Genomic DNA, 144,179 nt, shown 5'->3' with positions numbered 1-144,179 from the left:
TTATTGTTATTAGAGATGAGGAGGTCCAGTTCTCCGAGAACATGACCCACCCGTACATAGGGGATCTGAGTGGGATCCGAGTCTGGCTCAGGTTTTCCTGCCTATGAATACCTAAACCAATATATTAAGGTTAAATACATATATTGAACAATAGAATATGTTAGGGTATTTTTGGATAATTATCCCTTAGGAAGTATATGATGTACTAATTATTCAGAATGATTTTTGGTTTATTTCCCGAGGAGGCATATGGTTATAAGCTAAGTGTAAATTTCTATATCTGTTGGAAGCAAGTAATGCTTTGATTTCGTTAGAGTGGCTTATATCCATAAAAGACTTTTTGTAAAAATATATCCAATTATATATATTTAATATTAAGGTGCACAGAGCTGGATTTGAACACGAGTCTCTGTGGGGACTGATCTGGAGAATAGACCACTAGACTATTCTGTCAGATGTTAAAGCAGTAAGCATTTTTCTTGCTTTTAACAATGTTAATTTTTTCTGACAATGTTTTTTTTGATCAATTGTTTTTTTGATAAATAGAAGAGACAATTTTGTTTGAGTATAGTTTATCTAGAGACTTGGTTTACATACCTCTTGTTCATCCACGATGCCATCATTGTTCATTATTGTTGTATTGTACAAATCTATGTTTGTTTTTATTGATTAAGGATTAAACCTGAGCCACATCTACCTGTGGTAATTAATAAGTAATATCAAGTGTTTTACTAATTATTAGTCATTGGTGATTGGTCAGATTATCATTTATATATCCAGCCCTACTGCATAGAGGGCTACCTTCTGATGAAACTGTTATAATTTAAGGAACGGAGAAACGCGTTAAGGACTTGGAGTGTCTATACCAACTATACAAATATATTTTCTCCTTGTACCAGCCAGTGGACTTATGGTCATATCTAACTTGTGGGACACCAATTGACAGAAAGTCCAGAGACCGCATCATGAGCGGAGTGAGATTCGGCAGCTGAGCTAAAAGTTTGGGTTGAGTGATCTCACCCACTACAGCTGCACGGAGATTCCGATAGACTAATGGTCATATCCAACCTGTTGGATACTAATTGGCAGAAAGTCCAAAGACCGCATCAAGAGTAGGGCTAGATTCGGCAGCTGAGCTGGAAGTCTGGGATGAGTGATCTCACCCAATTTAGCCGCACAGAGACTGTGAGTACGCCAGTTTTTGAGCGCTTCTAAACGGAGCTCTTTATAATATTACTCCTGGATACATTGTCACCGTGATAAATACCTGGCTTGTGTTATATGCATAAAGCCAGAGAGCAAGCGGCAACAAGTTCATACCTGCCATTAAGATTCCCAATCGAGCTAGTGACCAAGAATTAACTTTATAAAGTTACAAATGTATTGTTTGCGGACACTGGATTTTTTAATTTATCCTTCATCGACTGTATATTCGTCATAAACAACAAACCACTGGTGTGCAAAAAGGCTGTGATATATGTCTGCCCATTGAACTATGGGCCTGATTCAGACCTGCTAGCGAGCGCTGAGCACTCGCAAGCGGTTCAATGTTAGCCAAGTGTGCATGTGCACGAGGGAGCCAGCTCCGTCGTGCGCATGCGCGAGACCCGCATAGCAATGGGCAAGCCATCGCTATGGGTCTCGCTACAAAGGGGGCATGCTGTTGATGTTGAATGACAGCACGCCCCCTTTGGTGGGTGTGCCGGGAGCGTTGCTGCCCAGACGGAGGCGTTCCCATGGGAATGCCTACCGTCTGGGGCCGGCCCCACTGACATCACAAATGATGTCAGTGGGAGTGCTTTTGGCTCTGATAGACCCAAAAGCACTCCAAGGCTTGCAGCAGATGAGACCCTACCATAAGGGTCTCGTCACAAGCCCGATGGTCGTGATGGTCTTGACCATCGCGACCATCTTTTTGGCCGCTCGCTATAGCTGTGGGTGGTCACCCACAGCTATGCGAGTGGCCAGGAGGCCGCTCTAAAAAAAAGAGAGGGAGGGCACTGATTCAGAGACAACACTCTGAAAGAGCGTCCGGCTCTGAATCAGGCCCTATATTGCGGGAGATTTTTAGACTATATATAATAATTTTTTCCATATTGTAACAACTTTTTTGTGCTTTATAGTTGGTATATGATATATATTTTGAGCATCCATTGCTATTGATTTTTATTGATCATAATTGTTATCTATATTAATATGTGTTGTAATAAATACTGACTACATCTAGCACACTCTTTTGTATATTTTTGTATTCCATTTTTCCTGCATGAGGTGTCCCCAAACACCTCTTCTGAGAGCTGCTACTATAGCTGGTTAATAATTTTTTATATATAGAGTGCGCCTGATATATGCTTTCTGGAGCATATTTATCTCTAAGCCTTAATGTGGCCCTGCGCCAACCATAAACTGCACTGTTATACTGGCAGCAGGTGTGAAGATTGACACAAATAATAAACTCCTTATATTGTCACTGTATGTGTGTTACTGAGTGCTTCTTTCTGCAATGATTGTGGTGTACAGTGGTATAGGCTCTGGGAAGCAGAAAGAGTAGCACAGTGGAACATCCTGGGCAGCACAGTAAGTTTGATGACCACTGACAAACAGTAAATAACAAAGTATTTTCCTTTGTGATGGGTATGTAAAAGCTAATTGATTAGTTTCTGTGTGGGTGTCACCATAAGAAGCTGATTTTGCACCCTCCAAATTCTGTTTGTATAAATGTGTTGCCCATCTCTACCAGTACATCTCTACCTGTAGATTCCTTCCACAAGCACCCAGTCATTACATTAAAGCAATCACTGCTCCAACAGAATAAAAGAGTAAGAGCTCAGACCTTAGATTGAACAATAGATTACGTGACATATAGTAGGACTGAATAGACTGAATGTTTCAACTAGCTGGGCATGAGCCACAGTCATCTCAGTAGATACCACATAGCACTCCTTTCCTCTTCAGGGTCCACAGGGATACCTTGGGGGGATATTATGGTTGGAGAAATCAAGACACCAAACAATTAAAGCTTCAGCTCCCTGGATGCCTTGGGTCCTCCTCCACATATACCCTGCCCCTAGCCACAGGCCTTCAGTTGTTCATTTGGTACGGCAGGATCAAGATGCACCTTTTTAACAGGGAACTGCTCAGGCAGACCTAGGCTTTTATTTTATGTTTTGGGGTTGGTAGTACTAAGCGTCTTAATTAAGATGCATGTACTGCGTCTCCATCTACCTCTGCCGGGCCAAAACACCAGTAACTGGGCTGGTGATTCTGGCAGGTCGTGGCTGAGCTTGCTAGCAGCAATGTTGCGACCCGGACTGTAACCGGACACACGGAGATGTCAGGTAAGGTGACTCCTCGCTTACGGGGAACTGCGTGCAGTCCTTGCTTCTGGTGTCAGAGATGCACCAGAAGCCGCTGCAGTCAGGGCCCAGTATAGTCTGCGTCCTCACTACACCACTAAGGCCTTAGAGTCTGATGCCGGGGATCGGCATCAGATGCTTCTGCTGCCATGAGGCCAGCATACCCGGCTGATTAACGCAAACTTGGGGAGGTAGGTGCTCCCCTAGAAGCTCCTCCCCCAACCCTACGAAGGGTTTTGCACATCGTGTTGCTCTGCCTACCCTCCACGTGTGTATGAGACACTTCACGGTCCACGCTCAGTGCGCTCTGTAGATGTTGTTCTCAGGAGGGTTTGGGTCAGTCTCCCTGTGTACCTCTCCCTTGGTTAAGGTATATAGTGCTCTATATCCTACCATTCCTATGTGTGTGTGTGTAGTTGATTTAGAGTCGATTGTAATTATATTACATATGCATTGTATGTGACTGTTTGCTAGCTGCTGTATTGACACTGTATTTTATTTCTGTCTGTCAATCATAACTATCATTGTTTTTTTCTCTCCATCATTTTGGGGTGGAGGTTTTTTCTCTGAGTACTTCACATCCATTATGTCAGGTTGCAGCCTAAGGGCCTGATTCAGACCTGCTCGCGAGCACTGAGCGCTCGCAAGCAGATTGATGTTGCCCTAGTGCGCATGCGCACGACGGAGGGAGCTCCGTCGTGCGCATGCGCGAGACCTGAATAGCGACGGCCAAGCCTTCGCTATGGGTCTCGCACCAAAGGGGGCGTGCTGTCGATGGTGAGTGACAGCACACCCCCTTTGGTTGGCGTGCCGGGAACGTTGCTGCCCAGATGGAGGCGTTCCCATGGGAACGCCTACCGACTGGGCCCGGCCCCACTGAAATCACTAGTTATGTCAGTGGGAGTGCTTTTGGCTCTGATAGAGCCAAAAGCACTCCTGGGCTTGCGGCAGCGAGACCCTACCGCAGGGTCTTGTCGCAAGCCCGATGGTCGCGATGGTCTTGACCATCGCGACCATCTTTTTGGCCGCTCGCATAAGCTGTGGGTGGTCACCCACAGCTATGTGAGCGGCCAGGAGGCCGCTCCAATAATAGGTAGGACGGCCCTGATTCAGAGCGAGCACTCTTGTCAGAGCGTCCGGCTCTGAATCAGGCCCTATGATCAGCCATTGCTCACCTTTGTGCCAGCTTCCCCTGATCTCCCGTGTGGTCACGACTTCAGGTATGGCAGAGGGCAATGCACTGAGTATTCTGCTTAGTGCCATGTGAATTGCCTTGGCTTGTGCCATGCCTGGTTTCTGCGGTTGCCGTCATGGAAGCAGCCATGACAGTTTGCATCACGTGATAACTCCATGCCCAATGGTAGAATGGTGCTGGTCAGCTGATGCTATCCACCAATGATCTGCTACTGCAGGGGATAAAGCCAGACTCCGGATCACAGGAAGTTGCCTGTGCAACATTTTCGCTACATGTGTGTTTTGCTACTATCTCGTTCCAGGTTCCCTCAAGTTACTGGTGACTACGTACTGACCTTTTCTGCAACAGAGCAACCAACATCTAGCCTGTGTGCAAGTCTATACCAACTCTCACTCTGCAACAGTGCGTTTAACATCTGATCTGTGTGCATCGAGTACCAACTACAGTGCAACAATGTTCTTAACATCTAACTTGTGTGCCAGATGAAGTGACACCTCACTCTACAACAGTGTGTTTAACATCTGACCTGTGTGCACTGAGTACGAACTACAGTGCAACAGTGCTTCCAAACACCTGTGTGCACCACGTGCCAACCTACAGTGCTATTGTGTGTCCTAACATCTAGCCTGTGGGCACTTACCCCACATTTCCTATTGATGCAGAGTTGCGTCACAGACCCCTCTCTGGTGTGTGTTTAGCGTCTCCTGACACAAGTTAGTGCCCAGGACCTCTTCTTGGCGATACTCATTTCGTAGTGCTGTACTCGATGCAAGTTAGCGTCCAGGACCTCTTCTTGGAGATATTCTTTTCCTAGTAGTGTACTTGATGCAAGTTAGCGTCCAGGACTCTCTCTAGAAGAATTTTCCTTGAGGAGTTCTCATTGGCATACCAGCATCCAAGTGCTCCTTCCTCCTCCTGTACCCTACTTCTCCTTGAAGTATATCTCCTCAGGCCATTGTATATTTGTACTCCATTCACAGTGCAAAGGACCGCGACCAGCCAGCTTGGTGCAGCTAAACCCATATCCCGATTGGTGGGGTCACTGGTGAACACCTCCCGGCTGGTTAGACTTCGCACCTTTGTACTGGTCTTGTCAATGTCTGATATTCGTGGATGAGGAAGTCTTATATAAAGGCCCCACGCCTCTGGCTCCTTCCTCAACCCAGGACCTTAGCTTTCCCCCATTAACTGGGGAAACCTCCTCAGAGTCCATAACTCGTTAAGATTTTGTGAAGGCTGTCACATAATATTGCAATCATTGCCTTTATTGAGCATGTCAAAAGATAAAGGGATACAGGAGGGGGAGCCCTCTGTGCTGGTTTCATGTAAATCATGTATGGCATATTTGTCCCCTCAGGACATTAAGGATGGTTTGTGTCTTGTCTATTATAAAAAGCCTCCTCACCAGTCCAGTTTACCTGTCCCTGGACAAGAGCTATCTTGGGTATCCTCTTTGTCCCAAGTAATGAAGCAGTGTGTGGATCATATGGCTGCTCCCACTATGCCTCCTTGGAAGGGGTGCTCACAGCATGCCATGTGTGAACCTACTATGCACCCTTCCTGGAAGGATGTTTATGGTCATTTTAGTCGAAGTATGCCTCCATCTGATGTCGATAGCAGACAGGTAGTTACTAAGGAGCCTAACAACAAGTTATCATTTTATCAGTCTGCTCAACATATGGATTCGGATGCATCATCAGAAGAATCAGATGATGAGCAGGGTTCCTCTCCAGGGTCTAGCTTGTGGGAGGACCATCTGTCCACAGTGGATGTTCCTTCTTTGGTGAGGGTGGTTAAATCAATCCTAGATATTCAGGATGATGAACCAGCTCATAGTAAGAAGACTCCAGTGTTTAATCACCACTGGAAGGGGGTCAAAACTGAGTTTCCTGTATCTGAACAGTTCCCTGAGCTTATGGATGAGGCATGGGGTAACCCTGAGAAATATTTTTGCATGTGAATAAGAGAATAACATCGTTGTATCCTTTCCCGACTTCTGTATGTACTAAGCGGGAGGTACCTCCTACTGTGAATGCTTATGTGATGCATTTAATCAGTAATGCTACATTGCCTATTACATCTTAATACAATATTTTCTTTATCTGGTGCTCTTACTCGTCCAGCTATGGTTGGAGCCTGGGTAGCCAAAGCTGTTGAAGAATGGATGGGAACATTGGAAGATTCTCTACCAAATGCTACCAGAAAACAGATGATGTATATCTCCCACATATGAGAAGTGGCTTCCTATCTAGGAGGACCTGCTGTAGATGCCAGAATTGTAGCTTCTAAAGCATTAGCAGCTTCAACAGTGGCACGCAGGGCCTTTTGGTTAAGATCCTGGAAAGCTGATACAGGATCAAAGAAGGCGCTGGAAGTTTTACCTTTCTATGGAAAAATACTTTTTGGAACAGAGTTGTATAAAATAATAGCTACTCTGGCATAACAGGTACTCTGGAGGCTTCAAAGTCAGCAGTTCTGCCATCTACGGCAACTATAAAGTCTAGGCAGGTTTCTCCTCAGTCCTTCCATCCTCAGGGACGAGCAAGGGATCAGCCTTCCTCTAAGACATCTAGTTTTTGCTAAATGTCAAGGCAACAAACTAAGAGGTCTGGCCCGGCAAAATGGCCAGCTTCTAAACTGTGCAACAAATCCCCAGCCTGATAGGGCGGGCTTCCTCAGGGGGGATCCGATGGTGGGAGGCCGACTTCTTCAGTTTGTGGAATGTTACCGTCAAACAACAGATGCCTGGGTCTGAGAAGTGGTCTCTCATGGGTATGCCCTCACTTTCAGGTGGCATCCTCCCCAGAAGTTTTTTTGCACAGATCCTCCATTAGATGCAGTCAAGGCTTTGGCCCTTCAGGAAGCCATTCACTCCCTGCTACAGGCGGGGGTAATAATCCTGGTTGATGTGTCGCAACAGGGAAGGGGTATTTATTCCAATGTATTTCTGGTTCAGAAACCAAATGGAGCTTATCGCACTATACTAAATTTAAAACCCCTCAACTGGTGTATCCATGTACCCAAGATTCATATGGAAACTCTCGGATCATTTATTTAGGCAATGGAGCTGTGGGATTACATGGTTTCCATGGACACTCAGGATGCATATCTGCATGTTCCTATTATACCATCCCACCAGCAATTTTTACAGTTTGCTTTCCTTCAGCAACATTACCAATTTCAGGCTCTACCCTTTGGCCTATTTACGGCTCCCCGGGTATTTACCAAACTAATGGCAGTCATGACGGCCTATCTCAGGCATCAAGGAGTCAGAATTCTGCCATATCTGGACAACCTTCTGATATTGGCACAGACTCCAGTTATTTTCCAAAACCATCTTCAACTGACCATAGCCTGCTTACAAAAGCACAGCTGGATCATCAATTGCAAGAAATCATAACTTTCACCAACACAGCAGATGGTACATCTGGGAGCTCTTCTGGATTCTCGAGCAAAGATGGTATTTCTGCCATAGGACAAGATTGATGCCCTATCATTGTGAATACGCAAGCTGCTATGCAAGTTAAGAGCATCCATTCTGTTAGCAATGCAGATCCTGGGATCAATGGTATCCATCTTCGACATAGTGATGTATGCTCAGTTCCATTCCAGGCCTCTGCAAAAATTGATTCTCTCCAAGTGCAATGGACATTATCATCTAATAAAGTCCCAGAGGATTCTTCTTACTCCAGAGGTTTGTCACTACCTCCAGTTGTGTCTGAGAAAGGATCATCTGAACAAAGGTCGCTCATTCTGGGTTCCAAATTGGGTGCTTCTCACCACAGATGCCAGTCTTCGTAGATGGGGAGCAGTGACAGGTCATCACACCTTTCATGGAAGATGGACAAATCAGGAAAGTCATCTGCCAATAAACATTCTGGAAATGCAAGTAGTAAACAAAGTGCTTGTCATGGCACAGGACATGCTCCAGAGCAAGCCGGTCCAGATCCAGTCTGACAATGCAACAACAGTGGCCTACCTCAATCATCAGGGAGCCACAAGAAGTTACACAGCCATGAAAGAAGTCACAAGGGTTCTGATTTGGGCAGAACGTCATCTTCCAGCCATCGTGGCAATATTCATACTGGGAGTACTCAATTGGGAAGCAGACTTCTTAAGTCGCCAGAACATACTGTACACACCAGAGAATGGTCTCTCCATCTGGGAGTGTTTCAGCTCCTAGTAAACAAATGCAGTCTACCCAAGATAGCTCATGGCATCACGTCACAACAACAAGGTCCCAGCTATGGGTCCAGGTCCAGAGGCCCATCATCAGCCTTCATGGACACACTGCCAGTAAGATGGAACTTCAAGCTGGCCTATCTCTTTCATGTGATCTCCCTCCTTCCAAGAGTTTTTAGGAAATTCAAGCAAGAAGGCAGAACAGTAATACTTGTGGCTCCGGCTTGGCCCTGACATCATTGGTTCACCAACATACATAATCTGTCAATAGACAGTCCATATCCTCTACGGCGGGATCTGCTAATGCAGGGTCCCTGCTAGCATCCGGACTTACCTCGTTTGGCTTTGATGGCGTGGCTCTTGATTCTTCCATCGCAGAGCAAAAGGTTGCTTTGATGGTGTGGCTATTGAATCTTCCATCGTAGAGCAAAAGGTTTTTCCATTTCTGTAATTCAAACAATGCTTAGGGCACAGAAGCCTGCCTCTGCCCACACTATTACAGAGTTTGGCATTCTTTTGGTCAATGGTGTTCCCATAGGAAGTATGATCCTAAGGTGTTTAGGATTTCCAGGATACTGGCTTTTCTCCAGGCGGGTTCAGACCATGGCTATTTTGAGAGTGCACTGTCAGTCTGGTTCCAGAGGAAGATTACATCATTACCAGATGTTAGAATTTTTTTCCAGGGAGTTCTACGAGTTCAGCCTCCTTTTGTTCCACCGGTAGCACCATAGGATTTGTTCTTGAAGGGCTAAAAGCTCCCCCATTTGAACCTCTGGACTCTGTAGATTTGAAATGGTTGACAGCAAAGACACTCTTTCTCCTCGCTATCTCTTCTGCATCTAGAGTCTCTGATTTGGCATTGCTTTCTTGTCGCTCCCCATTTTTTATTTTTCACCAGGATAAAGCTGTTTTTCGTACAAGGGAGGGCTACCTTCCTAAGAAAGCATCCCGTTTTCATGTGAATATAGAAATTGTAGTTCCAGCTTTTCAGGCTCCAGATCTTTCTGTAGTTGAAGCCTCCCTGGATGTAGTTTGTGCTCTCCATATTTATGTGGAGCGTACAAATTCTGTTAGAAAATCAGATGCTCTTTTTATATTATATGGTTTTCACAAACGAGGATGGCCAGCTAACAAACAGACTCTGGTAAGATGGCTACACATGACTATCTCTCAGATGTACACACAGGCTGATCTCCCTGTCCCAAGCACGGTGACAGCACATTGTTCTCTGTCTGTAGGGCCATCGTGGGCATTTAGTCGTGGTGTCTCTGCTGAAAAGTTGTGTAAGGCAGCCACATGGTCTTCTGTCCACACTTTTCTTAGGTTCTATGCATTTGATACTTTTGCCTCTCAGGATGCTTCCTTTGGGCGACCAGTTCTCCTTTCTGCTCAGGAGCATCCCCCGCCCTAGAGGAACTGCTTTAAGACATCCCTATGGTATCCCTGTGTACCCTAAAGAAGAAAATGTTATGGTAGACTTACCTAGATAACTCCTTTTCTTCGAAGTCCATAGGGTCAACAAGGCACCCACCCTGATGCACCTGTCTGCATGGGTAAATTTTTTTGTTTCAGTCACAGATTCCCTCATCTTGTGTAACAGTGTTTCTGGTGTATGATTGATCTTTCTTCTGCTCTATCCTGTGGCCAGGGGCGGGGTATATATGAAGGAGGACCCGAGGTATCCTGGGAGCTAAAGCTTTAACTGTTTGGTGCCTGGATCTCTCCAACCATAATATCCCCCCATGGTATTCCTGTGGACCTTGAAAAAAAAAGTTATCTAGGTAAGTCTACCATAACTCTAATTTACTTACACTTAAAGGGGTATGGCATTAGAAATTTGGCAACAGTTCAACATTTAGCATATAGCTATTCTCAACTTTGTTTGCTTTGGCACATTACTGGCCCATCATTAATATGTAAACTATATTTAAGGTAAACACAAATAGTTCCCAAACTTTTCACACAAACTGTGCAGGTGACACATGCTGGGTGAAGAATGTAATTTTTTGATGTTGCTAACTGGCAGGAAAGCCTTTTCACCTTGGTTCCTGGTGAAGTGTGTTAAGAGTCTGTGCCTCAACACTGCCATTGCCAACACTATATTAACAGAATCTTTCCAGTGATCTATATGGTGTGCAGATACCATGGTAATGTTTAGTTCTTTTTGCCCTGCCAGCCTACTGGTCTGCATTATGCCCAGGGGCATATCTATAATGGGTACAGGGTCCAGGGGGCCCACGCCACACACCTTGCACCCATATTTCCTAATACTTACCTTTTCGAAGTCCCACGTTGGCTGGAGAGGCACTACACAGGACACCTGGAACATGGCCGCAGTGGCCACTTTCTCGGTGTTCTGCGCATGTGCAGTAGAGTCCAAGCACAGACTAGTGCCTGAAGTCTACTGAAACTGTCAGTACACCATGGCTGCAGGAGAGGAGGGGGCCCCAGATGGTGAGTGAACACCTAAATATGCCCGATTGTGCATCACCCATGGACTTCTTGATACCTCAACAAGGGCTAAATATATCACTTAGGCAATTAGAGGCTGACAGACCGATCTTTTTATAGTATAAAACACACAACATATATCATTGCAAATTATGCCCACTCTATTACCTTGGGAACCACTCAGGATGTCGACAGTCAAGGCCCCTATACACTGCACGATTTTTTAGACGATTTGGCTGTTTTTGATCAATTGGAACAACCAATTGTGTAAAAGTGCTGTGTGTGGGGATGATCATGATGCTGATACATGCCCCTGCCGTCGTACATTGTCGTGTCTGATCAATTGAACCTGCAGAAAGAGATCGACCTATCTTTCACAATTTGGCACACATTGTTTCGTGTGTGTGCATGATGAACGATGTGATGGATGATGTTGTCACTTTTCCTCCCATTATTTAAATTCCAGCATCATGAGGTTGTTTGCTACAAATGATATATTGTTTACAATCTGCAGTCATTTATGACCCATCTATATCATTTGTACAATCGTTTCATGTGTGGGCACAATATCGTTTGACCGGGAGAGTTAAGTAATTCAAGGGAAACTGCAAACGAGATTAGATTGTTTGCAAATCGAACAGTGTATGGGGGCCTTCAGAGTGACGATAGGTACTGAATGTTAACAGGATGTTGATGTGGACATAAGGTCGACAAGAAAATGTCAACATTCATGTATGTCAACATGTGTAAAATGTAGGCATATTCATAATATTGACATTTTCAATGTAGACTGTACATTTTTGTGTTAGTTTTAGGGTTAGGCTAAAATGTGCAAAATATTTCAACACTCTGGTGTTGACATGTTAAGTGTGACATTATAAACATACTTAAATTTTTTATTATGTTGACATTTCTGAATGTCAACACTGTATTGCTTGTTGATCTAATGTTCATGTTGACATTAAGAACCTGTCGAAAATTTTGAATGTCAGCTTTGCATACCACGACCTATTACCTCACTGGTGCCTTTGTCTCACTCACTTTGATATGCAATCCCAGGTGATGAGTTATGCTCTTCACTTTCTACTATTGTAATAGGGACTAAGGGCCACAACTGTGTCTTTGTTCACAGAGACTGTGCAAAAATATGCAAATGTCACAATCGCCAGGTTTTGTATTAAGACGTCCTCTGTCAGCTTCGCAAATCCAAGCTCTTGTGTTCAAAAACACAACATCGGACACAGATCAGTTGATTTTCGAAGTTCTGAGTAACCCTAGGGCTATATAAAATAGTGGCTGTTCAGATCAATGTAATAGTCTTTCACCGGAGCATGAAAGGAATAGGTTTGAGAGGCATGGATGAGTGTGCTGGATCCTGTAGTGCTGTTAGGATTCTGGGGTACCTCCAGGTGAGTAAGTTTTCAATTTAGAAACTTTGTGCTTTTATCATGTGGCATAACAGTATGCAATTATATGACCCAGAGTGGGTGCTATTATCATGTAGCATTAGGGACAGCGGTATAGATACACCTTGATGTGGCCTGGATGGTTTAAACATATCTTTGCATATCACTCATGAGCTCCACCTTCAGGCTCCTACAGTGGGCGGTGGGAGAGACCTCTCTCCCATAGTACCAAGCGGGAGGATGGAGGAGCAGACAGCGGCGGGTGCGGCAATTCAGGTCAGTGTTTTGTGTATGTCTGTGTGTGTGTTCTGCACTACTGGCTGGGGGCACTGAATAGGGGAGACCATTAAGGGGGGCACTGCATAGGGGTGGATCACGACTGGGAGCATTGTATACAGGGCACTACTGGGGGCCTGCATAAGGGGGACCAGTACTGGAGGCACTGGTTAAGGCGCACTACTGGGGGCCTGCATAAGGTGGATTACTACTGGGGGCACTGTATAAGGGGCACTACTGGGGGGCCTGCATAAGAGGGACCACTACTGGGAGCCTGCATAAGAGGGACCACTACTGGGGGCACTGCATAAGTGGCACTACTGGGGGCCTGTATAAGGGGGGCCACTACTGGGGGAAGTGCATAGGAGGGACTGCATAAGGGGCACAGTATAAGGGTGCACTACTGGGACACAGTATAAGGGTGCACTACTGGGGACATTGCATAAGGGGAACTACTACAGTGGGCATTGCAAGAGGGGCACTACTACTAGGGGTATAAAGGTGCATATGTAATGGAAAGGAATGTTCCCAGAGTGATGAGAAAGGGGTGTGTGTCATGTTGACATGACCCATTTTTCAGTGGTCACGCCCCTTGTGCCATGTGACCACGCCCATTTTTCAGCACGCGTGCCTTGGTCAGACACAAATCAAAATGCTCATATTGTAAAAAGTTTAATGCCAAGTCAAGAACTTGGGGTATATTTCCTAAAGTGCAGGTTTTTAGAAATGGAGATGTTGCCCATAGCACCCAATCAGATTCTACTTAACATTTATCTAGCACTTTCTAGAAGAGAATAGCTAGAATCTGTTTGGTAGCTATTGGCAACATCTCCACTTTTAAAAAATCTTCACTTTAGTAAATATACTCCATTGTGTGGAGAGAAAAAAGTTATGGGCAAACTAAACCAAATGGGCATGTTATGTATAGTTATAAACATGTACTTTTGTATATTCTGTAATGTGATTGGTATAATGTATATAAAGCACTTTTCATTAACATGTTTCAGTACTGCTCTCCTGTAGCTGAACATTGAAAACAAATTGCATACTGCTGCTTTTAATTAATTCAACAAATGCCAACCACTGAAACTAGACAAAGAAAGCAGCTTGCAGAGGAGAAATGCATCTGTCTGTCACACTGTTTCTGGTCATCATGAAAATTCTGGGTGTGCCTCAGTACTTTCTTTTTGCATTTTGGACAATACTAGCTGCTTCTGTCTGTTTTCTGTTTCCATGATTTTAAATATAAAGGTGTTCCTTATAAGCAATAGTTCATGATTTTCCTGTTAACACTAAAGATACTGGACATTTACAGTGCATCCAGAAAGTATACACAACACTTCACTTTTTCCACAATGGAATAAATTACACACAATACCCCATAATGACAACGTGTAAAAAGTTTTTTTGAGATTTTTGCAAATAAAAAAAACCTAAGAAATCACATGTACTTAAGTATTTACAACCTTTGCTCAATACTTTGTTGATGCACCTTTGACAGAAATTACAGCCTCAAGTCTTTTTGAATATGATGCCACAAGCTTGGCACACCTATCTTTGGGCAGTTTCGCCCATTCCTCTTTGCAGCACTTCTCCAGCTCCATCAGTTTAGTTGAGAAGCGTCGGTGCACAGCCACTTTCAGATCTCTCCAGAGATGTTCAATTGGATTCGAGTCTGGGCTCTGGCTGGGTCACTCAAGGACATTCACAGAGTTGTCCTGAAGCCACTCCTTTGATATCTTGGCTGTGTGCTTAGGATCGTTGTCCTGCTGAAAGATGAACCGCCGTCCCAGTCTGAGGTCAAGAGCGCTCTGGAGCAGGTTTTCATCCAGGATGTCTCTGTACATTGCTGCATTCATCTTTCCCTCTATCCTGACTAGTCTCCCAGTTCCTGCTACTGAAAAACATCCCCACAGCATGATGCTGCCACCACCATGCTTCACTGTAGGGATGGTATTGGCCTGGTGATGAGCGGTGCCTGGTTTCCTCCAAACATAACACCTGGAATTCACGCCAAAGAGTTCAATCTTTGTCTCTCATGGTCTGAGAGTCCTTCAGGTGCATTTTGGCATACTCCAGGTGGATCGTCATCATTCCCACCATCCCGCGTAGACACTGCCGCTGACTGGATCTAATTAGATCAAGAGCGGCAGGCGCAGGCTCCTCTCATCGCAGGTGATGTCATGACATCACCCGCGTGCTGCATCACTGGGAACGCTGGCCTCTGAAGTGATAAAGAGGCTTTTTTAGTCTCTGATCGCTTCAGAGACCAGCGTTACAAGTTTTAAATAAAGTAAACACTTCCAGATTGGCTGAGCTCCGATCATGGCAGGGGTGTGGGCCGCATATTATATATATTTGGGCCCACCACACTGTCGGGCCGTATAATATGTTTATGCGGGCCGCATGTTTGATATGCGTAGTCTAGTGTGCATCGACAGCCCGAAATGTCGGTCCATTGGCGGGGGGGTCGCCAGTCGCATTGCTGGGTACACACGCATTTAGTGTGTAACCAGCTTTACACTTGATTCTCAGGAAGGTCTGTTACAGCACCACACATTTGTATGCTTTACAATAAGCCCTATACTCTGCATTTTACTATTTCAGCACTGGAGCCCAGGACTAAACTTTCCTGGTGCTGCAGGGACCACAAAATACACCCGCATTGCACCCGTCTCCACGTTGCGTCCAAAATTTTTGTGCTTTAAAATTGAAAGGTGCCTTGCTGTTTAGAGAGCAGGGGGTATGTTTACTAAAGGTTGATTTTAATAAATTTCGATTTATTTAAAATCAATGAAAATCGATCAACATCAATGTTGTGTTTCTGGGTCAACATCACACCTTTACTAACACACAAATGTTTTATTTATTTTTAGTATTAGTAAAGGTGTGCCCCAGAAGCACAACTCAATGTTTATTTTTAATCAATCAAAAAATTTTAAAATCATCCTTTAATAAATATACCCCTCGGATGTAAATTTACTAAGAATCGTGTTTGGCTGAGATTGCATTCTCATGCGAGTGCAAAAACACAATCCTGCACAGTAATAGACAACCAAACACTCAAATAGAAGTCAAGATTCCATTGAACCAACCCACAAGTACTTTCCATAGACAGGAATACAACTCACAGTTTTACTAAGAATAGCGTTTAAAAACACGTTAGAACACGGAGTAGAATAGAATTCAATAGAAGTACCTGTGAACTGCATGTTGTGTTGAAGCTCTGCACAGAATAGTGCAGGAAGGAAACCTTCACTGACAAAAAGGAAGCCTTCACTGACAAAATCTGGCGAGTTTTACTGCCGGCTGGCACTATAAAGCAAACATCAATAAAATCAGAAGATTATACTTGCCATGCACAGGATTCCCAATGTCACTTCTGATTGGCTGCCAGCAGAACTACAGTGACTACAGCAGATGAGGTGGAAGAATATAAAAGCGGGTATGCAATGGACGATATGTTCCATGAGCGATATCATCTAGTGTTTCCCCGGCAGTGATGTGCTCAATGTCATTAACGACATTGAGCACCCACACTGAATGATATATCGTTGAGTGACATCACCCTCCCTCATTCCCCTACTTGCAGAACCTGACAATATTGTCAGGTTGCCCTGCAAGTACAGGCGATGAAAGATGCCATCAATGCATAGGCGTCTTTATAATGGGTGCAAGGTGTGCAGTACACACGGGCCCCTGGGTCCAGGGGGGCCCACACCGCACCCACAGGTAATCATACTTACCTTTCCGCCAATTCCCGATCTGGCGCTGCAGAGCAGCAAACACTCACTGGGAAAATGGCGGTGGCCATTTTCCCAGTGATCTGCGCATGTGCCATTTTCCAGGAGACCCGCTCATGCGCTGTAGATTCTGGCATGAAGCCAGAATCTACAGCGCTCAGTGCCGAGCTGAGCTCCCGAGAGAGAGGAGGGGGCCCAAACAGGAGCTGCACAGGGGCACCCTCCTCTCTTAAAACGCCCCTGCGTCAATGACCAGCTGCACGATATTGCAGATGATGAACAATAACGTTATCGTTCAAAAATCATCCAATTTATCGTGTAGTGGATATGTTCCTTAAGGTGTAAAGATGGGAGATGTGCAAAAAAAAAAAAGGTGACTGGAGAGCAGGAAAGAAAGTTGAGAGAAGCACAGAGAAAAGGTGGGTAGTCAAGAAGTAGGTGGGGGTGACAGGTCAGAGGGGAAAATGGAAACAGACAGAATTGTGGAATACAAAATCATGGGCAGTGCCCCATGACCCCACTGGTGCCCAGAGCACATATTCCACCGGCTACACCCACACTACACCCCTCAGAGATAATGTTACAAAAACATTCTTTTCTGTGTAGTACAAAAAAAATACCAAGCTAGCATTCAACGCTTAAGACTATAGAACAGAGAAATTTACTGTACATACAATGATTATAATAGGCACAGAATTTTCATAAAATAATAAGAATAGCACACATACTTGTGGCTGAATTCTGTGGACACTTAGTCGCCCTGAAAAGTGGGCTCACCCCTCAATCAGATCATTAACTCCCTTGGAATGAACAAACTTTTTCTCTTTCTGACAGATATCAATGAAGAGTCATTTGACACGCCATCCACATCTCATTGACAAATCTATGAACACTTAGCAGTTTTTCTCTGTATTCCTAGAGGTACGTGCTGGACTTGGGTTTATTTTTGTACAGTAAGAAGTTTATTAAGCCTATACTTCATAGTCTGTGCTCTAGGTACACCTATGCAACTATTCATTAATACAATTTAATCAGCTAATCATGTGGCAAATAGAACTTAATTCTTCACACCAAACAACAGAATGGTGAAAAAATTATGTAATGTGCAGTAAGTGACTTTGACAGTGTCCAGATGGGGTGGTTTGAGTATCTTAGATGCTGCTGATCCTCTGAAGGTTTCATAGACAACTCTAAATATTGCACAAAATAAAAACATCCAGTGAGTGGCAGTTATGTAGGCAAAAATGCTGTGTTAATGAGAGATGTCAGTGGGAAATGGCCAGATTTGTTTCAGCTGACAGGAAACAACAGTAACTAAAATAACCATGCGTTACAACAGTGGTAGGCAGAAAAGCATCTCTTACTCAGGATATTGAAACTTGAAGTGGATGTTAAATACAATTTATTCTTCTTTTGCGATTAAATGCCTCTCTTTGAACAGATCCACCTATATATATGCACAGGCCAAGATGGGATTGAGTTTGAATAGAGCAAAATGTTTCTCCATATGCTGGAAGAACAGACTGGACTTGGATAGATCATGATGTGCTTTGGAGATCAAATCAGTTGGTCTAATTAGGGTACAATCCATATCTGTCCAAATCACATCTGATTTTGTATAAAAAATTGTGACTGTGGGCAGGAAGGACTGGTAAACTTTGCATTTTTGAGGCATTATCAATTTACTGAGTGTCGGTTCTGGACTGATAGCCACACAACGCACGGGGGTAGATGTACTAAGCTCTGGAAAGTGATAAATTGGAGAGTGATAAAGTACCAACCAATCAGCTGTCATTTTTCAAACACAGGGCCGTATTCAATTAGAGGCGAAAAGTGCCGTTTGGCGAAAAGTTTCCGCGGATTCAGACTTTGAGCCTGTTTTCAAAGTACCTCCATGTTCAATTCCAGGACGATTTCGTCTAAGCGGAAACTCAATGCAATGTAATAGGCAAAAAAGATTTGCCTATGAATAGCAGGTGAAAAGAAGTGCAAAATCTTTATTTTGGGGTGCACACATGGGGAAACCACTCAGATCTCTTGGGACAGCCCCCCAAAGGACAAATCAGCAAAAAATTTTCAAAAATTACCTCAGAACACCCCAAAAAAGTGCTTTCGTTTTGGGGTTTAAAAAGTATAAAGTGGGGGGACAACTATACAAACTAGCGAAATAGACTTCTTGGGTGCTATAAGGAGGGGTCAAGTGTTTTTGGGATTGCAGGTGCATGTATGAGTGTGGTTTTTCCCATTTTTAAAAAATTCACTTTAGAGACATAAAAATTAGAGATGTGCGCCGACACCCGTGTTTTGGATCTGTATCTCCCCTGGTTTTGGATCTGGATTGGTTTTGCCAAAACCTCACCTCTGTGTTTTGTTTTCGTGTTTTGGTTTTGGATCTGGATATTTTTCTTAAAAAATAAAAAAAACGGCTAAAATCACATAAAATGTGCCTTTTTTTGTTCCTACAGTATTAATAACCTCAATAACATTTATTTCCACTCATTTCCAGTCAATTTTGGTTACCTTACAGCTCACAATATTGATTTTTTTCCATCTAGTTAAATGGCCAAAAGGTTGCATCCAGCTTGCTTGCTCAAAACTGATTGATATAATTATTAATAGGGTTGAGGACTGTGCAAAGATGATGGTTGGGATACCCTTGAAGATTGAAAGCATGGGCCTTCACAGAGGACAAGGAAGTTGACGGCCTTGCATTATCATGATGACTGCTGGCGGCAGCTACAACATGTGGTTCTTGGCCTTGCTCTCCTGTCATGTGACAGCCCTCCATACTTTCTTGCGGTCTTGAAGCAGTCACAAGCACCAATAGTGTAGCCAAGATGCGGTTACAAAATTCACACACGTGCAGTCGTGCGCACACAGAAAAAAAATATACAAAAGACACTATTTCTTTTTTTTTTCGGGTCCAGAACTTGGGCCCAGAGCACAGATTGGTGACGACTGGAGTCGGGCAGCACTAGGTTGCATTGCTGTATCTTGTGTGGCTAAGCCCAACACACACACACAGAAAATAAATAGACAAAAGACACTATTTTTTTGAAGGGGGGCGGTTTTTGGGAACTTGGGCCCAGAGCACAGATTGATGCCGATTGGAGTCGGGCAGCACTAGGCTGCGTTAACAATTTGCTAGATCTTGTGCGGCTAAACCTAACACACACAGACAATTATTAGAAAAAAAAAACAATTGATTTTTATTTTTTTCCAGCTCCAGAACTCGGGCCCAGAGCAGATTGATCACGACTGTAATCGGGCAGCACTAGGTTGCAACTTGCATTGCTGGCTGGATCTTTGTGCGGTACTGCGGTTAAGCCTAACACGCACGTACACATACAAACAGGAACATATAAAAGACACTTTGATTTTTTTTTTTTTAGCACGACTGGAGTCGGGCAGCACTAGCTTGCAACTTGCATTGCTAGCTGGATCTTGTACGGACTGCGGGTAAGCATAACATGCACGCACACACAGAAATATATAAAAGACACTTTTATTGTTTTTTTTTTAGCACGACTGGAGACGGGCAGCACTAGCTTGCAACTTGCGTTGCTGGCTGGATCTTGTGCGGTACTGCGGTTTAGCCTAACATGCACGTACACACACACACAGAAAAATATAACAGACACTTTGACTGATTTTTTTTTTGGACTATATATATTTTTTTTTAGTCCAGAACTTGGGCCCAGATGGACACAGTACCAGCCCAGATGTATCTACAGTTCTGCACCAGCCCAGATGGACACAGCAGACATGAAAAACACCAGCCCAGGACACAGCAGACAGCACAGACAGCCCATATGGATCAGCAACAGCTCAGATGGACACAGCAGACAGCACAGTGACAGCTGTCACAGGCACCAGCCCAGAATGGATCAGCAGTCACCAGCCCAGGACACAGCAGACAGCACCTCTCCCAGCCCAACACTACCCACTCTCCCTGTTCAGTCTGCACAGCCTGAGTGAAATGGCGTCCGTTATATACTACTGTACATTGATCATAGAGACGAAAGCTCGCGAACCGCAAGATTTCGTCTCTATGGTTTTGCCTCGATTTGAGAGATCCGAGTAAGGTGGGAACATCCAAGCCGGCTTGGATCCGACTCGGATCTGCTAAATTCGGGTGGGTTCGGATCTCTGGAAACCGAACCCGCTCATCTCTAATAAAAATATGCTACCACCCATTTTCAAGTACCCCAAATTTGACTGGACTACTTATTTTCACCCAAAAATACTGCTTTATGCCATTCTTTATCACTTTTACAAAGACGCTAATAAGAAGCAATTTAAACTACTTAAGTACCCCAAACACTTTTATTAGGGCTATTAGTACACATACACATTGATTCCCTATGTTAGTACATCTTTTTTTGGGGTACAGACTGATTTCCCCACTTGTGACAGTACTTTCTGCATGTTTCGCACTCGCCGCTTGGCGTTTTCGCATAGTTTGGAATTAAGGGGCGAAAAGCGAGGACCCAAATGAAAAGTTTTCGCGTCTGAAACTGGCGATGTAGGCGGAAAGTTGGACAGGAGAAACCTTTCCGACTTTTCGCATCTAATTGAATATGGTCCACAGTCTGTTAGCTGACAGTTAGGAGCTGAGGAGCTGGTAGTTTTTATCTCTCTCCAATATATCACTTTTCAGAGCTTAGTACATCTGCCCCATGAATTGCATAGATGCACCTGTAAGCAATACATTTTACTTGAAATTTGTGTTGAAAGAATTACTATCTTTACATGTGTCAATAAGGAAAGAGGTTTCAACATATAATGTATTACTGTTTTGCAATCTAATATGTGTTCAGTAACACGTATTTTACTTGCTTCATTTTTTATAAATGGTCATGCAATCAGATGAATACAGCGATGTGTCATTTCCTGTTTACCTTATCTGGGTAATAATATGGTTCTTCATGCTGTAAATCTAGGTACAATTACAGTATAAATCTCAGTAGTAATACTTGATAACTTGTCATGATTCTCTAGTTTTTGTAATGATAAGTACTATGAAAATGAGAAATATTATTCTGCTTGGTGCAATGCAACAGAACATCAAGCAGCAGACAAAGGGCCTGAATCAGACGCTCGCGAGCGGATCGATGGTGTGCTCTGCGCATGTGCAGCGGCCGCACTGTGTGTGCGCAAGCCCCGGAGCGAGAAAGAAGTTCTCTTGCTCCGTGGCTCACTACAAAAGGGGCGGCTGTCGATGTTGATCGACAGCTCGCCCCATTTTGGAGGCGTGGTGGGGGGGTGGCTTCACAAACGGAGGCATTCCCATGCGAACGTGATGTCAGTGGGAGAGCTTCCGGCTCTATTAGAGCCAGAAGCTGTCTGGGGCTTGCGGCCACGATAGCTGTGGGTGGTCACCGCACAAAAAAAAACAAAAAACGCCCTGATTCAGAGCGAGCACTCTTTCAGAGCGTCCGGCTCTGAATCAGGGCCATAGTGCACAAATTCTTATATACCAAACATAGGGCATGATTCAGAGGCGCTGGCAATAAGCGAGCGCTCGCTCTGAATCAGGGCGGCCGCTTTTTTTTTAATACCTGGCCTCCTGGCTGCTTGCTAAGCTGTGGGTGACCACCCACAGCTTTTGCAAGTGGCCATCGGGCTTGCGACGAGACCCTTGGGTAGGGTCTCGTTCCTGCAAGCCCCAGTGAGCTTCCTGCTCTAATAGAGCAGGAAGCTCACTACTGACATCGCGAGTGATGTCAGTAGGGCCACCCACAAATGGCAGTCGTTCCTTCAGGGACACCTCCATGTGGTCAGCCACCCCCCCTCCCCGCCTACAAAACGGGGCGAGTTGCCGATCAACATCGACAGCCGCCCCGTTTTGTTGCGAGCCCTGGAGCAAGAGATTGCCCGGCCATCGACCCGCTTGCGAGCGCATAGCACTTGCGAGCGGGTCTGAATCAGGCCCATAGTATAAAGCTAGTACACACTTGTACATTCATACTTCAGATGTGACAATTGTTACAATTACACTTACTATCAAAAGTCCCAATCAGCATGCAGATTCATACGCACACACCTTTATAATCTAACTTGCGATTCGTGATCTTCATCTCGCTACATAAAAGATTGTGAGTGCATACACACTCTACAGATGCTGCTGGAGGAGCATCGGCAAAAGCATCGGGCACAATGGTCGTTAGTGCGTACACACGTTCAAGTTTGTCTGACATTGTACCACTGCATCTGATGAATATTAGAACGCAAATAAAATCAGTTCTTCAGATGTGATCAGTTCTCTTCTGACAAAACATGATCATAGGTGCATACACTCTCTTAAGATATCTCACGAACGGGCCAGGAATCAGAAGGTTTTTCCGACAATTGTATAGGTGTGTACCCAGCTTTAGAAATATAAATAAAACTCATGTACAGTAATAGCCACCAACAATCAGTGAATCACACTTAATGTATAAAAACAATGACTGATTCTAGATAAATTGAACATGTGAACATCATGCAGTTTTAATAAAATGGTATATCTATTATATAAAAGCGAAAATTTGTCCTTCTGTCTTTCTATACAAATCCACAGTTTACAAACCACGATCGTGACATTTTACATTTAAGCGTATTAAAACACGGCGGAGGCAACTAAAAAAAATTTAAATCAACATTAATTACTGTTAATTTTTAATTAATGAAAAACCACAATTTTTGCATAGCATTTGCCCTGTACAGGTCAGGTACGGAATTACAAAAGGATTTAGCTTATCTACTATTTTTTCTTTTCTATCTTCTCTACTATATCAAAGCGAAAATTTGTTCTTCTGTACTTCTGTCTTTCTATACAAATCCACAGTTTATAAGCGAAGATCGTGACATTTTACATACGAGCGTATTAAAACACGGCGGAGGCAACTAAAACATTTTTCAATCTAAATTAATTACTGTTAATTTTGAACCACAATTTTTGATGGATGCTCATTGTGGGGCCTCACGGCATATGGGTAGGGCCTCAGAGCAAGCGATTTGTGTTGTCATGATCTTAATGTTTATTATCGAAGAGAGAGCTTTAGCAGGCTTTGCCAGCATTCTCAGCTAACTATACCAAATTACGCAACAACATTTACTTCTTTCTTCCAACTGAGTCAAAATGATGACTTTGCAAGGACCCTGCTGTACTGTGAGCTGCCAAAATATTACACATGGAATGCTTCTCCCAAAGTTTTTCTGCACAGAAAACAGAGAGTCGCTGTAGATGATCATCCTGGTATCAGAGCAACAGAATCTCTTAGCCGAGTTTACACTGTACATCCTACAAATTTTGAATGCTTCTATCTAAGAAGTTTGCTTTACACCGTTACAGGTCCTACTTCCTTCGAAGACCATAGGACTGTTGATGGGGATGTTTGTCACACTTTTCGTGAGGCCTACCTAAGGAGAGGTTGATTGGAGGATGATGTGTAAACAAACATTCTTAAAATCCCGGGCAACGCTGGGTACTCCAGCTAGTTTATGATAAATGTAACATATGCAAGTCTCAACACAACCATTATAAAAGAAAAACACAGCAAAATGCATAGACAGCTGCCTTTAAAGCTGTTTTTAATACTACGGGGATGTCTTGGACTTTCGAATCAGCTACAACTCTTTACCTACGTATGTTTTAAACAACATTAAGCAGGACTTTTTTCATTCGAGATACATACTGTGCCCATTTTGTGGAAGTGGTGCCACAGTGTCTGCTCTACTTACTCATGTTCACTGCTAGTCATTACAAAGGGTATAACAGAGTATCCTCCACAATACCACCCCCAACTGCAACTGCTGGTTACACACAGATTGTGGTTCACATGGAGTGTAACTATTGTTTTAATCATGCTAGTAAGTACCATGCCTTAAGCTGGGTACACACTGATAGATGTTTGTCCATTCCATTGAACGGACGATATATCTATAGTGCATCGCTGGGTGTGTACAGCGGATATATCTGTAAACGATGTATTTTACAGACATATCCGATCTGCTGTGCAGCACAGCAGATGGCCGATATATGTGAAAGATATATTGGTCATCTGCTGGTGTGTACAGGCGACCCGCCGATCGCTCGTACACATGCTACAGGTACCGTGCAGTGATTGAAAGCTCAACTGGGCGGGCAGTTGAGCTGTCAAGCTCGGCACATTGGGCAGATGATTGGTAAGTGTGTATACACTTACCAATCGTCAGATAGGTTGGTGGGTCAGCGAGCTGGTGTGTACCCAGCTTTAGACTTACTACCTTGTTTTTCAGTTTCTGTCTTTGCTAAACAATTATACTTAATTTTCCTTACATTTCCACATTGCATTTTCAATCCCTCTTTGGAGTTTTTAATTATTTATTTTATTGAGGCATCACTTTGCCCACAAAAATATGAACAATCAACAGAATCTAAAAAAATTAAAATGATTCTAGAAATTCAGTCACATTCATTACAGATAATTAGCAGTAGAAAATGATACAACACTATAACTGTACTAGAGAATTGTACACATATAAGCACCATAAATCAGTCAGAAGCTCAATTAGGGAATGGCCATTGATCATCGATGATTCATAATCATCGATGGTTTATGGCTGGTGTGGAATGCTTTTACCATCGATGGGGGAGAACCAGATGATTTCCCTCCATAACCGAATGTTTTTTTGTGTATTTACAAGGTGCCGGACACAGTGCATAGATCCGCCCGACACCCGCGAAGCCCCGCTCCCAGGTTCTGACTGGCCCACAGGCCAGTCAGTTAAAGAACAGGGATGTCCATCGGTTGGTGAAACCATCGATGGTCGTTCATTGCATAGTTGGTAACTATCGATGACCACTTGCTATATCGCCATCGATGGTAACCAATGATAGTAACCACACTGATGGCCATTCCTAAGATCTTACAATAAAGAAAAAATATCAGTAGCATTTACAAAAAGAGACATCCTGCAGCCCAGGGAGAGAGCCATTCTGACAACAATCATTGAGTGTTGATACTACAGATGCAGGGTCCGCGCCACCACTAGACAGCTGCCTAAGGGCACCGGCCACTGGAGGGCGCCGCTCATAAATGAGCTTGTGTTGTGGATAGTACAGTATATCTAAATTGATCATGGCTGCCAGGCTGCTTGTATAAACTACAAGCGGTGACCGCGTCAGTGACTGAGAGAGTGTGCAGCGGCAGAGCTGCACACTGTCTCCTCATTACCTGTAGCAGCAGTGTCTGCCCGCCCCTGACATGCCGCGCTCAGTGCCCACCCCCTTGCTTTATACTTCCCTTTTGCTGATCCTTAGAGATGTAGATGAGGAGCAAGGAATGAATGCCGCCCAGGGTGGGAATATATATAATATATATATATTAACAAGCAATTTATGTTGTGTGTGTGTGTTAGTAAATGTAATGGTGCTCTGTGTGTGTATGGGAGTGTGTGTGGGGGAGGGGGAGGGGGTGCAGGGCACGTTAGGCAGGTTTGCCTAGGGTGCTGAGAAACCTTGCACCGGCCTATTACAGATGGATAGGGGGATCTTGAACTATGAATTGTGAAAGATGCCAAGTACAGTAGTTTGATGCAGGCTTTTATCAATTTGAAACTTGATGGCAGTGGACAAAATGCCTGTGTAAGGCTCCCATACTGCAAAGAAACAGTCCAATCACTCTTTCTTAGTTATAAATAAATACAATTATGTTTCTTTCTTTATTCCATCCAATACTTTATTTCACTGAACTCTGCCAGTGGTGTTCAGTGCAGAATACGAAGATGTTCCTGTTCCAAAGGGTTAAAAATAATATATTTCTCATCCTCCACTAATTCTGTTATCGAGCTGCAATATAACTGCCTGATGAGCAATGTATACTACACTGGGCCACTAGATAATGGTACACTAATGGTATTGTGCAGTAAGACTTCGAACTGTGTCACGCTTAGCCATAAGGGTCTGGCCAAGTTACTTTACACTGTGCCACCAGGAATGGTAAACTTGGCTACCGGAGACTAGTGTCTTTATGGAAACATAACAAAGGTGGCTGGGCTCTGCATTGTGCATTGATAACAATAGAATGGGATCTATATTGTATGCTGACCATAAGAGAATAGGATTTGTATTGAACTCTGGGCCTGATTCAGAGCCGCTCGTAAGCGGCCGCTCATTCGCTCCGAGCGATGTTCGCACATCTGCGCATGCGTATGGGTTTTAGTACGCATGCGCGAACCAGTCAGTGCAGCCGAAAATCGTGTGCTCGCAAAATAGCGAGTGCCTGCTAATTTGAGTGACAGGATGAGGCGTTTGTGGGTGGTAACAGGGGAAGGTGCTTGAAAACGGGGAGTGGAGATCCGAACGCAGGCGTGCCAAAACGGGCGTTTTAAGGGTGTGCATAAGTAACAAAGCAGCGTCATCGACCACTTCACTTGGTTGTCTCTTAGCCTGAACTGTTCGCATGATTGCGGTAGGAAAATCCAACCACAAGCACTGCGAGCAGTTCAGACGCCTTTCGATGTACTCGATTAATCTAATAAATAGCGGAGATGACGTATGATGCGAGCGGCCAGGGGGCGTTTTTTACAAAAAAACGTCCGCATGTTTTGTTTGCTCGTTCAGACAAAGAGGCGTCAATAGACCGCAAAGAGCGAACGGTCAATTTAAATAGCCAGACCCTTTTTCTGGACAAGCGAGCGCAAATAGCGTCCGGCTCTGAATCAGGCCCTCTGACCATCATAGTATTTGTATTGTACTTTGGCCACTAGCAACTTGGCTCTGTATGGGTGATTTGGAAAATAAGGATGTGTCAGGACTGTAGGAAGAGCCACCACATTTCAAGACGTCAGAAATGAAACACTATGTAGGTATTGTAAATGTGAAAATAAAACCATATGAATGTTCCTAGAAATACAAATTGAAAGCATAAACTCATACCTTTTACCGGGTAATTTGCTGATCAACATGGGTCCTATTCTGTCTGAAAGGGTCAACCCGGGTTGAAATTCCTGGGACTTCTACCCTGCTTCTTACCAGGGTTCTGAGGCCCAGCAATTTCAACCCGGGTTCACCCATTCAGACAGCAAAAATACCTGTGTTGAACAGCAAATTACCGGGGAGAAATGCTTGACCCGGTAATTTGCTTTTCTGTATGAAAGGGGGTTCAGGATGGGAACGGCAAAACGACCCGGCACTCAAATGCTGGGTAAAAGCTGTGTTTTGGGTAAAATTCTGTCTGAAAGAAGTATGATAGAGTTATGAATAGTACCAGCTTGACAAGAGGCTCACATCAGTACTATGTTCTGTTTTAACAATGAATGCCCAGATTGGCAACATGGTGGCTCTAGCCTTGTCAACCCCACCCCCCTCCAAGATGGATAAGCTGAAATTTCTTTGTGATTCTGTTCATATTCTAATGATCTGAATCAGTGCCGTAACTAGGGTATTTGGAGGCCAGAGCAAGTTAAAAAACAAAGCCCCCCTCCAAGTATGTGTGCGCGTGCCGAAAAATTGGATGTGGCCACATGCCACAAGGGTTGTGGCCACTGAAAATGGGGGCATGTCAACTTGACACCCCACCATTTCTCGTCACTCTGGGAACATTCCTCTCCATTCCATATGCACCTTAATGCCCCCAGTAGTACTTCCCCCTCTTGCAATGCCTACACACTGTAGTAGTGCCCATTATGCAATGTCCCCAATAGAAGTGCCCCTTATGCAGTGCATCCTGTAGTAGCACCCCTTATACAGTGCCCCAGTAGTGCACCTTTTTACAGTTCCCCCAGTTGTGCACCCTTATACAGTGCCCCCAGTAGTAACACTTATACAGTGCTCCAAGTAGTTCCCCTTATACAATGCTCCCAGTAGTGGTTCCCCTATGCAGTGCCCCCAGAAGCGCACCCTTATACAGTGCCTCCATTAGTGGCCCCCCTATGCAGTGCCCCCCAGTAGTGGTCCCCCCTATGCATTGCCCCTTATACAGTTATCCCAGTAGTGCACACTTATACAGTGCCCCCCGTAGTGCCCCTTATACTGTGCCCCCAGTAGTGCCACTTATACAGTACCCCCAGTAGTGGTCCCCCTATGCAGTGCCCCCAAGTAGTGGTCCCCCAATCCAATGCCCCCAGTAGTGCCCCTTATACAGTTCCACCAGTAGTGGTCCCCCTATGCAGTGCCCCTTATGCAGTGCCCTCAGTAGTGGTCCCCCCCTATGCAGTGCCCCCAGTAGTGGTCCCCCTTATGTAGTGCCCCAGTAGTGCCCCTTATACAGTGCCCCCAGTAGTGGACCCCCTATGCAGTGCCCCTATTACAGTGCCCTCTGTAGTGGTCCTCCCTATGCATTGCCCCTTATACAGTGCCCCCAGTAGTGGTCCCCCTTATACAGTCCCCCCAGTAGTGTTCCCCCCTGTGCAGTTCCCTTTAAACAGTGCCCCCAGTAGTGGTCCCTCCTATGCAGTACTCCCAGTAGTGGTCCCAACTAATGCAGTGCCCCTTACATATATAGAACAAAGACACACAAACCCCCCCAACACTTACCTGAATCCCCGCTCCTGCGCCCGCTCCTCCCGCTCGGCACTATGGGAGAGACATCATGACGTCTCTCCCATCACTCACTGCGGGAGCCGGAAGGCGGAGCTCATAAGTGAGCTACAGATCGGCTCTGGCCCTGGGTGCAGCAGTCAATGAGAGATCCTCTGATTAAACCACCACGTCATAGGGCAGAGAAATGCATCAGTGACTTTGTGGCAGGTGGAACGCAAACCAGAACCCCCGGAACAGGAAGTAGCGCATCGCATGATTATCAGCGTCTCCTGACAAACTGTAGCATCGTGGCCGGCCAGAAGTGCCGTGGATTAGGAGTAGAGGTCCCTCAGCCTTGGATCCCAGCACCTCCAGATCACACGGTGTACACAGAATAACATTGGTGCCAGTGTAAAGCTTCTGCATTGCAGTACACAGCAACAGATAAGAGATCCAGTGTCCTCCCCTATTTAGGGTAGAGGCAAGAACTATCTGGTCACTGGGCCTGATTCAGACCCACTCGCGAGCGCACAGCGCGCGCAAGCAGGTCAATGTTCCCCCACTGCACATGCACCGCACTCGGCGTGCACATGCGCGAGCCTCAGCAGCTCCATCGCTCCGGGGCTCACTGCAAGACGGGGCAGCTGTCGATGTTGATTGACAGCTCGCCCCGTTTTTGTAGGCGAGGAGGGGGTGTGGCTGCACAAACGCAGGCGTTCCCTTAGGAACCGTTTGTGGGCGGTCCTACTGACATCACTCGTGATGTCAGTAGTGGACTTCCTGCTCTATTAGAGCCGGAAGTCCACTTGGGCTTGCGACCGCAGGGTCTCGCCGCAAGCCCAATGGTCGCGATAATCGCGACCATCGCCAGACCTCTCGCACAAGCTGTGCGAGAGGCCTGGAGGCCGGAAAAAAAGAACGCCCTGCTTCAGATCGAGCGCTCGCAAAAAGCGAGCGCCACTGAATCAGGCTCTTTGGAACTGGCCCACAGGCTCTTTGGAACTTGAAAAGCTGCTGGATGGTAATATACCTCACTTGTCATAAATTAGTATCTGCAGTGACTGAACTTTCTTTATATAATACTACTAACCTGCATGCTTTGCTGCTAATTAACATCTACAATTAGAACCTGCTTATCTGCATTAATACCTGCTATGACTGGACTTATATTATTAACAACCTATTTTCCATGCTTTTCTGCTAATTCATGCTTACAATACCGGTCAAATGTGCTAATCTGTTATTAATAATATTTTTATTTTCTATTTTTATGCTTTTACCGGATCCATGCAATATTGAATTAATATTATTGTGGCCATAGGCCTTACATGCTATTTCCATCTGCGTACCATGGTATTGCATTATATTAATATCAGTGGCATAACTAGGGTATTTGGAGCCCAGGGCAAATTTCAAAATGGAGCCCCCCCTCTATGGGCGTGGCTACTGAAAAATGGGGCGTGTGTACATGACACACACCTCTTTCTTGTCACTGGGAACATTTCTTTCCATATGCACCTTAATGCAGTGCCCCTTATACAGTTCCCCATATGCAGTGCTCCCCCTTATGCAGGCCCCCAGTAGTGCCCCTTCTACATTACCCCCAGTATACAATGCCCCCAGTAGTGGTCCCTCTTATGCAGGCCCCCAGTAGTGCCCCTTATACAGTACCCCCAGTGGTCCCCCTTATGCAGCCCCCCATTAGTTCCCCTTATACAGTGCCCCCAGTAGTGGTCCCCCTTATACAGGCCCAGAGTAGTGATCCCCCATATGCAGTGCCCCTTACACAGTGCCCCCTGTAGTGGTCCCCCTTAAGCAGCCCCCCATTACTTCCCCTTATACAGTGCCCCCAGTTGTGATCACCAATATGCAAGCCCCCAATAGTGATCCTCCATATTCAGTGCCCCCAGTAGTGATCCCCCATATGCAGTGCCCCCTGTAGTGGTCCCCCTTATGCAGCCCACCATTAGTTCACCTTATACAGTGCCCCCAATAGTGATCCCCCATATGCAGTGCCCCCTGTAGAGGTCTCCCTTATGCAGTGCCCCTTATACAGTGCCCCCAGGAGTGATCCCCCCTTATGCAGGCCCCCAGTATTGCGACTTTTAGAGTGCCCCCAGTAGTGATCCACCATTTGCAGTGCCCCCTGTAGTGGTCCCCCTTTTACAACCCATTAGTTTCCCTTGTACAGTGCCCCCAGTACTGATCCCCCATATGCAGTGCCCCTTACACAGTGCCCCCTGTAGTGGTCCCCCTTATGCAGCCCATTAGTTTCCCTTATACAGTGCCCCCAGTAGTGATCCCCCATACGCAGGCCTCCAGTAGTGACCCCCATATGCAGTGCCCTTTATACAGTGCCCCCAGGAGTGATTCCCCTTTTGCAGGCCACCAGTAGTGCCCCTTATACAGTGCCCCCTGTAGTTATCCCCCCTATGCAGTGCCCCCTGTAGAGGTTCTCCCTTTTCAGTGCCCCCTGTAGTGGTTCCCCTTGTTCAGTGCCCCAGTAGTAAGCACCTTATATAGTGCCTCCAGTATTAGTCCCCTATTCAGTGCCCTTTATATAGTGCCCCAGTAGTGTTCCCCCCCGATGCAGTGCCCCCAGTAGTCCCCCCCCAGTAGTGGTTCCCCACGATGCAGTGTCCTCAGTAGTGGTCCCCCCCGATGCAGTGCTCCCAGTAGTGGTCCCCCCAATGCAGTGCCCCCAGTAATATACCTCCCCACTAGTGGTCCCCCCCGAAGCAGTGCCCTCAGTAGTAGTTCCCTTCTTAGTAGTAGTCCCCAGTGCAGTGCCCCCAGTAGCCAGTAGTGGTGCCTCCCCCCCCAGCAGCCACACACATAAAAAAATAAAAAACACTTACCTGAATCCCCGCTCCTGCTCCCGCAGCAGCCATCATCTCCTCTGTCCTCCCGGGCTGGCCAGCTCTGCATTATGGGAGAGACGTCATGACGTCTCTCCCATTACCCACTGCAGGAGCTGGAAGATGGAGCAGCTGCCAATGAGAGTCTGTCTGACTCTCATTGACTGATAATCAGTGGCGGGCACCGGAAGCACGGACTAGGAGGTCCGTCACCCGGAGCGCAGCCCTGCTTCCTGCCTGAGCCCGCCCTCTACCCTCCCGCTAGCGCTATTGGGTAAGCGCTCAGGGGGAGGGAAGGGGCGCGGTCATGTAGCACAGGATGGCGCTGGGCGCATGGAAGCCTAACGTCGGTCCTGCTGCTAATTGAAACAAATACACAGCCGCCGGCCAGCAGCTGTGTGTTTGTACTGTGTGTAGTCCTGACCGAATTCCCTTCGGTCAGCACTACACTGACCTCAGTGTCCTGGACCGCCGCCGGTGGCGCCCCCCGCGCCGCCGGTCCGATTGCGCCCAGGGCACACGCCCTGCTCGACCCCCCTTAGTTATACCACTGATTAATGTATTTGATTGATTGTTGAATAAATTGTTTACTATTTTTCAAACCAGCAGCTGTGAAAAGCGCTCCCATTATTTTCTCTATAGTTCAAATTTTGAGGTGGAGTTCCAGATCCACATCTGTGGGGGCAGCTATACTAGTCTGTGAAACGATTTATTGAATTACACTAGCACCCACTTTTATATATATTTTTTATATATATTTTTTTTTTCTTTTTTGCCAATGAGAGTTGATCTGACTCTCATTGGCTGCTAAAACAAACACACTGCCGCCAGGTAGTACGAGTGTTTGTTACTGTGTAGTGCGGACTGCACTCCGCACAGTCTGCACTACACTGACTTGAAACCACTGTCCTGGACCGCGGCCGGCGGCGTCCTCTCGCAACACCGGTGACCGACCCCCCCCTAGATACGCCACTTCTCTCAATGTCTACAAGAAGTTCTAAATAATCTATCCTAATTTCCAGCATTTCCATGTGTAACTAGTTTTCCAAATTAATTGGTGCTTTAACATTACTTATTGAAGGGAAATATTTTATTATCTCTGATAGCTGTAAAGAGCCAAGTAACAGTGATTAATTTCCTTCGTACCCAATAAGGGTGCACAGGAAAATTAGCAATGCTCGTCTACTGTAATATACGGTGATGTGCCAAACATTGCGGCCTCACATGCCTGAAAATTGATTCACCACCTTTATCTAGTTAAAAATGTATTACAAATGTCCCTCTGCAATTTGTTAATTTCTTCCTGCAGCATTTGTGCATGTCTTTAAGCTAGCACAAATGTGTGCTATACAATTTGAGCATTAACACCATGGTAATTTATCTCTATGATAAAGGCAAAAAACTTAGGGCCCCATTTAACAATGAGACATTACTCCTTCAGCACTCACTAATTCTTTCAGTATTCAACAAACAGTGGTAACGATATCGGGCCGATTTGGCCAAATCGTAACGACAAATTGGGCATATCGTACAGTGTGTATGCCCTTGCGCGTTCCCATGCGATATCATGTGATTGGTCGTGCTGCACAGTCAATTGCATGATATCGCATTTGAGGCTGTACATATTAATGAAGGACGGAACAACAAGAGATATGGTAAGAACTTACCTTTGTTATCTCTGTTTCTACGAAGTCCATAGGGTCCACAGGGTTGACCTTGGGGTATAGCTGGATCTGGATCCACGGGCACCACGCAGTTAAAGCTTTAGCTGCTCCCAGGATGCACTTGGGTCCATCCTCCTCTATACCCCGCCCCCGAGCCACAGCACCTCAGTTGGTATGCAGCCAAGGCCGGAGGAGGAGACTAAACAGAGAGAAGGAAGACTGGAACACACAAGAAACCATACTCACAGAAATGGGAGACGGAAAAACCGGTGACCAGCCACACAGCCCATTTGAAGCCAGGTGCGTCAGGGCGAGCGCCCTGTGGATCCTATGGACTTCTAGAAACAGAGATAACAAAGGTAAGTTCTTACCATATCTCTTGTTTTCTACTTCAGGGTCCATAGGGGGTCCACAGGGTTGACCTTGGGGATGTCCCAAAGCAGTTCAACTAAGGGCGGGGACGCTCCTGTGCTGAAAGGAGCACCCGGCGCCCAAAGGATGCATCCTGAGAGGCGAAGGTGTCAAATGCATAGAACCTCAAAAACGTTTGAATTGAAGACCATGTGGCCGCCTTACACAGCTGAACAGCAGAGGCGCCACGTCTAGCAGCCCAAGAGGGACCCACAGAACGAGTGGAATGAGCCTTAACAGAGGCTGGCACAGGTAAACCCTCCTGTGCATAAGCCTCACAAATAACTGAATGAAGCCAACGGGCTAACGTTTGCTTGTTGGCAGGCCAACCCCTCTTGTGAAAACCGAAGAGGACAAACAATGAATCAGACTTCCTAACCGTAGCAGTCCGGTCCACATAGATTCTAAGCGCCTGGACTACATCTAAGGAAGCCTCACCAGCTGAAAGATCAGGTGACTGAAAAGCTGGCACAACTAGTTCCTGATTAATGTGGAATTTTGAGACTTTTGGGCAAAAACTCAGGACGAGTGCGGAGCACCGCTCTGTCCTGGTGAAAAATCAGAAAAGGAGGGCGACAGGAAAGCGCCCCCAACTCAGACACCCTCCTGGCAGAAGCAATCGCCAGGAGAAAAACAGTCTTAAACGTCAGCTCAAAACAAGGACCCTGCAAGACCCGTAGCACCACCGCCAAGTCCCAAGGAGCCACAGGAGGCATGAAGGGAGGCTGGATCCTGAGAACACCCTGGAAAAAGGTGTGAACATCTGGCAGTGTGGCAATCCATCGTTGAAACCACACGGATAAAGCAGACACATGAACCTTCAGAGAGGCAAGGCGTAAGCAAGGTCCAAACCCGATTGAAGGAACTCCAAGATTCTGGAAACCCGGAACACTTGAGGATCATAGCTTCTGGATTCACACTACTGAAAGTAAGTGCGCCACACCCTGTGGTAAATCCGTGCGGAAGCAGGCTTGCGTGCCCTAAGCATGGTACCAATGACCGAACTGGAGAAACCCCTAGACCTCAAGACGGCTGTCTCAATAGCCACGCCGTCAAAGACAGCCGACCCAGATCCGGGTAAAGGCAGGGCCCTTGAGACAACAGGTCCCGACGCTGAGGAAGAAGGTACGGAGCGTCGATGGAGAGGCACCTCAGATCGGAGTACCAAGGACGTCTGGGCCACGCCGGAGCTACCAGCACGAGCGTGCCACCGTCCTGCTTGAATTTCCACAGAACCCGAGGAAGTAGGGATATCGGAGGAAACAGATACGCCAGGTGAAACGTCCATTTCACAGACAGTGCGTCTACCAGACAGGCGCCTGCGTCTCTTATCCTTGACCCGTAAACGGGCAACTTGTGATTGTGATGGGAGGCCATCAAGTCCAGCTCCGGCAGCCCCCACCTGTCCACGAGTAGCTGAAACACCTCTGGGTGAAGCGACCATTCCCCGGGATGCACGTCGTGACGGGTGAGGAAGTCCGCCTCCCAATTGAGGACTCCGGGAATGAAGACTGCCGAGATCGCTGGAATGTGACACTCCGCCCAAGCAAGGATGTGAGACACCTCCGACATCGCTGCCCGACTGCGAGTTCCTCCTTGGTGGTTGATATATGCCACCGTGGTGGCGTTGTTGGACTGCACCTGAACCGCCCTTCCGTGAAGAGCGGCGCCGGACGACTGCAAGGCCCTGGATACTGCCCGCAGTTCCAGAATGTTGATGGGAAGAAGTGCTTCTTCCGCAGACCAATGACCCTGAAGCGACAACGAGCCGGTCACTGCCCCCCAACCCTGGAGACTGGCATCCGTCGTGAGCAGGACCCAGTCCGGGATCCAAAAGGGGTGCCCCTCGACCAGATGAGCTGTCTGAAGCCACCAAGCCAAAGACTGCCGAACCTCCAGGGACAACACCAGCATCTGAGAGCAGATCCGGTGAGGTAACCAGTTCCATTCCAATAGAATCAGCCCCTGCAGGGGCCGGAAATGGAGCTGGGCAAATTCCACCATGTCAAATGTCGACACCATGGAGCCCAGAACTCTCATAGCCGAATGGACCGACAGGCGGCAACTGCTCAGGCAACTATGTATCCGTAGCTGTAGGGAGGAGACCTTCTCCAGGGTTAGGAAGATCCTTTGCTGACGAGAATCCAGCAGGGCTCCCAAATGAACCATCCGCTGAGATGGAATCAGGGAGGACTTTTTCCAATTTATCAGCCACCCGTGCGCTTGCAGGCAAGCGATTGTCAGGTGGAGATGCTGAAACAGTACCTCCGGGGAGCTCGCCAGCAACAGGAGGTCGTCCAGATACGGCAGCAGCCGTACGTTCTGGTTCCGAAGATGTGCGGCCATGACTGCCATAATCTTTGTGAATACCCTCGGTGACGTGGAGAGGCCAAAGGGTAGCGCCCGGAACTGATAGTGGTGTTGAAGGATAGCGAAAATCAGATACCGCTGGTGCGAAGGTGCTATCGGAACATGGAGGTAGGCGTCCTGGATATCCAGGGACACTATGTAATCCCCAGGTTCCATCGCCAGAATGATGGAACGTAACGTTTCCATCCTGAACTTGGGAACCCTGAGGAATTTGTTCAGAGACTTCAAGTTGAGGATAGGGCGATGAGAACCATTGGGTTTCTGCACCAGAAACAGAGAAGAATAGTACCCCGTCCCTCGTTGTAATTGAGGAACGGGAAAAATGACCCCTGCTTTCAGCAAGGACTCTATAGCTTCCTGAATCTGTAAAGTCTTGGTCTTGTCCTGAGAAGGACTCGTGCAGAAAAACTGGTGGGGCGGTCTGTGCCGAAAAGACAGGGCATACCCCTGGGAGACCACTTCTCGAACCCAGGCATCTGTGGTGGTATTGTGCCAGCACTGGGCAAATAGAAGAAGTCGGCCTTCCACTCTGGGGTCCCCCAGAGGGAGGCCCGTCCCATCAGGCAGAAGATTTATCTTCCTGTGTGGAAGAAGGGCGCCTGTCACTCCAGGCCTGCTTCTTTGGCTTCGAGGCTGTCTTAGTCGCCGACTGCCTCGGGAAGGACTGACCTTTGGCCTTGCCCTGAACCCGAAAGGACCGAAAAGGCAGAGCTCCGTACCTTGGTAGGTGCAGAAGCCGAAGGGAGGAAGGCAGATTTAGATTTAGCCAGAGTATCCACTAACTTGTCCAAGTCCGGACCAAATAGCAGTTCTCCATTGAAAGGCAAGGCCTCCAGGCCCTTCTTAGAATCCGAGTCCGCTCTCCAGGACCTCAGCCATAAGGATCGGCGGGCAGACACCGCTGCAGCCTATACCCGAGAAGTCAGCAGACTAGCATCCAAAGAGGCTTCTCTGATGTAGGAAGCAGCGTCCCTCATCTGTCCCAACAACGCCCTCTGGACATCCGGAGCGTCGTCCGGAAAGGTATCCTCCAAGGTGTTGGCCCATCCCTCAATGGCCTTGGCCACCCAGGAGATGGCCATGGACGGTCGGGCCACTGCACCTGAGAGGGAGTACTTTCCTGTCCGTGGGATCCTTCAGCGAGGATATAGACGGCAATGGCAAAGTAGCGCTCCGTATTAAACGGGTGACGTGAGAATCCACCGCCGGTGGAGTTTCCCATTTCTTACAATGTGCCTCAGGAAAGGGGTAATTAGAAGCCAACCGCTTCTGAGGTAGGAATCTCTTACTGGGCACCTGCCAAGCCACTGCCATATGATCCGTCAACTGATCAGACAGGGGAAACACCGCAGAAGCCACTTTAGTTTTTTTAAAACTAGGATACTTCGACTTTGGAGCTGGGGCCTCATCCTCTATCAAGAGAATGGCACGCACCGCCCTAACCAGTGCTCGTACATTAATAGACGATTTGGTATCCACTTCCTGGACCGATGTGTCCGAGTCCGTGTCGTCATGCACCTCCCCATCATCTGAGGACCCCTCCGAGTCCGATACTTGTGACGCCTGCGCCATTAGCAGGAACCAGCACATATGCTAACACCCCCCCAGAGGAAGGCCTAAAGGGCCGAAACGCGTTGGGATCCACACTCAATCTCCTGCATGATACTGAAATTTCCCTGAATTCCGAAATCACGTGACCGCTACCTGCCCCTATAGCGCGCTCTACCCGGAAGAACATAGGAGCCGAATGATCAGCGCTGCAACGCAGAGGAGACTGTTCCACTCACGACGAGAGAAGGAGAGGAAGGCACAGCAGTAACGCGGCTCACCCCCCACCGGCAACACCGCAAAACCTGCTGTACCAACCACGGAGCTACACTCCAGGTTGACGCTAAGCGGACCACCAGGACCAGGTGTGCCGCTTGTTGCGTCCCTAGAGAGAAACCCGGCGAACTCCAGACAGCCTGAAACAGAGACTCCAACATACAGGTACCCCCGCACTTGTGTTAACCCACACAGTGCGATCATCCTCTTTATACCCATCGCTTCACTTGTTGAAGAAGTGACTGAAAAGGATCAACTCAGGTTGGGACGCCACCTGTTGACTTCCTCTACTATATCAGCATAACTAACCACGTTACCAGTTTACTTATCACGTGCATGGGATTCACCTTCCATATTACTGTACCCATATTTTAGTTACCCCCATTGTGACTTTGACTAGAAACAGTATAACCTATTGTATTTTGTTGTGGTTGTTTTACTACATTAAATGCTGTGTACTTTCACTATCTCTAGTCCATAGTGTGTATGACACATCACTAAGTCCCATGGTATTATGCCCACTGTGTTGTACTTATTACTCGAGAATCATCAGTCATATACTCCTTAAAATACAGTAGACAACACCAGTACAGCACCAGGGGGAGCGCATTCGATTATTATTGTGTATTACTGTGATACTAAACTAAATATGCCGCTGGTACTAACATTCGTTATTAACTGTGGCGCTATATCTATGGCAACAGAGTTAAATTTTTAAAGGGTCACCGCCGACGGTAGCTCCACCAGCAAAATGTTTCACCAATGTATCATGCCTCCTAAATAGTGGAGAAGAGGACAAGTGCAATAGTTGCCCCTAGCAACCAATCAGCTTCTACCTATTATTAAATATAATACACTTGATAAATACTAGCTACAGTAAAAGCTGATTAGCTGCTATGGACAACTTCTCCGCTTCTGACTGCTTTACATATTACCCCCCATGGGGTGACCTAGGTAAAAGTTTCCCCATGCAAAACAGTGATACATGTCTATTCATTTTTCAATAATTTAGTCCCAGGGCCAGGCTAATACTCTCTTAGGGCACCGTATTAATTATAGTGCAACTGACTGGCTAATTTCCCATAGACAGACTCTGTATAGGAATAAATACTATGGTATATTATCTTAACAGCTGATCAGTATAATTCTGCATTATTTAACACACAACCTTCCCTTTGTAAGTGTGTATAATGATTACAGTCTCTAGACTCTCCAGGTAAACATATTACACATATGTAGACTATACAGGGTAATATCATATAATGGAGTGTGACAATAACGTTAATACATGGGACACAGACCATCCTACATTCTTCCATTTCCTATAAAGCCCCACAATAATCGCATCGCTGCCAAGTACAGGATCTGAGTCACAGCAACTCGGTTACCAACTCCCATCCGCTGCCGTAGCTGCTTCTACAGCGTCTGCTCACTGCTCAGGGAGGGTAACGAGACCCCGGCTGGCGGCTGCAGTGCACAGGGGGCGGGCCTATGGGTGCAGCCTCACTGTCACTGTCAGTTACAGCGGAGCAAAGTCTGCTACTGAGAGCAGGTAAGGATATCATTGTGCTGCGTAGTTACACTTTATATTCTAGTCGAAATGTTATATTTATGTAACATAATGCTCAATGTGTGGCTTAATATATTCAGGATCTGCCACTTTTTTCTTGTATTTGGGGGAAATAAACTTTGCTTTATAATCGTAATTTTCTTTGGATTGTAAATAAATAAATCTTGTGACCAAGGAAGAAATAAACATTGCTGAGCAGCAGCGTTTGTCTGTGTATGTGGTGTGTGTGACATTGCCTGTGAATGGTGAGATGACAGCTCTATGGGCGTGTCAGGTCTCTGTCATGAGTGTGGGATGATGACTTTGCTGCTGGGGAAATTCAGTTATTACATAGACCTACACTACTACAGCATGTCTGACAGCAACATCTCAAACATTATTAAGGTGATCAGAAGGTCACAGCAGCGTTCTGCATAGAATTACATGTACCAATAGGAGAACAGAAACCCAAGAGGAAATAGGTGTGTACTACTGTATATATTCCCTGTATCAGGAATAGGCTTCAATACATCACCGCAACACAGTATCCAGATAAGGTAAGAACATGTTTCATGTTATCAACCCGGAACTAACTCTCTCTCTCTCTCTGTCTCTCTCTCTCTTTCTCTCTGTCTCTCTCTCTTTTATAGGTGAGTGCATAGGTTTATTATAATGAACACTGTCTGAGCCTTCTCTCACGTTCTAGCTGTCAGAAAAAGCCCCAAGGCACAGGGATCATTGTGCATGTTATTTCCCTGTGCTTCCCTCAGACCCTCTCTAGCAATGCTGTGTCTGTCGGTGTGATGATAGAAGTTTTGCCATGTTTTGTTCTGTCTGGAATACAACTTATTAAAAACAGTTTTCACTTGTGATTTTGCTGGTGTAAGTACATTAAGCTTACTTGCCAACTCTGCCTGAAGACTCCCTGAAATCGTAGCAATCTCCCTGACTGCCTGAAAGGTCTAGCAATCTCCATGATTGCACCTTAAGGCCCCCATACATCTGCGACGATGTAGCAATCCTGCAACCCGGCATTGCAGGATCGGTGAAATCCAACATCTTGGATACCACAGATATGCCGAACACGATCAAAAAATGATCGTGATTGGCAGATCGGTGAATTGTAATATGTAGAATTTCACAGATCTTGCGACGGATCTCGGAACATCAATGGCCGCCGGTCGGCATTTCCGACCGGCGTTGCCGATCCGAACACAAGATCGCACATTCCGGCTTCAGATGTATGGGGGCCGTTACCCCTATTATGAAGCTGTTTATATATATATATATATATATATATATACATTGATATGGGATCATTAGTCTTATTTCACTGCATTGGTTATAAGGCACATTGATCCCTATTGCTACATGAATTTTCTGAAAAGTATCAGTGTGTTTTCATCACGAAATAGACCTTACTAACTGCTTTGAGGCTCGTTTACATTTGGATGTTCCTTAAGGCAATATAATGGCACACCTCTCAGATGTAGCAGTACACGTCCACTTTACCGTGGATTCATAGGTGTTGTTTTCACAATCTCCCTAAAATGCTTTTTCAAAAGTAGGCAAGTATGGCATTAAGAATAAAAAGTGTTCCTAAATGGGCACAATATGCAGCCTGTTGTGTTTTCAAAGCAGACCACTAGGTGCATACAATACTAATGCTATAACAGCATCATACATAATGCAATAGGCAGCAGTTATAAAATGAGCGCACAAGTAAATGGTTGTGTTGTTGTTCAGAAGTTTAAAGCAATAATCCATTAAACCAGTTATACAGTATGTCCCTAAAACAGATTGAAACATGCAGTTATGAATAAATGCTGAATAATTTAGAACACATTTTATTGGATAATTTTCTTATTCAATTTGACTAATTCTTCTAATTAAGCTTAGTGTCACTCTGATGTCACCTGGGAATAAAAAGCAATGTAGTGTTTCCAAGAACTGACAGAGTATGGTGATTATTTAATAACAAGTTGCAATGTTCATAATTGTCTGAAACCCATAACAACTAATCATCAGCTTTCATTCTCTAAATAGTACTAAAAAATATCACATGCTTATTTATTATAGGTCACATATTATTTCTGCACACACTAAGAGGCTGTATGTATCAAGCCGTTTTTTACATAAATTATGCAGAAACTGCAGTTTCTGCATAATTTTATGTATCGATCCTATGTACTAAAAGCAAAATGCAGGAGATTTCACAGAAATCTCTGGCAAAGAGAAAATTAGCGCTGCAGATTGCAGTCCCCTTTACTATGAATGGGTACGACATTCTGACCCCTATATACTTAGTCACGGTAGTTTACACCATCTTTAGATGGTGTAAACTACTGTAAGCCTATGGGGGCTCCAGGGGCAGGAGAGAGAAGCTGACACTGTGTGCATGTGCAGTGACAGATTCCCCCAGGGAAGTCTTCTCCTAAATGCCAGGTATATAATTTGCAGGGACAGTGGTTACCACGACCGCTGTCCCTGCATGTTCTCCTTGGTACATAGTGGGGATATTTCCATTGAAAATTAAAAGTTGGACCGATAATAATTGCGGCAGTACCATATATAGACCCCTAAATGACTACTGTTTATACATTGATTGCAATTTTATTGTTAGTTACTTCCCTGGACTTAAGGTATAAATTTAATATACGGGAGGAGAATGAAAAGAAATACACATATAATAGGAATACTTGAAACAAAATCACAAAAAAAAAGTGAAGAGGCGCTGGTATATATAAATGGGTGTTATTAGATATACACAAAATCCTGACTACTATAATGTCAAACTGTTTCTAATTTTATTTATTTATTTATTTTAAGTTTCTCATGATTGTGTTCTCCTTCAAGGTTTTAATATGGCACCAGTAAGAGCAACTAAAGCAACTCAAGATGAACAAGCTACATTAACGTAAGTACTCACTATAGTATGGGGAAAACAATCATTGTTCCCTTCCCAGTTGCTTTACTAGTTTCCATAGAAACATCAATCATTTAAGTAATGTTTCTATTTATAGAAGCAGTAACTAAGTATATAGGAAATCAATAGGTATTTAAAATGAATCACCTTATACCAGGGCTTGACAAATCCCGTGGGCCAGGTCTCCATGGCTACGAGATTTTGCTGCCTGGCTACTAGATTTTGTAGTGAGGGAAGAAGCAGATCTCATCAGCTCCGGCGGAGATTTCGTACCTATAGTATTGCGGTGTTCATATCATGCACAGGAGTGCATGTGCTAAGTGTCATCTGCGGTGACAGCTGTGCCTCTGTCCGTTCCGGCCTGCACTGACAACTCCTCTCCATCCTGAAAAACAAATCTTTACTGCGCTAGGCACTGTTGGTAAATTAAGATTTAATTATCTATATCAGGTTTGCTGTCTGTTTAATAAACAGGAGGCATATAGTAAAAATAAAAACTAATATTTAATACATACAAATTAATCCACATATAAACAGCAAAAATTGCAATCATATACACATGAATAAAAATCAGTCATATATAAAACTGCAGAAATCGAATGACTCTCTTACTGTGGTGCATTAGAATGAGAGTATAGCTTGATACCATATCACTGAGGTTCCACAGCACAGCGTTCTAATACTGCCAATATTAGCAACAGTGTGGCTTTAAAAGTAGCAATTTTTTCCAATAATAAAACAGCTGTATTCCGCTGTTTAATAGACATTCACTGCTGGCGTCCCAGTGTGAAGTGTGGTCACGCTGGAAAATTGGAGGTGAAAAGGGGGAAAGAATTGATAATACCTCAACCCCTGGATGGCTGTATCCACACCAATAACCGTCCTTATTCAGCTTGTCCGCTTTCTATAAAGTCGCTGCTAGATGGAGCCAGCTGCCATGCAGCGGAAGACCAGAGTTGCCCACGGAGCGGTGGCTGTGTTACGGCTGGCGGTGAACTCCGGGGATACAACGGAAGACCAGGGCTGCTTGTGGAACGGTTGCTGTGTATCAGCTGGCGATGGACTCCGGGAATGAATCGTCATCTTCTGAAGATCCTCCAAAGTGCATATGCAGCAAGTGGTAGGGTGCTGTGAAAACCTCAGGTACCTGGGTGATGACGTCAATGCGTTTCGGGGGGCGGGGCTTAGCGTCGGTGGGTGGGGTGTAGTAGCGGTGGTCGGTCGGCGCATGCGCGGGCTCTTAGTCGCGGTATTTTTTCCGAAAATACCGCGACTAGAGTGCGGATGGGATCCGCAGGGACAGAGCTTTATCGTAAGCTCTGTCCCTGCAAGGGATTTATATTAAATCCCTGTGATATTGCCTGAATTCGCAATGCGAATTCACTCAGTAATATCACACTACAATCCGCATTCAATATGCAGATTGTAGTAAATAGAGCCCTAAATCCCTCCAGGCATTAACCATAATTACTTAATTGATTAGAAACACCAGATAATCATATATCCTTTAGTTAGTAGGTTACTCCATATGTCAGGATAAAGACCTAATAGTCATATATAAAGAGCTGAAAGTATACATTTATTGATCTGCATAATGTAATCATAATAAAAATAATAATAACATAAAAAATATATAATATAAATACAATTGCAAAAAAGCCTCCTGTTTATAGTAGTTTATTGACATCGTTAATGTACTATACTAGTAAAACGGCTATTACATATTTTTATTTTTTATTTTATTTATTGCTTTTTAATTTTTTAAATCTATAACCTCATAGTCATCATTTTACTATAAGGGTCGATACTCCAGATCATAGAAGTATTATTTCATGTCTGTATACTTGTCTGGGATATGTCTATCTGGAACACAGAAACTATCATGTCTATAATCTATACCTGTATTTCATTAAACAACAAAAATGTAGATGCTGCTTCTCAAGGGAATTTCTACAATAGATCATAAATGTATATAACAATGCTGATAGGAACTAGGAAATATATAAAATTTATACAGTGACTGTACATTTCTGTGTGCATTTCAGCAAATGTAAAAGCAAATTGCAACATATAATAAAGGCAGTACACAACAAACTTTTGATTTCCAGACACACACTCGCTCCTGCAAATGTTGTACAGTGTCAAAAACTTAGAGGAAGAAGTGCTGTGGGTATGTTCCTTGGCACCTGTGAAGCAGACCTTTAGACATATTTGCACACACAGAATTACTTTGTTGGGAAATTACCATTATTATCACTGTCAATCTCATTTAACCTTTGTGGCTATAAGACATCTAGCTTGGATATAATTTAATATTTCAAGCATTGCCAACCACTCCTGCACATTATAATGCTTGTAAGTGTATTTAAAAAAAATATTAATATTCATATTTCAAAAGACAGAATCATCACAGGTTAGGTATAATCCATAGTGTATTTCACACTGTATTAATATCTGTAAATTCATTTACATATCAGTTGTTATGATCTTATCTTTGGAAGCTGCAGTTTTTCCCTGAATCTCAATGATTTGTCCAAAAAACACACAATATGTATCTGAACTTGAGCCAGGTTGTTTGAATGAATGGAAACTGACTGCTGGGAAAGGTTGTTAATGAGACACTGTGAACCTCCTTAAACCAGGAAAAATAAGACAACTCAGTTTTTGTGATCTTGCTCCTGTTTGTGCACTGTTGCACCTGTTTGCTTTGGCATGCACACAGGTAAACACAGCAATTTAGGGCCATATTCAATTTGGTGTGAAAAGTCCATTATAGGCGATAATTTATCGCCGATGACGTCATTTTCGCCATTTTCACTTATCCCCATATTCAATTTCAAAGACTTTTCGCAGGTGCGAAAAGTCTTTGTAAAAAAACGGGGACAAGTTTTCACCACTGCATAGGTGGTGAAAAAAAGTGCTGAACTGGGGTTTTGGGGTGCAGAATTAAAAAAAAAGTAGCCCGCAGCATTTGGAATGTTCCCTTAAAGTAATCTGTTTTAAAAAATTACCCTGTAGTTGTGCTCATTATGCAATACCCCCTGTAGTTGTGCCCCCTATGCAGTGTCCATTATACAGTGTCCCCTGTAATTGTGCCCATTATGCAGTACCCCCTGTAGCTGTGCCCATTTTGCAATGCCCCTGAAGTTGTGCCCATTATGCAATGCCCCCTGTACTAGAGCCCCTTATGCAATGCCCCCTGTATTAAAGCCCCTTATGCAGTGCCCCCAATAGTGCCCATTATGCAGTGCCCCCAGTAGTTCCCCTTATTCAGTGCCCCAGTAGAGCCCCTTATGTTGTGCCCCCAGTAATGCCCTTAGTAGTGCCCCTTATTCTGTACCCTCAGTAATGCCCCTTATCCTGTGGCCCCCCTCCCCTGTGCAGTACCTCTCACGCTGGCCACTGGGCAACGCTCCAGTTCACGCTGTCAGCTCTCCTCCCGTGTAGATGCTGCCACTGACTGAATCTAACTATCCAGCAGCAGACACAGGATCCTCTCATCGCGGCTGACGTCATGACGCCACCGGCGCACTGCATCACTGGGAACGCTGGCCTATGAAGCGATCAGAGGTGTCTTTAGTCTCTGATCGCTTTAGAGACCAGCGTTCCCAGTTGCACTAGCAACTTGGCCGGCCGTGCTACAGAGGGTGCTTGCTGGGCTGGCAGGCCCACATAGCCGCCGGGCCCCATAGCAAGCGCACCCCTTGCACCCTCTATATTTATGCCACTGTGCACACCCACATTGACATAGGAGCTGTCTATTACTATAAATAGTCTGGATTGACACAGTCTGAATAATTCAATAAGAATTAAACTAATGCTTTTTCCTTTCTTATATGTTGTCTTTATCCTCCTTAATACAAAGTGATATCTGTTTAGCCTTATTTTTGTTTTCAATATTTTATATTTCTTATGTATTCAAGTATGTTTTTAAATCCCCTGTTGTGGGTATTATTTATTGTGTAGATTAAATGAAATATTTAAAAACAAAAAATTAAGGATACAGTAAGTAGAAGTGAAAAGAAAGTGTTTAAAACTGTTGTGCACTGTTCTAGGAAATCCTTTATATGCTCCTCAGTAGCTCAGAGTGGGGCCTATTCAGCATTGATTTTTTAACTTAAAAAATACGGAAACTATGATTTCCGTATTTTTTTATGTAACTCCCCTATTCAGCAATGGGATAATGGAGAAGATAACGCAGTTATCTCCCCATTGATTCCCATCTCGCTGAGTACCGCACTGTAGGGATCAGCCATTGATCTCTACAGTGCTTTAACGCTTTTTGCTATTCAGCAAAGCAAAAAGTGTTAAATCACTCAAAATATATATACTTTATATAACTCCATTTCAGTATGGCGTTATATGAGGAAAATACTTAAATATCCCGACTACTGCAGGGACAGATGGAAATTTTCTCATAAGTCCCTGCAGTATCAAGTAACACCGCACAGTCTCTGTGCCTGCTTTCCGGTGACCACGGACAAGTAAGACCAATTACAGCCTGTTAAACCTGCCGAAAGTGATTGACATGACTATACAGGCTTTATACTAGCCTGTATACATGTATATTTATGTGTGATTATATTTAACATTTATATATAAATGTTAAATATAAAAGCACATAAATATACATGTATACAGGTTAGTATAAAGCCTGTATACTCATGTCAATCAATTTGGACAGACTGGAGATGTACTTACCCCGTTGGCCGTCACCGCAAGCAGGGACGGAGACTATTCCAGAGAGTATGACTGAGCATGCGCAGAGGAGCAAGCAGAAGGGATTGTTTTCGGAATCCTGAAACAATGCCTTTTGTGACATCGCAGGGACAGCGTGTTACCGCAATTGCTGTCCCTGCAGAAAATAATGCTGAATAGCAGCAATAAATTATCAGAATTTATAAAAACTCGTGACGATTTTGCCCGATAATATTCTATGCAACATCGTCACACTTGCCTAATAGACCCCAGTGTGTTTACAGAATAGTGTAATAGATTGTTATTTGTATTTAGTTTCTGTGTTTCAGTACTGTATCTTTTTTTTTTTTAATGAGTATCTATTCTTTTAGTTGATTCACACACCTACTTTATCCAGTATTTCTGTTACGTTATACATTTAAATGTCAGTCAGGGAGGGCTGGTGATTTATCAGGTACTGTAGTTGAGTTAAAAAGTTATTTCTCTCCATATAAATCAACCAATAGTAGTATAAGTTTTCTTTTTATAATATTTTGTTATACACTTTTATTTGGAAGTATAATGTTTAACTACAAGATATTGATTTCATTTTAAGAAAATATGGGAGCCGATGCAGGTGATCCTATATAATGTTATTAATAAAATTATTTATCCAGTTGTTTATACAAAGATTTTAAATAAATACACACCCTGCATATTTGTTCTGAGTTTCTGTCTACAAAATACAGGTTGGTATTGATTTTTATATATTTACAACATTTATGATACTTAATAGGGCACCTATTTACACATTTACAGAGCAGTCCCCGTGTATAACATGGGACTGAAATACTATAAATACTGAATAAAATACTTGTGTGAATAAACTACAATAATTGATACTCATTAAAAAAGATACAGTACTAAGGGGTCTATGTACTAAGCCTTGGAGAGATATAAAGTGGATGGAGATGAAGTATTAACCAATCAGCTCCTAACTTTCATTTTTTAAACACAGCCTGCTGTGTGATTGATTGGTACTTTATCTCCGTCCACTTTATCTTTCTCCAAGGCATAGTACATACAGTAGGCCCTAAACAGAGTATCTACAGTAAATACAAACATCAATCTGTTACATTACTCAGTAAACACTTTGAGATACTGAGGGGAATATAAGGGTTTTACAAGTGTGGTATAAAGTATCGACAGTAAAAAGGTTTACAGTCAACAGTTCGACAGGGACAACAGGTCGACAGTGCAAAAAGTCGACAGGGTCAAAAGGTCAACAGGTTCATTAAGAGTCGACACAAATGGTCGACACTTTTTTTATTTATTTATCCTTAACCCTAACCCTCCCCTTGTGCCTACACCTAGCACTAGCCTAATACTAACCCTGACTGTCCCCTCCGGCAGCCTAACCCTGATCTTCCCTCAAGTTCCTAACCCTCACCCTAACCTTAGAAAACCATATAAAACACATGTCAACCATATGTGTGTTGACCATTTGAACCAGTTGACCTTTTATCCCTGTCGACCTTTTAACCCTGTCGACCTTTTGTCAGTCGACCTTTTGTCTACCTATTGCATGTTGACCATCTGGTGTAGACCTATTGACTGTTGACCTATTTATTCATCTGGATACCATGTTTTACTAGGATAGTGCACAGCAGTTTTTAAATACTATGGATGAGATGTAATAGGGTCCTAGATTTGTGTGCGAGACAAACTCTGACCTTCTCGTATCTCGCACATTTAAATGTCCGAATTTGTCTCACAACTCGCCAAATGTAATAGCCTGCAAACTTGTGAGTTTGAGGCTACAACATTATGCGAGTCCGGGTGAGTTTTCTCTTATGAAAACTTGGACCTTTTAATGCGACTAGTGTTAAAAGGTCCGAATTATACAGAAGCCTTCACAGATCAGTGAGATCCGTGAAGGCTTCTGTATTTACAAAAAATAGTAAAAAGTAAAAAAAATAAATGACGTGCATCCTCCCCCTTACATGCATAACCAGCTACGGGCTCTGTTGAGCCTGTCCTGTTTCTTAAAATACAGGAGAAAAAATGCGTAGGAGTCCCCTATATTTTAAGAACCAGCACCGGGCTCTGTTGAGCCTATCCTGGTTTATAAAATACTTGGAAAAAATGTGTAGGGTTCTCCTGTGTTTTATGAACCAGCACAATGCTCTTTTGAGCGGTCCTGGTAGTGGAAATACAGGGGACAAAATGAGTAGGGTTCCCCTGTATTTTCCATAACCAGCACTGACTCTTTCTACCGGTTGTGTAATGCCACAGCTGGGGAGCCTTTTCTCCGGGGATCGTTGGGGTGGTGGGTACCCCCCAATAAAGGGGTTCCCCGTCTCTAGGGCACCCCAGGCCTGGGTTGATAGTGTAAATGTATGTATAAAAAAGTAATAATATTGTCTTTTGCTGGAGAACTAGAGGTCCCAGTAAACCTCTCCCACATGCTGGTACTTGGAGAACCACAAGTACCAGCATGCGGGGCATTAAGAGCCCACTGGTACCTCTAGTTCACCTGCAAAAGCAATACTAAAATAACCAAAAGACACACACACCATGACAGTAAACTTTTATTAAAGCATACATGCACACTCACATTCATATTCACGCATACTCACCTAGAATCCCTGCAGCCATTCACGTCCACTTGTCAAGTAGAATCCACGGCTCCTGTAAAAAATATCCATACTCACCTATTCCTAGTGTAGATCACGTCCTCTTCGGTCCAAGTAGGCATCAAAGGGGTTTAAAAAACAAAACAATAAAGGGCACGCGAAACCAGGTTGAACAGGAGGAAGGGTATGTGTTTCCCCTTCCCCTACTCCATCCGAATGAGCAGGACCCGTGTGACTCCTGTAATTACAGGAGCCGCCAACCAATCAGCGGAAGAGTGATAAAATGGAGAGTGATAAAGTACCAGCCAATCAGCTTTTAACTATCACTTTACAGGCTGTGTTGAAAAATTACTGGAGCTGATTGGTTGGTACTTTATCACTCTCCACTTCATCACTCTCCAAGGCCTAGTACATCTCCCTGATAATAGTAATTATTTGTAAACTGTGCATGTGAAGCACCATGCATATATACTAGAGATGAGCGGTTCGGATTCTGTGGAATCCGAACCGCTCCGAACATTGGGGATCCGAGTCCACCCGAACCCTGTTCGGGTGTTCACCGCCTGACTCGGATCCCCGTTCGGGGCCGAACGGCGGCCGCCTGATGTCGGATTCTCACTAGAGAATCCGACATCAGGTCTCCTCGCGTGTAGGGCAGAGCGCAGTGATAGCGCTCTGCCCTACACAGACACAGACACACAGCCGCCAGCGGCAGCTGTGTGTTTGTTACAGCAGCCAATGAGAGTCACACAGACTCTCATTGGCTGCTGCACGGAGGGAGCCGGCTGGAGCTCACACATGAGCTCCGTCTTCCGGCTCCCTCCTCAGCGTGTGACAGAGCGGACGGCGCGGGAGCGGGGATACAGGTAAGTTTTATTTTTTTTATTTTTTTACTTGTCAAAGGTCCGGGGGCGCTACTGGGGGGGGGGGTCTGCACTACTGGGGGGGTCTGCTACTGGGGGGGGGCTATACTACTGGGGGGGCCATACTACAGAGGGGCCTGCTACTGGGGGGGCTATACTACTGGGGGGGGGTCTGCACTACTGGGGGGGGGTCTGCTACTGGGGGAGGCAATACTACTGGGGGGGCCATACTACAGAGGGGCCTGCTACTGGGGGGGGCTATACTACTGGGGGGGGGTCTGCTACTGGGGGGGCCATACTACTGGGGGGGCCTACTACAGGGGGGGCCATACTACAGGGGGGGCCCATACTACAGGGGGGGCTACTACTGGAGCAGCCTACTACTGGGGGGGCCTGCTACTGGGGCAGCCTACTACTGGGGGAGCCATACTACTGGGGGGGCATACTACTGGGTGGCATGCTAATGGGGGGCATACTACTGGGGGGGCCTGCTAATGGGGGACATACTACTGGGGGGGCCTGCTAATGGGGGGCATACTACTGGGGAGCATTCAACTGGGGGCACTGCATAGTGGACCGTACTACTAAGGGGACTGCATAGGGGGCACCACTGCTGGGGGACATTGTGTAAGGGACACCGCTACTGTGGGCATTGTGTAAAAGGGTCACTACTGTGGGCATTGTGTAAAAGGGGCACTACTGTGTGTCGTAACATAAATAAGAGACACTACTTTATGGTGTAATGTGAATCAGGCCCTATGTGCGGTGTAATGCTAATAAGATTGTGCACTGTGACTCCTAGGGCCGTAGCCCACTTTGTAAACAAGTACTGTGACTCTGCTGGCCGTACCCCACTGGGTGGGTGCACTACTTTTCATTTCTGCCACTGCTGTGTGGCAATGTGTCATAGATGTGCTTTATACTGTGGTGTCTGTGTCGTTGTGCCGCTGCTTTGTCGCTTAGTAACCAGTCAGCTCACTGCAACCTTTGGCCAATAATGTTGAAAACAATATTATAAGCTGTGATATGGTCTAAATTGACTGGAAATTAATGTTATTGAGGTTAATAATACTCTAGGAAGAAAAAAAAGACCAATTTATGTGATTTTAGCTTTTTTTGTCAATTTTTGTAAAAAAATCCAAATCCAAATCCAAATCCAAATCCAAAGCCAGTCACCGCAGTTTGGCAAATCCAAATCCAAATCCAAAGCCGGACGACGAATTAGAACCAAATCCAAATCCAAATCCGGCAAAAATGGTCCGGCGCACATCCCTAATATATACCTTGACAGAGGCTATGGCCACAGCCAGATTTCAGGTTATATGAAATTAACTTTGAATAGCAACTGAGCAGTTTCCTTGCAGATGCAGGCAGGAGAACCTCCTTTGTGGGAGTGTCATAGGCATATTGTCAGAGTTCTATGCTGTTCTGAGGCATGAATCTTGTTAGGGACACCTGCAAAAATGTCCATAATTCTTGTTAAAAAGCATGCACATTTGAGATTATCATCATTAGTTTGTGATTAATGCTGGATTAACGAAAACTTTCATGATATGTTAATTCATAATTTAGGATACGCTGGCTTCTATAGTTGTAGTACATTTTAGTTTAACAATGCAGTCCTGTTATATATACAGTATATTTAATAAGGAAAGGGTTAAAGATAAATGTCCCAGAAATATTATGATATACCGTAATACAAACATACAAAATATAATCTTATAATTAAGTGATAACTATTGTTTTAGAATAGATTTTCCTGATATTCATCATGCTTTGTTCCACCTACTCTATCGGTTAAAACAAAATATTATTTGTGGTATTTTTTAGGTGTGGTTTGCCTAATAAAGCTATCGTCTGTATGCAAGAAACAAGCCACTTGTTTCACTAATTTACAGTGCAGTGCATGATAATTAGGCCTCATGCCCAAATTGCACATTGAAAAAGGGTGGGGTGGAGGGCACTCAGAAAAGACTATTTTTTTTTATTTATTTACTGAGACACAGATTTATTGGATAGTGGGGTCAGATAGGCTCATCTGATTGGCTCCTGTACATACAGGTGATACATGCACCTTCATGCACCACTTTATTTTAAACAGACATTTCTCAGCATATCATACAACGCAATCAGCCGTCAAAAGCATGGAGTAATTCGCTCATGTATAGGAAGTCTGGTAATTCTAAGTATATGAAGCTTGTGGTAATTGTCAGTTTAAACAAACAGATCTATGTACAGTAGTGTGTGGTTGCAGGGGATTGGATGTGTGACTGCACAAACATATATCTGCTTAGCCACAATGGTTTAAACTGATCACTACAACTACCTTGTTTTGAACACAGGCAGATATAACTGAAGGACAAGGTGCACATAAATGACACTATTACTGATAGCTCCCAAGGTAACTATAGGAATATTATAGGATATTTTGTGTTCAAATTCCTTGCTCTAGGGTAATGTTGCATCAGAGCCAGAACTAGACTTTTTGGTGCCCTGTGCCAGAACGAGCATTGGTGCCCACCCCCACCCCCCTCCCCCTATTTTTCAAATAGGGACATAAGATGTCCCTATGGCCTCATGGGGAAGGGCCAGGGAAGAGATAGGGGAGCCAGGATATGCTGGGGATAAAAGAAGAGGAAGCTACAAGTGAGAATGATAATAAACAGAAAACTGACAGGCCCAAACAGCGCCCCCGGCCCTGCGGTGCCCGTGCCATGGCACTGGTCGCACCACCCTAGTTACAGCCCTGTGTTGCATTACTGATTTTCCAAGTGTTTCTTGTTCTTTTAAATGTTTAATGCAGAGTTGAACATACTGTATGTATGTTGGCGTAGAGTATCTTGGTTGTTTTCGCACAGTGTATGCTCTGGGACTGTACGCGCAAGTATGGGCAATGCAGTCAATTGCATTTTGATCGCATTCACATTTACGACTGAAGAAGAGTAACTGCACTATAGTGGGGTGCACCTATAAAGTTCAGTGAGGACATGATAACCAAAGTGCGGGTGTGCAGAGAAGGACGTAAGCGTAAATATGCCTGCTTCCAGGTGTATCTATAGCACTTCTTAAAAGGTTAGGTAAAAGTGCAAACTGATGATAATGGTGATGACTAGTAGCAAACAAAGCATACATATAGGGGGTGGGAGCATTACACAATACATCTTACTTGCCAACTCTCCCTCATTGCCAGGGAGACTCCCTGAAATAGTAGTAATCTCCCTGTCTCCCTGAAGAGTCTACCAATCTCCCTGATTGCACCATACCCCCATTATGTAGCTCTTAAAAAACCCCCAGAGATATATACATTCAAATGGGATCATTAATGTTATTTCCCTGCATTGGTCATAAGGCACAATTTATTTATTTATTACGAGTTATTTATATAACGCACACAGCGCTGTCCCTGCTGTGGGGTTAGGGCAGCGCCAGGCTGTAGCTGTTGATAGCTACCACGGGCCGAACGGTCAGGCGATCTGACCGTTCGTACATGGCCCAGGCTATCGGCGCTGCTATCTTGTAGATGGCAGCGCCGATAATGACGGGTGCATAGCACCTCTGTCATTTACTGCCCAGACCCCCGATCATACATTGGGGAGGAACGGTATCAGCACACATAGCGTGCGATGATAACGCTACAGGGCTTCGTACATCTACCCCAATGATCCCAATGGCTGAGCTTTTTCTGAGAAGTATCAGTGTGTTTTCATCATCAAATAGATCTAACTGACTGCTTTGGGGCTCATTTACATTTGGATGTAAGTCAATTTTATGGCACGCCTCTCAGATATAGCAGTACACGCCCACTTTACCACCACGCTCATAGGTGCTGCTATCACAATCTCCCTGAAATGCTTTTTCAAAAGTAGGCAAGTATGCAATACATACAGCTGTACACATGAGTGAATAGACTTATTTTCTTCCATGCACACAGTACAGAAGCACATACGCCAGTGTTATAGCCAATTCTGCATCAGCCCCTATTAGTTTAGTGGAGTTACCAGCAATGACCTTCTGATTTTTTTAAAAGGCAAATCAAATGCCAGTGGACACCTGGGGGGAGATGTACTAAGCTCTTAAAAGTGATAAACTGGAGAGTGATAAACGACCAGCCACTCAGCTCCCAATGTCATGTTACAAGCTGTGTTTGAAAATTGACAGTTGGGAGCTGATTGACTGGTGGTTCATCCTCTCCAGTTTATCACTTTTCAGAGGTTAAAGTACATATAAAAATAACTAATATTACATTTAAATTTGTTGTACAGTAACTGAATCAATATTTGGGAATTCTGTTTTTGTATGTCATGTTCTATTAGGGAGGAAAGGCACATTCACCTTTCAAATCCTCACCTGGAAAAAATGAAAGAAGACATATTGTACCATTTTGATCTTGGAACAAGTACTCATGATTTCCCAGCCCTGTTTGGTGATGTTAAGGTAAGACATACAATTACTAATTTGTTCACAGTGCTAACACTATCACCTGGCCAACTGTCTGCTTGGAGAGGTGACAAACAGGTGTCAATCACCACAGGGCTAGTCTGAGAACACAGTGAAAGGATCACTGAAAGTACACTTTATAATAAACCAAACTTTAAATAAAACTGCTAAAAATCATATCAGAACACAGAAAAACTCAGGGCCATAGTGTAACACACCATAGTACAGATATTAAGAACAGTGGCTGCTCCTGCCTTTAGGCTTAAGGGGGGCTGCAATTTCCTAGCTAATGCTGGTTACACACAGTACACCACATACAGGTAATCTACTTTAAATCACCTTAAGCTATGGCACACAGCGACACTCCCATTGCACGCACATAATACAGTGCATCTCTATGGGTCTGAATAGCCACTACACCGGAATGCACCAAAAAATGTCCAGTACATTTCTGAGGCCGTGCGCCTCAATCGCTACTGCGCCTCTGTGCACACACTGTGGGATGCATCAGACACATTTAAATATCAAATGTAATGTTAAATATTTTTTTTATCATTTATATTAGTGTCTGCCAGTATTATAAAAAAATCTATATATTTATAACTGTGCAATTGTTTTATATTTGAGTTTTACTTTGTTAAACATCCTTGTCAGCGTATCTTCAACTGAGAGCCTGTTTCAGAGATGGATACAGTAACATAGCTGCTGCATCTTTGTATACAATATGCAAAAGCCACAGGAAGCGTCTTAAGTCAAAATACTGCCAGCTTCTCTGACCGATGCTGTATCCGATGGCAGCCATCGGACCAACTGTCACTATTGGACAGCTAAGTAACCCTCGGGTTACTCAGGATGTCCAGGAAAGTCACGCTGCCGGGCTAGAGAAGCTGAAACCAAGGATGTAGCCACTGGCTTCCGCAATGCCCAGAAATACATTTTCTGGGACACTCTGTTTTGTCACCCCCAAACGCCAGCAGCATTCAATCATCAGTCATCCAAGAAGATTAACCAGCAGCAGGGGGCGATCCTAAGGATCACCCATCAAACACTGCTGGCTGGGAGGGTGAGAAAGCAGGGGAAGGTGGGGCTGTTGCAGTGCAGTAAGCAGCCCAGGCTGATGGATGATCCTATGAGGACTGCCTATCTCAGCCGCTCCCTGGTAGCGTCTGTAGCCAGAGGAGGGAAGGGAAGCTCGGGTTGCAGAAAGACTGTCCTTTTAGCATTGCACCTCGGGTGGTTTGAGCCCGGCAGCTGCTGGTAGATTTGCTTGTAGTATCTGTCAGCAGTCACCTCTGACATGGTTGCGCCCAGCCTGGCATGTTTGCTTCTCATGTGAGCATGCCAGTTAAGTGGTTAAGGTATAGGCTTGTAGTGGCCTTTTTCACTAGGTGGTGGCAGAATACCCAAATCTCAGTATAACATTCTAATACAGTAGAATATATAACTAAGTGGATATTGATATTCTAAAGCTGGGTAGACACTATACTATGTGTGTACACAGTGACGGAATGACGCAATGTAACCAAACATTGCGCATGCCGTACACAGTACATGATCCTGTGTACACACTGGGCCTGATTCAGATCCGGACGCTCTGACCAGAGCGCTCGCTCTGAATCAGGGCCCTCCTACCTCAACTTGGAGCGGCCTCTTGGATGCTCGCATAGCTGTGGGTTACCACCCACAGCTATAGCGAGTGTCCATGATGATGGTCGCGATGGTCAAGACCATCGCGACCATCGGGCTTGCGACGAGACCCTGCGGTAGGGTCTCGCTGCCGCAAGCCCTGGAGTGATTTTGGCTCTATCAGAGCCAAAATCACTCCCACTGACATCACTACTGATGTCAGTGGTGCCGGACCCAGACGGTAGGCGTTCCCCTGGGAACGCCTCCGTCTGGAAGCCACGCCCCCGGCACACCCATCAAAGGGGGTGTGCTGTCAGTCACCATCGACAGCACGCCCCCTTTGGTGTGAGACCCCGAGCGACAGCTACCCCGTTGCTCGCCGGGTCTTGCGCATGCGCACGACGGAGCTCCCTCCGTCGTGCGCATACGCATTAGGTCACCATCGACCCGCTTGCGAGCGTCCTGTGCTCGCGAGCGGGTCTGAATTAGGCCCACTGGCCGATGTGCCCGATATGTCGTCCAATCCGCTGATCGGTCGACATATCGTCTAGTGTGTACCCGGCATAAGTACAAGTACATGTTCTATTGAAAAGATTGGAATGTCTACTCCTCTGGTTTTCTTGCCAGAAAAAGAGCATGGAGTGCACCTGTACTGCTGCAATTAAGTAACATAATGTTACTTAACTTGGCCGACACCCCTAATTTGCATGCATATGGGCTATTTCACACACACACACACACACCGGTTTTCACGGGTTTTTTTTGTTGCCGTATATTAAATTTCATTAAGTATGTAAATGGATGGGTTATTTCAGACGGCACGGACATGGCACAGTCGCTGTATTACAGCCGGGAATATCCACTGACAAGGACGGCTGCTGTGCCATGTCTGTGTCGTCACTGCAAGTCAGTGATGCACAAATTTCACTGTTTCCTTTCCCACCCACCGGCTTTTCTTACCTTGTACCCTCCCGCAACTCCATCTGCTGCGCATACCTACTACATTAAAAAAACAAACCACAATATTAAAAACGACTTAAAGCCGTTGCATGTGAAATGCACTGATTGCCGGAAAAAAAAGTCCGGCTTTGGACTTTTTTTTGCTGGCCGGTCAAAAGGGTGTGGATTAACAGATAGGCAGTCAATAGGTCGACTGTGACAGAAAGAAGGTCAACAGGTACAAATGTTCAACAGGGTCAAAAGGTCGACACAAAAAAAGCTCAACATTATTTTTTTTTTCTCGTTTTTTAGGCCTAAGATACACCCTAACTCTCCCTCCTGCTGCCTAACCCTACGTTGGTGTAGGTGCCTGACCCTAACCGTCCCTTCTAGTGTCTAACCATAACCCTACTGTAAATGCCTAACTCTAAAAAACCCAAAAAATCATGTTGACATTTTCTTGTCAACATTTTGACCCTGTCGACCATTTGTACCTGTCAACCTTCTTACATGTAAAACCGGTTTGTGAAATAGCCTTAAGGAGTCAGAAGACCGTGATAAGCTAAAAACAACAACACAGTACTAACATAAGGGCTAATTCAACATAAGTGCAATGCTGAACGCAGATTCCTGAATGTGCAGAATGGGTCCTGCGTCATCGCACACAGCCTCTTCTATGCTTCTGCCTGATTGACAGGCAGAGGCATTTAAGGGATGGTGCTAGGGTGACTGGCGTTCCCAGAAATGGGGGCATGTCCGTCCTGTTTTCTGGGAGTTACCAGGCCAGGGACTGCATCCACGGATGCAGTTTCCTGGCCTCGCAAGTCGGTCAGCCTGAGTAAGCTGATGCTTACTGAGCAGGCTGGCGGCCCGGCACCGCCCACCATCGCTGATGGTCACGATGGTGATCCCATCGTACGACCTTGGTCGCAGTGCTGGGATCGCAAATGTAGCAGGGGGTGTCACCTCCTGCTGTATTTGCATATTTACAAGGACGGAATTGCAAAGCTGCTTGCATGCAGCTTTACAATTCCGTCCCAAGCTGAATCACCTCCATAATGTGTATATTACCTACAAAAATAAAGTAAACATTGGTTGCACAATAGAAGATGAAGTGGGGCAGTGGTGGATAGGGACGTTATTTCATAATATTATATTGTAATGTAATGTAGACACCTATGTGATCAAACAAAGTTTCAGTCCTATAATGAATATTAAGATTACAGCAGTTAATGCTTTTTACAGTTATCGTAACTGGTGGTGTCAATATGCAATCAGCCAAACAGAAGCAGATCATGCTTCTAGGTTCATTATTATCATAATCCTCACATATTTTTACACTAGACCTCCAGTACCTGCAAAATATATATGCCTTCTACAAAATGTATGTTTGGATGCATCCAAGTCTCATTAGGTCAATTTTACTACTATCTCTAATGATGCCCAGTGGCAGAATAACTGCCATTGGGGGTGCAACTACTATGGGATCCAGTGGAGAGTGTGGTTTTGCACTGCCTCACCTGAGTCCCCTTATCAGCTCTTATGAGTACACACTTTGGTCAGTGCGTGAACAGTGAAGTCTCAAACCTTGTTTCAGCCCCAAAGGTTCCAACCAGCACAGTAGGCCTCGCCCTCTATCGAGCATGCACAGGATGGCACATACACAGTGAAGCCCCAAACTGGCTTTCTGTGCGCATATGTTGGCCCTGCACAAGCATCAGCCCTGTACATGCTTAGAAGAACAAAACATTGGGCTCAGGAGAGGCAGGACAAGCATCGCCAGCTCCCAGCGATGCCATGTTCTACCCCATATCTAATTATAATCTGCATGATTTTACAATAAACAGGATAATGCTATTTTGTCTACAGTTACATACAGTAATAACTTGTTATTATCAATAAATCATTATTCTCCAATAATACTTACATTTCAGAATTTAACTACTCTCCAGATACTGAATGGAGTTTGAGAATTGATGTTACAACCAAGAGTTGTAAAATGATTAAATCTGTCTATTCTACAACTAGATAATAAATATACATCTTAATCTTTTCAGTTTGTATGTGTTGGAGGCAGTCCATGGAGGATGAAAGCTTTTGCTCAGTACATTACTGGAGAACTGAAGCTGGGAGACCCTAAAGCAGATATTGATAACATTTGCGCAGGAACTGATCGCTATGCTATGTACAAAGTAGGACCAGTGCTTTCAATAAGTGTAAGTTAATCACATCACAACAAAATGCTTCTATGTTTATGCACATATGCAAGGGGCAGGTGGGTGTTCTAGCATCATTTTTCTGGACCACATACCCAAAGGATCTGCACTGTGACAGCTATCTGGTGATAACAGACGTGACAGGTGTATTTGCTGTCACCTCTACTGTCACTGCATTGAATGACTCTGACAGTGGTGCTTCCATCCAGCACCTCCAAGTCACAGACCTAGTTCCAGGGTAATTCAGGGCCTGATTCAGAGCCGGACGCTCTGACCAGAGTGCTCGCTCTGAATCAGGGCCCTCCTCCCTCAACTTGGAGCGGCCTCATGGACGCTCGCATAGCTGTGGGTTACCACCCACAGCTATAGCGAGCGTCCATGATGATGATCGCGATGGTCAAGACCATCGCGACCATCGGGCTTGCGACGAGACCCTGCGGTAGGGTCTTGGTGACCGCAAGCCCTGGAGTGATTTTGGCTCTATCAGAGCCCAAATCACTCCCACTGACATCACTAGTGATGTCAGTGGGGACGGACTCAGACGGTAGGCGTTCCCATGGGAACGCCTCCGTCTGGCAGCCACACCCCCGGCACGCCCACCAAAGGGGGCGTGCCGTCACTCACCATCGACAGCACGCCCCATTTGGTGCGAGACCCATAACGACGGCTCCCATAACGACGGCTCCCTTCGTCGTGCGCATGTGCAATTCGGCACCATCGACCCGCTTGCGAGCGTCCTGCGCTCGCGAGCGGGTCTGAATGACCACCTCAGAACCTATGAGAGCTCCCACAGGTAAGTAGTGCAGGAATTGGGATATAGAGGATAGCTATGCAGTGGTGTTCCTCCCCGCGTTGACACCTGGTGCAGGGAGAGTGGGGCGTGGCCTCGTGGTGCTTTCTGCCCCCAAGGACCACTCTGTGTGCAGTGCCAGCTCCCTCACTAGGCCGGGAGCCGAGTGCTGCACGTAATGCTACAGTGCAGCACCCGGCTCCTGTCACTGAGGCGGAGACGACACTTCGGTATGGCTGGCAGTGGAGGTGTTTTCTGCAATATATGGCTGCCATATTTATCTTTAGTTGAGCGTACAGTAGGAGCATCTGTGAAGTATATGACTAGCAATGTAAGGTGAATGTACATCAACATGACTGACAGTTGTGGGCAGGGGATGGCTGGCAACTTCTAGCCTGGGGCAAATGCATGCAGGCGGCCCTGGCAGAGGAGTAGCGTGTAGCCAGGGTGCCCGAAGAACGTGCGTGCTACGGCACCCCCCCCCACCACCCCATCAAGTGTTCCAGGGAGGAGGCGGGTCCATATGGGATTATTGTAAAGTAAAAATAAAGATTAGGAGCAGCCCCGTCGTAGTGCCCATATGCAGTGCCCCCCTGTGCCCCAGGAGAGGACCCCCTTATGCAGGCCTCCAGTAGTGCCCCCAGAAGTGATCCCCCTATGCAGTGCTCCTTATACAGTGCCCCCAGTAGTGGTCCCCCCTGTGCAGTGCCCCCAGTAGTGGTACCCCCTATGCAGTGTCCCTTATATAGTGCCCCCAGTAGCAGTCCACCCACCATGCAGTGCCCCCAATAGTGGTAACCCTTATGCAGTGCCCCTTAAATAGTGGCCGTAGTTGTAGTCTCCACCATGACATCATGACGCCTCTCCCATTACCCAATGCAGGAGCCGGAAGATGGAGCGGCTCCCGCAGTGGGCGCAGCAGCAGCTAATGAGAGTCTGACAGACTCTCATTGGCTGCTGATCAAAACAAACACACAGCTGCCGCTGCCGGCGGCTGTGTGTTTGTCACTTGTGTAGTGCTGACCGAACTCCGTCCAGTGACACAGACTGCCCGCGGCCCGCATGACGCTGCGGCCCGGGGGGCACATGGCACCCTGCCCTCTGCCCAGCCCGCCACTGGTTGTGGGCATCTATGTGTAACTCGCACTTCAGTGTGTGGTTTGGTGCAAGGTGCATTTGGAGTGATACACCCCCCATTGCTTCAGGCTAGCTCTCTATGGTGTGGGCAATACCTGAGAAGGGGGTCCCTGCCCATGCAGGCTTTATAACTATCACACATATAGATACATGTATAGACATATGCAGCAGATACTGGTATAGACATATGCAGCAAGAGTTCTTGTTGAATAACTTGGGCAGCAGACCTTCTCTTATAAAAATGAACTACTTTATGTCTCTCCTCCTTCACATGAGTTTAAAGAACACAAATATGGTCACAGCATCTTCCCCTCCAGCTCATATACTTGGCATGTCAGATGGTGTATGACAATCTTATGGATATGTTTACATTAAATCACACTCTTCTTCACTAGCACATTCTTTAAGCACAGTTACAATAAATGCTTTGCACTTGATACACACAGGTCGACCTCGCCCTTTGCTGGCTGGTGCCTGTAGTTCTCCACTTCATACATGCAGGTCCACCTCACCCTTTGTTGGCTGGTGCCTGTAGTTCTCCACTTCATACATGCAGGTCCATCTCGCCCTTTGCTGGCTGGTGCCTGTAGTTCTCCACTTCATACATGCAGGTCCACCTCACCCTTTGCTGGCTGATACCTGTAGTTCCACAGCTTCGCAGACATCTCACATACATTCTTTTGTACTCTGCCTCTGCTTTGTCTCTTCTAAGACAATATACAGTGTGTCTCACACCTAGCCTGCCTCTCTCTGCTCTTCTTCGCCTTCATATGGGACAGCAATATACATACTTTTCCATTGCAGCCAACGCGCTCTCAGCTGCAGCCCATTCCTCTCTTACAGGGATGGCTTCTATAGCCACACTGCTGCCACAGTGACCCCTCCCCATTAATGGCTGCTGAAGGGCTTTTATGCATATAGGACTCCTCTTGTCCCTTAACTGTGAAGCTCCTAGGAAATTCTCTTTCCCATCTCTCCGACACATATACTGGCATCTCTTACCCCTCTCATAGGTGCCGAAAACTTCACTGGGTGGCTCACACTGCAAAATTCCAGCTCTCTCTCTCTCTCTGTGGTCTCTCACAGACCTTATCTCCGTGGTCACTCCAGAGCTCTCTCTTCTTTGGCGTTAGAAGGCCATCGTGGCAGCCGCCACGGCCCCACCATTCTCCCCCTGCTGGGGCAGCACCAGAGCTACATTCCTGCTTCCCAGCTCTGCCTCTTCCCAAAGATGTCTGCTGCCTTCCAACTTCTCCCTATCAACTCCTTTGTTCTCTCTCCCCCCTCCTTTCTCTGCTCTCCTGGCTACAAACCTGTCTTCCCGCCCATGCGTGTCTATCTCTCCAGCCCCTCCTTTACCTGAAAATTGATCCCCAGGGTCTCAGGCATGTAGTGTATGCAACAGGCAGCAATCTTTAACACTGAGAGGGGTGTATTTACAAGTACCTACTCCTAGAGGGTGTTACATATGGAAAATTTAGCTGCCAAAAGAGTAGGTATTAATTCATGTGTGAGCATTCCCAACAATATGTTTGTAGCAATGTAATATATGTTGGCAATGGGGGGGTACTTCTCTGCAATGTGATACTTTCAATTTGGGTATTTCTTTTTTAGAGTATAAACCCTCATATTTCTAGCATAGGCATATAGTCATTCTACATTCATTTGCAAGACTAACTGGTTATAATGAGGGAGGCTATTTACGGTGTATGATGATAGTGACCATTTGCTTGTTATAGCTATATCACCGCAAGCACTGGATCACTATACTTTTTGTCCTAGATCAGCACTATCTCACAGTTACATGACAGGAGCTGAAAGAACCAGCATGTCTACCCTTGACTGGCAGGTGTGGGTAACCTGCTGAACCCCGTTGGTGATAGGAATCAGAGTTTGTTCATTAATTTCTTATTTTCTCTGGAATAATAATCTTGCTATTATATTAGACTGTACAGCTGTTCTTTCCTTTTTGTCAGGGCTGTAACTAGGGGTGTGAAAGCAAGGCCCGGGAGGTGCCCCATGTCCCCTGCATATGGCTTGCTGGGTGTCTGGAATGGCACCTGCAGTATCGCTATTGCAGAGCTGCCCAGAGTGTCCTTCGGATATTGTAAAACAGATTAGGTCCATTTTAGTATCACCATCCACTGACCTTTGTTTCTTTTATTTATTTTTCAGCATGGAATGGGGATTCCATCTATCTCAATAATGCTTCACGAACTGATAAAACTATTGTATCATTCTAAATGCACTGATGTCACAGTTATTCGTATTGGTACATCAGGAGGCATAGGTAAAGTATAATAGAGTATTTTATGAAAAAAAAAAAACTTATGTATGTACTTGTGAAATGTTGTAAAGGTAACAAAAAAGATAAGCAAGTGTATTATAGACAAGATAAAAAGTTCTCCATAGGTGAGTTTCAGAACAAATGATTGGCTTTATATATGACACATTTCTAATTATTGCACATTATTGTAATCACATTTATTGAATAAAAAAAATAAGCATAAGTATGAATTATTGATGCATACATTATAATGTTTGTTACATTATTACAATACATGCTTAAAAAAAAAATCTAATTACTTCAAATGAAAATTCTCATAGTTTTCAATAGTGTTAAAGTTTAAATAAGACACCTACATTTAATTGTATGTAATCTATTATCAGTTTCATTGTCTTAAGGCCCCCACACACGGAGCGATATAGCGGCCGATCCGACAGATTGGAACGATATCGCTGCTATATCGTTCTGTGTGTGGGCATTATATCGGCCACAGTGCACTCCCGTGAGGTCTTCCGTCACTGCTCCAGATCTTTCTGTCTGCACAGTCTCATGCTATTTTATGCGGGGAGAGGGGGGGCGGCATATCGGGCAGCGGATCGCTCTGTGTGTGGGGACCGCCCCATATGTTGACTGTCAGATCGGGCATCACATTGCTGGGTGCAAATTGCACCGTGTATGGGGCCCTTTAGAAATCAATAAAAAAAAATATCAGACCTTGATATATGTCCAGCTTTACTAACCTTGGGTTTAGTTTTTAATTGCTTGTGCACACTGCCACATAAAATGACAGATTGATTTATTACAAAACCATTGGGATTGATTTATTACAATACCATTGGGTTCAAGAGTTAATAAGGATATTTTTAAAGGATGACAATATGCTTTGTTTTATCCAAAATGCATGTGTTAAACAAAATGTGATATTTCTTTTCCTTCTATTGCAACTTCTTGAAGTAAAGCAATTTTTCAGGCATTTGGTGTTTAATTAAAAAATTCGTTTTGTGAGGACTCTCGTGCTCATAATAGACAAAGGTGTCAAGTGGTACACGTGTACTAATTTTAGGATGGTCTTATATGTGCAAGCCTTAACCAGGCAAAATGATAATCCAATTAATAATATAATCTAATGTAATGACAGCACTAACATACTAACATTGTTTTCTGCTTTATGGGTTTACCAAAACAGACAATGGTCTTATGAAACCAGGGGCAATGACGGCCGGGGATGGGGGGAGGTTACTGATTACCGAGGCCCAGGGGGTATGGCAATGCCTCCTGGATTTGGCCATGCCCCCCAGTACCTGGGCCCCGTAGAGCTCCACACGGCCCTGTATAAAACCATAACTAACAATTATGTTATTGTTTTAACATACTCTTGCAGTTATATAGTAACGAGACACACACAAGAGGGAATCCTGCACAGGAACGTAATAATCACACCGTATCTCTCAGAAAAACATCCAACTAATGATACTGTGACGCATTTTTTATTATAGCTCTGTTGGTGGTGCTCCCCGAAACCGAATACAGGGCCTGATTCAGAGCCGGTCGCTATTTGCGCTCGCTCATCCAGAAAATAGGGGTGGCTATTCAAATGAACCGTTCGCTGTTTGCGGTCTGTTCACGCCTCTAGGTCTGAACGAGCGAACAAAACTTGCGGTCGTTTTTTGGGAAACTCGCCCCCTGGCCGCTCGCATCCTACGTCATGTCCGCTATTTATTAGATTAATCGAGTACATCGAACAGGGTATGAGCTGCTCGCTATTCTTGTGGTTGGTTTTTGCTACCACAATTTTGCGAGCAGTTCTGGCTAAAAAAATAACCCAGTGACGTGGTCAATGACACTGCTGTTTTAATTATGCACACCAATAAAACGCCCGTTTTGACCTTTAAGCACGCCTGCGATCGGATCTCCACTCCCCGTTTTCAAGCACCTTCCCCTGTTACCACCCACATACGCCTCATCCTGTCACTCAAATTATCAGGCATTCGCTATTTTGCGAGCACATGAATTTCGTCCGCACTGACTGGTTCGCGCATGCGTATAACGATCCGTACGCATGCGCAGTTGGGCAAACATCGCTCGGAGCGAACGAGCGGCTCTGAATCAGGCCCACAATGTACTGAACAAACAAAATTAGCACAAGCTAATAAAGAAAGTGGTTCCTTTTTGGGGGCACGCTTTTAAGTTTAGTATGTATAAATATGTACAGTGGTAGATATTAAAACAAATTTATTATACCCTTATTAAAATTAACGGGTATTGAAGAAAAGTGGCTAGTCTGTCCAAACATCGAAAATATATACAAACAGCAGAATGCACCAATATAGACTCAAGACAATGATTAATCTGTCCAGTCACAAAAAGATAGTAAAAGTAAAAAGCACCAATAAATTCTACTTACTACAGGTCACTTATGTACCATATGAGACACAAAATGTCCATTAGTGAGAATTAATGTGCAAATTAAGAATACAATAGGCCCTGTAGGAAATTATATAATTTTATTCAGGACACAAAGTCCGGAGGTGAATATTTGTATTAGTAATTCATTGAATATATACGGTATTCGGTAACTAATTTAATTTGAGTCAGAAGACATGAAGAAAGTGTTATGTTTCTGTTTTAAAAAACTGTGGGCAGAATTTACGAAGCAGCGTCTTCAGTAAGCAGCTGCGTCCCAGCATGTTTGCAGGTGAATGTTTTTATACAGACTCCGGGTGCCGTTTTAAATATGTGTCTGCAACCCGCCGGGACACAGCGGCTTACTGAAGCCGTTGCTTAGTAAATTCTGCCCTATGTATCAGGTAGCACAGAGTAGAATCTATTACCTCATCTTGATTACATAGAGCAAATACTTGGACAAAGTGATATACAGTATACCAACAGGTTCAAAGTGGTGTGTAACAATAAATTCAAGGTATATCAACAGTTAATGCTGATATGATCAGTCAGTAGAGAGTGCAACAAACTCTGTGTACACGCATTTTTTTTTATATATGTTGTTTAAGTACACTAATGGTTAAATCCAAGCTTTCAATCCAAAGTGACTGTCACAGCCTTGGGTATACATATATACAGAAGCATGTATCTTAATGTAAACCCTGTTTGTGTTACCACATTGCAAATTCAAATTAATACATAGGGGGAAATTTACTAAGCTGGGAGTTCTATTAAGAAGTGATGTTGCCCATAGCAACCAATCAGATTCCAGGAAATATCTTCTAGAATGTGCTAGGTAAATGAGAAGTAAAATCTGATTGGTTGCTATGGGCAACATCACTTCTTAAATAGAACTCCCACCTTAATAAATTTACCCCATAATATCTGTGTGGTCATTTGTAGATGGTAAATAAAAAGAGGTTATAGCATATACATCAAATGTATAGCCTATTAATTTGTTTTACATTCTTGTGCACAGTGTTTGAGGGGTCTATTTACTAAGCAGTGTTAGGAGACAGAGTGAAAAGGTGCCAGCCAATCAGCTCCCAACTGTCATTTTTCAAACACAGCCTGTGAAATGGCAGTTAGGAGCTGATTGGCTGGCACCTTATCACTTTTCACTCTGTCTCCTTCCTAACACTGCTTAGTAAATAGACCCCTGAATCACATACCAGCCAGGTATCTACTATGTGTCAGATAACACAAAGAATATCATGGTGAAGTCAAAATTGAGGTCACCAGTGTCAAGCTATGTGAATATACAGTACATATTGCTTATGTATTATTTGTTGTATATAACATTTAAGCCATGCATAACTAACTGAAAATGAGAATTTCTACTTATTTTTCTTGGATTATCCATTAACTGTGCAATATTTAACATTAGGTTCTGCTTTGTTTTGTTTAGGTATTGAGCCGGGTTCTGTGGTGATTACAAGTCAGTCTGTAAATCCCTGTTTTAGGCCTGAATTTGAGCAGATTGTACTTGGGAAGACAGTGGTTCGTAGTACAGAATTGGATGCGGAATTAGCCCAAGAGTTCGTTAAGTGTAGTCAAGAAATCAATGAGTTCAATACAGTCATTGGAAATACTATGTGCACACTGGATTTTTATGAAGGTTTGTTTTATATATTAAATGTTGTTATGATTAGAATAAATTTGATGTAATTCAAACCAGAGTCTCAATCACGTTTTACAGTGGTGATCTTTTTCATTAGCACAGATGTAATATATAAAATTCTAACTACCCTTAAAAGTTTTTTTCATCTTTTGAGCAAACGTAAATGTGAAAAAAAACAAAAACATACAGTATGTTCTATTGTATCTATATTGAATCATGCAGCACCTCAGCCTTATTTATATTTACCATATGTGTCACTTACTGAACCTTGAGGCTGACTAAAAAATATTAAGGTACATGAATTGAAAGGGTGCTAAAAAATGAATTAAAAAGTAATAAAATGCATAGTACAATCAATCCTGCTAAATTATAGAATACTAAGGCCCTCATTCAGAGCCGCTCGCTAGCGGCAGTACGCTCGTTCCGAGCGATGTTCGCACATCTGCGCATGCGTACGGTTTTTAGTACGCATGCGCGAACCAGTCAGTGCGGCCGAAAATCGTTTGTACGCTATATAGCGAGTGCCTGCTATTTTGAGTGACAGAATGAGGCGTATGTGGGTGGTAACAGGGGAAGGTGCTTGAAAACGGGGGAGTGGAATTCGAACGCAGGCGTGCTTAAAGGTCAAAACGGGCGTTTTAAGGGAGTGCATAATTAATACAGCAGCGTCATTGACCACGTCACTTATTTTTTTTTAACTCAGAACTGCTCGCAAAATAGCGGTTGAAAAAACCAACCACAAGAATAGCGAGCAGTTCATACGCTGTACGATGTACTCGATTAATCTAATAAATAGCGGACATGACGTATGGTGCGAACGGCCAAGGGGCGTTTTTATCAAATAAACGAGCGTTTGTTTTGCTCGCTCGTTCAGACTTAGAGGTGTGAACAAACTGCAATGTGCGAACGGATCATTTGAATAGCCACCCCTTGTTTTTGAACGAACGACCGCAAATAGCGAACGGCTCTGAATGAGGGCCTAAGTGCATTGCAGTCTTTTATACTTGATGTACACTCTTTTTTTAATGCACTTTACCATGTTACTTTAGTAAATTGATATGACTGGAGGTTGTATGTCTACCAGTAAGTTATACAGTGAAATTGTGATGGATATTTGCTACGCTCTATACATTACAATGGCTACTTGCAACAATTCCATACACTATATTCATGGCAGAGCACATACACGTGAACTATAACAGTTGTTAAATATGTTTTGTGTATCATTTTTGTAAGACCACTTTTATCTTAACTGCAAAAAAATATCAAGGTCATCAGGGGCGTGGAAACAATTTTATGTTGGGGGGGGGCAACATAAAATCGTTCTGACGCTGCCCATTCCCACCCCCTTCCCCTATCTTCCTCTCCCCTCCCCTTACCTAAGCGGTGGCAGCGGACTGTCAGGACTGTGTAGCTTTATAGTAATAGGCTGTACAGCCCCTGCACCGCACGGAGCAGGAAGTGTAATGTGCTGTGTTTTAACTTAAAAGACCGCACATTACACCTCCTTCTCCATGCAGTGCAGGGGCTGTGCAGCCTATTACTATAAAGCTGCACAGCTCTGACAGTCCGCGGCTGCTGCTCCTTTGAAATATTTGGGGGGGGGGTGACCCGCCCTGACCCGCCCCCTTGCCCCCTCCGTTCAGACGCCCATGAAGGTCAGGATATTTAACATTTAGATTCTGTCCACCACCCTAAATCTTTGTGGCAAACATCAAATGTATGTGCTGCAGATCTCCTAACTCGAAACAAAAACTATCTAACAAATCTCACAACATTCTGTGAAAGTCTGCACATAAATCCGGTCATTTCTGTTGTTATACGTTGGAGCAGAGAAACCATCTCAGCGGTTCCTGCAGCTTTGCGGTAGTGGACATCAAGATTATGAAGGCAATTTACTTTTTCCTGTCACTTCATCCTTTCTGCACCAGAGAATAAAAATATCCATATGTACTGTAGAACTCGCTATAGGCAAAAGTTGCATATATTCTTGTCTCTTTAACAATAGTTTTTGAATTTTCAGAAAAGAAGTTCACAAAACTATTGAAGCACTGGACCTAATCTAAATAGAAAATAATTTAAATCTTCAAATTGTATTTAATGTTTGTTAAAAATAACAATAGAACAAAGCCACAAATTATTATTTTTGTTCAAAAGCTAAATATTTAAAAGCATTAGTGTTAAATGTATAGGTCCCTCTTATTTCTTTACCTGTCTGGTGTTACCCAGTCTTGTTTTATTACTGTTTGGCTCCCAATTGTAAAGAGCAACAGAGTATGCTGCTGCTATATAAATAACTGTTAATAATAATATTCTGACAGAGAGGGTTGGGGTTTTGGTGTCTGGATGTATTAGTTATATAATAGACTAATGCAGCAGTACCCAAACTGTGCCCCGTGATGAACAGAGAAGCAGCAGCTCCCCTAACGGGTGTCACACGTCTGTGGTCCAACAGTCAGTGACCTGAGATAGTTTGCACATGGCCATTTACACAGCCTATTGTGATGTGTGGCTGTGCGGCCCTACTTCTTCCTCCACTTCACGTCTTTCCAACTACTCTTCCACACATCTTTCTTCTGAGACCTGCCAAAGCCTGATATAGTTACTGTCACTTCAAAATAGTGATCATCAAGCTTCATTTATTTTACCGAAACAGTTAATGGTTTTTGCAGTTAGATATGAGAAACACAAGTTTGCTAGACTAGGATTATGTGGAATACTGTCCAAAACCAGTAGCTAACAATACCTGCCAATACATCAATATTCTAAATAGCAGATGGAATTGTGTTATTTAAAAGGAGATACAGTATGTACAGATGTGTTCTCATACATCTAGCCTCCTTGCACATAAAACATCCCTTCTAGTCACGCCATGCCATGGCATGACTCGGTAGCACCAAACGTCTTTTCGTGCTTCTCTTTCTCACAGCGAAAAGCAGCTTCTGCTGATTATAATGATATGCGGCATGCCTATATTGTGTATGACTGCGGGTGTATCTGCATGCGAAATCCTACATTAGTGTCAGCGGCTGTAACATAGCTGATGACACCGCATATCATTTTAATCAGCAGAAGCTGCTTGTGCGTCATATTGTTATCGTTGTGTGAATAAGATGCATTTGAAGGGAAAAAGACGCACAAAAAGACATTCAGCGCTACTAAGTCACACGGCGCTCACGCCTTGTGTGTAACACGACTTGTAGCGCACGGAGGATAGATGTATTTGGACTAGGGGTGTGCACCGGCCACTTTTCGTGTTTTGTGTTTTGGTTTTGGATCTGGATCTTTCTTCGTGTTTTGGATCTGGATTGGTTTTGCCAAAACCACCCTTCCGTGTTTTGGGTTCTGGGTTTTGTGTTTTGGATCTGTATTTTTTTTAAAAAAAGCATAAAAACAGCTAAAATCACAGAATTTGTTGGTTTCTCTGCTCCTATGCTATTATTAACCTCAATAACCTTAATTTCCACTCATTTCCAGTCTATTCTGAACACCTCACACCTCACAATAGTGTTTTCATGTCCAAAAGGTTGCACCGAGGTAGCTGGATGACTATGCTAAGCGACACGAGTGGGCGGCACAAACACGTGACCCATCTAGGAGTGACACTGCAGTGGCAGACAGGATGGCAGTTAGAAAAACTAGGCCCCAAACTGTACATAATGCAAAGAAAAAAAAGAAGTGCAAGATGGAATTGTCCTTGGGCCCTCCCACCCACCCTTATGTTGTATAAACAGGACATGCACACTTTAACAAATCAATCATTTCAGCGCCAGGGTCTGCCACACAACTGTGGCTGAAATGATTGGTTCGTTTGGGCCCCCACAAAACAAGCTGGCAATTAATGTGTCCCTGCACAAACTGGCTCTACGGAGGCAAGATGTCATCCTCATCCTCCTCATCCACCGATTCCTCACCCTCTTCAGTGTGTACATCCTCATCCTCACAAAGTATTAACTCGTCCCCACTTGAATCCACCACCACAGGTCCCTCTGTACCTTCTGGAGGCTGGTCTCCCTGGAAGAGCTGATAATTCATTTTGATGAACATCATCTTCTCCACATTCTGTGGAAGCAACCTCCTACGCCTTTCGCTGACAAGGTTCCCGGCTGCACTAAACACTCTTTCGGAATACACACTGGAGGGGGGGCAACTCAGGTAAAATAGAGCCAGCTTGTACAGGGGCCTCCAAATTGCCTCTTTTTCCTGCCAGTACAGGTATGGACTGTCTGACATGCCTACTTGGATGCTGTCACCGATGTAATCCTCCACCATTCTGTCAATGGTGACAGTATCATATGCAGTGACAGTAGACATGTCAGAAATTGTTGCCAGGTCCTTCAGTCCGGACCAGATGTCCAAACTTGGTCCTGCCTGCCCTGCATCACCGCCAACGGGTTGCTTAGGATACCTAAGTTTTTTCCTGGCAGCCCCAGTTGCGGGAGAAAATGAAGAAGGAGCCGTTGACGTGTCACGTTCCGCTTCAGCTGACAGTGTGTTCACCAGCAGGTCTTTGCACCTCTGCAGGCTTGTGTCGGCCGGAAAGAGAGACACCACATAGGCTTTAAACCTAGGATCAAGCACGGTGGCCAAAATGTAGTGGTCTGATTTCAACAGATTGACCACCCTGGAATCCTGGCAAAGCGAATGAAGGGCTTCATCCACAAGTCCCACATGCCGAGCGGAATCGCTCCGTCTTAGCTCCTCCTTCACTTTCTCCAGCTGCTTCTGCAAAAGCCTGATGAGGGGAATGACCTGACTCAAGCTGGCTGTGTCTGAACTGACTTCACGTGTGGCAAGTTCGAAGGGCTGGAGAACCTTGCACAACACGGAAATCATTCTCCACTGTGCTTGAGTCAGGTGCATACCCCCTCCTTTGCCTATGTCATAGGTGGATGTATAGGCTTGTATGGCCTTTTGCTGCTCCTCCATCCTCTGAAGCATATAGAGGGTTGAGTTCCACCGCGTCACAACCTCTTGCTTCAGGTGATGGCGGGGTAGGTTCAAGAGTGTTTGCTGGCGCTCCAGTCTTCGGCACGCAGTCGCTGAATGGCGAAAGTGGCCAGAAATTTTTCGGGCCACCCAAAGCGTCTCCTGCACGCCCCTGTCGCTTTTCAGAAAATTCTGCACCACCAAGTTTATTGTGTGAGCAAAACATGGGACGTGCTGGAATTTGCCCAGATGTAATGCCCGCACAATATTGGTGGCGTTGTCAGATATCACAAATCCCCAGGAGAGTCTAAGTGGGGTAAGCCACTGGGCGATGATTTCCCTCAGTTTCTCTAAGAGGTTGTCGGCGGTGTGCCTCTTACTGAAACCGGTGATACACAGCGTAGCCTGCCTTGTAACGAGCTGGCGTTTCTGAGATGCTGCTACTGGTGACGCTGCTGCTGTTGCTGCGTAAGGTGATACATCTACCCAGTGGGCTGTCACAGTCATATAGTCCTTAGTCTGCCCTGTTCCACTTGTCCACATGTCCGTGGTTAAGTGGACATTGTGTACAACGGCATTTTTCAGGACACTGAGGACACTTTTTCTGACGTTTCTGTACAGTCTCGGTATCGCCTGCCTAGTGAAGTGGAATCTAGACGGGATTTGGAACCGGGGACACACTACCTCCATCAATTGTCTAAATCCCACTGCACTAATGGCGGATACCGGACGCACGTCTAACACCAACATAGCAGTCAAGGCCTCAGTTATACGTTTTGCTTCAGGATGACTGCTGTCGTACTTCATCCTCCTCGCTAAGGACTGTTGGAGGGTCAATTGTTTAGTAAAAGTAGTGGTGTTCCTACTTCCTCTCTGGGATGATGAACGACTCCCAGCAGCAGCAACAGCAGCAGCGGCAGCAGTAGGCGTAGCAATGCAGGATCCTCCAGAGGAATCCCGGATAGGAGAGTCAGTCATGCCAGTGACATGGCCTGCAGGACTACTTCCGATCCTGACTAAGGAGGAAATTGACGAGGAGGGAGTTGACGGTGTGGTTTGCAGGCGCTTGGATACAACAGGACAACGGGATTTAGGTGTCCCTGGACTGCTTACGGTCTTAGCCAAAGTTTCTGAACTTGACAGTAACTTTTTATGAACGCGCTGCAGGTGCCGTATAAGGGAGGATGTTCCTAGGTGGTTGACGTCCCTACCCCTACTTATTTCACCTTTACATATGGTACATATGGCAAGACAGTTGTTGTCCGGATTTGGATAGAAATATTGCCAGACCAAAGAGGTGGAATGTTTGGTCTTCTGCCCAGGCATGACCGTGATGGGCTTTTTCATCCCACGGACAACAACTGTCTCCCCCGGAGCCTGATTTAAACAAACCACATCACCATCAGAATCCTCCTCGCCAACTTCCTCCTCAGCGCCAGCTACACCAGTATCCTCATCCTGTTGTACTTCAACAGTGACATCTTCAATTTGCATATCAGCAAGTGGACTGTGGGTGCTCCTTTCAGCACTTGCAGGGGGCGTGCAAATGGTGGAAAGAGCCACCTCTTCCCGTCCAGTGCTGGGAAGGTCAGGCATCGCAACCACCACCACACTTGGACTCTCCTTGGGGATTTGTGATATCTTCTTAGAAAGCACAGTTCTTCGCTGTGCTTTTGCCAGCTTAACTCTTTTGATTTTTTTAGTGGGAGGAGGGCTTCCATCGTCATGTGAAGCTGAACCACTAGTCATGAACATACTAGGGATCGACCTTAACCGTTCCTTGCCACTCCGTGTCGTAAATGGCATATTGGCAAGTTTACGTTTCTCTTCAGCTGATTTAAATGTCTTTTTCAAGGTGATTTTCCTGAACTTTGCCATTTGGGATTGTATGTGCCCTCTACTATGACATTGGGCATCGGCCTTGGCAGACGACGTTGATGGCATGTTATCGTCTATGTCATGATTAGTGGCAGCAGCTTCAGCACTAGGAGGAAGTGGTTCTTGATCTTTCTCTATTTTATTTTTATCGGAGAAAGTTTGGTCCTCCATTTATGTTATATCGATTTGATATATACGTGCGGCTAAACACAGAAAATAATTTTTTTTTTGGTTTGGACTGGAGTGTACTTTCAGGGGTTACAGCACCCTTTAACGGTCAAGCCAGCCGGCCCTTTACTTATGACACAGGCGCACGCTTGGCACTACTTTGTTGATGCACGTGCGGCTACTGCGCACACAATTCACAAACACAGAAAATAATTTTTTTTTTGGTTTGGACTGGAGTGTACTTTGGGGGTTACAGCACCCTTTAACGGTCAAGCCAGCCGGCCCTTTACTTATGACACAGGCGCACTCTTGGCACTACTTTGTTGATGCACGTGCGGCTACTGCGCACACAATTCACAAACACAGAAAATAATTTTTTTTTTGGTTTGGACTGGAGTGTACTTTCGGGGGTTACAGCACCCTTTAACGGTCAAGCCAGCCGGCCCTTTACTTATGACACAGGCGCACGCTTGGCACTACTTTGTTGATGCACGTGCGGCTACTGCGCACACAATTCACAAACACAGAAAATAATTTTTTTTTTGGTTTGGACTGGAGTGTACTTTGGGGGTTACAGCACCCTTTAACGGTCAAGCCAGCCGGCCCTTTACTTATGACACAGGCGCACTCTTGGCACTACTTTGTTGATGCACGTGCGGCTACTGCGCACACAATTCACAAACACAGAAAATAATTTTTTTTTGGTTTGGACTGGAGTGTACTTTCGGGGGTTACAGCACCCTTTAACGGTCAAGCCAGCCGGCCCTTTACTTATGACACAGGCGCACGCTTGGCACTACTTTGTTGATGCACGTGCGGCTACTGCGCACACAATTCACAAACACAGAAAATAATTTTTTTTTTGGTTTGGACTGGAGTGTACTTTGGGGGTTACAGCACCCTTAACGGTCAAGCCAGCCGGCCCTTTACTTATGACACAGGCGCACTCTTGGCACTACTTTGTTGATGCACGTGCGGCTACTGCGCACACAATTCACAAACACAGAAAATAATTTTTTTTTTGGTTTGGACTGGAGTGTACTTTCGGGGGTTACAGCACCCTTTAACGGTCAAGCCAGCCGGCCCTTTACTTATGACACAGGCGCACGCTTGGCACTACTTTGTTGATGCACGTGCGGCTACTGCGCACACAATTCACAAACACAGAAAATAATTTTTTTTTTGGTTTGGACTGGAGTGTACTTTCGGGGGTTACAGCACCCTTAACGGTCAAGCCAGCCGGCCCTTTACTTATGACACAGGCGCACGCTTGGCACTACTTTGTTGATGCACGTGCGGCTACTGCGCACACAATTCACAAACACAGAAAATAATTTTTTTTTTGGTTTGGACTGGAGTGTACTTTCGGGGGTTACAGCACCCTTAACGGTCAAGCCAGCCGGCCCTTTACTTATGACACAGGCGCACGCTTGGCACTACTTTGTTGATGCACGTGCGGCTACTGCGCACACAATTCACAAACACAGAAAATAATTTTTTTTTTGGTTTGGACTGGAGTGTACTTTCGGGGGTTACAGCACCCTTAACGGTCAAGCCAGCCGGCCCTTTACTTATGACACAGGCGCACGCTTGGCACTACTTTGTTGATGCACGTGCGGCTACTGCGCACACAATTCACAAACACAGAAAATAATTTTTTTTTTGGTTTGGACTGGAGTGTACTTTGGGGGTTACAGCACCCTTTAACGGTCAAGCCAGCCGGCCCTTTACTTATGACACAGGCGCACGCTTGGCACTACTTTGTTGATGCACGTGCGGCTACTGCGCACACAATTCACAAACACAGAAAATAATTTTTTTTTTGGTTTGGACTGGAGTGTACTTTCGGGGGTTACAGCACCCTTAACGGTCAAGCCAGCCGGCCCTTTACTTATGACACAGGCGCACGCTTGGCACTACTTTGTTGATGCACGTGCGGCTACTGCGCACACAATTCACAAACACAGAAAATAATTTTTTTTTTGGTTTGGACTGGAGTGTACTTTCGGGGGTTACAGCACCCTTTAATGGTCAAGCCAGCCGGCCCTTTACTTATGACACAGGCGCACGCTTGGCACTACTTTGTTGATGCACGTGCGGCTACTGCGCACACAATTCACAAACACAGAAAATAATTTTTTTTTTGGTTTGGACTGGAGTGTACTTTCGGGGGTTACAGCACCCTTAACGGTCAAGCCAGCCGGCCCTTTACTTATGACACAGGCGCACGCTTGGCACTACTTTGTTGATGCACGTGCGGCTACTGCGCACACAATTCACAAACACAGAAAATAATTTTTTTTTTGGTTTGGACTGGAGTGTACTTTGGGGGTTACAGCACCCTTTAACGGTCAAGCCAGCCGGCCCTTTACTTATGACACAGGCGCACGCTTGGCACTACTTTGTTGATGCACGTGCGGCTACTGCGCACACAATTCACAAACACAGAAAATAATTTTTTTTTTGGTTTGGACTGGAGTGTACTTTCGGGGGTTACAGCACCCTTAACGGTCAAGCCAGCCGGCCCTTTACTTATGACACAGGCGCACGCTTGGCACTACTTTGTTGATGCACGTGCGGCTACTGCGCACACAATTCACAAACACAGAAAATAATTTTTTTTTTGGTTTGGACTGGAGTGTACTTTCGGGGGTTACAGCACCCTTAACGGTCAAGCCAGCCGGCCCTTTACTTATGACACAGGCGCACGCTTGGCACTACTTTGTTGATGCACGTGCGGCTACTGCGCACACAATTCACAAACACAGAAAATAATTTTTTTTTTGGTTTGGACTGGAGTGTACTTTGGGGGTTACAGCACCCTTTAATGGTCAAGCCAGCCGGCCCTTTACTTATGACACAGGCGCACGCTTGGCACTACTTTGTTGATGCACGTGCCGCTACTGCGCACACAATTCACAAACACAGAAAATAATTTTTTTTTTGGTTTGGACTGGAGTGTACTTTCGGGGGTTACAGCACCCTTAACGGTCAAGCCAGCCGGCCCTTTACTTATGACACAGGCGCACGCTTGGCACTACTTTGTTGATGCACGTGCGGCTACTGCGCACACAATTCACAAACACAGAAAATAATTTTTTTTTTGGTTTGGACTGGAGTGTACTTTGGGGGTTACAGCACCCTTTAATGGTCAAGCCAGCCGGCCCTTTACTTATGACACAGGCGCACGCTTGGCACTACTTTGTTGATGCACGTGCGGCTACTGCGCACACAATTCACAAACACAGAAAATATATTATTTTTTTAGCACTTGGGGGGAGCACCCCTGATGGACAGAGCACCCCCTGGACAACACTACAGCACTCCTTTAGGACTGGGACACTGCACAGGACTTTGGAGTGGACACAGCCCCTATGGAGAACTGACTGCACAACACAGTCCAGCCAGCCCCTATGGACTTTGAAGTAGTGGACACAGCCCCTATTAACAACAGCAGCACAGCACAACACAGCCAGCCCCTATGGACTTTGAAGTAGTGGACAACAGCAGCACTACACTACACTACACTACACAGCCCTAACTCCCACCCTCCCTCTTCACTGTCCACAGCCGAGTGAGAAAATGGCGCCGACGCGGGTACCTTATATAGGATCCAAAACCCGCGAGACTCGGAAGGCGGGATGATGACGTTTTGCCTCGATTTCAGATCCGAGTCAGGCGGGAAAAGTCGAGCCTGACTCGGATCAGACTCGGATCGGGGGGGTTCGGGGGGGTTCGGATTTCAGAAATCCGAACCCGCTCACCCCTAATTTGGACACATCTGTACAATGTACTTATGGATTGGAATCCTTTTTAAACAAACCTATATGACTAAATGCATATTACATGCATTTGACATACCAATAATTGATTAGTAAATGTTTTGCTTTTACTTAAAGTTTAACACACAGAACTCTAAAGGGGTATTTAATTAGCCACAGTGGTCACAAGATGTGGACAGTTCTCAGGTACCTTATGACCACCAACATCATACATTTTTCCTTGCACCCCAATTGCTAGGGGTGCCATAAAACAATTGCTGAGGGTCTCATTGATCTACAAGTTTTATCATACACAACAAGTTTGTAAAACTTTATTGTGTATGATAAATGATGCTCAAGCCAATCAGCACCTAATTGTCATTTTTCAAACAGATGACAGGAGCACCGTTATCATACGCAACAAGTTTTAAAACTCGTTGCGTATGATAAAACATGTTGATTAATAGGCTCCTCAGTCTTGTATATCAATTTCTCTCTTTGACACTGAGGGCCGTATTCAATTAGTGGCGAAAACGGGCGTTTTTTTTCGCCATAGGGGAAAACAGCAGTTTCTTGCCAAAAGACCGGCGAAAACGCAATTGGCGAAAAAAAACTGGAGAAAAGTTTTCTCCATTCCAGACCAGGCGAAAAAATGCAAAATCCCTATTTTTGTGTAAAAATGTGGTGATTTCTTTCAGAACCCTTTGGACACCCCCCTAATGTTAAATGACCCCCAAAAAATTCATAAGTTGCGCACTTACCTGCAAATTTTGGGTAAAAATAAAAAATTGTGAAAATGGTTTTACGGTATTGGGTCTAATTTTTCGGGGGACGGTATGGATGTGTGAAGTATTTTACACATCGCACGTGGTCGCAGCAGGCGGTTTTTTACAGTTTTTAAAATTGCGTTTGTACGATACGAAAATGTTACTTGCACCCATTTTAATGTACCCCCAATTTACGTTTTTTGCCGGTGCGCAACTTACATTTTTTTGGGGTAATTTATCATTAGGGGAGTGTCCAAAGGGTTCTGAAAGAAATCCCCAAATTTTTAGCAAAAAATAGGAATTTTGCATTTTTTTTCGCCTGGTCTTGGATTGAGAAAATTTATCTCCAGTTTTTTTTCGGCAATTGCGTTTGACAGGTTTTTGGCAAAAATATCGCCTTTTTTGGCGAAAAACGCCCGTTTTAGCCTATGGGAAAAAAACATCAGTTTTCGCTGCTAATTGAATACGGCCCTAAGGCACCATCTAGTGATGACTGAATAATATTGTGAAATTATGCATAGCTTGCCATCAGTCTATGTGGAGATTCTAACATAACCAGTCAGGTGAACATTATTCATTGGAACAAAAATATGCATGTTAGAATGTGCTGAGAAACGTATGTTAATGAAGAACTTAATGTTCAGTCAGTATAAAAACCTAACTTTATTTTAAGAGCTTAATTCTCCCTGGCCCAGTTCACCAGTAGCCTCGCTATTTTATATGATCTGACATTGTTGACAGATTATTATTTGATCTGTGTTGGTTAAATTTGTCTAAATACTTAAAGTATTCATGTTATATTTCTTCTAAAGGTCAAGGACGCCTTGATGGTGCAATCTGCTCATACACAGAAGAGGAGAAAATGCAGTACCTGAAAGCAGCATATGATGCTGGAATTAGAAACATTGAGATGGAGTCCTCAGTATTTGCTGCAATGTGTAACATAAGTGGACTGAAGGGTAAACGTGACTTTACTGCAAAATCATGCTCTTACATATTACTGCAATATCATGCTCTTACATATTACTGCAACATCATGTTCTTACGTATCACTGCAACATCGTGCTCTTACGTATCACTGCAACATCGTGCACTTACGTATCACTGCAACATCGTGCTCTTACGTATCACTGCAACATCGTGCTCTTACGTATCACTGCAACATCGTGCTCTTACGTATTACTGCAATATCGTGCCCTTACATATCACTGCAACATCGTGCTCTTACGTATCACTTCAACATCGTGTTCTTACATATGACTGCAACATCGTGCTCTTACATATCACTGTAACATCATGCTCTTACACAGGGCCAGATTAACAATGGGGGGGGTGGAGCTGCAGCTCCAGGCACCCCATTAAAATAGGCCCACTTGATCTGCAGGACTGATGGAGACAGGAAAAAAATATTTTCCTGTTACAGCCTGGCTGGCTGCCTGCCTGACCACTCAAGACCCGCCCACTGAAACCGCAACCCCCTGCCTGCCAGCCCACCTACGGCTACTGCCGTGCATATTACGGTCGGCGCAGTGGGAGGCTTCATAAGCCCTCCCTGTAATGAACGCAGTTGCCCGACGCCTCCTCCACGCCATGTGACGTCAGACAAGTGCTACCTGCCGCACCATCACGCCAAACAGAAGCTGCTAAACTAAGTTCAGCTCAGCTCCGTGAAGGCGGCCTGAGAGACTGAGCTGATTGGGGATGGGCTGCTGCTAATCGAGGAAGTACCATTGCAGTGCTTGCTGAAAACTGTGATATATTGTAATATATGTGTGCGTGTGTGTATATATCTATATATACACACACGACTACATATATATTGCATGTGTGTTAGCGTATTTATACAGTATGTGCGTATTCATGAAGGCATGAATATATATATATATATATATATATATACACACACACACACACACACACACACACATATACACACAGTCAGGTGCATAAATATTGGGACATTGACAGAATTTTCATATTTTGGCCTCTATTCACCACCACAATGGCTTTAAAATGAAATAAACAAGATGTGCTTTAACTGCAGACTTTCAGATTTAATTTGAGGGTAATTACATCCAAATCAGGTGAACGGTGTAGGAATTACAATGGTTTCTATATGTGCCTCCCACTTTTTAAGGGGCCAAAAGTAATGGGACTATCAACTCAAAAGCTATTTTGTGGACAGGTGTGGGCTATTCCCTTGTTATTTCATTATCAATTAAGCAGGTAAAAGGTCTGGAGTTGATTCTAGGTGTGACATTTGCATTTGGAATCAGTTGCTGTCGACTCTCAATATGAGATCCAAAGAGCTGTCACTATCAGTGAAGCAAGCCATCATTAGGCTGAAAAATCAAAACAAACCCATCAGAGAGATAGCAAAAACATTAGGTGTGGCCAAATCAACTGTTTGGAACAATCCTAAAAAGAAAGAACGCACCGGAGAGCTCAGCAACACCAAAAGACCCTGAAGACCACGGAAAACAACTGTCGTGGATGACAGAAGAATTATTTCCCTGGTGAAGAAAAACCCCTTCACAACAGTTGGCCAAATCAAGAACACTCTCCAGGAGGTAGGTGTATATGTATCAAAGTCAACAATCAAGAGAAGACTTCACAAGAGTGAATATAGAGGGTTCACCACAAGATGTAAACCATTGGTGAGCCTCAAAAACAGGAAGACCAGATTAGAGTTTGCCAAACAACATCTAAAAAAGCCATTACAGTTCTGGAACAACATCCTATGGACAGATGAGACAAAGATCAACTTGTACCAGAGTGATGGGAAGAGAAGAGTATGGAGAAGGAAAGGAACTGCTCATGATCCAAAACATACCACCTCATCAGTGAAGCATGGTGGTGGTAGTGTCATGGCGTGGGCATTTATGGCTGCCAATGGAACTGGTTCCCTTGTATCTATTGATGATGTGACTGCTGACAAAAGCAGTAGAATGAATTCTGAAGTGTTTCGGGCAATATTATATACTCATATTCAGTCAAATGCTTCAGAACTCATTGGACGGCGCTTCACAGTGCAGATGGACAATGACCCGAAGCATACTGCAAAAGCAACCAAAGAGTTTTTTAAGGCTAAAAAGTGGAATGTTATGCAATGGCCAAGTCAATCCCCTGACCTGAATCCAATTGAGCATGCATTTCACTTGATGAAGACAAAACTGAAGGGAAAATGCCCCAAGAACAAGCAGGAACTGAAGACATTTGCAGTAGAGGCCTGGCAGAGCATCACCAGGGATGAAACCCAGCGTCTGGTGATGTCTATGCTTTCCAGACTTCAGGATGCAATTGCCTGCAAAGGATTTGCAACAAAGTATTAAAAAGTGAAAGTTAGATTTAGGATTGTTTAGTTTGTCCCATTACTTTTGGCCCCTTAAAAAGTGGGAGGCACATATAGAAACCGTTGTAATTCCTACACCGTTCACCTGATTTGGATGTAATTACCCTCAAATTAAATCTGAAAGTCTGTAGTTAAAGCACATCTTGTTTGTTTCATTTCAAAGCCATTGTGGTGGTGAATAGATGCCAAAATTTTTACAATTCTGTCAATGTCCCAATATTTACGCACCTGACTGTATATGTGTGTATATATATATATATATATATGTATATATATATATATATATGTATATATGGGGGCACATTCAATTGGGGGTGAGAAAAGCAGGTGCAGGATTTTTGCAATTCAATTAGGTTCCTATTCGGAGCGCTGGAAGGTTTAAATTCTCACACCTCCAGAGCAAGTGTGATTTTTTTCTAAAAACGTTAATTTTAGGAAAAATCAGTGGGACTTGCTCTGGGACTCCAGCGGCACCCCCCCTGAGGACTAATTAAGCAATTGGAAGTGTCCAATTTGCTGAATTAGTCCTTAATTGCTTACCTTCTGCAGCACTGTCAACTGCATCCAGCTTCGGAAGCCGGGTCTTCTGCTGCAGGGTGAGTATGTAGTGTGTATGAGTGAGTGTGTGTGTATGAGAAGATAGAGGGGAGACCACCGGAGAGCCCCAGGCAGGTAAGTGCAGAATTTTTATTTTTTTTATGCGGTGTGGGGTTTGCAGAGCTGAAAACTCTGCGACCACTTTTTTTTAATTAGATACCGCAGGTATCAGAAGTGCGCATATCCACGGTAATCCAGAATTAGGTGCAAGGTTTTTTAAATTTGCTAAACCTCACGCCCAATTGAATATGCCCCATTATGTACATATGCCTGGTCATCTCATTCTCGGTCACATCTTCCGCAGGCTCTGCCCACTCTCTGATGTTCTGACGTCCCTGTAACTTTTTCTCGAGGCCCCCTCCCCCCCAAAACTCTCCATCCTGCCACCCTCCCCCTTGCTATGTTCCGCCCCCCCATACTTAGCGGCCGGTCATCGTCTAGGTATCGACTCTCTCATAGTGGGAGCTATTGGTGCACAAATACAGGCTTCCACCGCACACGCGCACTGATGATGTGGATAGACTTTCACAATTATTGTGTGTATTTATATTATATGTTTGTGCGCGTGTGTGTATATACTCCCCCACATAACTAGCCACACCCCCACTGTGCTGGTCACCCCCCCTGTGGCAGTATAAAATAGACCCTTCATCAATTTCAACTCCAGGCCCATGTGGACCTTAATCTGGCACTGCTCTTACTTATTACTGTGGCATCATGCTCTTACATATTACTGCAATATCATGCACATAGATATTACTGCAATATCATGCTCTTACATATTACTGCAACCAGTGGCGTAACTTCATCCCAGGTGCCCGGAGGCAAGATAAATGTTGGTGCCCCCCCCCCCCCCCAAACTAAAATGTACCACCCCCCAGCACCTATGCCAGCCCCAGCTGCCGCCGCCCCCCTTATGCAGTTCCTTTTATATAATGCCCCCAGTAGTGGTCCGCCTATGTAGTGCTCCCCAGTAATGGTCCCCCTATGCAGTACATCCAGTAGTGAGCCCCCGGTAGTTGCCCCCAGTAGTGAGGCCCCTTGTAGTTGCCCTAAGTAGTGAGCCCCCGGTAGTTGCCCCCAGTAGTGAGTCCCCTGTAGTTACCCGCAGTAGTGAGGCCCCTGTAGTTGCCCCAGTAGTGAGCACCCTGTAGTTGCCCCTGTAGTTACCCCCAGTAGTGAGGCCCCTGTAGTTACCCCCAGTAGTGAGCCCCTGTAGTTGCCCCCAGTAGCGAGCCCCTGTAGTTGCCCCCAGTAGTAGGCCCCTGTAGTTGCCCCCAGTAGTAGGCCCCTATAGTTGCCCCCAGTAGTGAGGCCCCTATAGTTGCCCCCAGTAGTGAGGCCCCTATAGTTGCCCCCAGTAGTGAGGCCCCTGTAGTTGCCCCCAGTAGTGAGGCCCCCACCGCGCACACACACACACACAAAAAAAAAAACACTTTCCTTTATCCCCGCTCCAGTGCTGCTGCCGTCCATCCCTGGTGTCTGCTCCTCGGCACTATGGGAGTGACGTCATTACGTCACTCCCATAGTGCACTGTGGGACCCGGAAGACGGAGCTCACTCCTGAGCTCCGTCCCCGGCGTCCGCTCCTCTGCACTATGGGAGTGACGTCACTCCCATAGTACACTGCGGGACCCGGAAGACGGAGGGAGCTCCGTCCTCCGGCTACCGCCAGGAGGATAGGAGCCGGACGTCCGCTGCTAACACACTCAGCGGGCGCCCGGCGAATGGAGGGTCTCACCCCTTGCACCCTCCGTAGTTACGCCAATGGAGGTGGAGCGCTGATCAGCGGCGCTCCTTCTCCATGCAGCTCCCGGGGACAATGGAGCCAGGTGCTGACGCCCGGCGGCAAATGACTCCATTGTCTCCGGGAGTTCCGCCACTGACTGCAACATCGTGCACATACATGTTACTGCAATATCATGCTCTTACATATTACTTCAATATCATGCTCTTACATATCATTAAAATGTAAAACAAAAATGAGTAATGTGTCAAACCAAGATATATGGCCCAATATCACATACTGTAGCAAAATAGAAGAGGTACTAATTAAGAGTGTACAATCTGATTTAGAGTTAAATATAAAAATGCGATCAGAGCGTAGATGCAAAAATGTTTGCGAGCAGATGCATTTTTACATGTGGATTTTGATTTACACATATTTCAAGATCAATGATGTGGCAGTCAATATTTAATTTCTCTAACATTTAAATAACAAAAACAAAAAAACAGTTCGTCCCTCAATCCTCCAGTTCTATAGCCTTTTCTAGTTATTGTTAAAGACTGGCACTGTACTGTACATTTCTCAACATCCCGTTTGCAGGCTGCGCAAAGATGGGATGTTGAGACATTTACAATACCTGTCTTTACAGGGGGAACCTGACCTCTCTCTCTCTTCCCCCCAGGGCTGGCTGAGAGCTCGCCCCCTGGGGAGGAGAGGGGGAGGTAGCTGTCGCCCAAAGGAGAAGCTGTGTATGTTACCAGGGGCGATTGTCCTGATCTGCCACTGGTTTATTTAAACGGACACCCTTGAAGACGACTACATTACAGCCCAGTTCTGCCACTTTAGTGAAGATGCAACTGAAATGCATACGATCTGCATTGCCTGCACTTGGTTACAGGACATGCTGAGTGCGTAAACACACATCAGGCCCAGAAACATCAGGGTAAGATCTGCAATACAACTAAAATTATTTTATGTTTTTTTAAATCTTTGGAAACATAAATATACGTTTTCTAGTGTTAATAGTATTTCTAAACCTTAAATTTTCTCATGCTAACAAACATATTTCTACCTTCAAAACTTAACTTCATGCATTGCAGGGAGCAACCTTTTTGGGTTGCTCTAAATGTAATAAAAAAATAAAACAAAATATCAAAAAAACTAATTACATTTATTACTGCCTACTTCTCTATTGCTCATGTTTTGCTGCAGTACATAACTGATATCATTTTATCTTTTAGCTGCAGTGGTTTGTGTCACACTTTTGAATCGTTTGGAAGGAGACCAAATCTCCAGCTCACACGATGTTCTGACTGAGTATCAGCAAAGACCCCAGAAGTTGGTTGGATACTTCATAAAAAAACACCTGTCTCAAACTGATATATGATTACTAGATTTGTCACATATTGTGTTAGATGCAGACAACCAGGATATTTTGTAGTTAAAATTGTACAGTTTCCTCATATTCTTATATGATGCAGCACCATTTTGCAATGTATATTTATAGATATATTATACATCTTACACATTAAAGGAAAACTATCAATCTGTATGTTTAATATGTTGCAGTATAAATAGTGCAGTTTATTTAATTTCAAAATATATAGCATTTTGGTTATCCTGCAGCTGTATTTGATAATAATGCATACAAATGAAGCCTAAGTTATTTGTGACTAGTTAAACAAATGGGAAAGTACAAATGTATTTCAGTTACACACACACTGTATTAATCCAGCACTACCACGTATGGTGAAAAATGTACCCTACCTAACATGATAATAATACAGCCATTTATACTGAAGTTTCATGGTTCATCACACAGTCCCAAATGAAAACAGGAATGTGTGACCCTCCTAAAGGGGTGGGGTGATGTGAGGACCAACCAATAGTTACTGTTTCAGAGATCTTCACTTCTCTATGAACTATCTTAGAAATGGATTTAAAGGCTTGCCTTTACCCTGCATTCATTCAGATACTGTTAGCAAAACCTTCATGAAGCCTTTACTTTGATATGTTAACCTCAATATGTGTTTGACTAAACATTGTATATGGTATATAAAGTGTGAGTTTGACTACAATTTGTATATATGGTGCAAATGTTACTGTACATCAAAAATATCTCAGTTTAACGAACGTCTTATTTAACTTATATTTATTACTTTCCTTAAAAAAAAAAAGTGTATATTTTGTGAAACACTGTTAAATATGGAATTACAAAGCACTGGAAAAAGAATATGTTAACTGTAACAAAACTGGCATTTTCTATTATTATGCTTGCAGTAAATGTATCCGCTTCTAATCTATTTTGTGTATTATCAAAAATATGAAGGTCTGCAAAATCAGATTGAATTTTCCCATTTTATTTTCTGTCTCCTTGTCAAAATAACTTTAATTTGGATGTTTCCATTGTTTTAGGATGTAATTTCTACATTTCAGATCAATGACTTAAAATATAACTTTTTTTACTGTTCTGCATGAAATATTTGGGTTTATTTAATAAGGTGTGATTTGTCAAAATCAATGATTTTTGTACTGGGATTTAAAGTGGCAATACATGGCATTGGGAGCCACCCGGTATTGAATAAACCACTTACATTTTATTCAGGCACTGTATTCTGTTTTAATGAAATTAACCAGCAGTAAGAATATCAATGCTTTACTGCACTTTAGAAAGCGACTGCAACTATCTGGAACACAGTGGGGAATTATACTGTAATTTCCTGCATATATATCAGAGTATAATTTCTGGGACAGTAGCTATATCTATTCAATTCCAACGAAAGAAGTCTTCAAAACTTGTCACCTTGGATCAATTGATTGTGGTGGATTGACCCTTCATTTAATTCCTAAACAGTCCTTTCATTTTCTGCAATACATGTGACCCAGCTGTTTTCATTGCAACTAGGAATTTTATTTCTGGTTTATGACTGCAAGGGGTAACAAAAACACCTTACTACAAATAGCTGAGGGGCGTCAGAGAGGTAACACACACACACACACATTTAGCAGATGTAGGGAAAGCACACTAGTGAAAATGGAGCACACTAGCTTATATGGCAGATTTTTATTTTAGTATTTTAATATATTGGAAAATGCTGTTCGCACCTTACTTTTGTGCAATTTAATGCATAGCAGAATTGCCTTAAGCAAACAAAAACCGACATTTCTTCTGTATCTAGAAAACTTTTTAATTCTGCTGCTATGCATTTGAAAACTGTGTATATGTGTACAAAATACATTAATTTAAATTTATTAGTTTAAACACAGTTATTAGTACAAAATGAATATGCTAATGAGTTGGTAGGAGATTGGTGAAAGCTGTAGGAAGAAATGGATATATGACAAACTGTCACTTATAGATATTTCTGTAGCTAGACCAGGCTGGATCTCCAGTGTCTCTGCCAAAGGCTGCCACTTCTCTTGCCAAATAAGAATATTGCAATAATTTGTCAAGCCGGCCAACTGGTGAAATTCTTCCCTGCTGGTCAATCTCTACCCTTATTCGCAATAAATTTTACCATTAGTTATCACACATATTTTATACACAAACTATGCTTTTATCATGGGTTTAGGTCCACTAGCTTATGGCCTTAAAGCAACAGTACCTACCCCAAGCATATCAATTAATGGGAAATTAGCCGACAAGAATTTGCTTAGAGATGGGAAAATGGCACTCTAATAGCAAAAAACAGGCGCATTGTGAATTCAGTGATACATGTATAGCTTTTCCTAGGACAAAGAGACGCAAATCTGGGACTCAGAAAAATAATATGAGATATGGTAAGAACTTACCCTTGTTATCTCTATTTCTACGAAGTTCCACAGGATACCTTGGGGTATAGGCGATGGCAGCAGACATCGGGCACCTCAAAGTTAAAGTTTTTAGCCTCCCAGGATGCACTGGGGTCCCTCTCCCATACCCTGCCCCCGTGCCACACATCTCAGTTATGTAACAAGCCATAGGCTGGAGGAGGAGAAGAAAGAGAGAGAAGAAAGAGAGAGAAGAAAGTCTGGAACACACAAGAATTACATTCTCACCATAAGGAGACGGAAAAACCAGTGACCAGCTCAAAGCCCATCTGCAGTACAGGTGCGACAGGGCGGGAGTCTTGTGGAACCCTATGGACTTCGTAGAAATAGAGATGACAAGGGTAAGTTCTTACCATATCTCATATTTTCTACTTCAGGGTCCATAGGGTATCCACAGGATACCTTGGGGGATGTCCCAAAGCAGTATCCTTTAAGGATGGAGACGCTCCTGTACAGAAAGGAGAATCCACCACCCGAAGGAAGCATCCTGAGAGGCGAAGGTATCAAATTCATAATACCTCACTTGCAAATCTGAACAGCAGTGGCGCAATGGCAAGCTGCCCACGTAGGGCCCACAGACCGAGTAGAATGAGCCTTAATATAGAGGATGGTACAGGAAGACCCTCACGAGTGTAAGCCACAGAAAACGCCATGCAAATCTATCCTGCCAAAGTCAGCTTAGTGGCAGGCAATCCCTTCTTACGGAAACCATAGAGGACAAACAAGGAGTCCGACTTCCAAAACGAATTGGTACGGTCAACTTAAATTCTTAGAGCATGTACCACATCAAATGAGGCCTCACCAGCTGAGAGGTCTGGGGAATTGAAAGCCGGCACTATAATTTCCTCATTAATATGGAAACTAGATACCACCTTAGGTAGGAAACCAGAGAGCGTCCGAAGCACCGACCTGTCCCTATGAAAAATCAGAAAGGGAGGGTGACATGAATGAGCCCCCAAATCTGACACCCTTCTGGCCGAAGCAATGGCCAGACGAAACAGCCTTGGCTGCAAGCCATTTTAAATCCACTGAGCTCAGTGGTTCAAATGGCGGTCCTTGGAGAGCCCTCAGGACCACAGCCAAATCCCAAGGAGCCACTGGTGGAACAAAGGGAGGCTGAACGCAAAGTACACCTTGCATAAAGGTGCGGACATCAGGAAGAGTAGCAATCCTACGCTGAAACCACACTGACAGGGCAGAAACTTGCACCTTTAGGGAAGCAAGGCGAAGACCGTGATCTAACCTCACCAGTATGAAAGCCAAAACCATGGATATCCTAAACACCAGAGGATCATAGCCTCTAGGGCGACACCTTTCAAAGAAAGTATGAAACACTCTGTGGTAAATTCTTGCAGAAGCAGGCTTCCGAGCTCTGAGCATTGTGTTAACTACAGAGCTGGAAATACCCCTGGACCTTAAGAGGGCTGTCTCAACAGCCACACCGTCAAAGACAGACGACCCAGGTCCGGGTAATGGCAAGGACCTTGAGACAACAGATCCGGACATTGAGGCAACAGCATCGGAGTGTCTATGGAGAGACTCCAAATATCTGAGTACCAGTGACATCTGTGCCATGCTGGAGCTAACAACAGGAGCCTGCCTCCTCCTTATTTTCGAAGCACTCGAGGTGAAAGGAGAACAGAGGGAAGAGGTATGCAAACTGGAAGGTCCACCGGACCGACAGAGTCTACCAGAAGAGCCTCCTCGTCTCTTGTTCTTGACCTGTACACAGGCAGCTTGTTGTTGTGTCGGGGGGGCCATGAGGTCTATCTCTGGAAGGCCCCACCTGTTCACTAGGAGTTGAAACACCTCCTGGTGAAGAGACCATTCCCCTGGATGCACATCTTGATGGCTGAGGAAGTCCGCTTCCCAGTTGAGCACTCCTGGTATGAACACTGCTGAAATGGCTGGGAGATTGCCTTCCGCCTAAGCCAGAATGCGGGACACTTCTGTCAGTGCCACCTGACTTCGGGTACCTCCTTGGTGGTTTATGTAAGCCACTGTGGTGGCCTTGTCTGACTGTACCTGCACAGGTTTTCTGTGGAGAACATGTCTTGCCTGCTGAAGAGCTTTGAATACTGCTCGAAGTTCCAACACATTGATTGGAAGCGCAGATTCTGCTGCTGTCCACCATCCCTGAAACAAGTGTGGACCTGTTACTGCTCCCCAGCCCCGGAGACCGTCAGAAGGACCCAGTCCGCAATCCAAAAGGGGCGCCCCTTGTTTAGGTGAGCAGTCTGCAGCCACCAGGCCAGAGACAGAAGGACCTCCGGGGAAAGCACTATTGTCAGTGTCTTTATCCAATGGGGCAACCCATTCCATCTGGAGAGGATCAATTTTTGTAGAGGTCTGGAGTGAAACTGGGCATACTCCACCAGGTCGAACATCAACACCATGGATCCCAGTAACCTCATTGCCGAGTGAATAGACACTCGGCTACTCTGCAGGCAACTGCATACTTTTGCCTGCAATGCAGAGATCTTTACCTCCGTCACAAAGATCCTCTGTTGTTGAGAGTCCAACAGGGCTCCGAGATGGAGCATCCTCTGTGAGGGAACCAGGGAGGATGACTTCCAGTTTATCAACCAGCCGTGATACTGCAACTCTGATATTGTCAGTTGCAGATGGCACTGAAGTATCTCTGGAGACCCTGCCAACAACAGAAGGTTGTGCAGATAGGGTAACAAGTGGACCTCCTGCATCCGCAGGTGGACTGCCATGACTTTAGTAAACACTAGAGGCGCTGTGGCCAGGCCAAAGGGCAGTGCCAGAAACTGGAAATGTTGATTGACCACTGCAAACCTGAGGAAAAGCTGGTGTGCTGAGAAAATAGGGATATGCAGGTAGGCATCCTGAATATTCAACGACACTATAAAATCCCCAAGCTCCATTGCCAATATGATGGAATGCAGGGTCTCCATCCTGAACTGAGGAACCCTCAAGGACTTGTTGAGGGACTTGAGGTTGAGGATGGGCCGGGAAGACCCGTTGGGTTTCTGTACCAGAAAGAGATTGGAGTAATACCCCATTCCCCTCTGGGGCAACGGAACAGCACTATAACTCCAGCCTGGAGCATAGAGTGTAACACTTTCTAGAGTTCCAGGGCTTTGTCTTGATCTGACTGAAGGCCTGTGTTGAAAAGCCGGATGGGAGGCCTTCGCTGGAAGGAGAGGGCGTACCCCCAAGAGACCACTACTCTTACCCAAGTGTCCGTGATAGTCAGATACCAGCACTGGGCGAACTGAAGAAGTCGGCCTCCCACTCTGGAATCCCCCAAGGGGAGGCCCGTCCCATCAGGCTGAAAGTTTATCGTCAGACTTGGGAGTAGGACGTCTTGTACTCCAAGCCGGCTTCTTTGGCTTGGCAGATTCCTTGGACCCTGATGGTCTTGGAAAGGACTGTACTTTGGACTTACCCTGGACCCTATAGGGTCGAAAGGATGAAGTACTAGACCCTGATGGGACTGCAGCTGAGGGCAGACACGCAGATTTCCCTGCTGCCAACGGATCCACAATTTTGTCCAGATCAGGGCCAAATATGACCTGGCCAGTAAAGGGGAAGCATTCCAATCCCTTCTTGAAATCTGCACCTGCTCTCCAAGAGCGCAACCACAGGGAGCAGCGAGCCGCTATTGCTGTCGAGGAGATACTTGAAGTGAGGAGACTTACAGTATATCTAAGGCTGCCTCATTAATGTAGGTGGCCGAGTCTCTGAGATTACCCACTCACTCCAACTGTTCAGCTGAAGAGTCAGTGTCCAGAGACGCCTCCAAGTTATCTGCCCAGCGCTCCATGGCTCTGGCTACCCAGCACACGGCCAAAGCTGGTCTGGAAGCCCCCCAGCAAGGGAATAAATGGACTTTAGGCAAATTTCCATCTTGCGATCCGTAGCATCCTTCAAAGGAGGACATGGAGGGCATGGGCAATGTTGCACTCCTCACTAGGCGTGTGACATGAGAATCCACTTGTGGAGGGGTTTCCCATTCGGAAAAACAATTATCCGCAAAGGGGTATGCAAAGGCCAAGTGTCTTTGAGGATGTAACCGGATTTTTCCATGCCTCCTATAAGTGGTCCACTAACTGACCAGATAGAGGAAATACAGTGGCATCACCCTTAAAGAAGGCGTATTTGGATTTAGCTATGGGGGAGCCTCATCCTCAATAACCAAGGCCGCATGGACTGCCCGTATTAGGCCAGGTATAAAGACTTTAGACTTAGACTCCACCTCCTTTACATGAAGGGGCTCTTGGTCTGAAAGGTCAAAAATCTCACCGTCATCAGACGTCATGTCATTAACATACTGAGCTGAGACAACAAAGGCCGCTTAGAAGGCCGCAATGGTGACTGCCCCTGTAAAACGTCCGTCAGGTGCTATACCATGTTGGACAATGAATTCACCCACACAGGTTCCTGTGAGCCCTGGGGGGGCAAAAGCAGGATACACTGGGGTACCATAACTGTCTGGGGAACCCCTGCATGGGTGATGAGACCATCGCCTGTTGCGATAACCCCATCTGGGGAAACGCAGGGGTCGTTGCCAACTGGCCCACAAGGGTTGTGCCTTAGCAAAACAAGCCCAGGGCGGTTCCTGAACAGGTTCAGTGACAGAAATTGGGCGTGATATAATATAACATGCCCTACATAAACCCTCAGTGTTCACATCTCCCTCCATTAACTGTGCTTTGCATGTGGTACATTTTAGCTGAAGAGGATAATCATGTTCACTTTCAGACATGATGATTGTAAACGGCGTGTATGTGACCCACCACACAGAAAAACACTTTTTACTGTGAGGCAATAAGCACCCTGCAACACCGCACTGCAAGGGCTTTAGTAGAGAAAGAACAGGGATAGTAAAATGGCTGACAGCCAGAAGTGAAAGTACAGTCAGACAATGCTAGCATATAGTCACATACAATGCAGATATAAATTATCTGCACTACAATCAACTACACAGACACAGAGCCTGGTAGGAAACAGTGCTGCATACGCTGACCTTATCGGAGGAGAGGTATACGGGGGACCCGGACCGCGATGCCACCTGTATAGAAATCCAACAGCGTATGCCACTTCCTTGAAAATGACTGCCGAGGAGCTGTATCATCACCGCCGCAGCACGCTGTCCCTGGTGGTCTAGTGGCTGCTCCACACGCAGCCATCCCTAGGGAGCCTCCTGCCTAGGGACAAATAAGACTGGTGCCCGCCGCGTACCTGAATCCCCTTGAATCCGGCCACAGTCTGGATATACCGGGGTCCCCGGTAGCAGAGACCCCTGGTATCCACCAGGATCCCCGGATCAGTACCAGTGTCCTTGCCCGGCGGGGTGTTGGAGCGGCAGCGGGGACCTCTAATTTGCTTGCCCCTGCTGTCCGCTCATAGCAGCACAGCAAAGCTGCCTTTGCTGTTTTATAAATACACAGTTCCCTTTGGCGCTGAAGAGAGTATATTACAATAATCAATGGGTTAAAATAGCCAGCAGCTGTTATTAGAGGGTTGCCACCATCTATTAACAGAGAAAACACAAGAGAAAAAACATACAACAGTGCTTGGCTTTCAATTATAAAATTTTTTTTGTAATACCACAAATTTATATATCAAAGAGAAATCAATCACAATTTATTACATACACATAGACAAACATATACACAAAAATACATTAAAAAATATATAATTATACAATGGTACCCATCAATTGTATATCAGTTGCTGTTTTATAGCCCCTCTCTGAATAGGTGATCCGACTCAGAGCCAGGCACCTGCCTTGGCTCGGGGGGCGGGGTATAGGAGAAGGACCCCAGTGCATCCTGGAAGGCTGAAAAAGATTAACTCTGCCACCATTGCCTATACCCCAAGGTATCCTGTGGATACCCTATGGACCCTGAAGTAGAAATAAAGGGTACCGAGGAAAGAACCAATTGAGCCAAGTCTTGGAGTGCCGCATCTTTGCCCTGGGACAGGCTGTACACTTTTCAGGTAGTAGTTAACACTAATTTGTAGATTTGTGCCCTTCAGTAACATTGCTTTAGAAGAGACAGAAGTCCTGACAATGGGCCTGATTCAGAGCCGTTCGCTATTTGTGGTCGTTCGTTCAAAAACAAGGGGTGGCTATTCAAATGATCCGTTCGCAAATTGTAGTCTGTTCCCACCTCTAAGTCTGAACGAGCGAGCAAAACATACGCTCGTTTTTTTGATAAAAACGCCCCCTGGCCGCACGCACCATACGTCATGTCCGCTATTTATTAGATTAATCGAGTACATCGTACAGCGTATGAACTGCTCGCTATTCTTGTGGTTGGTGTTTTCAACCGCTATTTTGCGAGCAGTTCTGAGTTAAAAAAAACCAAGTGACGTGAGCAATGACGCTGCTGTATTAATTATGCACTCCCTTAAAACGCCCGTTTTGACCTTTAAGCACGCCTGCGTTCGGATCTCCACTCCCCCGTTTTCAAGCACCTTCCCCTGTTACCACCCACATAAGCCTCATTCTGTCACTCAAAATAGCAGGCCCTCGCTATATTGCGTACCAACGATTTTCGGCCGCACTGACTGGTTCGCGCATGCGTACTAAAAACCGTACGCATGCGCAGATGTGCGAACATCGCTCGGAACGAGCGTACTGCCGCTAGCGAGTGGCTCTGAATGAGGGCCAATGTTCACAGAAAGGGACTAAAAGCGAAGCAGTGTCAAAAGAAGACCAAAGTGGCAAAATAAGCCACAGGGAAATAGATGGCAACCGAGTATGGAGTCATGTTGCAACAGGAGAGGATGACGACGCACAACTTGGCAAAAAAAAAAAAAAAAAAAGACAAAAGTATAGATTTCGCAGCAAAAAATACATAATACATAGGGCCTGATTCAGAACCGCTCGAAAGCGGGTCGATGGTGCCCTAGTGCGCATGACGGAGGGAGCTCCGACGTGCGCATGCGCGAGACCCGCATTGCAATGGCCAAGCCGTTGCTATGGGTCTCGCACCAAAGGGGGCGTGCTGTCGATGTTGAGTGACAGCACGCCCCCTTTGGTGAGCGTGCCGGGGGCGTTGCTGCTCAGACAGAGGCATCCCCATGGGAACGCCTACCGTCTGGCGCCGGCCCCACTGACATCACTAGTGATGGGGCCCGCCCCACTGACCTCACTAGTGAGGTCAGTGGGAGTGCTTTTGGCTCTGATAGAGCCAAAAGCACTCCTGGGCTTGTGGCAACGAGACCCTACCGCAGGGTCTCATCGCAAGCCTGATGGTCGCGATGGTCTTGACCATCGCGACCATCTTTTTGGCCTCTCGCATAAGCTGTGGGTGGCCACCCACAGCTATGCGAGCGGCCAGGAGGCCGCTCCAATTTTAGGTAGGAGGGCCCTGATTCAGAGCGAGCGCTCTTGTCAGAGCGTCCGGCTGAATCAGGCCCTTAGTTTGTAGTTGATAACAGGTTTTAGCAGGGTGTGTAACAGGATAGCCAGAACATTAGTTTTGGATAATGCTCATCTTCCTGATACTTTACTGTATTGAATGAGTAATGCAAAAATTATTTAAAAAATAAGATATGGTAAGAACTTACCCTTGTTATCTCTATTTCTACGAAGTCCATAGGGTTCCACAGGATACCTTGGGGTATAGGTGATGACGTCAATCTTCCGGCACCACAGAGTTAACGTTTTCAGCCTCCCAGGATGCATCTGGGTCCCTCTCCTATACTCCGCCCCCGGGCCAAGGCATCTCAGTTACGTCACAAGCCATAGGCCGGAGGAGGAGAAGAAAGAGAGAAGAAAGATCTGGACACTCACGAGAATCACATTCTCACCATAGGGAGACGGAAAAACCGGTGACCAGAATAAAGCCCATCTGCAGTACAGGTGCGACAGGGCGGGAGTCCTGTGGAACCCTATGGACTTCATAGAAATAGAGATAACAAGGGTAAGTTCTTACCATATCTCTTATTTTCTACTGCAGGGTCCATAGGGTATCCACAGGATACCTTGGGGATGTCCCAAAGCAGTATCCTTCAAGGGTGGGGACGCTCCTGTGCTGAGAGGAGAATCCGCCGCCCGAAGGAAGCATCCTGAGAAGCAAAGGTGTCAAAAGCGTAATACCTCCCAAAAGTATGGACAGAAGACCACATATCAGCCTTGCTGTATCTGAACTGCAGAGGCACCACATCTAGCTGCCTACGAAGGACCCACAGACCTAGTGGAATGAGCCCTCATAGAGGAGGGAACTGAAAGACCTTCATGGAGATAAGCTTCTGAAATTGCCATACGAATCTAGCCTGCCAAAGTCTGCTTTGAAGCAGGCCAACACTTTTTACGGAAGCCACAGAGGACAAACAAAGCGTCCGACTTCCTAAACGAAGAAGTGCGGTCCACATAAATCTTTAAGGCCCGCACAACATCCAAAGTGGCTTCACCCACTGAAAGTCCAGGTGAATTGAAAGCCGGCACAGCAATTTCTTCATTGATGTGAAAACTGGATACCACTTTAGGAAGGAATCCCGGACGAGTGCGAAGCACCACCGTATTCCTATGAAAAATCAGAAAAGGGGGGTCTACAAGAGAGAACCCCTAAATCCGAAACCCTTCTGGCCGAGGCAATGGCCAGAAGGAATATGGTTTTAGCTGTAAGCCATTTAAAGTCCAGTGGTTCAAACAGCGGTCCCTGGTCTCAGGACCACAGCCCAATTCCAAGGCGCCACCGGTGAACAAAAGGTGGCTGAATGCGAAGAACACCTCGCATAAAGGTGTGCACATCAGAGAGCGCAGCAATCCTACGATGAAACCAGACTGACAGGGCAGACACCTGCACTTTCAGAGAAGCCAGGCGAAGCCCATGATCCAGTCCAGCCTGTAGGAAAGCCAACACCCTAGATAGGCGGAACTCCCTAGGGGAATACCCTCTAGGTCTACACCACCGGAGGAAAGTATGCCACACACAATGGTAGATTCTTGCCGAGGAAGGTTTACAAGCTCATAGCATGGTTTGCACCACGGAGCCAGAAAAACCCTCTGGACCTTAGCATGACCGTTTCAACAGCCACACCGAGTCAGGTCCAGGTGAAGACAAGGACCCTGTGACAGCAGATTAGGTCATAATGGTAACCTCAGGAGGAACGTCTACTGACAGACTCTGGAGGTCAGAGAACCAGTGCCGTCTGGGCCACTCGGGAGCTATCAACAGTAGCGTACCTCCTTCTTGATTTGAATTTCCGTATTACCCGCGGAAGAAGGGAAAACGGAAGGAAAAGGTAGGCAAACTGGAACGTCTACTGGACGGACAGGGCATACACCAGAGACGCCTTTTCATCTCTTGTTCAACCTGTTGTTGTGCCGGGACGCCATGAGGTCTATCTCTGGAAGACCCCACTTGTCCACCCGACTCTGAAAGACGTCCTGGTGTAAAGACCACTCTCTCGGATGCACGTCCTGCCTGCTGAGAAAATCCGCTTCCCAGTTGAGGACTCCCGGGATGAACACTGCTGATAATACTGGGAGATTGCGCTCCGCCCAGACCAGAATACGGGACACTTCTGCGAGTGCTGCCCGACTTTGGGTTCCTCCTTGCTGGATTAAATAGGCCACCGTGGTGGCGTTGTCCGACGGGACCTGCACACGGTGACCCTGGAGAACCGGCTGTGCCAGCTGGAGAGCTCTTAACACCGCATGGAGCTCCAAAATGTTTATTGGAAGCTCCGCTTCCGCCCGAGTCCACCTGCCCTGAAACAAGTCTGGACCCATGACAACTCCCCAGCCCCGGAGACTGGCGTCCGTTGTTAACAGGACCCAGTTCGCCACCCAGAACGGGCGACCCTTGTTGAGGTGGGTCGTCTGCAACCACCAGGTTAGAGACAGGTGAACGTCCGGAGTGAGCCCCATCGTCTGGGACTTGAGACACTGAGGCAATCCATTCCATTTGGACCGGATCAATAGCAGCAGAGGTCTGGAGTGAAATTGGGCGTACTCCACCATTTCGAATACCGACACCCTTGAGCCCAATAACCTCATTGCCGAGTGTATCGACACTCAACGACACTGCAGACAACTGCGCACACTCAACTACAAAGCAAGGATCTTTTCCTCCGTCACAAAGATCCACTGCTGCCTGGAGACCAATAAGGCCCCGAGGTGCAGGATCCTCTGAGACGGGGTGAGAGTGGACCACTGCCAGTTTGTCAACCAGCCGTGACGTTGCAGTACCGCAATCGTCAGATCCAGATGGTGTAAAAGAAGGTCTGGAGACCCCGCTATCAACAGGAGGTCGTCCAGATCTGGCAACAGTCGGACTCCCTGCGACCGCAGGAGAGCCGCCATGACCTTGGTGAATACCCGTGGAGCAGTCACCAGGCCAAAAGGCAGTGCCCGGAACTGGAAATGTTCGTTGCAGATTGCCAATCTGAGGAACTGCTGATGGCGCAAAAGAATAGGGACATGCAGGTAAGCGTCCTGGATGTCCAATGACACCATGTAGTCCCCAGGTTCCAGTGCCAGAATAATGGACCGCAGGGTCTCCATTCGAAACAGAGGCACCCTCAAGGACTTGTTGAGGGCCTTTAGGTTTAGTATTGAACGGTAAGACCCATTGGGTTTCTGCACCAAAAATAGAATGGAATAGAAACCCAGGCCCCTCTGGGAAATTGGAACATGCACTGAAACTCCGGCCTGGAGCATAGTGTGCAAAACCTTCCGCAGTTCCGAGGCTTTGCTCCGGTCTAGCGGAAGGCCTGTGGTAAAGAACCGGGATGGAGGCCTGTGCCGAAAGGAGAGGGCATACCCGTGAGAGACCACCTCCTGAACCCGTGTCTGTCGTAGTCCTCGACCAGCACTGAGCGAACTGAAGCAGGCGCCCCCCACTTTGGGGTCCCCCATAGGGAGACCTGGACCGCCAGGCCGCAGGTTTGTTATCTGACCTAGGAGCCGGACGTCTGGTACTCCAGACCTGTTTCTTGGGCTTGGACAATTTCTTGGTCCCAGCCTGCCGTGGAAAAGACTGTACTTTAGGCCTACCTTGGGCCCTGTGAGGCCGAAAGGACGACCCACCAGCACTAGAAGGAATCGTAGCAGACATGCAGATTTTGCTGCTGCCAACGTAGCTACTATTTTGTCCAGATCTGGACCAAATAGTACCTGTCCAGACCTTCTAATCCCTTTTTGGAATCCGCGTCAGCTTTCCAAGGACGCAACCATAAGGTGCGACGAGCAACCACGGCTGCAGAGGAGATCCTAGAGGTGAGCATACAAATATCTAAGGCCGCTTCATTAATGTAAGTGGCCGAGTCTCGGAGATTGCCCACCAACTCGGTCTGTTCAGCCGAACAGTCTGAGTCCAAAGACGCCTCCAAATTATCCGCCCAGCGCTCCATAGCTCTGGCTACCCAACACACGGCCATAGCCGGTCTGGATGCTTCCCTGCAAGGGAATAAACAGATTTGAGGCAGATCTCCACCTTGCGGTCAGTGACATCCTTCAAGGATGACATCGAAGGCATAGGCAACGTGGCACTTTTGACTAGGCGTGTGACATGTGAATCCACTTGCGTAGGGGATTCCCACTTAGAAAAATAATTGACCGCAAACGTTTAAGCCACGGTTAAGCGCCTCTGGGGCTGAAACCGTTTACCTGGATTTTTCCACGCCTCCTCTAAATGATCCACTAATTGATCAGAAAGAGGGAACACCGTAGCCTCACCCTTAATATCCTTAAAAAGGCATATATGAATGTGGCCACCGAAGGATCAATATCCTCAATAACTAAAGCCGTGCGGACCGCTCGAATAAGACCAGGGATATACACCTTGGACTTAGCGTCCGGCTCTTTGGTACGGAGAGGTTCTTGGTCTGATAGATCCAGAATCTCCCCATCATCTGATGTCTCGTCATCTCCATAAGGAGCAGATAAAGACCCAACCGGCCGTTTATGAGGCCGCAACACAGACTCCCCCTGTAAAACATCGGACAAATGCTGAACCGATGTAGTCAGAGTATTAACCCACGTAGGCTCCGGAGAAACCTGGGAAGGGACAGGGAGACTGTGGGGTACCATCAATTGTCTCGGGAACTCCCGCATGGGTGACGACACCACTGACTGCTGGGACAAACCCGTCTGGGTAAACGCAGGTGGCGGAGCTAGCTGGCCCACAAGGGTTGTAAGCGCCTTAGCGAAACAAGCCCAGGGAGGTTCCGACCATAATCGGCTGTGACAGTGCCAGGCACTGGGGACATAAACCCTCCGCGTTACCCTCCCCCTCCGCTATTGGTACCTTACATTTAGTACACATGAGCTGGAGAGGAAAGTCAGTCTCAGACATGATGGTAAGTATGTGATACTCACACCTATACGTATTGGTATAGTGTGAATAACACCCTGCACACCGCAAGGGCTTTGAGCAGAGCAAGATCAGGGACAGTAGAAAGTGAAAGTACAGACAGCAGGCTAGCAGATTAGTCACATACAATGCAGAAGAAACAAATCCCTGCACTATTAGTGCTGATTCTCAACTACTCAGACCCTCAGGCTGGTAGGACTCAGCGCTGCATACACTGACCTCTGACAAACAGAGGAGAGGTATGCTGGGGGACCCAGACCGCAATGCCACCACTCACAGGCTTCCAGCAGCGTTCACCATGCTTCAAAGATGGCCACCGAGGAGCAGAGGATGAAGGAGGCCGGCCTGGGGGAGGAGCGCTGACACACTATGGCCAATCAGACAGAGCAGAGAGGCTGTGTGCAGCAGGGGAGGCGCCGGCTGTGAGACAGGGAAAGCGCGCTCCCCTGGCATGCTTTTAACCCCTGGGACGCCGCAGCGCATGCTGCTCAGCAGCGGCCCGCTGTCCCAGGGGGTAGTGGAAGCGCAGGTTGGTCGCCTGGCTCCACGCTGCAGCCAGTCCCCAGGGAGCCCCCTGCCTGGGGACTCAGGACCATGTGACCAGCGGGGACCCACCGCAGGACCCCGCTGCTTACCTGCTATCCCCTGGGATCCGGCCATGGTCCAAGACATCTGGGGGCACCGCTAGCCGTGACCCCAGATGTCTACCAGCATCCCCGGATCAGTACCGGCGTTCTGGTACCGGTGGGGTGTAGGGGAGACAGCATGGACGTCAGTACTGACTGTCCATGCTGTACTCCCAGATGTGCAGCCAGCGCTGCCTTTAAAACAAACTTCAGGGGCTCTTCATAGCCCCCCTCTGCACAGTGCCTCCGACCAGGCACCGACGAAACCGAGATGCCTTGGCCTGGGGGTGGGGTATAGGAGAGGGACCCAGATGCATCCTGGGAGGCTGAAAACTTTAACTCTGTGGTGCCTGAAGACTGACGTCATCACCTATACCCCAAGGTATCCTGTGGATACCCTATGGACCCTGCAGTAGAAAAGTGTATTTTTTCTGCTAAAGACACCTAACATTGTATTCACCAAAAAACATTTTTATTCCCGAGGATTCAGGGCTTTATTCAGAGGCGGCCGTACGGTCTACGCCGGTCGTAGCGGGTCTCTTTCCAAAGGGGGGCGAGCTGTCGATGTTGATTGACAGCTCGCCCAGTTTGGAATGCGGGCCGGGGGGTGGCAGCCCAAACGGAGGCGTTCCCATGGGAACGCCTGCCGTTTGGGGGAGGCCCCACTGACATCACTAGTGATGTCAGTAGAGAGCTTCCGGCTCTGACAGAGCCAGAAGCTCTCCGGGGCTAACGACAAGTGAGACCCTCTACCCTAGGGTCTCGTCGTAAGCCCCGATGGTCAATGACCATCGCGACCATCACCCTAGCGGTCGTTAGAGCTGTGGGTGTTAACCCACAGCCTAACGACCGAAATAGAGTCGGCCGGTCAGGATGCAAGCGGCCGCCCAGTTTGAGCGACTGCTTGCATCCTCCGACCGCCTCTGAATGAGGGCCTCAGTGTAACCAATAACCAAAACATACTTGATGTCTTTAAAATAAAAAAAATGTAGATTACAATTGAAAATATATTCAGGATAAATGTAACACAGAGGACAGGATGAATGACGCCACTCATAGAAAGCATGCCAGCGTTAAGACACCGATATGCACTTTGCGAATAGAAGCACATAGGCGTCTATAGGGTAACATCATCTAAATATGGCGTTACCCACCGGGTCCAGGCTCCGGAATGTATTGCATTCCGGAACTTGGTGCATATGAGAAATGCGATCAAACCCCTGAAACTGGCATTGTCGGGGGTTTGGCCGCATTTCTGACGTTGGTGCATTCTGCCAAAAAGAAGGTTAAATCAGGTAGTATTTTAGGAGAAAACTGTAAAGCCGTATTTAACATGCTCATTTTCATGTGTATTTACCAATCCGCATATCTAGGCACTAATTTACTATTAGGGAAGCCAATCTGAATTGAAAAAAAATCTTAATCTCGGTATTGAATTGTAAACACACACAAGTTTAGTCAGCACCTGCTCCTCCTACACACACGTATAACCAACACCTCCACCAAACCCGCTGAGTTACCTGCAGACTTGTCCAACTCTTGCTGCATTGACAGTATACAATGATCCAAACACATCTCAAATACATCGGGCACCTTGGAAAGCAGACAGAACAGAGCGAATAATAATCTTCTCCTTCTTCACCAGACAGTAGGGGTAATCTGTGATTTGGCTGCTCTCAGTCACTGATTGGCTGGGCGCACACTGCACAGTCATGATGTCACTATGCAGTGTGCTCCCACTCATGGGACTCAATCTATTTTATGGGCAGCTGAGTGTGCCTGAGAGGACCGGAACTGAGAAGGTAAGTATTATCCCACTCTCCCCAGCCCAGTGTGCTTTGAATCCCATAATACTCTGAATTTAATGTTATATTCCAGGTATTTGTGGGACTCAAAAACGTCCAGGATTGGCTTCCCTACAAATTTGGGGTACTTGAAAATGGGGGTCAGCATATTTTAAAGTTGCTAAAGTTAAGTTGAATAAATCGTGAAAAATCCACCTTCCGCAAGCCCCTGCAATGAAAAACACACCTGGGGCAGACTTAGGGACCAAGAGTCAAGTTCGCTAGTTTTTAACTTTGTCCCCAAATTCAAAGTGATTTTTTGGGGTGTTAAGTGTTTTTGAAAAAAAATTGACAGTTTACCTTTGGGGGACTGTCTGAAGGCTGCACGGGGGTTCCCACAACATTGCACCTCTAAACACCAATTCTGCACTTTTTTCTGCCTGCTATTCATAGGCAAAACTATTACATTGCATTGACTTTCCGCCTAGGCAGAAAGTCTTTCAAATTGAATACGGCGATACTTTTCCGCCTGGTGAAATGACGTAATCGGCAAAACTTTTCCATGGATTTCAGATATTCACCTCAAATTGAATACAGGCAGTAGTAAGAAAAAAAGGTAGTGCAGAGTTGCAGACTCATTTTTGAGTGGATACGAAATCAATATATAAAGAGTTAAGGAAGTTAGAGTAGATTTGTGCAATGCTTCCCTCATGTGGTGAAAAAGCATAATGTCTTGAACAGAGTAAGCAATTTACTGAAAAAAAAAAAGCCAAAAAATAGGAGTTATATGAACCGATGTGATGGGAACAATGGAGCTGATTCAGAGATGTACACAACCCAATGGTTTGCTTACATGAAGGTTTCTGATCTGTCCATGTGCAGATCTTGTACAACGAAATCACTTGCAGTGCCACCTGCTGCGGCCTTTCAGGGATGGGTGAGGGGACAGCGAAGGGGGCCTTTAACCAAAACAGGTGGCAACGCCGAGGCCAGTGTCTGCGTATATACTGGCATTGGCTACGGACATGAAAAGGACATTTTGTGTAGCCTTAAGCTTACTCAGTCAGCCGATTCCATGACCACTAGTTGCAATGGTGATCCTGTGTTGCGTCTGCCAGCGGGCGCTTTTGTACTAAGACATCTCAAATGGCAAATCACATAAAACGACTAAAAAATATTATATTTTGCTGTAAATTAACTACAAACATTTTTTTCAAAAAATAATTTATTTTTAACAATTTTCCTTCTCTAATAGGTTGTATTTTCAAAATATAAAAATATATTTTTTTAAAACTTAAAAAAAAAAAAGAAAAAACACATTTTGCACCCCCCCCTTCACCATACCACAAAAAAATCTTTTAAAACGTAGTAACGAGTCTTAAATGGTAAATTATACAGCACTATAAATACAGTGGTTTATTTTGAAATTGCCCAATATCAGCCATTTTCCAAAACTGATTTAAGAAATTGCAGGGATGAAATACTGCAATGAAGCATCTTCATGTAGTAAAATAAAGTGGACCATCCGTTTATGAACAATATCTGCAAAAGAAGATTAAAAAAAAAAAAAGTATAATTAACAAAAACACAGTAAAATAGTAAAAGGCTGCATATCAGTTTTATCTTACAACCATAAAAACTGCAAAGGACCACTAAATTTAAATTCAAACATGCTTGCTATAAACAATTATTAATACAGTGCCTTGCAAAAGTATTTACCCCCTTGGCTTTTTACCTTTTTTGTTACATTACAACCTGTAATTTATTTATTTTTTAAATCTAGATTTTATGAGATGGATCTGCATAAAATAGTCTAATTTGGTGAAGTGAAATGAGAAAAATATATATATGTAAAAATAGAATCTTTATAAATAAAATTCTGAAAATTGGCATATGTAATCACCCGCTTTGCTATGAAGCCCCTCAAAAGTTCTGGTGCAACCAGTTACCTTCAGAAGTCACAATCAGTGAAATAAAGTCCACCTGTGTGAAATCTAAGTGTCACATGATCTGTCAGTAAAACACACCTTTTCTGAAAGGCCCTAGAGGCTGCAACACCACTAAGCAAAAGGCATCACACCATGAAGACCAAGGAGCTCTCCAAACAAGTCAGGGACAAAGTTGTTGAGAAGTACAGTTCTGGGTTGGGTTATATAAAAAAAAATATATCCAAATCTTTGATGATCCCCAGGACCACCATCAAATCCATCATCATCAAATGGAAAGAACATGATACCACAACAAACCTGCCAAAAGAGGGCTGCCCACCAAAACTCACAGACTGGGCAAGGAGGGCATTAATCAGTGAGGTAGCACAGAGACCAAAAGGTCACCCTGAAGGAGCTGCAGAGTTCCACAGCAGAGACTGGTGTATCTGTGCATGTGACCACAATAAGAAGTACACTCCATAGAACTGGGCTTTATGGAAGAGTGGTCAGAAAAAAGTCATTTCTTAATGATAAAAATAAGAAGACATGATTTGAGTTTGCAAAAGGCATGTGGGCGACTCCCCAGATGTATGGAGGAAGGTGCTCTGGTCAGATGAGACTAAAAACAAGAGATATGGTAAGAACTTACCTTTGTTATCTCTGTTTCTACGAAGTCCATAGGGTCCACAGGGTTGACCTTGGGGTATAGCTGGATCTGGATCCATGGGCACCACGCAGTTAAAGCTTTAGCTGCTCCCAGGATGCACTTGGGTCCGTCCTCCTCTATACCCCGCCCCCGAGCTACAACACCTCAGTTGGTAAGCAGCCAAGGCTGGAGGAGGAGACTAAACAGAGAGAAGGAAGACTGGAACACACAAGAAACCATACTCACAGAAATGGGAGACGGAAAACCGGTGACCAGCCACACAGCCCATTTGAAGCCAGGTGCGTCAGGGCGGGCGCCCTGTGGACCCTATGGACTTCGTAGAAACAGAGATAACAAAGGTAAGTTCTTACCATATCTCTTGTTTTCTACTTCACGGTCCATAGGGGGTCCACAGGGTTGACCTTGGGGATGTCCCAAAGCAGTTCAACTAAGGGTGGGGACGCTCCTGTGCTGAAAGGAGCACCCGGCGCCCAAAGGATGCATCCTGAGAGGCGAAGGTGTCAAATGCATAGAACCTCAAAAACGTTTGAATTGAAGACCAAGTGGCCGCCGTACACAGCTGAACAGCAGAGGCGCCACGTCTAACAGCCCAAGAGGGACCCACAGAACGAGTGGAATGAGCCTTAACAGAGGCTGGCACAGGTAAACCCTCCTGTGCATAAGCCTCACAAATAACGGAATGAAGCCAACGGGCTAACGTTTGTTTGTTGGCTGGCCAACCCCTCTTGTGAAAACCAAAGAGGATAAACAAGGAATCAGACTTCCTAACCGAAGCCGTCCGGTCCACATAGATTCTAAGCGCCAGGACCATATCTAAGGAAGTGTCACCAGCTGAAAGATCAGGGGACTGAAAAGCTGGCACAACAAGTTCCTGATTAATGTGGAACTTTGAGACCACTTTGGGCAAAAACTCAGGACGAGTGCGGAGCACCGCCCTGTCCTGGTGAAAAATCAGGAAAGGAGGGCGACAGGAAAGCGCCCCCAATTCAGACACCCTCCTGGCCGAAGCAATTGCCAGGAGAAAAACACAGTCTTAAATGTCAGCAACTTGAGCTCCACCGACTCAAGAGGCTCAAACGGAAGACCCTGCAGGACCCGTAGAACCACCGCCAAGTCCCAAGGAGCCACAAAGGGAGGCTGGATCCTGAGAACACCATAGAAAAAGGTGTGAACATCCGGCAGTATTGCAATCCGCCGTTGAAACCACACGGACAAGGCGGACACATGAACCTTCAGAGATGCAAGGCGTAAGCCGAGGTCCAAACCTGATTGAAGAAATTCCAAGATCCTAGAAACTCGGAACACCTGAGGATCATAATCTCTGGACTCACACCACTGAAAGTAAGTGTGCCACACCCTGTGATAAATCCGTGCTGAAGCAGGCTTGCGTGCCCTGAGCATGGTACCAATAACCGAACTGGAGAAGCCCTGAGACCTCAAGACGGCTGTCTCAAGAGCCACGCCGTCAAAGACAGCCGACCCAGATCCGGGTAAAGGCAGGGCCCTTGAGACAACAGGTCCCGACGCTGAGGAAGAAGGTACGGAGCGTCGATGGAGAGGCTCCTGAGATCGGAGTACCAAGGACGTCTGGGCCACGCCGGAGCCACCAGCACGAGCGTGCCGCCGTCCTGCTTGAATTTCCGCAGAACCCGAGGAAGTAGGGATATCGGAGGAAACAGATACGCCAGGTGAAACATCCATTTCACCGACAGAGCGTCCACCAGACTTGCGCCTGCGTCTCTTGTCCTTGACCCGTAAACGGGCAACTTGTGATTGTGACGGGAGGCCATCAAGTCCAGCTCCGGCAGTCCCCACCTGTCCACGAGTAGCTGAAACACCTCTGGGTGAAGCGACCATTCCCCGGGATGCACGTCGTGACGGCTGAGGAAGTCCGCTTCCCAATTGAGGACTCCGGGGATGAAGACCGCCGAGATCGCTGGAATGTGACACTCCACCCAAGTCAGGATGCGAGACACCTCCGACATTGCTGCCCGACTGCGAGTTCCTCCTTGGTGGTTGATATACGCCACCGTGGTGGCGTTGTCGGACTGCACCTATACCGCCCTTCCGTGAAGAGCGGGACCGGACGACTGCAGGGCCCTGTATACTGCCCGCAGTTCCAGAATGTTGATGGGGAGAAGTGCTTCTTCCGCAGACCAACGACCCTGGAGAGACAATGAGCTGGTCACTGCCCCCCAACCCCGGAGACTGGCATCCGTCGTGAGCAGGACCCAGTCCGGAATCCAAAAGGGGCGCCCCTCGACCAGATGAGCTGTCTGAAGCCACCAAGCCAAAGATTGCCGAACGTCCGGAGACAACACTAGCACCTGAGCGCGGATCCGGTGAGGTAACCCGTTCCATTCCGATAGAATCAGCCCCTGCAGGGGCCGGGAATGGAACTGGGCAAATTCCGCCATGTCGAATGTCGACACCATGGACCCCAGAACTCTCATAGCCGAATGGACCGACAGGCGGCAACTGCTCAGGCAACTGCGTATCGGCAGCTGTAGGGAGGCGACCTTCTCCGGAGTCAGGAAGATACTTTGCGGACGCGAATCCAGCAGGGCTCCCAAATGAAGCATCCGCTGTGATGGAATCAGGGAGGACTTTTTCCAATTTATCAACCACCCGTGTGCTTGCAGGCAAGCGATCGTCAGGTGGAGATGTTGAAGCAGTACCTCCGGGGAGCTTGCCAGCAACAGGAGGTCGTCCAGATACGGCAGCAGCCGTACATTCTGGTTCCGAAGATGTGCGGCCATGACCGCCATAATCTTCGTGAACACCCTCGGTGCCGTGGAGAGACCAAAGGGTAGCGCCCGGAACTGATAGTGGTGCTGAAGGATAGCGAACCTCAGATACCGCTGGTGCGAAGGTGCTATCGGAACATGGAGGTAGGCGTCCTGGATATCCAGGGACACCATGTAATCCCCCGGTTCCATCGCCAGAATGGTGGAACGTAACGTTTCCATCCTGAACTTGGGAACACTGAGGAATTTGTTCAGAGACTTCAAGTTGAGGATAGAGCGATGAGAACCATTGGGTTTCTGCACCAGAAACAGAGAAGAATAGTACCCCGTCCCTCGTTGTGATTGAGGAAAGGGAACAATGACCCCTGCTTTCAGCAAGGACTCTATAGCCTCCTGGATCTGTAACGCCTTGGGCTTGTCCTGAGAAGGACTCGTGCAGAAAAACTGGTGGGGCGGTCTGTGCTGAAAAGACAGGGCGTACCCCTGGGAGACCACTTCTCGAACCCAGGCAACCGTGGTGGTATTGTGCCAGCACTGGGCAAATAGAAGAAGTCGGCCTTCCACTCTGGGATCCCCCAGAGGGAGGCCCGTCCCATCAGGCCGCAGGTTTATCTTCCTGTTTGGAAGAAGGGCGCCGAGCACTCCAGGCTTGCTTCTTGGGTTTAGAGGCAGTCTTACTCGCCGACTGTCTCGGGAAGGACTGACCTTTTGCCTTACCCTGAACCCGAAAGGAACGAAAAGCCGAACTCCGAACCTTAGCAGGCAGTGCCGCCGAAGGGTGGAAAGCAGACTTGGATTTAGCCAGGGTATCCACTATTTTGTCCAAGTCCGGACCAAATAGTAATTCCCCATTGAAAGGTAAGGCCTCCAGGCCTTTCTTTGAATCAGAGTCCGCTCTCCAGGACCGTAACCATAAGGATCGGCGGGCAGACACCGCTGCAGCCGATACCCGCGAAGTCAGAAGACTAGCATCTAAAGAGGCTTCCCCAATGTAAGAAGCAGCGTCCCTCATCTGTCCCAACAACACCCTCTGGACATCCAGAGCGTCGTCCGGGAAGGTATCTTCCAATGCATTAGCCCACCCCTCAATGGCCTTGGCCACCCAGGAGATGGCCATGGACGGTCGGGCCACCACCCCGGAGAGGGAGTATATAGACTTTAAGCAAGTCTCAACTTTCCTGTCCGTGGGTTCCTTCAGCGAGTAACGATAAGGTAGACGGTAATGGTAAGGTAGCGCCCCGAGTTAAACGGGTGACATGGGAATCCACCGCCGGTGGAGTTTCCCATTTTTTACAATGTGCCTCAGGAAAAGGATAATTGGAAGCAAACCTCTTCTGTGGCAGAAATCTCTTACTGGGCGCCTGCCAAGCCACCGCCATATGATCCGTCAATTGATCAGATAGGGGAAACACGGCAGAAACCACCTTAGTTTTTTTTAAACTAGGATACTTCGACTTAGGGACCGGTGCCTCATCCTCTATAAGAAGAATGGCTCGCACCGCCCTAACCAGTGCTCGCACATTAATGGACGACTTGGTATCCATTTCCTGGACCGAGGCGTCCGAGTCAGTGTCATCAGGGACCTCCCCATCATCTGAGGATCCCTCTGAGTCCGACACCTGAGCCGCCCGCGCCATGAGTGGGCGTTTTGAAACCCTACAAGGCATGTCAGTCCGCAACATGGACTGAAAAGCAGAGGATGCGGCCGCCAAATTTTGCACGGAGTTGGAGAGCACATCCACCCAGGGTGGAGGAGTCGCCATAGGGGCCTGAAAAGGTACCACAGGCTGCTGCGGCACAGGGGAAGCCTGTACATACATAGGCAACCCCGTATATGGACCCACAGACTGAGACCCAGGAGGACTCCGCAATAACTGCGGGACACCCGGGGAATGGTCGGCTGGAGTAACGCCCTAGCAGGGAGAGCAGTCGGGACCGACAGACGGTCCGCAATAGACACCAGCACTTGAGAAAACATCGCCCACGGTGGTTCCTGCGTCAGAGAAGGTCTGGATGGGCCATCCTGTGACAAATCCTCCCTATCTACTCCTGCAGAACAGCGTCCGCAGGAGGCCAACACCGGAGCCACTGAGCGCTCAACCTCCTCGTCTGACATGACAGAATATATTATATAGCCAAAAATATATCTGGCAACAGGGCAGAAGTAAACGCACTCACCGGTGTGCTGAACAACAGCCCACAATATGGCACTGTGTAGCACACCACTGTATGTGACGAACCTCACAAATACATGATTTATATAGGTGAGGTATGTAGAAACGTCCCTCCCCCACACACCTGTAGGAGAAGTAAAGGGACAGGTATAAGCTGACAGTAAGCGGAAAATAAGCACAGACAGGCAGCACTAGCAAAAGTCACATACCATGCAGAGAAGATATACTCACTGCACCGTTCCACTACAATCAACCTGCCCAGATTCAGTGTCTGGGAGGGCTATAGTGCTGTGTACGCTGTCCTTAAATCGGGGGAGAGGTACACAGGGGGACCGGTCCGCGTGCTCCCTGAGATCTGCGTTGCCACAGAGAAAATGGCCACCAGAGACCTCAGAGGAGGAGTGGCCAAAGAGTCTGCAGCTCAGCGACGCCAGACTGCGTGCTGAAAGGCGCACTGAGCTGAGGGGAGGAGCCGCAAGACAGGGAAGGCTTCCTCCCCTGGCTAGCCTATTAACCCCAGGGCTTGCCGGCTTCCCGCTTGCCAATATATCCCTGGTGGTCTAGTGGTCCCACGGGGTATTCCTCCTCAGAGGGGGAGCCCGCCGCCACCGCCAGCAGCCCCCGGTCTGTCCCCTAGAACCGGGGGCAAAGGACTGCATTTGCAGTCAACACCCGCTAATCGGCGACTCGCGGCTTACCTTATCCCCGGCAGCAGTCCAGGGAGGTACCCAGAGTCCGGCTAGTACGGACTCTGGCCCCCCCGCCGCGATCCCCAGTGCAGTACTGGCGTCGCGGCGCCAGCGGGGAAGGAGAGCGGCAGCGTGGGCGTCTGCATAGACAGCCCGTCGCTGCCACACTAGAGAGCCTCTGTTGTAGAAGAAAAATCTAACAGGCTCTTTTTTTTTTTTTCTTTAAAAATAAAAAGCTTTTGGGGGCTGCTCCTGCAGCCCCCCTGCGCAGGTGACCCGACTCCGGCCGGGCACCAACTCAAACTGGGGTGCTGTGGCTCGGGAGCGGGGTATAGAGGAGGACGGACCCAAGTGCATCCTGGGAGCAGCTAAAGCTTTAACTGCGTGGTGCCCATGGATCCAGATCCAGCTATACCCCAAGGTCAACCCTGTGGACCCCCTATGGACCCTGAAGTAAAAATTTTACATTTTCGGCCACCAAGGAAAACGCTATGTCTGGCACAAACCCAAACACATCCCATCACCCAAAGAACACCATCCCCACAGTGAAACATGCTGGTGGCAGCATCATGCTGTGGGGATGGTTTTCAGCAGCAGGAACTGGGAAACTGATTCGAGGGAAAGATGGATGGTGCAAAATACAGGGATATTCTTGAGCAAAACCTGTTTGTCTGCCTGTGATTTGAGACTGGGACGGAGGTTCACCTTCCAGCAGGACTAGAAGCATAGTGCTAAAGCAACACTCGAGTGGTTTAAGGGGAAACATTTAAATGTGTTGGAATGGCCTAGTCAAAGCCCAGATCTCAATCCAATTGAGAATCTGTGGTCAGACTTGAAGATTGCTGTTCACAAGCGGAAACCATCCAACATGAAGGAGCTGGAGCAGTTTTGCCTTGAGGAATGGGCAAACAATCCCAGGGGCAAGATGTGGCAAGCTCATAGAGACTTATCCAAAGCGACTTGCAACTGTAATTGCAGCAAAAGGTGGCTCGACAAAGTACTGACTTTAGGGGGGGTGAATAGTTATGCACACTGAAGTATTCTGTTATGTTGTCCTAAATGTTGTTTGATTCACAATATAACAAAAAAAAAAGAAAAAAAACACAACTTCACAGTTGTAGGCATGTTTTGCGAATGAAATGATGCACAACTTCAAACAATCCATTTTAATTCCAGGTTGTGCGGCAACAAAACATGAAACATGCAAAGGGGGGGGGGGTGAATACTTTTGCAAGTATATTTTAATCAAAAACTGTTGAGGCATATATATTCAATTGCTTCCTCAAGAAATATACAGTGAGGAATGACAGGAGATAGTATGTGGCATGGGACTGCAGACGCTCAGCTGGTACAGTGTACAATGTTAGATACGGCAATGACCAACCATGCTGTGGGGACAGGTTGGTTACCAATGTTATCCTGACTTACAAAAGAAAGAAAATAATGTTCTATTATAAAGAATATAAAAAAATAGGAATTTTATATATTTTTATAAAATCACAGCTGTTTTTTTTTTTTTCATTATGATTGTTTCATACAATATGGACATAGTATGGGCACTGCTACTATGTAGGTTAAGTGTTGCTTGGTTTTTTTGCATATGTCCCACAGAAGAGAAAATAAAAAATAAAAAGTATTTCCTCGTTCATTGAATCTGTCCCATACAACCATACACTACAGAAAGCCTAGAAGAGTTACTTACTACATATAGCTTTGTTAGGGTTTACTTGCTGTCCAACAAGAAACTGCAGTAGTTTCCGAATATCAACTCTGGCTTCTGACATGATATCTGGGTCTCTTTCCTGAGTGCTATTTTGTGAGGCTTCATCAGAAACTACAAGAGAAAAATATAATGCAGTCATTGCAACATAACCCATAATTTTAGTGATAAAGGGCTCCATTCATCATCACTTAATTTCTACAAAAGCTGGTGAAAATGAGAATTTTCACCTGCAATTGTAGAAATTAAAGTTTTCGTGCCATTCATCAAAAATGTATTGCAAGAGATATCACAGATATCTCTTACTTACCTCTCTCCCGGAATGGCCGGCTGTCCCCATACACTAGTATGGTGACAGGAATTCATCAAGCTTGATTGCCATCTTCAGATGAAAAGTGCTCCCGCAACCTGCTCCTTCCCTTTGGGAAGGAGTCCCGGATTGCGAAGAGGGATCCTTTCGGATACCACCCCTGTCCGGCTCCTTCCGCCAGGCCTTCTGTGCACATACGTGACCTGTAGGTCACGCATGCGCATTAGGAGCAGTGAAAAAGATTCACTGATCCTAAAGGAGCAGTAAAAATACTCGAGGAGACAGCTGAATTTCGTATCAGCCGTCTCCGCACCGGAGCAATGATGAATTGCTTCGGCGCTCTTAGCGAGTGAGAATGTTAATTATCGGGTGTCCATTTTGTTTGTAGAATTGAAGTTGTATGTATAAAAAATGAGCACAGATGAAGTTGATGCAACTACTCTAGGGCTCATCTCAAATACTTAAATTTTTCTGTTTAGGCCTCATACACTAGGGCATTAGATTAAATATTTTTACTTGAAATTCTCATTACCAATAATATTAATAATCGTGATAATAGTCATAGATTTGCCATCTTACAGGCAGCCAGTGAATGGAGTAGAGAATGAGTGTTATGTTGCATGACCTGGGCTGGTTAGTTAACAGCCTGGCTGCTGCATTTCATACAGGCTGCAAGTGGTGCAACTCTCCTGCTGGGAGACCCAGGTAAAGTACTACTGGGGAATCAAGTGATATATTCTATGTTCCTCAGATGAGTCAATGAAGATTTGATCGTGGCTTCCATTTTGTTTAATGTGGGGTACACGCTTGATTGTCAAACTATTAGATCAGCCGACCATTCTAACGATTTGGCAGACCAGTGGGTCTCCAGACACGCAGAGTGCTCTCCTGCTGTAGGCATAAACACAGTGGGTAATTTATGCACGCCCAGAAAACACTGTTAAAACGGGCAGTCACACCTGCGTTTTTACAACCACCCCCTGTTCCCTCCCCCAAACACCAATTACCTGTCACTCACTTTGCGATTAAATGCTATGTGCCAGCATAATCGCAAAACAATTGAAGCGCGCATGCAGTGCATCAATGCGCAATGGTTAACCGCTCAATCTTTGTAAATATCGGCATTGCGTACATCTCTGAATCAGGTACCTTGTCCATACTCAAATCGGCCACCTGATATGTCTGGCCAGAAGAACCAGCTGTGATGTCATTATCGCCGATTCCTGTGGCCAGCACATGGGTCAGTCAGTTGGTTATGTGTACACACAAGCAGATGTGACAAATATGCATCTTTCATCTGCGGAAGACATCTTTCACAGACATATTTTTGGTACGCACTGCCAGATGGACTAAAGATATATCGTTCTTTGTTTGTATTAACGATATATGGCTTAGTGTATACCCAACCTAAGTGTCAAGTAGCAATCTAGGACAACACCAAAATTCTGTACATATTCAGTGTATTCTGCAAAGCGGTCCAGTTGGATAGCATAGCTGTAACTTTTTTTCATAGACTAAGCTCTTATGAGAATAACCTGTTTTTTTAATCAAAATTCAGTTACAGCTTTCTATCTTCTCAAGTAGGCTTCACTATATTCAATGGCATAATAGTTACTTGCCAAATATTGTGCTTATAGAGAAAAGCTAGCACCATATAGAAATACATTTCCATGTAGCTTACTAACCACAGCTGCACCCAATCTGCTTTTCTAAGGTTTACTTGTAACTATTAAGAAAGTACCTGGCATTATGTCATGGTGAACCTTTAGATGTATATTCTACTTACCGTATATACTCGAGTATAAGTCGAGGTACCTAATTTTACCACAAAAAACTGGGAAAACTTATTGACTCGAGTATAAGCCTAGGGTGGGAAATGCAGCAGCTAATCCCTCCCCTGGTACTGCCCCCAGTAGTAATATTCCCCCTCTGTTAGTGCCCCCAGCAGTAATACCCCCCCCGGTAGTGCCCCCAGTAGCAATATCCCCCCCTGGTAGTGCCCCCAGTATTAACCCCCCCCCCCCCTGGTACTGCCCCAGTAGTAATCCCCCCCCCCCTGGTACTGCCCTCAGTAGTAATATTCCCCCTCTAGTAGTGCCCCCAGTAGTAATACCCCCATGGTAGTGCCCCCAGAAGTAATACCCCCCCTGGTAGCGCCCCCAGTAGCAATATCCCCCCCCTGGTAGTGCCCCCAGTATTAGTCCCCCCCTGGTAGTGCCCCCAGTAGTAATCCACCCCCCCCCCCCCGGTACTGCCCCCAGTAGTAGCCCCACCCAGTGGAGAGAGATGTAATGAAAAAAAACAAAACAAAAAAAAAAACACACACTTACCTGAAACCCGACGCTGCTACTGGCTCCTCCGGCCGCTTTGCATTATGGGAGACGACGTCTCTCCCATTACCCACTGCGGGAGCAGCAGCAGCCGAAGAGAGTCTGACAGACTCTCATCGGCTGCTGATTACAACAAACACACAGCTGCCGGCACCGGCGGCTGTGTGTTTGGCACTATGTAGTGCTGACCGAACTCCGTCCGGTCAGCGCTACACACGCGGTGCAGCTGTGTCACAGAGGCACAGTCTGCACCGTGGCCCGCATGGTACGCTACTCAGCTGCGTACCATGCGGGCATGACTCGAGTATAAGCCGAGGGGGGACTTTTTCAGCACAAAAAATGTGCTGAAAAACTCGGCTTATACTCGAGTATATACGGTATATGGGTAATCAATAAAAGGACATGCGCCCTTTTTCTGAAAAAAGCAGGCAGCGCTGTCTATGACCCAAACCGAACATAGCATGTCAGCCATGCTGTTGTTTTGGGGCACTGCGTGCGATGACGCGGGAAACGTTAGTACGCATTTTGCGCATGTGCACATCGGAAATGTACACAAACCTTTCAGTTTGCGACCATCTCTGAATCAGGACCTAGACCAACAAAAATGTATGCAATTTCTTGTAAAAATATTCTCCAAACCCCAGGAGGTTAGTAGAAAAGAAAGACTATACAACCTAAATCTGTAGAACTCCTTGCAACAGTACACTGAAATGAGCGAGTAATTCCCGATGATCGTTCTTGTACTGGAAGCAAAATCATCATTCTACTATCGTTTCTGATTCTCATGTCAATGCCTCATTCAAGTGGCTCTCAGATAATCATTATAGCAGTCTGCAGTAGGTAACTGCAAACAATGTTGTAAAGTAAATTGTGGGCTAGTGGGCAGGTATTTATGTATGTAAGTGGAACATGACCAAATATGTATGTTGATACACGTGTTCTTGCTAATCTAACCTCGATATGCCATGCAGCGCGATATGCCTGGCGTGAGTGAGCCACCAGGTCCCGTGCAACTCTGCTAGCTTCGAGAGTCTTATTTTGAGGACGCACCATGAAACTGTGCTGATTCATTTCATATGCGACACTTGTATATCTGTGTGCGACGGAGTCTGTAAACAAAACTTGCAGTGGAAAAAAAGCTGTGGCTGCTGCATCGTAGCATTTTGTATGCTAATTGAGAGACTTAGACGCACACAGATATACAAGTGCCACATATCAAATTATTCAGCAAAGTCACATGGTGCATCCTAGTTGCATCACATTGTGACAGACATTTTCGGCAAAAAAAAAAAAAAAAAAAGCTTATTTATGGTCTTACCTTTGTTAAATAATTTTCTTCCAACTCCATAGGGGCACAGGGAGGACTATGGGTATAGCCTGGAGAGGAGAGTCTGGGCACCAATCAATTAATTTAATTACCCAGCAGCCCAGGGCTCCCTCTCCCCAAAACCCCGCTCCCAACCCACGGCAAGGAGCGAGGAAAAAGAGAAGGAGAAGAAAGACTCTCTGGGGCAAGGAGCGTAGAAAACGGTATCACAGAAACTAACCTCAGCAAACCACATCCGCTAGGGTGGGCGCCCTGTGCCCCCTATGGAGTTGAAGAAAAGTATTTAACAAAAAAGGTAAGACCCAAAATTCCCTTTTCTTCTTCCTCCACTGGGAAGCAAAGGGAGGACAATGGGACATCCTAAGCTGTCCACCTATGGAAGGGGATGCTACTGAGCTGCGCTAAGAACCAGTCGCCCAAAGGCCGCATTTGTAGTGGCAAAGGTATCAAAGGCATATCAGAAACTAATGAAAGTATGGGCAGAGGTCCATGTGGCAGCCTTACAAAAGTTGCTCTGCAGAAGCGCCACGTTGAGCAACCCACAGGCTGTCACTGACCGAGTGGAATGAGCAGTTACCATGGCAAGGGCAGGAAGATCAGCCTAAGGAGTAGGCGTGGTAGATAATAAAGAAGAGCCACCTGGCCAGAGCCTGTTTAAAAGCCGACCAGCCCAGCTTGTGAAAATCATACAGAACAAACAGAATCAGATCTGCGGAAATCTCTGGTCCCATCTACGTAAATCCGGAGCCCCTACTAGGCCTCCTCTGGCGAATAACCCGGAACACTGAAAGCTGGTACTACAATCTCCTGGTTAAAGTGGAACCAAGAAAGAACCTTGGGTAGGCAACACAAGCAAATCCTCAAAACAGCCCGATCCGAATAGAAGAACAGAAAGGGGGAGAGACAAAACAAGGCGCTTAAGTCGGGCCAACTTAATGGCAAATAAGGGGTCAGTCTTTCATGTAAACCAACGAATGTTTGCCGTATCCAGGTGCTCAAAATGAGCAGACTTGAGAGCCCGAAGAACTAAGGAGAGATTCCATAGAGCCACTGGAGGAACAAACAGCAGATGCACATGGAGGACGCTTTGAAAAACGTCTGTACGTCTGGTAACAGTGCAATCTGCTGCTGAAATAGTAAAGACAGGGTGGAGACTTGTACTCTCAAAAAAGTGAGCCGGAGGCTCAAATCCAGACCCGCATGCAGAAAAGAAAGGAGTTTTGAGAGCCGGAAGGACCAAGCATTAAGCATAGTACAGATGAATCTTCTGGAAAACCCTTTTGCTCTCAGGATGGAAGTCTCAAGAGCTAGCCAATGAAAGGAAGACAAGCCAGATATGGATGGAAGCTCAGACCCAGATACAGAAGATCCGGCTGCAGAGGCAGATGCGTCGTTTGAGAGGCCCAGAGTACCTGTGTACGACACCTGCCGTGGCCAATTTGGGGTCACCAGGATCACCGTGCCACTCTCCAATTTGACCTTGCGGAGAACCAGCTGAATCAGAGATTGGAGAAAAGATGTAGATGAGCAGAAACTTACACTGCACTGCCATAGTGTCCACCAGGAATGCTCCGGGATCCCTGGTGTGGGAACAGCGTCTCGGCAGATGGTGGCTGTGTCGAGACACCATCATATCTATTCTTGGTTGGCCCCAATGACTGACCAGTAACTGGAAGACGTCTGTATGAAGGACCCACTCGCACGAATAAACATGCTGGCGGCTTGGGAAGTCCACTTCCCAGTTCTGTACACCGGGAATGAAAACTGCTGACAAGAGCCGGAAGGTGACGTTTTGTCCAGTTAAAGATGCAACTAACCTCCTTCATGGTTCAGTGACTGCCATCCTGGTTGTTTTTGTAGGCGACAGCTGCTGCGTTGTCCGACTGCACCTTAAATCAGACAATCCTGGAGGAGAGGATGAGCCCAGCAAAGAGCTCTGTACACCTGCCTGAATTCCAGGACATTGATGGATAATCATCCTGAGCCTTCAACCGTCCCTGGAACATCTGCTAACAAGACTTCACTCCCAAAAGACTTGCAAATGTGGTGAGCAAGACTCAGTCCTGGATCCAAAAGCCCCTGTTCAGGTGGGACCAGTGTAGTCACCACACGAAGGAAGTGACGATCCTCCTGCGAGAGAATGATCATCTGTGCCCTGAGGTGCAGATGGGATTTGTTCCACCTGGCCAGAACCTCCCGTTGAAGACAGGAGTGAAACTGGGCATCACCATGCTGAATGTGGAGACCAGGGAGCCTAGAATCTGCATGCAGGAGTGGATAAACACCCAGCGATGACTGAGGAATGTGCTAACCTTGGATGGCAGGGTATGAATCTTGTCTGCCAGAAGGAAGACATGCTGAACCCTGGAACCCAGCCTAGCTCCCAAATGCAGCATCTCCTGAGAAGGCTTTCGTCAATTGATCATCCACCTGTGTGACTCTAGAAGACCCACATCAGATGAATGTGGTCCCTCAGGACATCCAGAGACTAGGCCAGGAGAAAAAAGGTCATTCAGATAAGGCAAGATTCTGATGCCCCTTCGACGAAGATGCGCTGTCATGGCCGTCATGACCTTCATGAATACACGAGAAGCTGTGGACAGTCCAAATGGTAATGCCTGAAACTGGTAGTGATCCGACTGCACCACAAATCTGAGGAAGCGCTGGTGGCTGACTCGGATGGGAATGTGTGAACGTGCATCCTGGATGTCCAAAGATGCAATAAAATCCTCAGGTTTCATAGCTAGAATGATGGAGCGAAGAGACTCCATGCAAAAACTGGGTATCTGCAGATACATGTACAGCGCTTTCAAATTCAGGATGGGCTGAAATGAGCCGTCCGGGTTCTGGACCAGGAAGATTTGGGCGTAGAAACCCATATCTCTGAGATGGGGGAAATGGAATGATGACTCTGGAAGCCAGAAGGGAGTGAACCACCTCCCTGAGAGCTCTTGCTTTCCCTGAATCTGCTGGAAATCATGTGGAAAAGAAGCGCGCCATAGGACGCTTCTGAAAAGTCAGTGCATATTCCTTAGAGACTGCACCCCTGACCCAAGCGTCTGTCATGGTTTCCATCCAAACTTAGTCAAAAAACAAAAGCTGGCTTCCCACACTGGGGTCCTCCAGGTGGAGGTTTGCCCTGTCATGTGGCAGGCTTATCAGCTGGCTTGGTAGCTGGACGCCTGGTGGACCAAGACTACTTACCACGTGGCTAAGCTCACTTGGAGGAGGAACGCTGGAATCTAGATGATGCCTGACCTCTGTCCTTTCCCTGTGGACAAGAGGAATAAAAGGTAGATGTTTTGGCCCTTGGAGGTGCCGCCGAAGGCAGGAAGGCCATCCTGGATGCCGACACTGTAGCAACAATCCTGTACAACTCCTGACCAAGAGAATGTAGTCAAAATATGGGAGCACCTCTAACACTTTCTTGGAATCAGTATCAACTCGCCAAGAACATAACCAAAGATGCTGACACCTTAGAGGTCAAGACCTCCATGTCAATGGTCGCCTCACCAGGTAAGAACGCACCTACTTCATGTGCCCCACAAGAGGCAATAATTCCTTTCTGCAGGTACCAGAGCTAAAGCCAGCTTCCAATGCCTTTGCCCAGCTGGCAATGGCCTTGTCCAACCAAGCCAAAGCCATGGTGGGGCGTGCAATAGCCCCTGCATTGGTATAGGCTGCCTTAAGAAAAAAAAAAAGTCCCCAGCTTCCTATCCGTAGGATCCCTAGGGAAGGGAAGCCATATCAGGAATCGGAAGAATGAAAGCTCTAATAAGGCGAGCAATGTGGGCATCAACTGGAGGAGGAGACACCCACCTAACCCGCTCTGCAACTGGTAGAAGCATGTAATGCGCATTGACAACTGGAAGTAGCTATTCGGATGAGAACATGCTTCTGTAAGGAGGTCCTCCAACTGCTCTGCAGAAGGGAACTCAGAGGTCACCTTCTTCAAATGCTTGAAAACCGGGGCTTTGGACCTCAGAGCCTGTTCAAAATCCTACACCTAGAGTACCAATCCAACTGCCATGATCAATGCTTCAACATCAACTCTAGACACAGAATCCTCAAGCCCTGATGAAGTTTCCCCTTCAGAGGCGACGGAGACACTTGCCTCGTGCTCAGAGGACAACTCAGAACTGAATCGTCTTCAAATAAGGGCGGAAAACCTTCCCTTCTAGAAGGCTTGCGCTTGGATGAACTCTCCCTGTCTAGCATCTGCTGGAAAGAAGCTGACACCTGCGCAAATGACTGCATCCACGGAGGTTCTATAGTAGCAGCTGAGCAGTCTGGGTAGGCAAAATACTGGTACCCGGGAGCACCCCTGTAGCTAGACGAACAGGAGGAGATGTCCCGGGTGCCGCAAGCTTACAGTCTAATTGAGACATTTTTTAGGCATGTCCTAAAGAGCACCTCAGTCCATCAGCTGCCTCAATCTGCTATATAAACAGCATAGCACTATTCAACAGTTGCCATTCAGATAGTCAGCATGACAAGTTATTGGAGAGGTGCAATGACCAATCATGTCAAGTCCATGAACTAAATGGTAATCTATAGCTGGTGGATGAAATATCACAGTCATAACAAGCAAGTATACAGGCAATGGTGAAGACAGCTGGGGAGATACTACACCTTTCTACTCCAGGGCAAAACATGATAATTGGGAGGCCTCTCTGGGCACAGTAATCCTCTAAGGCAGGGGTTCCCAAACTCTGCCATTACAGTGCAGGTTTTAAAGGATATCCATGCTTGAGACCAGTTTGTTAAATCAAATTGACTGAGGTGCAATTAAGTCACCTGTGCTCAAGCATGGATATCCTTAAAACCTGGACTGTAATGGCAGAGTTTGGGAACCTCTGCTGTAAGGAATATTACAGTGTTTCAAAAACTCATTCATCAAGGAGCACTAACAGTGCGTGGTTCCCTGGTCTCCTCACAGAATCACAAGTGAAAAATAAAAACCATGCACTATTAGTGATTCCTGAGAAATGAGTTTGGGAAGCACTGCTTTAGTATGTATGCATGCATGATCTTAAATAGAATGCCTCGGTCAATAGAAATGAATTTCAAATTATTATCCTGGTTTAATGTTTGAGGAAGGTATCTGGTACATACTCTGTTCTCAGCTAAGATATGTGTCTGAGAACATGAGCTTTCGTTGCACTTTTACTTTGTATTTTCTTTTTCCATCTGGACTAATTTCGCTATACGAAAATGTATGGCAGAAGCCACTGAGCAACTTATTAAATTCTAGCAAATCTTCCAATTCAATTAGGGGTGGTGTACAAAAATACAACTGATCTACATTATATACTATGAAACATAACAGTCTGCAAAATATAGAACTACTTACCACCCCATGGAGGATTTCCTAGGTCTTTGAAATGAGTTGAAACAGACACTAGATCGGTCTCTATTTTCAAGTTAATTTCTCCACTTCCATTGGCTTCAATAACCTTTAAAATTTAAATTATATATAACTTTTGTCATAGCCACACATGAATTAAAGATATTAGAAAATTATGTTCTACCATCTGTAAACAGTACATCACCACCACAACTTCATATACTTTGGTTTGTGGAAAAATATTTACAAGGCAATTTACTGTTTTCAGGTATTTGTGGAACAAGGGCCATATTCAATAAGAAGCAAAAAGTCAGTTTCAATGATAATTTTCGCCGGTTTTAACTTATCCCCGTATTCAATTTGCCCAACTTTTCGCCGGTGCAAAAAGTTTGCGCCTTGTAACCAGCGGAAAGGTTTCGCCAATGGATACCCGGCGGAAAAGAGTGCAGAATTGTGATTTTGGGGTGCAAAACTGCAGCAACCCCCCTAAACCCATTTTACACCCCCCTTGACGCTAATTGCATAAAAAAAACCGCTAAAAACCACAAAAGACACCCCAAAAAAGTGAGCGAAAAAAAAATAAAAAATCAGTGGGGATACAAAAACTAGCGAAATAGCTTTGGGGGGGTGAGTTTGGAAGTATGGAAGAGGTGTGTTTTTGACAGCAGGTGCGTTTTTTGCTGCTTTTTAATGCTTGACTTTAGCAACTTTAAAAATATGCTTGCACCCATTTTCATGTACCCCAAATTTGATGGTACTACATATTTACCCCTCCAAAAAAAGTGCCTAAATGCTATTCTTCATCACTGTCCCAAAGACGCTAAATAGCGCCTATTGAGACCATTCAAAGACCCCAAAATACCTTCAGCAGGGCTAATCGGGGGTACCCATCATGAACCCCCATGTCAGAGCAACTTTTGGGGGGAGTCAGACTGATTTCCCCAAAAATTATAGCACTTTGCCTGTTTGCGTTTTGCCGGGTCCCGTTTTCGGCGATTTCAAATTGAATACGGGGATACGCGGGGACGCACGTAATACTTTTTCACACCTGACACCAGCAATGATGGCAAAAAGTCCGACAACTGACTTTTCGCTTCTAATTGAATATGGCCCCAAGACTGTATTTGTATTTCATTCTTCTGATTAAATGGAATACAACATTCTTAGAAATCATAAAAAATATAGCAAGATAAATGTATTATTCCAAGCATCTTGGCTGAAGCAAATAATGCCTTTAATGCAACTTGTCTGCTAGTTACCCTTTCACCAATTTACTACTGTTTCTTTGGTACAAAGGTTATGTAAAACTAGAATTGCCACTTTGGACCCTATAGCTGCCCTAATTGCAGACTGAAAAATATTAACAAAGAAACAAACATCAATAGTTGCAGAGACTGTAAGAAGAAATACACTTTCACTGTTTTTTACTGGAATATTGACAAAGCCTGTGGAGTTGGATGCAAATGTATTTCTTCTCAAATTTTGCATGTGCACCAAAAATTCTTACGCGTCTGTAGCCATGCAGACTGAAACACGTTACACTTACAAACCAATACTTTAAACAGTAAATGTGATTTATTAATACCTGCTAAGGACTATATGGTGTATGGATTTTATACTGTATTTTTAGCATTTTCTACTGTCAAAAGATGGAACTATAAAGCCATACCATCTGGTATAAACCCGACACACATACTGTAGTCTCCAGAAGTAAAAACAGGCACATATGCCATACTTGCTGAACTCTTGTATGTATGTCATGAAGCCTAGTAAAATGCAATTTCAGTCAAACGCTGCATGAATTCTACATAACTGAGCCAACTGCCGGCCACCATCAGTCAAATATTGCAGAAGCCATTTCTCATCTTGCAGCAGGTATGTGGGATGCGGGTCTTTAACTTCATAAAAGGAATTTTAAAGATGAAAAAATGACCAAAATAACAAACCAAAAAACAAAACCCAATCACACAAAAAAAAAAAAACACACACAAAAAAAAAAACAAACAACTTACTATAAAATTGCTTAAATTTTTCATTCTCTCCACAACACTCTTCATAGTTTTAATTGGTGGTAAATATATGCTGATCTATAGAACAAAAAAAAGAAAGAAATATCAAAATTTAAAAAGGAGAAAAACATACCCCATTGAAAAATAAAGGACACGTACTCACAAATTAGGAAAGATTAGTCAAAGTTGACAGACCCACATATTCTTGTGCAAGCTACACCACCCCCTCCCCAAAAAAAAAAAAAAAAAAAAATTATATATATATATATATATATATATATATATACACACACACACATACACACACAGTCAGGTGCATATTCACCATCACAATGGCTTTCAAATTAAACAAACAAGATGTGCATTAACTGCAGACTTTCAGATTTAGTTTGAGGGTAATTACATCCAATTCAGGTGAACGGTGTAGGAATTACAACGGTTTCTATATGTGCCACCCACTTTTTAAGGGGCCAAAAGTAATGGGACAAACTAAACAATTCTAAATCTAACTTTCACTTTTTAATACTTTGTTGCAAATCCTTTGCAGGCAATTACAGCCTGAAGTCTGGAACGCATAGACATCACCAGACGCTGGGTTTCATCCCTGGTGATGCTCTGGCAGGCCTCTACTGCAAATGTCTTCAGTTCCTGCTTGTTCTTGGGGCATTTTCCCTTCAGTTTTGTCTTCATCAAGTGAAATGCATGCTCAATCCGATTCAGGTCAGGGGATTGGGTATGCAATCGGGAAGCCGACTGCCTAAATACCGGCAGCCGGCTTCCCGACTGTCATATCCCGTCAAGGGTGAAATGCCGGGCGTCTAGATGTAGACGCCCGCATTTCCCCCGACGCCGGGAGACCGGCATCCCGATCGTAGTGATGCCAGGCGCTGCAAGCGGACAGCCGCGGGGGGGAGGGTTAGGTTTAGGGCTCCCGGGGGGGGGGGGGGGGGGGACTTAGGGGTAGGCACCCCCCCGGGAGGGTTAGGCTAGGGGGAGAGAGGGTTAGGCACCCCCTCGGGGGACTTAGGTTTAGGCAGCGGGGAAGGGGGTGGTTAGGGTTAGGCCCTTGGGGGGAGGTTAGGGTTAGGCACCCCTAAGGAGGGTTAGGTTAGTAGATACTCACCTATCCACCATCGGGATTTCCAGCACTGTCGGGCTTCCGCTGCTTCGAACTCTGCTTAGGTCGGGCTGCCGCTGACGGGAATCGAACCGCCGGCCATGCGGCCGTTGGTATTTCATACCCATTCCGGGGATTGACTTGGCCATTGCATAACATTCCACTTTTTAGCCTTAAAAAAGTCTTTGGTTGCTTTTGCAGTATGCTTCGGGTCATTGTCCATCTGCTCTGTGAAGCGCCGTCCAATGAGTTCTGAAGCATTTGACTGAATATGAGCATATAATATTGCCCGAAGCACTTCAGAATTCATTCTGCTGCTTTTGTCAGCAGTCACATCATCAATAAATACAAGGGAACCAGTTCCATTGGCAGCCATACATGCCCACACCATGACACTACCACCACCATGCTTCACTGATGAGGTGGTATGTTTTGGATCATGAGCAGTTCCTTTCCTTCTCCATACTCTTCTCTTCCCATCACTCTGGTACAAGTTGATCTTTGTCTCATCTGTCCATAGGATGTTGTTCCAGAAATGTAATGGCTTTTTTAGATATTGTTTAATAAACTCTAATCTGGTCTTCCTGTTTTTGTAGCTCACCAATGGTTTACATCTTGTGATGAACCCTCTATATTCACTCTTGTGAAGTCTTCTCTTGATTGTTGACTTTGCCAAATCAAGAACACTCTTCAGGATGTAGGTGTATATGTGTCAAACTGTTGTGAAGGGGTTTTTCTTCACCAGGGAAATAATTCTTCTGTCATCCACCACAGTTGTTTTCCGTGGTCTTCTGGGTCTTTTGGTGTTGCTGAGCTCTCCGATGCGTTCTTTCTTCTTAAGAATGTTCCAAACACTTGATTTAGCAACACCTAATTTATTTGCTATCTCTCTGATGGGTTTGTTTTGATTTTTCAGCCTAATGATGGCTTGCTTCACTGATAGTGACAGCTCTTTGGATCTCATATTGAGAGTCGACAGCAACTGATTCCAAATGCAAATGTCACACCTAGAATCAACTCCAGACCTTTTACCTGCTTAATTGTTAATGAAATAACGAGGGAATAGCCCACACCTGTCCATGAAATAGCTTTTGAGTTGATAGTCCCATTACTTTTGGCCCCTTAAAAAGTGGGAGGCACATATAGAAACCGTTGTAATTCCTACACCGTTCACCTGATTTAGATGTAATTGCCCTCAAATTAAATCTGAAAGTCTGCAGTTAAAGCACATCTTGTTTATTTCATTTTAAAGCCATTGTGGTGGTGAATAGAGGCCAAAATATGAAAATTCTGTCAATGTCCCAATATTTATACACCTGACTGTATATGTATATATTTTTTTTTAGTGGGTGCCCCGTTGCTAAGCCACTACTTTTTTGTGGATTCCAGACACAAATGGTGGTCATGCACAGTACACTATCGTTTCTCATCCCCAGTACTGAATGACACAGTCAGTCAAATATGTCCATGTACATAATTGTACAAACTGGAAAAGCAGTGATTTCACAATTTTTATTTCTGCACAAATGAGATCAAGTTCATAGAGTGATAATTTTTAAAGTAATTTATTGTCTTGTAAAGTATGTATTTTACTGACAAGTTAGTTTCCCAATTTTATGTGTTTATATTTATATTTTTGTTAATAGTTATATTCCTGTTAGAAACCAATAATGATCAGCAAAGGTTGTCCATTTAGTATTTCCAAATAGAAGTAGGAAATCTCCTTTCAACCCCTGCAATGGTTTCGATTGTTTAAAATGTGAACACAATCTATTAGACTCATTATTAAGTTTACACACGATAGCTCCATACTACATCAGGTTTTTATATCCACATCTCCTATTGACAGATATTAAAATGTGGTCAACTTTAAAAGAATGGTGGTCCGATGACCATTCTGAAATTGAGGACCTCAAACTGATACTCTCCTATACACGTGCTATTTTAAAGTTGCTTGGTTCTGCTAGATTGCATTTATTTATAGAGCTTATGTTCACTCAAGTCGTTGGAAGCAGAAGAAAGTGAAGAAACTTATTTTGTACAAATGAATAAAAAGAAGATCAGCACCTTCTCTTTTTGCTTTACTGGAACAAATTACTTCGATAGACTTGTTGTTCTTTCAGATATGGAAAATGGTGTGAAGTTGTTCTAGAAAAAAAAGGGAAATTTATCTTCTAATCCCCCTGGTCTCATTGCAGGCCACTAAAGTCTTCGAAAATACGACTTGTCTCCTCCTTAGCTAAACTTTATTTCCACTACCTCCATCTACATTTTATCTGTTCAGTCTCTTTGTGAACGTATTTATACATCTATTAGCAAGCTTTGAACCTTATACTTGATATAAGATACTATCCCACGCATTTTATTATGTTTTCTTACCGCCCAGACCTTCCTATCCCACCCGATTTTACTTTCATCTTGGTAATTGCTTATTGTTGTTATAGATACTTCCTATATAAAATTTGTCTTCACCTATGTTTCTAGTTTTGATATATGTTTTGTATTTTTATACACTGTACTTACTGTTGCTATATATTTAATCTTGAGACATTTCGAAATCTGTTTGCTTCTATCTTGAGGTACATTAATAAAATGTTTTTCAAAAAAGTGAACACAGTAAAGGGAGTTTGTGTCTTCTTTGCTCTACATCAAGGGTCTTCAACCTTTGGCCCTCCAGCTGCTGTGGAACTACAGATCCCAGGATGCCCTGCCACAGTTTTAGCATGCTGTTATATCAAAACGGTGGCAGGGCATGCTGGGATGTGTATTTCCACAGCAGCTGGAGGGCCAAAGGTTGAAGACCCCTGCTCTATATGTTGAAGACGGATATTTTGACATTACTGTTCTAGGATATGTCCTCCTTCTTTCTATGCGCACTTGTGTACAAACATAGTATGTGCTTCTCTCTGAGCTAAGCTTATTGTCACCATACTTCTCAGTCTTGGTGAACCACGATATTTACCAAAAGGTATATTCTTGCCAGCTTACACTCGCTAAACCTATTTATCAGTTTATATGCACAAAGAGTAAAAGGTTAGAAGCGCTCTAGTTTAGGTACAAGATGTATATATCTCCAATAAATGGAAGAATAAAAATATAGGAAGAGTCTCAATAGTTCAATGTAAAAATAGTCACTTTTTCTTCATTAAGGTTGTTGTAAACAAGTTCAAATATTGATCCTTCTGTATGGTCTCAAATACTATTACCCCTCAACTTCAATGGTTCATACAAGACAAAAGTGGGGAATACCTGGTGCTGTATCCTATGGTGCTGCCATCCAGAAACCCAACTGTGGGAAGGTATAGCTCTAATAGGGGGAGCAGATAACCCCTATATGCTGTAAATTGTGCCTTTCATAAAAGGTCCCTGATGGTACACGGCCATTTTTATGCATGTTATGATTTAAATAAATGTCTATGGTTTTACACTATATGCGTATTCTCCACTGTTGTCTTGTATGAACCATTGACATTGAGGGGTAATAGTGTGGAGACCAATTGGAGTGATCAGGTTATTTGAGACCATACAGAAAGGATCAAGATTTGAACTTGTTTACAACAACCATAACGTCGAAAAAGTGACTATTTTTACATTGAACTATTGAGACTCTTCCTATATTTATTCTTACATTTATTAGAGATATATATACATCTTGTACCTCAACTAGAGCGCTTCTAACCTTTTACTCTTTGTGCATATATACTTTTTGTGATTGGTGAACATCACGTAGGTTACCAGCTGCCTGGTGTAGCGTGGATCGCAAACACTTATTACCTTGTATTACGTCTATTTATCAGTTTAGTTGGACAAACACAGTTACATATTATGTTGAGGAGAATATGGATATACTGTAAAAGTAACTTATTAAACCCAGTTTTTTAAATACTTGATTAAGCCTTTGTAGAGAGATAAAGTGGAGAAATTGCTCATAAGAACCAATCAGCTTCTGTCATTTCATAGACTGTGCTAGATAAATAATAGGTAAAAAAGTTGATTGGTTGCTTTCTCAAATGATTGAAACATCTCCCCTACAGTGTGATCACTGAGGTCAGAGCTTCACTTCCTTAGTCACCAAAAACTCCAGTGATGAGCATGGCTCTTGCAGAGTAGCCGAGCAGCTGTGCCATGAATCTGGAAATATCAGGAACAGATTCTTATTGTCCCAAGCACATGCCCAGGACAAAGGGTCTGTCACTGACTGACTCTTTTACAGAATGAATGGGGAAAGCGCAAGTCAGGTGCACGCAGGACTGGAAAAGGTCCAATCTCCAATGTACATTTTTAAATGCCCTCTAGACCAGTATTTGACCAGGTTAAGGATTGTTTACTGCCCTCTCTCATCAACTCATTGAGACAAAGGAGGCATAAGCAAGGCACAATAGCTCTGCTAACCACCATTGGTGACTACATCCACGTTTACATAGGTTTTCAGCTTTCGGACACCTTTATTTTCATCTGTCTTATGCAGCTTTTCAATAGTTGATTGAAAAGCCAGTGTTTGCATTTAGTGTCATCTCCCCTTTTAGCAAATGATTTTGCAGGTATATTTACGGTTTATAAATGTATGCCGATGTTTAATTTGTATTAATCATTTAGTGCACGCATTTTGTTTGTTGTAGCTGTTAACATGGCATGCCACCATATGAATTATTTATTTTATACCACACACTTATGTTTATTTGCTGACACTTGGTCACATACACCAAATCCTCTTGTAACCACACAATGACTTATTTTTTCAACAATATGCTTCCTATTCATAGCCTCCTTAAAAAGTGAGAATAAATTTGTCATGTCTCAGAGAATATAAATAGGTATTCACAGTAGAGCATATAAATGACATGCTCTTAGCATAGGGTAGCTGCTTACATATAATCATACTCACATCAAAGTCTGGCGAAGTAGGTTCTTTAAAGTCATTCCACAGCCTTCTGGGAATAACACTCACAGGAATGTCATGTGTGACAATACGACTGCTTTTTGATAGAGAAGGCTACAAGTACAAAAAAATAAAATAAAATATAGTGTAAATGTAACAGTAAACCATCAATAAAATGAAACAAGTGTGGATCCCAAACTCAAGTTCACAATAAAGGATTCCAAAGTAGCTACATAGAAAGGTCAAATACAGCTACAGCAGGGATTTTGCATTGACTGAAACTGTGTGAACAGACTTTATTTTAACCTTATACCTTTGCGAACAACTATTCCTTCTACCTCAACTACCATTTAAAAAGCCAATGTTTTCAGTGGTGTTATTATACAACAGTGTATTTGATCAAATGCATGTGTGCTGCTGGACATTAATATAACTGAGAAGTTATATTAAAGAAGTCATCGTCAACAGTATTTTCATTAATATTGTTCAGCAAATAAAATAGCTGGCTCCACTGGTTCCGATCTAGTTTTTAAAGTGCACTATTCGCCCATTTGGTTTACAACTGAGGCATAGTTTGGCTGGCCACCTATCTTTCCATGACTATCAGAAATCACATTTGACATCAGACGGATCACCTGTCAACAACAATCTCCAACTAGTCCATGCACAAAATTACAATCTCTTCCTTTTAGGACTAGTTCACATCTCAGCAAGTTTTAAACTATTTGAAAGAGTCTCTGCTCACATGAATATTGTATGATAAATATGCTTTGTATACATAAATAACTTATTTCCCTCCTAAATGATTTAAAAATGTCCTAGTGACATACGTTTTGTTTTTAGAACACATCCAACAGCAGTTTTGGTGTGAGGACACTTATGTTTTTTTAATTGCCAATAGTGAATATAATACTATATGAAAATAAATATATAAATTCCTTATTTAGAGTCGGATGCAAATCCAGCTAAAGGTTGTACATATGCAAGTCCTGTTATCATGCACTGGGTGAAGTTTTTATTTTTTTATTATTTTGCATGCAGGGAAAATATTTCTTGCTTTTGCATGTAGCACGCAAATACTGGTCAGCTTCATTATACACTGTGAATCAGAGATGACCTAGGAAGCGGTCCCCTCCCGACACCAAATCTGTCCGCACATTTTAAATTTGCACTCAAGCAGAGCAACATGGTTTATTATAAGGTGCAAAATAACCCCCTCTAACTGCACTTATGGTGGGTACACACGGTACGATGTATACCCACCAATGCGACGGATGCTCCGAGGGCTGACATATAGGGTGGTCACTACACACAGGGCAATCCGGTGCCCCGACATGAGACCCCCCCCAGAGCACTGCATGGGATCGTCAGACGATTCGCCAGATCTTTTCAACACGCAGAAAAATATGGAGAAACGACGGACGACCCCACGGGAGCCCGCAATGTACAATGTCATGCATACACAAGGAAAGATATAGCAGTTTTATCGTTCCAATGCGTCGGATCGTCAACTACATTGCTCAGTGTGTAGGGGCCTTAACATCTAACTTTACATTTCTTATACAACTTGATTGCGGTTGTTTGTGCCTTACAATCAAAATTACAAAGTGTAGCTCTAGACCAAAAACAGATTATGAATGGCTTTCTATTAAAGAATAAGTAAAGGTTTACCATGTCTAAGATTAAAATTGTGATGCCCAGCTCAGAACCTTTGGCTACTCAATAACAAAATAAAGCATAATCTGTTCCTTCTCATAACACAAAAAGAGAAGAAACAAAATTGTTAAATGCCTGTGTACATACCAACTCCACTGCCAGTGTGAGACAAGGACAGTGTTTATTTGTTAGTTTGATTTTTACAGCTTTAGCATTCTGTGCGGTTTTTAAAGCTCGAGAAATGTTTTCAGGCACCAGCTCCAAATAAATCTCATTTTGATCGGCAGACACTCCTTCCATTTGATATTCATCAAAGAAATTAGCCTGAAATAGAAAACCAGAATTTAAGTTTATAACTGCACTTCTATTTAGAAAATACTATCCCATGTCTTTTAGGAAATGCATCTCTGCACCAGAACTACAGTACCCGTTAATGATAGACAATGAAGAGAACCACCAGCAAAATTTTTTACCTACTTCTGATAGGCTGATTGTTTATGGATCACTTTATTATTATTATCCTTTATTTATATGGCGCCACAAGTGTTCCGCAGCGCCTTACATAGTACATAGAACTAATAGGTGAACTAGAAACAAGTAACTTACAGTACATTACAGTGCAGGACAAGGACACGACTTATATACATTGCTGAAATAGTGATTAAAGCACTCACAATAAGCTGGCGGGAGTTGGCGGTCCCGTGTTAGGTGCCCTAATGGGGAGTAGAGAGTAGAAGAAAATGTAAAGAGAAGCACGTGAGGGAAGAGGTCCCTGCTCATGAGAGCTTATATTCTAAGGGGAGGGGCAGACAGACAGGCATGACACAGAAGGGGAAGATAGGAAGGAAAGAGCATGAGGTGGGTTAGGATGAGTGCTGAAAATCCTTGATGAAGTAGTGGGTCTTGAGAGCCCGTTTGAAGATTTGTAGAGAGGTGGAGAGTCTGATAGGGAGAGGGAGAGCATTCCAAAGGTAGGGAGCAGCACAGGCAAAATCTCGGATGCGGGAGTGGGAGGAAGTAATCAGTTGGCAAGAGAGGCGGCATGCATTAGTTGAGCGAAGTGGGCGGGCGGGAGTGTGAAGAGAGAGAATATCAAATGTATGCGGGAGAGGATTTGGTGAGGGCTTTGTAGGCAAATGTAAGAACCTTGAATTGGCATCTGAAGGGGAAGGGGAGCCAGTGTAGGGCTTGAAGGAGAGGGGAAGCAGATGTAGAACGTCTGGAGAGGAAGATGAGCCGAGCAACAGCATTGAGAACAGATTGTAGTGGAAAGAGGTGAGAGACTGGAAGGCCAACTAGGAGAAGGTTACAGTAGTCCAATCTGGATATGACCAGTGAGTGGATGAGGGTTTTAGTGGCATCCTGGGTGAGGAAGGGTCTAATCCTGGAGATATTTTTTAGGTGAAAACGGCAGGACTGCGAGAGGTGCTGAATGTGCGGTTTAAAGGAGAGGGAGGAGTCTAGGCTAACTCCAAGACAGCGCACTTTGGGGCTAGAGGAGATAGTTGTGCCATCAATAGATAATTAAATTGTGGAAAGTGATGTAGTGGAAGAGGGTGGGAAGATGATCAGCTCAGTCTTAGACATGTTAAGTTTAAGAAAGCGCTGGGACATCCACAAAGAGACAGCAGAGAGACAATTGGAGATACGGGTAAGGAGCTCAGGGGAGAGCTCAGGGGTGGAAAGGTAAATTTGAGAATCATCTGCATAGAGAGGATATTGGAGGTCAAAGGAGTTAATGAGTTCACCTAAAGAGGATGTATATAGGGAGAAAAGGAGAGGTCCAAGAACAGAACCTTGGGGAAATCCTACCTTTAGTGGAAGTGGAGGGGAAGAGGAGTTATGAGAGGATACAGCGAAGGAACGATCAGAGAGGTAGGAGGAAAGCCAGGAGAGGGCAGTGTCACGTAAACCGAGAGAGTAAAGGATTTGCAGGAGGAGAGGGTGGTCTACAATGTCAAATGCAGCAGAGAGGTCAAGGAGAATGAGCAGAGAGTAGTGGCCCTTGGATTTGGCAGCAAGGAGGTCGTTGCTGACTTTCGTGAGGGCAGTTTCAGTGGAGTGGAGAGATCGGAAGCCAGATTGAAATGAGTCAAGGAGGGAGTGGGAGGAAAGAAAGGTGGTAAGGCGGTTGTAGACAATACGGTCAAGGAGTTTGGAAGCAAAAGGGAGAAGAGAGATGGGTCGATAGTTGGAAAGTATGTTAGGATCAAGGGTAGGTTTTTTAAGAATGAGGGAGACAAGAGCATGTTTGAATGCAGGAGGGACAGTGCCAGATGATAGGGAGAGATTAAGGAGGTGAGCCAGATGGGAACAGGCAGAAGGAGACAGGTGGGAGAGGAGACGGGAAGGGATAGGATCAAGAGGGGAGGTGGAAGGAGGGGAGGACCGGATGAGGGCCATGACTTCCTCTCCAGAAGCAGGGGAGAAGGATGTCAGAGTTGGTGAGATAGAAGGGGAGGGGTGGAAGGGCAAGGAGGGGGAGGAGTGCTGAGGGTCTGATGGGATATGATGTCCTCACGTATGGAGTCAATTTTAGATGTAAAGTAGGTGGCAAAGTCGAGGGCAGAGAGCAAGGAGGGAAGGCGAAGAGGGGGAAGGGCAGAGTAGGGAGTAGAAAGTGGCAAAGAGACGCCGGGGGTTTGAGGACTGGGAGGAGATTAGGTTCTTGAAATATGTTTGTTTGGAGAGAGACAGGGCAGCACTGTAGGAAGAGAGAATAAATTTGAAATGGAGGAAGTCAGCCTTAGAGCGTGACTTTCTCCACTGACGCTCTGCAATTCTTGAACACTTTTGTAGGTATCTGGTGCATTTGGAATGCCATGGTTGTGGTGTGGATCTGCGAGGGTGAGTGGTTATTGCTGGAGCAACAGAATCAAGAGCAGAAGTAAGGGAGGAATTGTACAGGGAAGTAGCTTGTTCAGGACAGGAGAGAGAAATGATAGGGGAGAGAAGAGAGTCCAGCAGGGAGGAAAAACCAACAGTGTCAATAGCCTCAATATTACGCTTAGTAATGGTAGCCTTAGGCGTTAGAGGAGGGGAAGGAGAGAGGGATAGGTTAAAAGAGAGAAGGTGATGGTCGGAGAGGGGGAATGGGCAATTGGAGTAATCAGAAATATCACAACGGTGAGTAAAGACCAGGTCAAGTGAGTGCCCACTCACATGGGAGGGTGAGGAGGTCCATTGGGCGAGACCAAATGAACAGGTGAGGGTAAGGAGTTTAGCTGCAGAGGATTCTGTGGGAATATCAATAGGAATATTAAAATCACCTAGGATAATGGAGGGAAGATCTGAGGAGAGAAAGTGAGGGAGCCAGGAAGCAAAGTTGTCAAGGAATTTGGAGAGAGAGCCAGGGGGACGGTAAATGACAGCTACTCTGAGGTTTACTGGCTGGAAGAGGCGTATAGCATGAACTTCAAATGTGGGGAATGTGAGGGATGGTTCAGAGGGTATTAGCTGGTAGGAATAACTGGTGGACAGAAGGACCCCAACACCACCACCATGGCGAGCCCCAGGCCGGGGGGTGTGGGAGAAGGCAGCAGGAGAAGTGGTGTCAGAAGGTGAGATCCAAGTTTCAGTGATGGCTAGGAGATTCAGAGAGTTGGAGATAAAAAGGTCATGGGTGGGGACCAGTTTATTACAGACTGACCTGGCATTCCAGAGGGCACAGGATAGAGAGATAGCATTTGTGGGGGAGATGCAAATAAGATTATCCGGGTTGCTGTAACGTGGAGGTAAGATTAATTTGGGGGACCGATATGAATAGAGTTTAGTGATGGTGCGGGCACCTGAGCTAGAAAGGGAACCTGTAGGAGGTGAGCAGGGAGGGAGATGTGGATGGCAGTGGGGTGAAGTGACAGGGAGAGGAGTGTAGGAGGAGGGTTTAGTGGTGGGGTAGTAGAACAGGAAGAAAGTGGAGTAATTGGAGAGGAGGGGAGAGTAGGCAGACAGAGGAGGGGGGAGAAGGGAAGGAGGAGGTGGAAGAGATAAGGGGGAAAGGATAAAAGGTGGAAGCAGGGGGCAGAACAGAGGATTAAGTAGAGATTGAGTGAAGGAGGGAGTTGACGAAAACCTTGTCATGGTGTTTAGAAGTAAACAAGAGGAATGAAATTTGGAAATGTAAATGAGATATGAGTGCAAAAGATTTGTAGGAATGCAAGTGAAAAAAAACAGTGATGTATCAAAAAAAACAGTGTATCAATATGTATGCAGATTAACAAGATTGTTATAGGGAGGATTAAAAGTGGGGATCTAATGTGTGCAGAATTTGAAAAATAATGCAGATTGTAAGCAGATAGAGGATGTGAGGCTAGGCAGGAGAGCTGAGATAAAGGACAGTGTTTCAAAGTAGATAGATGTAAACTGACATGGGAAAAAGTACGATAAGCATTGAATTGTATGCGAGAATCAGAAGGTGTTAGTATTTATCAACAATTTTATTGGAGTTCATTCAGTAGAATTTTGGCTGTATTTAGATCAAGTAGCTACCATCTACTCACATTACTAAATTGAAATGTCCATTTGAACTACTGCAGGAGACTCATAATTTTTAAAGGAGTAAACAAGAGAGATGTAGAGTGTTTTATATTTAATGCGACTTACACATTAACTGTCAACTAAATATTTTCTTGCGTTTATTACACTTCACTACATTATCACAAAACAAAGTAATGCTACAGTACTTTAGCATTTACTATGGTGCATAAATATACAGATTTATATACCGGATGTACTGTACATCTGGTAGAAATGTTACTATATTGAATCGAACACATCTTGAAGTTAGTTAATATATACGGAAGTTCTGTGTACATCTTTTCCGAAGTACGTTTAGAGTGCAAATGCATGTATAGCGTTCCCGCTAGGCTGTCCTAATAAAACAGCCTGCAGGTGCCGTGCCCACCCACAGGCCGCATTGTCCTGCGGGTGGAGAAAACTGCGGTGTAGAGATCACCACCGGTGAATAGATACCGGCTGCATGCGCCCCCGGCATCTATTCACAGAGAAGGGAGAGCTTGGGGGCAGGCCGGCATGTCAGTAAGTGCCGGGCACGCCCCCAAGAGTAAGGAAAAAGGGGCGTATCCTAAAGACACACCCTTTTTGTGATCACGCCCTTTTCTTCCGCATGCGCTGAAGTGCCCTTTCTCTAGGTCCGGCACCCTGCCCGACGACGGACCTAGAATGAACACTACATTTGTATAAATAAATTAACCCCATAATATTAGCAGTGTTTCTTATTAATTTTCTGACTACTAGAAATAAATCACTACCACTGACAACCAACATTCATCCAACCAGTAGTGCCACCATTGTTCATGGTAACACCCTGTTCCCCAAAGCAGCAAGCACATTACTGGTACAGTTGGGTACATGCAAGTATTACATCCTCTTGCACAAGTAATCAGAATTTTAAACACATTTCCAATTTTTTTGTTTTCTTATAACCCGAATACTTTTAAAAATTGCAAGGATTTAAAAAAGGCACACGAGGAAGATTATAATTTGCTTGAAACTAGAAGTACATCTCGATCACTGGGCGGCAATTTGGCCACATTATCTGCCCTTCAAAATTCATATCTGAACTACATTTAACATAGCGCCAGACAGGTTCTTTTGAAGACTCATTTCATGGACGCATTTAAAATCTACTGGAAGTTACCATTCTGCCACATATTATTCACTGAAAAACAATATATTCCAGTCACACAAAGAGCTTTGACAGCTTAACCGCTTTTGTATAACAGAGCAGTAGTATTTGGAATTGAATGTTGTATTTCAGATTAGGAGCTTCTGACAGTTTGCTAAAGGAAACAGAGTTGGCAGAGGCACAATCAGAGACCATGTAAATCATAACACTAACAGATGACAAATATTACCTGGGAAAGTTCACACCACATGCTGACGCCTCCATTAGCCACTTTGTCAGTGAGAATAAAGTAAAGATTGTTGGCTGTAAGTCGGAAGGTGCATGATTTGGTCAACTTGGTGATTGTGTTAACAACTCCTGGAAAAAAAAATAAATTCAATATAATTAAACTAAAAGTAATGTATTGAGTAGAAGTGTAACAATAAAAAAAAAAAATAGAAAAACAGCAATGTAGCAGATTAAATACACACAAATAAAGTATTTTACCTCCCTGGGTACACTGTAAGAATAGTCAGTTGGTAATTCTGAAAGCACATGCACTATCTTCTCACAAAATGCCAATATGTATAAAGCATGACATTAAGGGGCATATGTATCAAAGCTTGATGCGAGATAAAATTGTGAGATATACATCACCAACCAATCAGCTCCTAACTATCATTTTTTAAACACAGCCTGCAAAATGTAAGTTAGAAGCTGATCAGTTGGTGATATATATCTCACATCAAGCTTTGATACATATCAGAACACAGTCTAGTAAGCATTAATAGGATACAACCTAAAGGGTAGAAAAAGGCATATAACAAAATAAATATGCCCTACAAAGCATGCTGTATTTGTTCTGGTTTTACCTCATGTAGTAGTTTCTATTTACCAGATAAAAATGTAGAGACTGTCAAGTTATAAAGTTCTGTACCCATATCATATTAATGTAATACTGACTGATGAATCACGCTTGTCCCACAAAATGAAAAATTATTAGTAGATCATGTATATTAAAATAAATAAAAAAAATGTTCAAACTAGAATCTTTTTTTTTTTTTCACCCTTCAAATTAATTAATTCACTGTCTTTATATACATCCTGCTGTTTAAACGACTTGTAAACCAAATTGGTTTTATTTTATTCAAAACTGGTAAGTCACAGACCAGACATTTGCTCTTGAAAAGGAAATCATCTGACATCATAATGTAAGGTCAGGGAAGAATTCCCTATTAGAGGGCAGGAGACCAGGCAGCACCAAATGATTCATGTAAATTAATTAGCTACTGCTCTAAATATTTTAATTTTAAACTTATAAATATAAATATGTTTTGGCAGCATACCTGCACTTCTATCTGGGTGACGGTAAAAAGCAGAACAGAAATTTAGGCTACATTTAGAAGCTCCCCTTGCTGACAATTAGGTGCTTGCTTGGTTATACAGTATACATCACAGTAGAACTGCATTTAGGATGCAAACCATAACAATTTCTACTTCACCACTCACCATGGTGCAAGCAAGAGACAACTTTGCTTCCTATTGGCCTAGGTCACCCACAAACAAGTGTCGCTGTAACCATTTACATTATAGAACTAATCCGATTCCAAAATACATACGTATTTGGTATGTCCAAAATTCAGTGACATAATATAGTTGCAGATGCTTGACTTGGAAACAGTGATGGCTACAGTCTACTGTACATGGAGATTAGCCAGATCCCTATATAATACTGTTGTTGTATTTATTATTTTTCTAATATTGTTCTAAAAGTATTATTATTATCTGTACTTCACAGAGATGGCTGCTAGCAGAAAGCAGTCTAGCAGAGCTCCTGCTGACAAACGTTAAATCTGACAATATCAGAGTTCCCCTTCCACATTTTGAGCCTAGGTTTTAGCTCTGAACAATATAATGGCTGTATAACTGCTCCTGGCCTGATTGTAGCATCCTGGGCCACGAAAGTTGTGACATAATTGCACTCTTCACTTAGGGGCTCATATGTCTCTACCAAGGAGTCTGGGGACCTCCACAAACTGATGTTAGAGGCACCACTGGCATTTCAGACCAGTTACAGTAGGCTGACCCAATTCAAGGGTCCTCTTTCCCAGAATGCCAACCCTGCTTCTTACAAAGGCTTTTATGTTCCAGCATGAAGTAGCCAACTGCCAGCACATTCCTCCTTTCTCCTGATTCTATGGTGCCCATACTTGAGGGAAACTCAGGAGACATCATACCTCACCACAACAACCACCAGGTCTTCTCTTGGCCAGGCCCCAGTGGATGACAGGACATCCAGTAGCTTCCCATTTCTTGTGGTGTACCTCCTATTGTTACCAATTAGCCTCCATATGTGACATTTTGACCAGCCAAATCTCTTCTGAGACTGTGCCCAGTCATTCTGCTATTCCCCCATGTGAGATCCATCTCTAAAACTACTGGCTTTAAATATTCTGTCACAGTATCTACCCCCTTTAAAATCTATTGTGATCAGACACCATGAGATATGCTTAGCTCTGGAAAGTGATAAAGTGAAGAGAACAACCAACCAGCTCCTAATGCTGGGTACACACGGGATGATCTGTTCAGCGAACAATATCATGGAACGATCTCCCTTGAAATTCCTGGTGTGCTGGATGAACGATATTGTTCATCCACATACCAAAGATATCACCAACGATGAACAACAAACGATCACAAACCCCTATGGCAAATGCACAATATCGTCCAGATTGGCCTGCATGCATGCCCGATATCGTTATCGTCCAGTGTGAGTGCGTGTCGTTGATTGCATACACACGGAACGATACAGCGTTGAATGATATCGTTACTATATATTGTTCCGTATGTACACACCTGTACTGTCATGTTACAGACTGTTTGAAAAATGACAGTTAGGAGTTGATTGGCTAGTCGTTTATCACTCTCCAGAGCTTAGTACATCTGCCCCCATATGGACTGTTAGCATCACTAACCAAGGACTGCTTCATTATTGTGAACCTCATTTGCATTGTCATCACTAACCTACTGCACAGGTATGGCCCACTACTTTTATTGTGCCCCATAACCCCACCTTTAACCATATAAATGCTTATTCCAACTCATCATCCTAACTCCCCAGTGACTACTTCCATTGTGATGTTCTTCATCTCTGCCAATCTTCTCAAATTATTTATCTCATCTCCACCGGCCACTAGTGATTCACTTCACCACTCTCCATTACCTACCATATAGTTTCCATATCCCAAACTGTCCCACTTGATTCTATTGTCTCTCTTTACACACCCTTCACCCAATTGAATTTAAGTTCTCATGAACAGGGCTCTATTTTACTTATATCTCAGGTATATCCTCTATCCATCTACATCATATGTCCCTGTCACATCCAGTGTTGAATTATTCCTGTATTCTATGCAATTTGTTCAGTTATGCTGGGCATACACGGCCAGATAAAATACCTGTCAGACCGACAGACATTTTATCTGGCCGGCTGCCAGCCGCAGATGTCGCCGGCATACACTGAGATTTCTCTCACAGTGTATCAGCCCGACATCCGCGCTCCGCCCCCTGGGGGAGAAGACATTTCCCTGTTCCTTCCGTAGGAAGGAACACAGGAAATATCTGTCTGTCGGCCGCGGCTGGGCATACACTTCCCAATGCGGCTGACAGTTTAACGGGAAATATCGCATCGGACGGGCATGCTGGACAATCCGGCATGCCCGACCGAGCAATATTTAACCCTCGGTCGCCCCCCCACACGCTACAATTATTGGGGCGAGCCGCCGATATCAGGCGGATCGCCCCGATAATTGTAGCGTGTATGGCCAGCATTAGTTACATTCATGCATTTGTTATTCTGCCAAGTTGTAAACATGTATCGTTTAGTTACTGTTCTAATTTTATATATATATAAATCGGGAGCTATAGAATCTGTGGTACCATATAAATAAACAATGTTTGCTTCATTTTTTGGCTGTACTAATGGTGTTGAGCAGATTGCATAAAAGTAAATATGGACAGAGACAATTTTACCTATTTACAGTGCTTTTTTTTTTTTTTGCCTATTGTACTCAAAAGGTACACTGTACCTGCACCTTGTTTTAGTACCATTTGTATTTCTTTTAGCTAGATTTGGAAACAGGAAGAGAATGAAATGTTTTCAAAATTTCAGAAATGAATAAAATGAAGCTCCTGAACTAGACTTGGAAGAGTACTTAAGCTACTACAAATATCACATCAATTTATGTAACTTTAGGGGAGTCCCAGCACTTTTCCCCCCCATAGAATGAAAGCACTATCTTTACCAGATATACCCAATTTAATTGCAATAAAATAAAAAGGGCAATAATTATTTCAACACCTAGAAAAATCAAACTGTATTTATATTATTCATGTGGCTCACACCAATTAGCCCACAACAGCCGCGCTTTACGGCAGCCCGAACTCGCACAAAAGTGCTTGCAGTCCCATAACGCTCCAAGCAAAATTGTGCGAATTCGAGCTCGGTAAGGGCCGCAAGTTCAGGTGTCGATGCAGTTTTAACGCCGTGGAAACGGTAACTCACAGCCTTCATGGACAATTGGATTTACCCATTAGTCTTTAAGAAATCAATAATATACATATAGGGGCATATGTATCAAAGCTTGATGTGAGATAAAATTGTGAAATATATATCACCAACCAATCAGCTCCAAACTATCATTTCTTAAACACAGCCTGCAAATTGTAAGTTAGAAGCTGATTGGTTGGTGATATATATCTCACATCAAGCTTTGATACATTATATACCCCATAATCTTTAGTAGTGAAAGTTATTCACAGCAAAAAACAACAGACGGCAAAATCCAAAACCTGAGTGAGTAGTGAAGGATATGGAGGAGACTAGCAAATGTTACGCTGCCTAGATGAATGAAATTACACTGCTGCAGTAACCTGCAAGACACCATGTACAGGCAAGCAGCACGGAGTATACACACGAGTGAAGTGGTTGAGGCAGCTGACATCCACAATCTTAGAACGAAACCGCATGGTACATCCAGTACCGGATCCTCCTAACACATCTTATAACAGACGCCTCTCCACGGGGTGTCAGTCACTGTGATATTGTTTTGTCAAATATCTGCGGTACAGGACAAACTACAAAATGACAACGTAGACTGAGTGTCTGACCGCACTTCCCCAATATGTCCGAGCCACGCCCCTTGCACACTAACAGCCAATAGGAAAGGCAATTACAACTAGCCAATAGCAGCAAGTTTCATAACTCTTTTTTTTTTTTTTCCCCGGACGATGCATATGAGGAACCGCCTATGATTGGTTAGTTATGCATTAGTGACGTTTTATGCTGCGTGCGCAGAAAGGTAGGGAAGGATGCTGTCTGAGAGGGACATACGGAAGTAAACTGAGCGCTAATTACGTTAGTAGTGATAGGTCACCACCCTGAAGTGTTTGCATCTAAGTAATCATTTAGTCATGTAATCAGAAGTTGCAGTAAGCATAAAGGGTACTTGAAGTGTGCACTGGTTTCAGTGGCAACCGCAGGATTTCTAGAAGGGGGTTTCCAGATACTTGATTTTAAAGTG

The 144,179-nt window shown here is 45.1% G+C and overlaps 2 protein-coding genes across 4 annotated transcripts; one reads left to right on the top strand and one right to left on the bottom strand.

The window, feature by feature from the left end:
• The first annotated feature begins 39,729 nt into the window (after nt 1–39,729).
• Nucleotides 39,730–88,139, top strand: UPP1 (uridine phosphorylase 1). Of its 2 annotated transcripts, none has more exons than XM_088445630.1 (8): nt 39,730–39,775; nt 42,629–42,689; nt 55,188–55,308; nt 59,934–60,092; nt 64,195–64,309; nt 68,157–68,366; nt 80,685–80,831; nt 86,788–88,139. In XM_088445630.1, the coding sequence occupies exons 2-8, from the start codon at nt 42,637–42,639 to the stop codon at nt 86,931–86,933; spliced, it is 951 nt and encodes a 316-aa protein (XP_088301756.1). In that variant the 5' UTR covers nt 39,730–39,775; nt 42,629–42,636; the 3' UTR covers nt 86,934–88,139. The 2 variants fall into 2 exon arrangements, with proteins under 2 accessions (XP_088301756.1, XP_088301755.1); XM_088445629.1 differs by lacking the exon at nt 39,730–39,775 and adding an exon at nt 40,124–40,329.
• Nucleotides 88,140–105,318: 17,179 nt separating this feature from the next.
• Nucleotides 105,319–143,811, bottom strand: HUS1 (HUS1 checkpoint clamp component). 2 transcript variants are annotated; one of them, XM_088445676.1, is made up of 8 exons: nt 143,574–143,811; nt 138,848–138,975; nt 133,119–133,295; nt 131,322–131,429; nt 125,323–125,397; nt 123,317–123,419; nt 113,979–114,110; nt 105,319–105,613 (listed from the first exon to the last, which is right to left on the bottom strand). In XM_088445676.1, the coding sequence occupies exons 1-8, from the start codon at nt 143,623–143,625 to the stop codon at nt 105,531–105,533; spliced, it is 858 nt and encodes a 285-aa protein (XP_088301802.1). In that variant the 5' UTR covers nt 143,626–143,811; the 3' UTR covers nt 105,319–105,530. The 2 variants fall into 2 exon arrangements, with proteins under 2 accessions (XP_088301802.1, XP_088301803.1); XM_088445677.1 differs by lacking the exon at nt 143,574–143,811 and adding an exon at nt 143,449–143,535.
• Nucleotides 143,812–144,179: the final 368 nt, after the last annotated feature.

This window comes from Taudactylus pleione, unplaced genomic scaffold (assembly GCF_031769625.1).
Source record: "Taudactylus pleione unplaced genomic scaffold, aTauple2 ptg000386l, whole genome shotgun sequence".
In the NCBI taxonomy this organism is placed as follows: Eukaryota; Metazoa; Chordata; class Amphibia; order Anura; family Myobatrachidae; genus Taudactylus; species Taudactylus pleione.
The sequence above is the reverse complement of the archived record's forward strand: the minus strand, read 5'-3'. Positions and strand labels throughout refer to the sequence as shown.

Excerpts from the sequence above, each read along its gene's own strand:
- UPP1 (XM_088445630.1), top strand. The coding sequence starts at position 42,637 with ATGGCACCAGTAAGAGCAACTAAAGCAACTCAAGATGAACAAGCTACA. Across the intron at positions 55,309-59,933 it reads CCCTGTTTGGTGATGTTAAG|TTTGTATGTGTTGGAGGCAG; the intron begins GTAAGACATACA and ends TAATCTTTTCAG. Across the intron at positions 68,367-80,684 it reads CACACTGGATTTTTATGAAG|GTCAAGGACGCCTTGATGGT; the intron begins GTTTGTTTTATA and ends TTTCTTCTAAAG.
- HUS1 (XM_088445676.1), bottom strand. The coding sequence starts at position 143,625 with ATGCGGTTTCGTTCTAAGATTGTGGATGTCAGCTGCCTCAACCACTTC. Across the intron at positions 133,296-138,847 it reads TGTGGTGTGAACTTTCCCAG|GCTAATTTCTTTGATGAATA; the intron begins GTAATATTTGTC and ends TTTCTATTTCAG. Across the intron at positions 105,614-113,978 it reads CCCTAACAAAGCTATATGTA|ATATTGTTCATAAACGGATG; the intron begins GTAAGTAACTCT and ends CTTCTTTTGCAG.